Here is a 125,718-nt window from a genome sequence, read left to right on the forward strand (position 1 = left end):
AAATGGATCAAAGACCTTGATATCAAAACAGAGACTCTGCGTCTGATAGAAGAAAAAGTTGGCTCCGATCTACATATTGTAGGGTCAGGCCCCAAATTCCTTAATAGGACACCCATAGCACAAGAGTTAATAACAAGAATCAACAATTGGGACTTACTTAAACTAAAAAGTTTTTTCTCAGCAAGAGAAACAATAAGAGAGGTAAATAGGGAGCCTACATCCTGGGAACAAATTTTTACTCCTCACACTTCAGATAGAGCCCTAATATCCAGAGTATACAAAGAACTCAAAAAATTAGACAACAAGATAACAAATAACCCAATCAACAAATGGGCCAAGGACCTAAACAGACACTTCTCAGAGGAGGACATACAATCAATCAACAAGTACATGAAAAAATGCTCATCATCTCTAGCAGTCAGAGAAATGCAAATCAAAACCACCCTAAGATACCATCTCACTCCAGTAAGATTGGCAGCCATTATGAAGTCAAACAACAACAAATGCTGGAGAGGATGTGGGGAAAAGGGTACTCTTGTACATTGCTGGTGGGACTGCAAATTGGTTCGGCCACTTTGGAAAGCAGTATGGAGATTCCTGGGAAAGCTGGGAATGGAACCACCATTTGACCCTGCTATTGCCCTTCTCGGACTATTCCCTGAAGACCTAAAAGGAGCGTACTACAGGGATACTGCCACATCAATGTTCATAGCAGCACAATTCACAATAGCTAGACTGTGGAAACAACCCAGATGCCCTTCAATGGATGAATGGATTAAAAAATGTGGCATCTATACACCATGGAGTATTACGCAGCACTAAAAAATGACAAAATCATGGAATTCGCAGGGAAATGGATGGCACTAGAGCAGATTATGCTTAGTGAAGCTAGCCAATCCCTAAAAAACAAATGCCAAATGTCTTCTTTGATATAATGAGAGCAATTAAGATTAGAGAAGGGAGGAAGAGCAGGAAGAAAAGACTAGCAATAAACAGAGACATGAAGGGGGAGGGAAAGGGAAAGAAAATGGGAATTACATGGAAATGGAGGGAGAGCCGCATTGTTATACAAAAATACATATAAGAGGCTGTGAGGGGAATGGGAAAACAAATAAGGAGAGAAATAAATTACAGTGGATGGGGTAGATAGAGAGGATGGGAGGGGAGGGGAGGGGAGGGGGGATAGTATAGGATAGGAAAGGTAGCAGAATACAACAGTTACTAATATGGCATTTTGTAAAAATGGGGATATGTAACTGATATGATTTTGAAATCTGCGTTGGGGGTAAAAATGGGAGCTCATAACTCACTCAAAGCTTATGTAAGAAATATGCTATGTCAAGAGCTTTGTAATGTTTTGAACAACCAATAAAAAAATAAAAAATAAAAAAATAAAAAAAAAACAAATGGACAGAGAGCTTTATGAAAAAAAGCTTCATTTTTTAAATTTGTTTTTTAGCTATTTATAAAATCTTTAAAATGATCCATATTAATGGGGTATCATGTGATGTTTCAATACACATATGCATTGTGCAATGTTCCAGCCAGGTTAAATATATCTATTTCCTCAAACATTTTGATGTTGAAGACATTCAGAATACTTCCTTCCAGTTTTTTTTTTTTAATACACAAGTCATAATTGTTATCCATAGTCATCATACTGTGCACTAGCACACCAGAGCTTCTTACTCCTCCTATCTAATTGTAACTTAGTGCAAATTGATCAACCTCTCCTTGTCCTTTCCTCCCTCCTACTCTCTCCAGTCTTTGGGAACCATCACTCTCAACTACAATATCAACCTTTTTTTAGTACTTGCCTTTCTCTGCCTGGTTAATTTTACTTAACATAATAATCTCCAGTTCCATCCATGTTGTTGCAAATGACAGGATTTCGTTCTTTTTATGACTGAATAGTATTCCATCTTACATATTTCTGTACATTTTCTTTATCCATTTATCAGTTGATAGAGACTTAGGTGGTTTCCTTTTCTTATCTATTGTGAATGAGTGCTGCAATAAGCATAGGAGTGCAGATATTTCTTTTACATAATAATTTCATTTCCTTTGTATATTTATCCAGGAATTGGATTGTGTGTCATATGGTAGTTCCATTTTAATTTTGTGAGAAATCTCCATCTGTTCTCCATAATAGATTTACTGATTTGCATTTGCACCAACAGTATGTAAGGATTCCATTTTTCATAGTATAGTTGCACAAGTTCACTTAATGGTCATTTCTAATATATGATAATTTGCATAGGCTGACTTTTACCTATTGCTCTACAAACTTACCATTTACATAGCAAACTAATAGTGTAGACCTGCCTTCAGTTGGTTGTCGCTTCTTTGTCATTCCCAAAACACTTTATATGAGTTAAAATTGATAATTACAATAATAATTCTGGTTCATTGAACACTCATCATGCATTATTAGCTCTAAGTGCCTAAAATGCACCAAGTAGTATAATCCTAATAACAGTACTCTTAAGAAGGTACTATTAATGTCTCCATTGTATACATAGAAATTGAGGCTTAGAAAAGTTCTTCCTGGTATTCACACAGCTATGATACATGGGGAATTGGAATAAGAGCTCAGTCAGAAAGTTTAATCAATCAGAAATCTAGGGCGCTCTCTCTCTCTCTCTCTCTCTCTCTCTCTCTCTCTCTCTCTCTCTCTCCCTCCCTCCCTCCCTCCCTCCTCCCCACCCCCCTCCCCAAACCACCTCCTCTTCCAAAAACCTCCTCTTTTTTGTGGTATTGGGGATAAAACCCAGGGCTACAAGTGATTTACCACTGAGCTACTTCCCTAGCCCAGAATCCTTACTCTTGTTTGTGTGTGTGTGGTGCTGGGGATCGAACCCAGGGTCTTGATGCATGCAAGGCAAGCACTCTACCAACTGAGCCATATCCCCAGCCCCGAATCCTTACTCTTAACCAATATTCTCTATCACCTGTTTTTATTTAGGATTCTGTATTATAATTACCATATAAGCTGATAATATTATTAACTAAATAATAAAAATAAAAGCTCAAAATCAGTAAATATTATATCTTACTCATTTGTGAAATCATAGTACTTTAACCTAGACCCTGGCACACATACAGATGATCAATGAATAAATAAATTGATGTTTTACGACAAGTGTAAAAATTTTCAAAGGTGTTAAATTTTATTTGGCTTTTAACCACATTTAAAAAACTATTTTCCATTTACTAATAGACTAACATTCTTAAAAATATTTTAATATAGTAATTTCATGAAAACCCCTAAGAGTCTTTTACAAGCAGTATTTTGGTAGCTGAGTTTAGTAACCTAGTAATTTTAGGTACTTCAAAGTCACAAAACCAAGATTATATTTTTTTCCAAAATATTCTCGGTATGTTTTTTATTAGTCCAATTTATTTGTACAACAGAACCTACCACTTAACTTAGACCAAATTAATGAGGATCTATTGTGTCAGTTTTATGTTTTTGTTCCACTGTTCAGTGTATATGGGCCTCGTGTTTGTACATCCATAAATATAATGAAAGTATACATGAATGCCAATATAGTCTCTGTTTCAACTCAATAACATTAATACTGTCAAGAATTTGGGAATGACTTCTGCATTTAGGCAGCTAGCAAATTTTTTTTTCATACCAATAATGAGCACAAAGAAAAAAGACATTGGAAAAAAAAAGCAGAAAATAGCTCAGAGCTAAAAATCCTTTTATTTGGGTTCTCATCATCATTAAGCATCATGATCAAAAAGAAACACTTATTGAGTGCCTCCTATGTGTTAAGACACAGTACTTAGAGCCAAAGCAGAGAGTAGTCACCAGAGAATATGAACTCACACTGTGTTTCTGTTTTGGCATATTAACAGCTTTGTGCAATCATCTCTTTACCTGTAGGGCATGTTCATTTATGTTTTTCCTCATACTTCATAAATATGTGAGATCTAACAATATTAAAAATGAGAAGGTTCTCAAAACTCTGCATAAATTCAAGGTGTATTTACCCTAGATATCATATCAAACTCACATCAACAACAACAACAAAATTCACATGAAGCAAGCAAGAATAATACAGTAAGAGAGGCATGGCCTCAAATCAAGAAGTCCAAAACTTTAGGGAGCTCTGATACCTTGTTTGGCTCTTTGCTGGAGGGTCAGATGACTGAGTAATAAGCTAGCCTAATAGGAATCTTAAGGTTAAGTAAAGATGTGTCTTAGAAAAAAGAGAGGAAACAAGTCCTGCTTATTTCTACAAACAGGCACCCAAGAACATGTTTTAAATATGTCTGAACTGGAAAGATCCCCACAGTGGGTGGAAAAAGGAATGAACCTCACAATCCATAGTCCCCAACTCCCCAGATTTGGGTTGCTGTCTACTCAATTAGGTAGTTGTTATTCATATATTCAAACACATACACGCAAAGTTATTAAGTATCTAATATGTGGCTAATAATTGGGAATCTAAAAATGACTCAGAACAAAATCTCAAAAAAATAATAAATAAATAAAAACATATGAACTGGGAAAATAATTAAATTAAAACTTTACAAGAAAATGTTAATGTTGCTATTTAAAAATACATATTAAAAGTAATAGGAGCATGTAGAAGGAGAAAGTAAGCCAAGTTAGGAGATGGCAGGAAAGGCAATATCCAAAAAGACAACTAGGAGTTACCAGATTGAAGATAATAAGAAAGCTTTCCAAGCCACAGGAATGATATTACCAACTACTCCCACATCTCCACAATCTTAATTTCCTAACAATTTCTTCTCCAACCAACATATCATGTGATTCTAATTCACTGCAATCAATACCCTTATCAACTTTTTTTTTGACCAATTCAGGACTTCTAATCCATTGACTTTTTTACTGTCTGTCCACCCTCCTCTTGCCCTCTATTTTGTCAGTTATCCACCTTCAATTTCAAGGCCATTATTAAATTCACTGCTTCACATAGACTCTCAATTCCCTTGCTTCTCCTTTCCATATACTCTCAATTCCTTTGCTCTTCTCATAGATTCCAGGTGAAACTCTCATTGTATCTTAAAGCAACTCTATAACTACTCTGTACATAGCCTGAGCGGCTCAGTATGGCTAAAGAAAAGTAAACCACCATGCAATGAATTTCACTTTATACTTATTTCCAAGCAGACACAAAAGGCTCTTGATACTGTCTGGCAATTCACATTTCCTACTTCAATCACTATCCTGTGTTCCTAGGAATCTATCCCATACTTTGCACTTCAAAGTACAAATACCTTCTGTCTGCCTCCTCCCTTTTAGTTCTGGCTCTAGTTCCAATGTCACTAAGAAAATAAAATCCATCAAAAAAGTAACTTCTGCTGCTTCTCTGCCGTTGAAGACAGTATGTGTAGACTACTCATTCAGAAGGTGTAGCTGTAAAGGGAACACAGTGCCATTTGGAGAGGATTTTCCTGAAAGCAATGAGATGATAGGAGGTGAAAGGCAAAGATTCAGAAGAGTGGCAGTGAACAAGAGAACTGGCTAAGGAGGATGTGAAATAGAATCTGGAAAACTGAAAGGGATGAACTTTCCATCTTGATACCATCACTCTTCAACTGACATGGGAAGGAAGACATACAGAACAACTATGCTCCCCTTGAGTTGCTCACAATCTGGGGGCAGCAGCTGGGCTCTGGCTGAGGAGACATTACTTCAAGATCCCCAAACCTCCCTGGCATTCTAGTACCACCCATCCTGACACCTGGGGGAGGAGAGGCTGGTGGAGGAGGCCATCCTTCACCATGAGTTTCTCACTGAGAAGAAAGTGACAATTCTCACAAGAAAACCTGATACTTTTGCCAGCACAGCATCTATGGGGGATTCTCAAGTCACATCGGCAAATCTTAAAACAAAGGCTGCAAATAACTGTGAACAAGATCCAGATGGTTAACCATAACACCCAATATTTATTGAACACAGATTATATGCAAGCACCAGTCTACACACTTTATATTTATAAGTTTAACTCTAGTGACAACCTTATAAGATGGGCATTCTTAAACCTTACTTTGCAGATAGAATGTTGAGGCATATGAAGGAATAAGAACTTGCTGCAGTCGTAGAGCTAGCAAGAAGATAGAACCAGGTTTTGCAGCCAGGCACTCTGAGTGTCTGTACTCCTAAGAATGAGGCTATATTGCTTTTCTATAAAGTGACATAAGCAATGAAATGATCCTGGCAGGGTCTATGGTGAACAGAAGAGCATAGGACTATACTGTAAGAGGGTAACCACTGCTTATGTTCAGATCTAGAAGAATGTGGACCCAGTGTTTCCATATTATGCATATTTTCATTGAAGGGTGAAGCTTAAATCTAAACCTGTAAATAAAAATTGCAGATGTTTAAAAAATAAAAGTAACTTCTGCATGTTCTGCACATCCCATCTACTGCTCTACCCTTCTGCCTGTTACAAATGGTGAACTGCCCATGGTCCTGTCCAGGGCCTACTTCTCCATTGGTACAGGTTCCCATCTGATGTCATTTAACCAAGGACACTGTTTTTCAATTGCTCATTCTCTCCTCTGTATTGCCAATTTTCCTCTCTAATAAATCAATAGCATTCTTCTTCTTGAAAGACTGACTTTCCTTGGCTTAAGAGGCATCGCTCTCTATTCGTTCTTTTACTACCTCAGATGCTGATCTTCTCAAGAATCCTTTGCTGGTTTTTCTTTATTTTCCAAAACTTGAAATATAGAAGGACCAGGACCTCTTCTGTTCTCTATCTACACTCTTCTAAGTGAGCTCTGATCTATAAATTCCACCGATACTTTCTTGACCCCTAATCCCAATTTCTACTCTGGGTTCTGTCTCTCAAATATAACATGGGATTCAGAGATTTGTTAGGAAGGAGTGTGATAAGGAGGGCATCAAAATAATAATAACAGCCCAAAGAGAGGACCAAGATGGAAGGGAAATTCAACATGATCTGTCAAAGCCTAAACATGTTTAAAAGGATATCCTTGCAATAGGGTAGTCTAATGAGGGAGATCTAAGAGAGTGTCTTGTACAAGGTGAATCCACTTGGGTAAGGGAAATGGGCCACGAGGTGCAAGAGCCCAAACACAGAGAGGAGAACCTCGACAAGGGACTGTAACCAGCCACAGAGTATCACAGCCCAGCCCAAGTGAGGCAAACAGAATGTCCTTAGTAACACCACTACTATCCAGATACTACTATATATTCATACAGTGAGTGAGGTCAAGACCTAACTTTTCATCCAGGGAACTAGTCTGTCACTTTAAAGTACTTTGTAAATGTCTAACTTGATATAATATATGTTTCTTATATATTTTAACCCTCAAAAATATAATCTTGTGTTTTTCTTTTTGCATATTTTTCAAGGTCACTTAATGCTACATCCATGTTCCACTTACAAGTTTAAAATACTGTGGCACCTAGTTGGAAAAGAAGTGGTAGGCACATGAGCAGTGATCAAGTCTAGTGCCATAGAAAGGCAACAATATTGCTCAGGCTGTGAGGATTAATTTTCTTTCCCTAGATGGAGAGGTGAAGCAAAGTTAATCTTGGCAGAAGGAATACCCTGAGCAAAGGCACAGGATCACCCAAAAAAAATAAATAAATAAATGCAGCATATTCAGGGATTAAAAGTAATTAAATTCTGAAAGGTGATCACTTCAATTTGTTTTTGTTTTTGTTTTTTTTTAAGAGAGAGTGAGAGAGGAGAGAAAGAGAGAGAGAGAGAGAGAGAGAGAGAGAGAGAGAGAGAATTTTTTAATATTTATTATTTTTTAGTTCTCGGCAGACACAACATCTTTATTGGTATGTGGTGCTGAGGATCAAACCCCGGGCCGCACGCATGCCAGGCAAGCGCGCTACCGCTTGAGCCATATCCCCAGCCCTGATCACTTCAATTTGAACAGTAGATTATAAAAAGAAACAGTTCCTGGATAAATCAAAGAATGCAAATACATAGTGGTAGTAAATCTGGCATATGGATGACATCTGGTTCTAGAGTTAGATTTGTACTATTATCTTTGATTCAGAAATCACTCATCCTATGACCCTGGGCAAATTATCTAACATAATAAGCCTACATTTTTCCACCTCTAAAATGGGAAATGAAAATTATTCTTATTTCACTGAGTCATTATAAGTACAATACTTTTAGGTCAGTAGTTCTCAACTGCAGGTAATTTTGCCCTCAAGACATATTTAGTGGTGTGTAGAGACATTTTTGATTGCCTTGACTAGGGAGGTGGGGAGACTAGTATAGGTAAAAATCAGGGATGGTTTTCCTGACGTGCATAGGTAAAGCCCTCCAAAGCCAAGATAATTTGGACCAAGATATTAAGGGTCCTGTGGTTGTGAAACCCTGACTTAGACAAAAGCCTCGACTGCAGCATGCAGTCAAAAAAATCTTATCCAGAAAGAGGAGATGGAGGAGGGGAAAAGGAGGAGGGAAAAGAGGAGAAGAAAAAGAGAGAGGGAGAGGAGGAGGACCAACGTTTGTGGAGATGGGTTCCCTACAGCTGCTTTCTGTACTGGTAAATGCTAAGACATCCTGACCTGCTGCCATTGACTCTGAATCCCAGTCCCCAACTGTCCTTCTACATGCAAATTGGTCATAAAGTGACTTGATAAGAATTACAAACTGATAGGCCCTGGAAAGGGAGTCAAGCATATGAACAAAATCAAGTTTTATCAAATAGGGAGGATGAGTGACCAAACCCTCCTGTAATTTTGACATGGCCACCATCTACTGCTCCACAGTTATCTCAGGCCTGAGAACAGTAAATAGCAAGACCCAACAACCTGTCAATCACTAGAAAGAGTGTATCACACAGCTTGGGTCTAGTGAACTGGGCATATTTGAAGTGGACTGTCATATGCTAAACATGTCTCACATATACAACCTGGAAGGTCAAAAAGCCTCTGAAGTTCCTGCAGTCCAAAGAATGGCATGACAAAGCTTGGAATGGCTGGGGACCAGAACAGAGGAGGCCCCAGTGAGTGTATAGGATCAATGATAGTGTAGCCTTCTTCAAAGTAAGCTTCAGCTAACCACATTGTGGCAAAACAAAACACAGAAGCAAGAAGCTGCCAACACATGCTGGAACTACAAACCAAAGAACAATCTGCATGTATATACGATGTGGAAAGAACTGCTTGTCAGATGCTGGTTTTCTCAGCCACAGGCTCATATCAGCTCTAAATTATGAAGGACAGTTTGATTCTTTAATTACCCAGGCAAGCAGGGAACCAAAGAAGGATATTTTATGTTAACAAGTTGATGTCTCAATAAGGAAAGCTGATAGGAAACATTACTGAGGGTTCTGCCTGTACTTCCAGAATCAAGCAATGCCTTCCCTTGAACTAACATCTCAAGACAACAACCGAAGGCTGAGGCCCTAGAGTTAGAAAGCATTGGGTTTCAGGACTAGCTCCACCATTCACTGACTCATCTAGGACAACCCCAATTTCCTCATATTTAGAATGGGGATGATGATAATAATGGATACTTTGGAGAGTTCAGTAAGGATTAAATGTGATGGTTCAGGTAGAATTCCTACCACCACAGCCTGACAAGAGTTGGCTACGGGTAAATACTGGCTGCCTTGTGGTCCTTGGTATTCAAAAAAGATAATATTTATTTTATTTTCTCATGTCATTGCCTATATTCAAAAGTAAAGGACAAAGGTCCCACGCATCCTCGGTGTAGGGGGCCCATGTACAATAAAAATAGAACTAGAAACAAAAACTGTGACTCATGAATTTGTACATGATTCTTCTTAGTTGTGGATATAACCTTTCTTTAGTTTTGATATATCTATTGAAATGTTTGTCTTTCTTTTATGTTTTTTTACATCCATATTATCACTATTTTGAGAAGCTATTTCTTTTGAATAATTTCTCCCTTGTACATTTCTTTTCTGCAGTGATACCAGTCAACCATTCACAGAAACCTGACAATAACAGAAATTCCACTGACAGAAGTTTCCTATCAGTCACTGCAGTTATCTAAGTCCCAGGAACTATAATGTAAAACCAAATCCATTTCTTCCAGTTCAGAAGCTAAGCTATCCCAAAATCCACCATTAGAATGTAACTGCCTCTGACTGGGGTTGTAGCTCAGAGGTAGAGTGCTTGCCTCACATGTGTGAGGCACTGGGTTCAATCCTTAGCACCACATAAAAATAAATAAATAAAATAAAAATATTATTTCTATGTACAACTAAAAAAAATATTTAAAAAAAGAAAAAGAATGTAACTGCATCTCATGAAAGCAATACTGAGTAAAACACAAGTCAGTTTTACAGGCAAAGTAATAATAGGTTTGAAAATTAGAATGAGAGAAAGGAAAGAAAGAAACATGAACTTAAATTGGTATTTCTCCCAATTGTTTTATAACTAGGGATATGTCAATCGTCCTTAGTAAGTGAAACATAATGAAACTTTTCATGATGGTTAACATTTTCCAAGTGCCTACACTGAGTGCCAGACACTGTTCTAAGTCTTCTACATACATTAATTCACAATAATCTCTTTAGGTAGAAACTAAGCCACCTTCATTTTGTAAGATGAAAGGAAGGTTAGAGAAGTACCAAGACTACACAACCACGTTCCACAGCTAGCCAGAGGCAGATCTGGTGTTTAAACTGAAATATCACGGGTCCAGAGACTTTTCTTTTTATTCTGTGTATGTACTTCAATGGTCCTGAATAAAGGTAAAGGAAGGTTGTATATCAGACAGCACTGAAAATCTGTCAATAACTCATTTCACAAAATAACTTAGGAAAAAGAAGCTATATTCTCATGCCAGAAACAATTCGAATGGGTTTCTTCCAGCTGAAGATTAACATTGTATTTTGAGAGTAAAGAGAATCTTTTAATTCACTATGCTTAGACAACCCACAAAACATTCAGAAGTAGATGATTGTAATGGCCTTAATGAGTAATTTTTTTCTTCCAGAGTTAAACATTTTTTTTACCAGAAAGGAAGATGAAGATTTCTCCAAGTAGTTTAACTTAACTATAAAGGGCTTTCTTAAATTGTTCTAATTTTTATTGCCTTGTTCCATTTAATTCACAAATTTCTTGTTTCCCCTTACGTGAATAAACCATAAACTCCATTTTTCTTCTCTTTGGCTCATAAGCACCATCTAGTGAAGAAACAGAATAATTACAGTGTAGTGCCTGAGTTCCTGCTTAGTCTGTGTCAATAAAGCCTAATGTTTTATCAACTGTTCTAAAATAAGAAGAGATTTGTTAAATGAAAACATTGTGGCTAATACTAAAAATAGTATGCTCAGATGTTGTTATTATTCAGAATTTAGAAATCGAGAATTAGCCTGCTCTCTACCTTCAACCCTATTGGTTTTTCTATCACCGATGACTATGGGTTCTCAGATATTGTACCAATATCCCAGAATAGTTTTTGAATTGTTTTATTTTATATCAGCCCACACTATTCTCTCCCTCTTAATTTCCATTATCACGTGGTAAATGTTTTAATATATTCATCTAACCATATATTGAAGACAATCTCGGCTCTCAAGAACCCCAAAGTCCAGTATATTAAGACTTTAGGAAAATAAATTTTCATAGTTATTATGATATAGAGCTGAATTAATCTGTTCTCATCAGAAAAGTCAGATAGAATTGACTACCATTTTGCAATTTCATTGGAGGATATGGTCTCTTAGCCAATCTCCATTTAGCCAACTCACCATATTAACTGAAGTTCTTCATATCTGTGAAGTGCATTGACTCAGGCCCTCTTCACACTGAATGCTTTGGATCAGCAGGATACTCACGGACTATTGTCCCTGTCATCTGAGTTGTATGCTTAACAAAAGACAACTGGATTTTGTTTCCTACTACATCCATGCCAGTTTTACTTGTAGGTATAAAATACTAATTACACAATTTGAATAAACAGTGTATCAGCCAATAAAATATAAGTTTAAGAAATTGCATCAAATCAAATGGAAGTAAAACAACTGTAGCAGATGGAAGAAATCATAACAATCTGAAAAATTTCTGCACTCGAAGATTTTCAGGTTTTGCTTTTATTTTTTAAAACTAGAAATCTTAGCTGATAGTTATGAATGTTTTATGCAAAAGAGAGAATGCATGAACAAAAGATAATAAAAGGATTCATAAGAATAATATGAAAGAATAATATGAAAAGTGGCACAGAAGTATAACAGTGTCAAAGAAAGCAAAAAACACAAAATGAGCTCATGATTGGAAAAATAATAACAATAAGTTTGGCTCTTTAAACTGAATTTAGAGAAAAATTAGAGCATGAGAAAATACACATCTTTGCATGATGGTAGACAATGCCATAAAAATAAGCAGCAAAGAAAGCTGTTCTTGATTCTGTTTTCCTTTGTTTACTGTAAAAGTGAACTGAACTGTAGCTGGAAAAGGTAAAACAGAGAACTTCATAAAAGATTCCCTAACTGCTCCAAACTGTGCCTTGAGATTACTGAATCCATGGTCATCCATCTTCAAGGAATGGAGATAAACAGAAAAAGTGCTGCAAGATTGATCACAGGTAAATATATTCCTGACCAAAAATTGCAAGAGATACATAATGCAAATAATGGACTGAAAAAAATACCAATCGTCCTCAGCTACATTCTAGAAAAAAATTAAAATCTCTCACTGTGAGATTTTAAAGAGAACCGTGTTGAGTGTGAATCGAAATTAGTTTACAGGAAACAAGTCCTACTAGAACTAACACATTTCTGTTTTTATGTTTATCTGGTTAGTCAGTTTCCTATTTGTGTATTTTTAGAAGACATTTGACAAAGCTTCTAAAGATATCCATCTGGACAAAAAGTGAAGAAATGCAAGTTCCATATACTACATTTATTGCTGTTTGTACCTAAATTGTCTTGATTAACAGATAAAAATCAGCCTCAGAGAATAGTCTGTGCACATGTAGTGAGTTCACTTTTGCCCTACACTCTACAAAATGAGGAAAGCTTTTATCCCTCCTCAATGAATTCAATGAGAATACTGCTGCTGTACTTGCAGTGACAAAATTAAAAGGAACAGTCAACTCACTGTATAGCAAACTCAGGAACTTGCTCTCAAAAATTAGAAAATGCACAAAATGAGTCAAGTTTAAAAAAATAGAAGTATAAAGGGGAGAAAAGTAAATTATCAACAGCATGTGTGGGAAAAGTTAGGGTTTTAGATAAGTCCAATATTAGAGAAAAATAATTATAAAAAGTTAACGGGGGCGGGGGCTGGGATTGTGGTTCAGCGGTAGAGGGCTTGCCTAGCATATGCAAGGCCCTGGGTTCGATCCTCAGCACCACATAAAAATAAAATAAAGATATTAAAAATAAATAAATAATAATAATTTTTAAAAAAATTAACAGGGGGCTGGGGTTGTGGCGCAGTGGTAGAGCACTTGCCTAGCATGTGTGAGGCATTGGGTTCAATCTTCAGCACCACATAAAATTGATTAATTAATTAAAGTTTATAAAAGAATTCAGTTAAAAAAAAGTGTTAACAGGCCAAGCATATATATATATATATATATCAGGTAACATCATGGTACCTAGAGATGTTTTCCATAGTGGCTGGTGTGTGGTGACAAATGTTACAGAAATATCTAAGAACATGCATTCTGAGATTTATATTGTTGATGAGGAGGTCACTGTCAACTTTCAAGAGGGATTTCCTTAAATAATTAGGATCAACATATTGGAAGCATGAGGAAGGTGTGAGCCACAGTAAATCATCCATTTGCAGCATTTTGGTTAATAAAAGAAAGAAAATAAATTTTAAGTAGAGAAGATAAACTTACATTGGATTAATGTTAAGTTCTCCTGATTTAAGAAAACAGGTAATTTTATGCAATTTAGAGAGTAAAATCTTTATAATTAAACTCAGAAGCTATATGCTTACTATTTCTAGATTATTATCCAGCTTTGGCTGTGCTCTGCCTAGAAGAATCAATAATCTGTGTTTTATTTTAATTTTACATTTTTTGCACATTTATATCAAGAAAGCTAGTTGTGGCAATATAGAGAAACTACAATATGGGTTAGCAGAATCAATGGACTAGTTTAAAAAGGAGACGGGAGTCTAAACAATGAGTAGCAGCATATGAAGAACAATTTCATGCAAAAACTCTTTCAGCTCTGCCATAAAGAAACAACCTCTGCAGGAAACAAACCAACATGGGACAAAGAAGATGATCAGAAGATGATGAAGAACCCAGAGAATAAAAAGAGGAGGTCATAAATAGGATGGAGATCCTACCCAAACCAGGCTACTAAAGACTTCATAATTTTTCGGTAAGCAAAGGAGTTAACACCTGACCCACAATGTGTTTTATCATTGAATTATTTGTTACCTGTTTTGTGAATATATGTGCTTAAAAATACAATAAGATCTACAGAAAGAAGAGAAAGCTCAAAGGGCAGGGCAGAGAAGAGGGAGAGAACAAGAACTCAACAGCAGCTTTTCAGGAGGAAGAATTAAGATCCGATGAGTAAGGCATGGGATTCTTCTCACAGTGCCACACCAAAAAGACAGATTCTGTATTTCTATAAGGCAAAAAAAAAAATCTTTTGTAAAAATTATCTCTGCCAAACATATGAATGAAGTTAAGCAAATGTCAAACTGGTACATGAAACTATACTCTTTTGCTTCTTTGTTTAGTATCCCAAAGAGTTCACAAATTACAAGTAGTTCCCAAATTGCCAAGAAGTTGTTTTCTCACTTAGTTGGCAAATCGGGTCTTTGACAACATAGTACTATAGTTCCCAGTGAAGCCAGACTCTGTGGGTTCAAATCCTGACTCCACCACCTACTTAATTGGACCCACATATGTAAAATAGGACACTTACTTCAAGGATTGTTCCGTTGTGGGTACCAGGTTATAACACAGAAAGTCTTTAGAACTATGCTTGGTACACATAATAGTAGCTATTATGATCATCAGCATCTTTATAGAAACAGGCGGTCAGAAAGTAGTTTCTAGAGCCAGAGAATCATAGGGCTGTGGCTGTGGGAACAAGAGAGAGAGAAATGCCATGTCCCACCAGGGATCTGATCACACATATCTCTCTCTTATGCATAATAAAAGGTTTCTCTATGTTATATCTCCCAAAATACTTAGCAGAGCTCATTTAAATTCCAAAGAACTCAATAAAACAGAAGAAAAAATTTTAAATTTCAGTGATCAGATGACAATGGGAAATATGTATATTGTAGCATTTCTTCTTGGAGATTTATAGTGCATTATCAATCACAAGATTTTTTAAAGGAAAAAAATGCGCTTTTTTAGCATTTTCTACATATGTGTGACCACAGAACCCTTTTTTTTTTTTCTCAACTACCATTAATACACTTTAGGAAATGCTTCTTCAGGTCAATTACTTCCCAGATACACTGATTTAAGAACAAACAGCAGTTATCCCTAGGGAAATAAAAGTAGAGGCTTTTGACTAACATCCCTTAGAGATTACAAAAATACTATTCATAAGTTGAATGTTGACTAAGCCATGATTGCTATTCTTGCTCAACCCATTCAAAGTCAGAATAGCGATGTTAAAATAAAATCTAAAACCCCATCACTTCCTTTTTTCTGCTCATATTAGTAAACCCACTATAAATAATTTTTGTATTTAATTATTTACAGGCTTTAATGAAGATTAAATCTGAGAACGGCAAAGTATATTAAAGCTTTTTAGTTCTTCCTTAACAAATCGGAAATTACTTAATTATAAAAGAAAGGGAAGCTTTTAACTATTATTCCATGGAAAAATGGGAATAATATTTATGGCATCCCAGTAATGTTCTTACAAAGCATGCTAGTATAATGCATGTTAGCTCTTATTAGTTTTCCTGTTTCTGGGAATGACTCTGTTCATGGGCTAGAATTTAAATGGATGAGGCATTGTAAGGAAGCCCACGTTGGTCTAGTAAGTCTTTGTTTATAGAAGCACTCTTAGCTTTCATTTCCGCTCTTTAAACATCTCATAGAACTTTTATAATGCCAAGCGCTTGCTTTCTTGCCCCCAATAAAACACCAAGTCCGAGCACCAGAATTTCTAAAGTAAGAAGATAAAAAGAATCTAGTGATTCAGAATCTCAGTTCATTCATCCATTCATTCATCCCTTAGTCTAATACTGACAATGTTCCATAGTCAGATGTATGAGGTATTGGGAGACAGAAGTTCCTCCTTACTACTGGTTTCACTTAACATGGTTTCAGTTACCCACAGGCAGCCATCCTCCAGAAATGTCTTGACTTCCCAGACAGAGAGATCACATTCCACATAATTTTTATTATAATATTTTTATGGTTGTTTTATTTTATAATTATTGTTAATCTCTTGCTGTGCCTAATTTATAAATTAAACTTCATCATAAGTATATATATATATTTCATATATATATACACTTATATAAGTATATATAGTATATATTTAACTTATATATATAAATTATAAATATACATGTATATTTATGAATTAAACTTCATCATAAGTATATATATAATTTATATATATACATATTACAGATAAAGGATTGGGTACTATCTGCAGTTACAAATAGATATCCACAGGGTCTCCTGGGACCATATCTCCCACAGATAAGGCATAACTACTATAGACAGTGGGACAAATATATAAGACCTTTGTCCCCTTGGAGCTTGTAGTCCCAAGGGCATAAATACAATATAATGCATATACAGTTTTAATTGTAATTATGATAAGTGTCCTAAAGAGAAAATTCTTGCCACTATAGGTCAATGGGATCAAGAGCTGAAGGAAGATCAGGATTTAAGTTGGATGGAAAAGTAGAGGGAGAACACTCTGAAGTCAATACATGGCCATGGCCTCTGTCAAGAGATGTGCTGGCATGTGATCCCACTCAGCTTTTTCCTAGGAAAGCAAAATGACAAACTAATTCTGGATCAATGGTGAATTACAAAGTATTCTTGTTACAGAGATAGTTGCATATTTATTCTTAAAGATGGAAATTCTTAAACAAAGGGAAAAAATATTATTTACATAACGTTGAAGTCTCCAAGTACTGGGACAGGCTATGAATAATACTCCGGGATAAGAAGGGTTTGCCAGTGTCTCTCAGCTCATACTGACTATGGGATCGACCATCATACTTCCATAGGAAAAGGGAAGCTGAGACGAGGAAGAAATAAAGAGAGATAAAAGGAAACTAATCAGAATCAAGTTAATTGATGATTTTTGGTTTGTTTTTAAGAAAGAACAACATTCGTTGGTAGGGCTCTGTCATAGCTTGTTTCCATTGCTGTGTAACAAACCATCCTGGAACAACAATTTGTTATTTCCCAGAATTCTGTTTTCAGGAACTCTGGCAAGGTACTCCTAGTGGTTCTCCTGTTCCATGTGATGTTGTCTCACGCAGCTGCCTTCTGGTGGTATACTCAGGATGACCCCTCATTCTCCAAGAACCTCTCCATATTACCTCTCATGCTTCAGTCAAAGCTTTTTTACAACATGGCATCTGGCTCTCAAGAGAGAACTATCCCAAAAGCTAAGCCCCAGTGCCCTAGCAAAAATCATTTTGTATGTTACATGCCAATGTCCCAGGGACCAAAGCAAGACTAATGGTCAATCCCAGAGTCCAAACAGAACTGACTCACATTTGCAGGAACAAGTGCTCTTGATATTTTTAAAAATGATTTTACTTTTTATCCTTATGTATATACACATTATCACCAAAATGTCACGAAAAATATTTAGCCACCTCCTTTTCTCATATCTATAGTCATTCTCCACACCCACACCCATCCTCTGTCACAAAAGACAGATTTTTATGAGTGTTGAAGTTCTCATCATATTAAATTGCCCTCTGGGAAAAAAAAAACTGTTTGTATGGGAGAACCATTAACTATATTCATCATTCAGTCCAATTGTAAAAAGCAGTGAAATATGAGTCACCTAATTTTTATGTTAGAAGTGGCTGAAATGATTAAATGAGATGGTTTGATCACATATAATTTCAATGACTCATGCTATCCCAATCTCTCATCACCATTAATAACCACTATTTATCTCTATTACCATTCCTGACGTGTTGTAAAGGAACTGTACTAGTTAAGGCTAAGAGAAGCAGAACTACTATGAGTGATGGGGAAAAAAAAGAGGTTTGCTAGGAATTAGACTTTACCACAGTTGTGCTTGTTGGTGATGAAGTCTATGGAGAGCTCTTGGTTCCATTTTGTGGTTGTGCCTGTGGACCATATGTGGGCAGGGCTACCAACTAGTGATGAAGTGGAGGAAACAAGAACAAACTAGAACCTTTGTCTCTGACCACACTGATACCCAATAGCACAGGGTGCTGCAGAAGCTGGTGCCCTTCCCCATGCAGCTGTCTATAAGCTTTTGCCAGAATGTAGAGAAGATGAAGAAAAAAGATTCAGCAGGAGCAAAGGGAGCAGTGGTTCTAGCCACCATCAACCTGGAGGTCAGTGACAGTGTGCACAGAACTACAGCAGTATTTGGAACAAATCTTCAGAGCAAAATGGCAGGTGCTTCACCTCATCTTCCAAATTCATACAATTACTGTTGGAGCTAACCTAAAATCAGACAAGGATGGACATTCTGGAAAATATACTTTCGAGCTTTGCTAAATTGACCCAAAACTATGCCCACCACTCATTAGAAACAGGGCTACTTCTTGCCTAGTACAGTTATCTTTGGAGAGCTAGAAGGCAAACAAGACCCCAGAAGACAGAGAAATTGGTACAACTGTTACTGATGCCTGATTTCAATTGACTTGATATTTTCTCAGTAAATTGAGCCTTCTATAAGGCAAAGAACATAGTGTTCTTCCTTCACTCATGCTCTGACAAAAGTAAATGGAGTAAGGCAAAGATTTTGAAATACTGGGAATGTTATTTTTTATTTTGCTTTTGCCTGAGAAACAGCATAAAGAGAGGGAGATGAGTCAATATCTATTGAAAATCACTATTAGAAAAAAATAGTGAAGCTGGGTAGAGTGGCATGGACCTGTAGCCTGTGGATTTTTTTTTTAATTTAAAATAACAACTTTCAGCCATGTAAAAAAAGATTGCCTGTGTCTTCCTCCTCTACCTAACGATCTCTTCTTTATCTTCTAGAACCTTTCCTCTGTAGTAGTTCCCCAGAATCCCCACCTCAGACAGTACCCCTTATCCCATTATCTTCTATGAGATACTTCTATAATATATGAAATATCTAATTTTGTATCAAATTATAATTTAATTGTACTTATATGAGTCCCATGCCACACCCCAAGCTTCTTGAGAGTAGGGGCCATGTCACACATAGCATATAATAAATGATACACTTGTCCTCTTCACTTGGTCATGTATTTTGTAGATCAAATCAACAATGACAGGAGCATAAGTCAAAACATTTCAAGTATAAGCAATTTCTCACATCACCTTAAGAATCTAGAAAGTGCTATTTACTACCACCATCCACTTTTTTTTTTCAAAACTCACAGATCAAAGGTTTCTGATTCTTCTCCACTTTGATCTCCCCTACCTCCATTTTGAACCTAAAAGAACCAGGTTAGTTTGGTTTTACTGTCACATAAATAACCCTGTGGTCTTTTTTCCAGGGACTTTTCCTTCTCATCTCATAGAATACAAAAGGTCCCTTGCACTTAGCAAAGTCACTTCACTTCTTAACCTGTGTTCCACCTTGCTGAGCCCACCTCATGCCACCAGCTCACTATATCAACAACACCTATTATGCTATTTCTCCATAGTATCCCTACAGTCTCTTCTAAATTCATGTTCAGACAGTGGTATGAAAGTATTCGATCATGGTGATTTTAAACATGTTTGTCTTTGCCCCATTTTACCTGACTTTTTTTATTTCTACAGAGAAGAAATGTTATTCCAAAGGAGCAAAAATCTTATGCATAAAATAGAAACAGTGACATTTACTGAAATGACCGATCACTTCTAATTTAAGAAAAAGAAATGTAGTTAATTGGCTGAAGATGACTCTTGCTGTTTGATCGGCCACAGGGTAATCATAGAAAGGTTGTAATGTTTTGTGCTCTGATTTCTCCAGTGAAAAGTACAATTAATAACATGCATTGAAACCACTTTTTAAAAACGATTTCATGAATAATACATCAATACAAAAAAGTTAGATGGCCTAGAAATTCTAACTTGTATTCTTGAGATTATCAAAAGGGCTGTGTTTTGACCTTCCTGTCTTTGTTTCAGACGTGTTCCAGCTCTGAATTAATGGCTCTTTTCAACATTTGGCTATAGATTTAATACCAAAGCTTTGCTGATAAACTAATAAAAATTAGATGATAGAGCACATTTTATTTCTCATAGGACAGGAGGGAAAAAAATTCCCCCAAAACAACTTAATGTCTCATTAAAATTCTAAAAGGTCAGATTTCTGAAACAATTAATAGGAGATGAATTAAATGGCTCTTCCTTAAAATATTTTCTTTATGTAAAATATTTGGATGAATCCCATTCCAAATTATTTAAATAGAGAACCTACTATTTTCCTTGTGGAAATAGCACTAATATTCCATTCTCATAATTTAAAAGGCTTCTTCAAATTATACAGAAATGTAAATTACAGTAATAAATTTGCAAAATATATTGAGATTATCATACCCCACACCTTGTGTATTTCTTTCTTTCCATTCCATATTGACTCACACATCTTATAATTTCTTTTATTTAAAACAAAGAAAAATAGAGGGGGTCCATATGCAAATATATCAGTAACCCAGAAAGATAAAACAATCAACATCTCAGACTAGGCACATGAAGACCAAGGACCCAGCTCACTCCTCCCAAACTATGACATTATGTCATTGACCTATTTCATTGTCCTTGCTCCTTATCCCTTTGCCTCTAAGGGAAGTTGTGTATGCCCAGGAGGAAAACAAGGAATCACCCTTGAATTAATTTCAAATTTCCATTATCAGAGAAAATAGGGACTCAAGAGAGAAATTAAAATCAGTAGAGGAAAAAAAAAAGCTATATTTTGGCTCATCTGAGTTTATGGCCTGTGAGAGATGGAAATCTACAGCAATGAGCTTTTCCTTCACCAGCTGTGATGGAGGAGAGTGCAGGTTAACTCAAGCAATGATCTGCAGCAGGCGTCGTCATGGAAAGAAAATCCTAGAGAGGTGCAGGTTCTGCTCCTAAGTTGCCTTCTGCATCTAAGGAAGAAGCATTGTCAGGATTCAGGCATAAACCTCAGCAGCTACTTGAAGGAAGAATGGGAGGAATCACAAATCATGACCATATAACCAGCAACTTTCATAACATTATGTAAAAGCACCAGTCACTTATTTTCTCAACGTCATTAACATTTCCTCCTGTCATTTTGTAAACAGATGGCATCTTCTGGAGATACAACTGGGGTTTGTGGAAGAAAGCATGGTTTTGTCTCTAATGATTATTCCCAATCATGAATGTTATCGTTTTCTTTACTTTTAACAAAAATCTCACTGCCATTTTCTGTTGCAGGACATACTGTAACCCACAGAATGCTGACAAGATGTTGACTAGCACTAAATGACTAATTATTAACTAGCAACCACTGTTACAGTTATCCAACTGAGGATATCCACTGGAAAAGATTGAGGGAGCAGGGTCTAACTAAGAATAAAAGAGTAAAATAAAGTCACTGAGCTAAGATGAACCTCTAGATAATGAGTCCTGAACAGAGGTCAATGTGATACATAAACATACATGAGCCTCTTTTTGTCATGGTAATGAATACACTCACACCCACGCAACTCTGTGCTTACTTTACTGAAGGGTGACACGTTCTAGAAATACAAAAATGACCAAAAATAGAAAATAGCACCTCTCATAGTGATGCCACTACCCAAATACCCATGCCAGGTCCACCACTATACAGACAGTATCCTGGGTCAGATGCACTATGGCAAGGATGAAAAAGACAGTACAAGTATTCTAAAATCTTTACCTGTTCAGTGTCCCCATAAACTGTTCTGCTATAATCTTTGAATGTTCTATTGCTCTCATCTATGATGATTTTCATCTTGACAAGATCATGTTTCCAAGATACTATAATGAAACCCAACATTAATAAAGCAGACTTATATCCAGACTTCTGGGTATGGACTAAAAGTCTATGTGGCTATTCCCATATATACATCCCAATAGCACAAAACCACAGAGCTAGTTATAATGTACAAGCACAAAATTTTCTATGAATCAATAAAGCCCTGAAAACTTTCTAGAAGGAGTGATTGCTGAAAAATAGTGCTCCAGTAAACTTGGACGCTAGTGACAAAACTTTTAAAGATAAAGACATGATACTCTGTTTCACCCCTCTGGGAAGTAAATCATTTTCCTCCTGACATAGCACAAAGAGGATATTTAGCCCCACATTCTCCCATTTCTCTGGAGAGTTTTAGACATGACCTTTCAACCCTAACTGGGTGAGGCTGCTGCCTCCTGAGTGTCTGAGGGATTAGAAACACAAGATCCCAAAAGAATTAACCAGGCAGTGTCCTGCTATGTTAGCATTAAGCGCTGTAGTATTATGAAAAGTGCAGTTCCTAACTGGGAAAACAAAAAGATAAGGCTGCTGATAACAACTCATTTGTTCTTGCAAAATCACTTCCAAAAAAGAACTTGGTTTAGATAAAAGTTCACTAGCTGAATCTAGATCCATATTTTGCAGTAGACATTTCTACATTCTCCTTTTTTCTATAGGAAATGAAAAATGAAGTAGAAAAACAGAAAGGAAAAAAAACTGACCTGATTTCAATTTCTAAATGGGTTTTCAAGGGTTTTTATTATTTCCTACAACCTATCACATATCTACTGCATGTTTTTCATCTTCTCATGAAAGTTTATTAGATCTTCTACATAGTGGAAATTTAAGCAAAAATTCACTGCCCTGTCCACTGATCTCATTGTGGGACTAACTGCCATTATCCTGAGTGTCCTGTGCATTCCCCAAATCCACAGCTCAATTTTTCTCCAAGTCCAAAACAGTCATGTCCACTCCCCACCATTCTGTAGCTGCCATCCTTCCCTGAATTCACAGTCCCCTTATTCACAGGCAAATGGGATCACCTTTATTCTTTCCATTCCAATGCCTTTGTATCTTTGTTTTTCACAAGGACCCCAAAACAGCACAGCCCAAGTACACAGCTTTCTGAAGAGCTCTCTGAAGGGGTGGTTGGGTCTGTGGGTAAAATACAAAATATCCAGGGGCAAACTGGACTCCACATCCTTTAGGCAATCTTTCTGTGAGTATTATTCTTCACAAATATGCTTTTTCAGGAACTGAAAAGCAAGCTCAAGGTGGTGGGCAACATATGAAGTACAAACATTTTTAAAAGAATGAGGCAGACATAAGTTTTGACAATGAGATGGCCCTCCTCTTAAGAGTCCAACTTTTAAAGTCCTCTGTGATCATTAAAGGAGCTTTCTCTACCTATACAATATGACGTCCCACTTTTCCTTCCAATGAATTATCCCTAACATTATCATAATCATTATATTTAAGGGTTTCAAATACTGGCTGCTTTAATTACTATCTTATCATATATGTTACTATGTTGCCAGCATGTAGATCTTCATTTGGAATTAGGATGTGCAGCATGTCAAATGTCCATAACCACTTATTAGTTTAAAAAAAAAAAAAAAAGTTCCTTTGTCCAACTTGTAACTTCTAAGAGGAATCTTGAGTACTTTGAAATTTATATGTGACCATTTCTGCTACTTTATTGAACAAACACTTTAAAAGCTTCACTTTGAAAAGTTTCGTTTACTCCCTGTTAATTAGCTTAATTATTTTTTTCCTTTGAGAATCTAAAGAGCAGCTGGATTATGCAAGCTGCTGCCACTGGAGTGAAAGGATTTGGTTTAGGGCTTTTATAGGGGGTGGAGTGGCGTGTTGTTGTTGTTGTTGTTTTGTTTTGTTTTTTACTATTCTGACCAGATAATATTTGTTGGCAAAGACTCTCAAAAACTGGCAAGAGCTATAATTTAGACATTTGAACCATTCTCCCTAGCTATATAAGAGTAATCCAACCTTCCATCACTAAGATGCCCTAACTCTCAAGACTTATACCTTAGGAAACTAAAAAATTTGCTTCTTAAACATTATGGGTTATGAATTATTAATTATACAGAATAAGGCTCTGGGATCAAAAAATTAAACTAAACCCTAAAACTAATAAATAATATGTTCCATATTTGTATCAGATGAGAGAATATGGAAAATTTAAGTTAGGGTCATGACAGGTAGAATCAGAAAAGCCAAAGCCCACTTTCCAGATTCATGAACAAATACTTAAGTAAAGGAAGCCTACTGCATAATGAGGTCTGTCCTTCTGATTCTAACCCCCAGGGGGGAAAAAAAAAAGAGTTTATAGAATGATAAAGAGATTCTATATAAAAGAAAACTTTCCAGGTAAGTAGGTAGGTAGGTAAGCAGGTAGGCAGGTAGGTAGATGTGTGTGTGTGAATTTTTTTTTTAGACTTCGACATAATTAATAAGACAACCTTTCAGAGAACTAATTTAATACTTGAAAATTTTTCAGAATTGTATATCTGAAAATCCTTAAAATATCCTCACCAATAAAATTAAATAAAACCAACAGGAACATAAATTTTCAATTCAATTAGTAAAACTGGATGACTAAGGCTTGGCAGGTATCAAAGAATTAGTTAATACAATATAAAATGATATAAATGTAAGTTTACTATAGATGACAAAAATAAGTTAATAAATCCAAGCATCACTATTTTCAATTTAAATTGAATGCAAGAACTCTTTTTTAAAAACTCTTTAACATACTATTTTCCCACTATACCTACAACTACTTTAAGAGAAGAAAAAAAGACATGAATATATACTGTTTAATGTCTTCTAATAGAAATTTCATGTTAAACATCAGTCCTGAGGTTACTAAGGACCTCAAATCCATCAACAAATTGTGTTTATTACTTACAAATTTTAAAGGAGTCTTTCCTGCTTTGACTGACACACACACACCCCGCCATTAATCTCAGGCACAGCAAAACAAACTGAATACCAAACCAACCTATACTGTACATCGGTAAATGTGAGCAACACAATTAGAAATTTTGCACCAGTTATTTCATTTTCTGGCTCAGAGATAGTTTTTTATAGGTTAATAATTGTTTTGAGAAACTCAGTACCAATTTGATAATATAAAGAAATAGATATTCTAATTATGATCCACATATTCACCTATATTGAGAACTTTGGGCACATTATTAAAGTCACAAAGAAAAACTAAACTTCTATAAAAGTCATGATCTTTACTGGCGTTCAAAAAAACAAAGAAGTAGCTTTAAAAAAAAGTATCACCATTCATCTCAAATATAATCAACTATATGAGACCTCAAGACACACTGGTTTGAAAAAAAAAAACATTCTTATAAACAGTTAAGACAGATTAATTTCATCTATTTCCTAGTAGTAAGACTTCCCCCAAAGTTAGTAAAACAGAGTTATTTAATGTTAGCCTTTTGTCATGAGAAACAATTGCTGCATCACTTTGCAAACATGATAAATTCATTTTATTTGTCAAATAGCTGAATTCCACTCAAGTGCACTTAATACAGTACTAAATTGATTGAAATTAAAGAGATTTCCAATTAGAACTGGGGTTTTCAAAATAATAATGTTAATTTCAAGTTGTTTCATTGAACATAGAAAGCACATAATTTGTTTCCAGCATCTCAAAAAGATTATATAGTCCTTTAATGTATCAAAATAGAAGTGAGAAAATATACTGCTAAAATCTGGAATCTGAAGTACACTTTGAAAACTTAAGACAGATTTAATGAGATCAATTCAAACTATGGTTAAAATGCAATGGGACAGCTTCGGGACTGACAAAAGTTTCAAATTAGTCACATCTGCTGAGAAAACAAAAATGCAGGTATTTGCAATGTTTACATTGTGTTGTATTTTTTAGACCCAAACAAATTTTAAGTCCTGAAATCCTAAACATTCAACTTCTGAAAACATTCTTGGTTACAGAAGGGGAATTTAAAAATCCAGCGGAATTATATCTAAAATGAGGTTATTCTTTCTCCTTTTATAAAATTCTTTTGCCCCAAAAAAATTATGCACAGATAAACATTCAAAATTTTCAATCTTTTTTATAAAATGGAAGGATCACTGCTCTTGAAAAATATCCCTCTATCTTCTTGGCTTTCTTCAGTCTTCCTTTTCTTCCAAGAGCTTTGCTACAGATGTGGATCAGCCACAAACACTGATGCTTTCTGCCTGTTCCTATAGCTCGAAGCAGCAACCTCATCAGATACTGACTTGGGCTTTGATATTTACTTCTGGTAGGATTCTCTAACTTTTGCCTGCAGCGCATCACATGTCTTCTTGGCATCACCCAGAAGCATGGCTGTGTTGGGTTTGTAGAAGATTGGATTGTCCACTGCAGCGTAGCCAACACCCAGAGACCTCTTCATGACAATGACCTAAGAAACAAGGGTTAAATGTGAGAGTGTCTTTAACAGACCTGGTTAGGGACTGCTGGACACACAAACAGTGCCCTTCCCTAACTTTGCTTTTTGTTGTTATTTTTTTGTTGTTATTTTTTATAATTTGTCCACTTCTCTTTTTTATTTATATGCTATATAAAAATGTTATAATTACACATATTTGTAGGTTATTAAGTGAATTTTAATACATGCATACGCTGTATAATGTTTAAGTCAGTCTAAACATATCTATCTTCTTCAATGCTATTTATTTTTGGTGAACACATCCAAATTCCTTCCTTCGAGTTTTTTGAAATATATAGTATATTACTGAAAGTTACTAAACTGTGCAATAGCATACCAGGTCTTCACCACTAAGTCTTCAGTACAGGGACTTTTTAAATATATCAGGAGTGTTTTTAAATTTTGTTTTGTTTTTGTTTTTTTGTCCAAGGAGACACGGCCACTGCCCCAGGGGTGGTTTGGTGCTGCCTGGCACCAAGTGGCATTAACGAGGCTACCCAGAGCCTGAGAAGGACCCTTCATCCCCCGGGGCTCATTGAGCCCCAGGTACCCACTTGCCCCATGCTGGCATGCATGGGCGCCTTTTACAGTTGACCAACTAAGGCCCCAGAACAATCATGAAATGCCAACAGAGCAGAGGCCCTGCAGGAGCCTGTGTCCACCAGGGCCTGGGGTATGGGACGGCCAGGGTCACACACCTGAGGAAGCTGCAGCTGTTTCCAGGGCCTCGAGGCGTCTCCTGTCTGCAGCTGCTCTGTCCCCCCAACTCTACGTTCACCCTGCCTTGCAGTCCCCAGGACACACATGGGAGCCAATAGCCATAGCTTGACCAATGTGCAGGGGATGCTTTCCTTCCTCTCACCCCAGGGAATTTCAGCTCCTCACCCCATGCAGGTCAGACCCAGGGGCCAGGTGACCATCCCACTTGGCCCCTCCCCACACTGGTCCCTCCAGGGACTACTTGGCAAGTCTGGAAAGTGACCGCCATTTGCCCACATGCCACAGCAGAGACAAAGGCCCAGAAGGTGGCAGGGACTGAAAACTCAACCCCCAGAGCTGCTTGGGGTAGATGTCGGCTCAGGACCCCTCCCCATCCAGGAGAGACCAGGCCTCCTGTCACAACTGCAAAGGTAGAAAAGGGAGGAAGGAGCCCACTGGAACCTTCTGGGCACAGGTGCTCTAGATAGGGCAGAGGAGTTGGAGGGGAAGGGAGGGGGCATGGGGTAATTAATGATGGTGGAATGTGATGATCATTACTATCCAAAGTACATGTATAAAGACACAATTGGTGTGAATATACTATGTATACAACCAGAGATATGAAAAATTGTGCCCTATATATGTAATAAGAATTGTAATGCATTCTGCTATCATATGTAAATAAAAAATTTACATAATAAAAAATGTATTTTTCTTTTAGTTCTAGAAAGATACAATATCTTTATTTTGTTTCTCTATTTTCATGTGATGCTGGGGATCAAACCCAGTGTCTCACATGTACTAGGCAAGTGCTCTACCCCTGAGCTAAAACCCTAGCCCCTTTAACTGCATTTTTACTTATATCAATGTTGATTTTTAATGTGTGACCATATTCATAAATTCCTACTACAAATCCTAAAATAAATGAGGTTGAGTGGGGAAATGATATTCTATTAAAGAATATCAGAGGGCTGGGGTTGTGGCTCAGCAATAGAGGCTTGCCTGTCACGTCCAAGACCCTGGATTCGATCCTCAGCACTACATAAAAATAAATAAATAAGATAATTGTTTAAAAAAAATGTCAGACAGTTCTGGGACAAAAATCTCAAAAAACAATCCAGCTTCTCTCAAGGACAGAACTAATCACTAACAGAATGCTCCTACAAAGCACAATAATAAGGGTAAGTCAATCCGTATTGATTACTATAGACATTTCTAATGACATGTGTTATGGATACTGTCCTGATGAATGTCTAGTCAGTTATTAATGAAATGTGAACAGTGAAAATATATTCATGCATGGCATGAATAGTGAAGTAATGCATTCTGCAAATTCAAATATCAATTACTGAGGCACTAATATTTTATATGAACATGAACAAGTGTATTTTGTATCCCACACTAATCTCAAATACTGTTTTAAGCTCATATATTTACAAAAAAATGAAACAAAATTAAAAGAAAAATGTGCATTATGCTATATATATTAAAATGCAGATGTGATTCAGGAGTAATAAAGAGGTATACCCTCTGCTGGGACAGAAGAAAATTTATAAGCCTTTAAGTTCTCCAAAATCAAGCAACTAGCTTTTTTCAAAATAATGTGCATGTGCAGAGCTTGCTTCCTTATGCCATGTTATTGTTTGGATTTCTAAATCACCTTTCTGCTAGACACTCCATAACAACATACAAATTCCCTTTCAAAAAAATTAAATTAAAAAAATGTGCTTGTCTTGGTATATGAAGGCGATGATGCTGACTCACTGTCCCAGAGGGAAACCATCTGCTTCACTGGACTCCATCTGGAACCTGGCCAGACTCATTCCAAAAGCTCACAGCTCTTTTTTCAGCTGTGGTTACGGATTTTGTTAGTCCATCCACATAATCTCATCTGGTTCTACTCATGATGAAGCTTTCTCTCAGGTTCTCTGGTGGCCAGAGCATAGACAGAAGCTGGATACACAGAACCAGGCTCTAAACACATACTTAATTCTGGGCCTCCTAAAAGGCATCATTATTTCTCATCAAGTGACTAAAGAAAGTTCTGTGTGCATATTTTAAGTGACCTTTGATCATCAGAATGAAATACAAGTCTGAAATTTTACCTGCTTTGATTTCCAGACCTCAAGGACTGGCATGCCTGCAATAATAGAGTTGGGATCTTCCTGAGCTGCTGAATTAACAGTATCATTAGCTCCAATTACAAGGACCAAATCAGTGTCTATGTGAAAAGAGAAAAAACAGAAAATATAAAAACCAAAGGAGGTCAGGCAAATTATAGCGATCTGACTTCATAATAACCATAGCAAAATCTAGTATTTTTAGGAGGCTCACTTGTGCCAGGCACTACACAAATGGCTTTATCAGAGAGATTAGCCAACTGAGACAATGTCATACAGCTAAAAAGTAGTAGTAGGTTCTGCATTGAACCTTGCCTATTGACTACAGCCTGTTTTATTATACTTACCCATATCCAATGGATTTACCTAGTCTGACTTTATAATTTTTTTTAAAGAAAGAGAGAGGGAGGGGAGGGGGGGGAGAGAGAGAGAGAGAGAGATTTTTAATATTTATTTTTTAGTTTTCAGTGGACACAACATCTTTATTTTATTTTTATGTGGTGCTGAGGATCGAAACCAGCGCCCCGCGCATGCCAGGCGAGAACGCTGCCGCTTGAGCCACATCCCCAGCCCACTTTATAATTTTTTTAATCCCAAAAGGATCTTGCTAATAATAAGATTTTATAAGATCTGCATCCATTTTCAACTTTTAAAATGACCAATTAAGATGCAATCTACTGTCTGAAAGACAATGGTCTAAAAGTCTGTACTACATAAAGCTGTGTCCATAATTCCTGGAACTGGCTGGCTTTACATATAATTTAGCAACAGGGAAATTTTAAAAGGGGCATAAAATTAAAGTGGACTGAATTCTCTCTTTAAACTATATCTTATGATGCTGCCAAAAATGCCATGTGCATCTAGATGTACATACAATTTCATTATTATTTTTTTTCAAATAACAGCTTTGTTTTGTTTTTTTTAAGTTTACAGTGGATACTTGCCAGAAAGAACTGGTCTAATTTTAACAAACATGATCCTGGGCCAAATATCATCACCATTCAACATCTACCAATGACAGCTATGAAGTATAGCACCTTATCTCATGAAGTCCTAATACTTCAAAAAAAAAGAAAAGAAGACTACTTCACTGATCATGAATTGGTTCAATTGAAAACTAGTATAACCTCAGATACTGGAAAGAATCAGACACTAAATCATTAACAGAAGCACTTCTGTAAAGGAGGAGCCTGTAGCTAGTTCAAGGCCATAGCTACTGAGAGTCAGGACCTGGATTCAAAAGACAGGTCTGCCCAGACCTCAGATTCACCTGTGTACTACACCTCAGGATTTGCACCCACCTTCAGCTCTTCACAGAGGAACAAAATTAAACCATGCTGCTTACAAATCTTTTGTGCCTTATTTAATACTTTAATTTCGACTGCCTATCTGCTCTGTGGAGATTATGCTTAATCAATTAGGCAGTCTTCAGTGATTTCACAACTGATATTCTAAGCCTGACATCATTTTATTCACACTTTGAATATTTAAACATCCTTACCATCCCTGTCACTTACCTGGGAAATCATGGTTGATCTCATCCATTTCCAACACAATATCATATGGCACCCCAGCCTCAGCCAGCAGCACATTAAGCTGACCAGGCATTCGGCCTGCAACTGGGTGAATTCCAAACCTAGACAAGAAACAAATGAACAGCTGGCCTTACTTGATAGGCCAAAATGTACAGAGACCAGTATCACCTCCAAATCTGTACACTTTGTTCTTGGCACCTCTGCTTTCTCCTGGTACTATCTGATCTCTTCAAGCAAAAGTAGAATTTGTTCAGATAGATGGTCAATCTACAAAACTGACGTTAAAGATTCATGGTCATAGTATACACAAACTATAACTTCCCTCATAAAAATAAGGGTGTAACTGGAATCTGACTCCTTCGTATATGTTTTAAGTGCAATGAACCTCAAACAATATTAATAAATAATATCATGTCACATTTAAAAACATTATGTTCTCTTATGATACTTTCAGATAAATCCTGAATCTTTTTGGGATTGAAGCCAGGGGTATTCTACCACTGAGCAACATCCCCAGTCTTTTTATTTTGAGATAGTCTCCCTAAGTTGCCCAGGCTGGCCATAAACTTTCAATCCTCTTGTCTCAGTCTCTGAAGTAGTGGGATGACAGGCATGCACCACTACACCCTGCAATAAATCCTAAATCTTTAAAAACATATTAAGCCAACCCGGAATTAAATTTTTCCAATGAAAAATCAACATTATTCCATCAAAAACTGACTCCACATTCAACTTTAACCCTTAAGCTCAAAGGTAGGAAAATAAAATATTGCACATACATGATGTTAAAGGTCCACAATCCTTCAGAGAATAGTATAAAGCATTACTCTGTATCACAGAGGAAATATGATAGTAATACAATGGAATGTTTAACAGACAAGGCTGATTCATAGTGGGGTAGGGAGGGGGAGCATGGGAGGAATAGATGAATTCTAGATAGGGCTGAGGGGTGGGAGGGGAAGAGAGGGGGCATGGGGTTAGAAATGATGGTGAAATGTGATGGATATCATTATCCAAAGTACATGTATGAAGACACAAATTGGTGTAAATATACTTTGTATACAATCAGAGCAAATATAAATAAACTAAAATAATCTCTTGTATCCTTTTGCATCAAAATAGAATGAAATTAGAAATCAACAGCAAGAAAAACTACATAAACTAATCAAATACATGGAGATAAAACAATACACTTTTGAATGACGAATGGGTCACTGAAGAAATTGGCAGGGAGTGGGGTGAGTTAAAACATTCTTAAAATCAAATGAAAATGGAAAGCTGGCATACCAAAATCTGTGAGAGACAGCTAAGGTAGTTCTAAGAGGGAAGTTTATAGTTATAAACACATACAAGGGAGAGAGAAAGAGACATATCTCAAGACAACCCAATGATGCATCCAAAGGTAATAGAAAAACAACAAACCAATTCCAAAACTAGTAGAAGGGGAAAAAAAATAAAGGTAAGAGTTGAAATCAATGAAATAGGAATGAAGAGAATACTACAAAGGATTAATGAAGCAATGAGTTGGTTCTTTAAAAAAATAAAGAGGACTGGCAAATCCTTAGCCAAACTAACCAAAAGAAAAAGAGAAAAGACTCAAATTAATAAAATAAGAGATGAAAATGACACTATTAGAAAAGATACCACTGAAATCCAGGAATAATTAGAAACTATTTTGAAAACTTATGTTCCAATAATTTGGAAAATATAGAAGAAATTATGAATTTCTAGACACATATAACCTACCAATACTGGATTAAGAGGATATAGAAAACCTGGGGTTGTGGCTCAGTGGTTGAGTGCTTGCCTAGCATGTGTGAGGCACTGAGTTTGATCCTCAGCACCACAGAAAAATAAAATAAAGTCCATCAACAACTTAAAAAATAAAATTAAAAAAAAACCTAAACCAACCAATAACAAGCAATTTGGAATGAAGCAGTAATAAAAGACTTTCCCACAAAGAAAAGCCCAAAACTAGACATATTCAAAGCTATACTATATCAGATCTTTAAAAAAACTAATATTAATGATCCCCAAATTATTCCATGAAATATGAAGAAAGGAAACATATCCAAACTCATTCTATGAAGCTAATATCACCCTGAAACCAAAATTGAATAAGGATACTTCAAGGAAAGAAAATAACATATCAATATCCTTGATGAACTTAGATACAAAAATCCTTAATAAAATATTAGTATATTGAATTCAACAACATATTAAAAATATCAGACACTATAATCAAATTGGTTTCATTCCAGAGATGCAAAGATGGTTCAACATGCATAAATCAATAAAAATAATGCACACACAAATAAAACAATGAACCCTTATCATGTAATCATCTCAATAGATGTAGAAAAGGTCTTTGACAAAAATACAATACCCCTTCATGATAAAAACTGTGAAGAAATTAGGGACAGGTTAACTTAACATCATAAAGTCTATATGTGACAGACCCAAAGCCAACATAATACTGAATGAGGAAAAACTGAAAGCAATCACTCAAAAATTAAGAATGAGACAATGATATCTACTGTCATCACTCCTAATTAATATAGTATTTGAAACTGTAGCCAGCACATTTAAGCAAGAGAAAGTAATAAAAGAAATTCAAATAGGAAAGAAAGAAATCAAATTATCCCTATTTGCAAATGATATGAGCCTACTATATAGAAGACTCCAAATGTTCCATCAGAAGAATTCTAAGGCTGAAAAACAAATTCAGCAATGTAGGATACAAAATGAACACACAAAAATCAATAGTTTTTCTACATGCCAATAATAAGTCCACTGAGAAAGAAATCAGGAAAAACAATTCCATTCACAATTGCTTTAGAAAAATACCTACAACTAACCTAATAACGTAGGTGAAAAACTTCCACAATGAAAATTATAAAACAGAAAATAAATTAAACAAGACACTAAAAAGTGGGAAGACCTCCCATGTTCATAGATAGGCATAATTAACATTAAGATGGCCATATTACCAATGTGATGTACAAATTCAGTGGAATCTCCATCAAAATACAAGTATTATTCTTCAGAGAACCAGGAAAAAAAATCCTAAATTTAATATGAAAGACTCAGATAGCCAAAGCAATCCTGAGCATAAAGAGAAAAAGCCAGAGGCATCACAATACCCGATTTCAAATTATACTACAGAACCATAGTAATAAAAACATCACAGTACTGGTATAAAAACAGATACATAGACCAATGGAAAGAAGTATAAGACACAGAGACAACCCCACATAGCTAGAGTCACCCGATTTTTGACAAAGATCCCAAAAAGGTATATTGAAGAAAAGACAACCTCTAACAAATAGTGCTGGGAAAACTGGCTATATATGAAGAAGAATGAAACCAGATCCCTGATCACTGCATAAAAATCAACTTATATGGATAAAAGATCTAGGCCTAGGACCAGAAACACAGGCATAAACAACTACTACCTGAATAGGATTCCTATAACTCAGGAAATAATAGAAATAATTAATAAATGGAATACTATTAAATTAAAGACCTATACAGGAAAAAAAAGAAAAAGAAGAATCTTTGCTAGCTCCCCTTTTGGCAGAATTAATTATAAAGTATTCAAAAATCTCATAACCAAACAAAAAATATTAACCCATTCAATAAATGGGCAAACAAACTGAACAGACACTTCTTAAAAGTACAAATAACCAAACAAAATGGAGAAATGTTCAACAACTTTAGCCATCAGGGAAATGCAAATCTCACTCCAGAAAGAAAAGCTATCCTTAGGAATAAATTTAACAACAAATGCTGGCAAAGATGTGGGGAAAATATAAATTAGCACAGCCACTATGGAAATCAGTATGGAGATTCCACAAAAAACTAAAATTAGATCTATTCTATGACCCAGTTATACTACTCCTCCATATTTATGCAAAGGAATTAAAGTCAGCATACTTTGGAGATATATGCATATCCATGTTTATTGCAGCACAGTTCACAATAGCCACATTATGGAATCAGCCTAGGTGTCCGTCAACAGATGAATGGATAAATGGAATTTTATTCTGGCACAAAGAAAAACAAATTATGTCATTTGCAGAAAAATGGATGGAACTGGAGAGCATCATTCTAAGCAAAATAAGTCAGACTCAAAAAGATAAGAACCATATGTTTTCTTTAATATCTGGGAAGCTATAGAAAAAGAAGAGAGAAAAAGGTGGGGGAAGACACCATCAAAGGAGATCAACAGGGTAGAAGGGGACCAGGAGGAGGGTAGAAGAGAGTTAAAGGGAAGGCACTGGTGAGTAAAATTAATCAAATTATGTTATATGCATGTACCAATATGCCACAATGAAATTCACCATTCTGTATAACTAATACACACAGTAAAAAAAGAAGAAAAAATACTGTATGAGAGAATAAGAGCACAGAGAATACACTCCAAGAAATATGAGATCCTATAATATTATAACGCAGACCTATGATTATTTTTGAAAAATGATGAAACAAAATCATTTCAAAAAATATCTTAAAACATTTTTACTTGAAAAAGTCATTTAATTTTACAGAGGTTCTTAGAAACATACCCAAGTATCAAAACACATTAAAAATTAGCTGATTTGCTTTCAAAGTTAATGCCAAACTGTATTTCAACTGAACCAATTTCAAATCAACATTCCATATTAACTAAAGGGATTTTCTCCCATTTACCTAGTTATTCTTACTTTTATCACCGACTAGACTCAATGATAAAAACTAATTAACAAGATTTAGATTAAAAGAATCAGATGATGCTTGGATGGGGTTCAAGAAGAACATAAAATACCTACTAATTTTACTGTAGTTTGAATCTTAAATGCCCCCCAAAGGCCCATGCATTAAAGTCTTTGTCCCTAGGGGTTACTATTAGAAAGTAATAGAAACTTTAAGAAATAGGACCTAGTAGAGGAGGTATTTAGGTCATTGGACACATGACCTTGAGTGGGACAGTAGCACCCCAGACTGTTCCTCTTGCTCACTTTAGGTTCCTGGCCATGAGATGAGCAGTTTTGCTTCACCAGACACTATCACCACAATGTGCTGCCTTGCCACATGTCCAGAAGCAATGTGCTAATGGATCATGGACTGGAACCTCTAAAACTATAAACCAAAATAAACCTTTTCTCTTTATATGCCAATTTCCTCAGATATTTTGTTATAGTGACAGAAAGATGACTACTATAAACTTAGAAAACAACATAGTTAAAGTAAAAGCAATTATAAATATATATAAATTGTTGATTTATATATATAAATTGTTGATTATATAAATTGTTGAATATATATATGTATATGTATATAAATCAACTGGCTAGGAAGAAAAAGAAAAAACTGATTTTCAAATAAAACAAAGTTTGACCAAATACTTCTTGTTTTCGTAGGACAGATGAAAAGAAAATTATCTTCAAATGTAAAAAAAAAAAAAAGAACTGGGATTAAATTTTTAAAAGATTTTCTACTAATTAATTAAAACAAATGTAGTTTTAAGTTCCTTTTATATGGATCAGAGAGAAAGAAGCTCATTAACTAGAGCAGATGTACACAACCAGTTCAGTTCAAAATGGCTTCAAGAATATTTTATAACTGCAGAAAATGGTGGATAACAGACATGGTCAAGAGATTTATGGTAGCTGAGACAGATCTTCCCTTACCAGAGGTGGGACAAGAATCGCCTCCAATGGTCTTAACTACTACAAAGAGAGAGAGGCACCTCAAAAGGAGCCCAGGATCCAGAACAACTACCTGATGTTACTTTACCTCCATCCTATAGTACCAACTGCCTCTCAAATTACTCACATGTGCTCTTCTGAGATGTTAATAGTAATCTTGGAAAACAAAAATTTCTCCTAATCTCCAAATCCTTCTGATCATCCAAAGTGTTTCTCCTGCTTCTCCCAGGTCCCTTCTTGTTCCCAAAATCTTACTGGTGAGACTTAAGAAAAACTAAGAACATGTACTACATGACATTTACGTTCTGTATTAATTTCATATTGCTCCCATAACACATTGTCACAAATGTATTCCTTAAATCAATACAGATTTGTTTTCTTACTGTACTGGAGGTCAGAAGTTCCAAACCGGTTTCCTTGAGCTAAAAAACCAAGGTGTTAGCAGGGCTATATTCCTTCTGAGAATCTATAGCATCCCTTGTCTTGTGGTCACATCATTCCAACCTTTGCTTCTGTTGTCACATTTCCTTCTCTGACATGAATCTTACTGCCCACCCCCCAAATCAGGACCTGAGTGATAAAATTGAGTCAACTCAAATAATCCAGGGTAATCTCCCTATCTCAAAATTGTCACCTTAATCAAGTCTATGTACGTAATCCCTCTTGCCATGTAAAATAACACCTCAGGTTTGCGGATTAGGATATGTACATTTTGGAGGGTCACCTTTAGCCTACCAGAAATCTCCCTTTCTAGTTCAAAATTCCCATGAACTAGGGATTTTATTTTAGCTGAATGACCCAATGTACACCTTGTGATTTAACTCTGGATTTAGATTTTATATCCTCCTTGTTGGTAGAATTTTTAAATTATAAAATTAATTTACTTGTTTTTAATATTACCTTTGGCATCATTAAATTAATTCATCTATCTATCATCTTTATGTTACAGCAGAGTCATCAAAGACCTCTAAATATATTGGTTCGTACTCTAATGTCTTGATTAGTTACAGATTGCCAAAAGACAATCTTTCTGTTTGGCCAATTGTGAAGGGTAATCACCAAGCAAACCATCATATTATGCTGAATATCCCAAAGGACAGATTATTTTATATCTGTTTGCATAATAATTTATTACACTAAACTTCAAAGCTCTAAGGTTGGAAAAAACATGCAGAATTATTACAAGAGAATGCCAATGTTTGGAGAGAAATAACAGAACACACTTAAACTTGTAGAAATATATATGCAGGCTGATGAGTCAGTGTGTGCTTGTAACAATTCTGGCCCATGTAAGCTGGCTCATCTCCAATGTGTGTATGAAAATTAATTATATTAGAACAGGTTGGCCAAGACCAGCAATTTCCAAGAACTGATGGCCAGAGCTCATCAATGTTCCATCATCACATGAAGACCATCCAGAATCCCAGCATGCAAACACTACCACCCTTTTAGTCCTTTCCTTTGGACAATGAAAATTATACTTTATTATGCACATACTTTAAAAACAGAGTCAGCTATCCCTGACCATGACAAAATTTGACAGAAGGAAAACAATGTGACCTCATAAAGATATTCCATGCTCCCATGTTCTTTATGCCTCTCCTCCTTACCATACCACATCATAATAACACTAGACCCTGTGCTCTTACGACTGGGAGCTCCTAGAGTACAGAAACTGTGTCTTATTCATCAGTCTCCACAATACCTGGCACTCAAAGGGAGAGAGGGAGGAAAGGTATTTAAACAACAGTGTGCCCAGTAAGGTATACTGACTCATCAACTTTCCATCCATTTCAGAGAAATAATTTAAGGAAGTGGAGAAGGGTACTAGTTAAGAATTCTAGATTGCCAACAGCTTTTAGACCAATTACTTCTGTGCTTCTCAGTTTCATGTGTATAATGGGATTGATAATTAAACCTATTCAGAAGATGATTATGAGAATTAAATGAGATGGCTCATATAAAGAGTTTTTCATACAGAGTGCTTCAGACCAGCACCTAACCAACATATGCCTTTAATAAATGTATACTGCAATTATAATATTCTATTCAAATACATTTTTGTAATATAAATGCTCACCCATATTTATCAAACAAATGCACTTTTTCTTATGGTCACATAATACCTTTAAGAACCCATTTTTACATTAAAACAAATGTTAGTTTAATACCAATACTTTCTGGGTTGTTCTTCTAATTTTTTACCTTGTAAAGTGAATATCAAAATAGTTTAATAAAAGCTAGAAGACTTTTGTACCTGTAATACATCAAAAGACAAAAGAAATTATATAGTTAAGGTAGACTGAAGTCAACAATTTTGAACAATGAACTCACTGGGAACTTGGTCATAACTAATATTCTTCATTAGCTACAAACTGCAAAAAGACAATGTATAAAGACAAAGACATTTATGCTGATTGGGTCAAATTTCAAAAAGCCACTTTTTATCATAAATTAGGTAAAATAATGTAATTGCTTTCCCTGACAAATACAGTAAATGTCATTAAGTTAGGGTGATCCCTTCAATATCTTGAAGAAAAACTACAGCATTTTATGCAATTTTCTTCTTTCAAATATGAAAATGAAAAAAGTCTTTCAGGGAATAAAAAAGTTCAGGTCTCTGTCACCAGCTAAGACTCAGGCACAGTTTGAAAAAAGTGAAATAATCTACTCTAATGAAACAACCTGCTCTTCAGAGCCTTCTAAATTAACCAAGAAAAATAAAGGAGTGTCTCTAAAAACTGTTCATGAACAACAAGTAACTGGATAAAATTTGGGAAAGGAGCAATTTTTAAAGTATCACATTTTTAAAAGCTTCTTTTATAATACATGATGACATAAGCCAATTCTGGAGTCTTTTTGCAACCTCACATTAGATTTCAGATACCACATGTTTTAAAGGGGACACAGCAACATGAATTTCCATGATCACAGGCCATGGAGACAATATGTCCTGACCAGGGAGGATTATGGCAGTTGTTCTTGGGCATGTGGGGCTGTTAAAGAATATAAAACATTCACCACATGGATCCTACCACAACTGTCCAAATACACTACATTTTCCTTTTGGCATTATGGAAATATCCAGATCCAGGTCAGCAATAAACCACTCTTAGTGGTTTATTGCATTGAGCATTCTAATTCAATAACTAGACAAAGAAACCACAGGGACCACTGGGTCCCTTTCTAAAGTACTTAGAGCATTTTCCCCATTTTGCAGTCTCTTGATAAAATAAATAGTAAAAAAAAAAAAAAAAAAAAAAAACCTCCAGAATTTTTTAAAGAAGTTTTTGCAACCTTTGATTATATGCTTTTATGTTTTGGGAATCACTGTGCAAAATTTAGTTCTACACTCAGGATATTCAAAGGGTTAATTTCCCTTATTATACTATTTTACATTTAAAAGGAAACTGTATACAGAACAATGTACGTTGATAACACTTTGGAATTCTGCCTTCCCAATACTATCATTCCACAATTTCACTAAATGTGTTATTCTAACCTCTTGGGAGGCTGACAGTTAACTAGGAAAGAGACACAAAGAGAAAATGAAAAGACTTTTTGTTGAAAATCTACTTATTTTAAATCTGCTTATTAAAAACTCCTGTTTTTAAACCACAAATATTATAAATCAATAAAATCGCTGTAGTGAATACTTGCAATTTTATGTTGCCTTGGCACCATTTTGATTACAGAGTTAACTGCCTCATACAGAGCTTTGTCACCTTTGACACAATTTCTAGCTTTCTTCCTCTTCCTCCTCCTCCTCATGATCCATCCAGATATCTTCCCTACACAACAACCCACCTATGGCACATATAGCTACAACTCTCCTGACTCACCTCATTGACCCCACACCCTGCATGAATCGTGCATATATGCTATGGTGGCCACTCTGAAGTCACAGGGTAGTCCCTTGGACTTCTATCTACTTTCTCTAAACCCACCAATAGAAGAAAGTGTATGGGTACCATCCTGGGTCCAAATAACAACTTTGACCTCTCACCTCTCTTGCTCCCATCCTACTGCTTGAACATCACACCCTCCTTGGAATCTTCCCATCAGCCCTCATCTGCACCCCTCTTCTCTGTGGGATCCATAAGTAATCAAATGTATTTCTGTTATTCATGTGTTTAATTGTGCTGTCTTCCTGTGTCTCCCCTTGACCAACACACCCAAACCTAACTTTCCTCCTGGTCAGGACTCTTCTAGTGAGTGGTCATCTTGATAGGAAGAGTCTGGGTGCAGGTTAGACAAAAGCCACAAGGGCATCTACTGGTATAAACAAGTTTCCTGTGAGAGGCACCTTGTCACAGCTCAAATACTTTGGCATTAGGTCATCCACTGAGATAAAAAAAGTTCCATGTGAACATCCACAACCACCTTCCCTGCACCCCTGTCATAACAGGGAGAGACTGGACAGCCACCATCCTAAGAGAGACCCTAAGACCAAACTGGAGGAAAACCACAAACACCTTAATGGTGAAAACAGACCTAAAAGATCCTCCAGTCCAATTCCTAAGGTACTAATCCTTTATTAAGAATTACACCAAATGTGTTTACATTGCCTTGTCATAAAACAGCTGACGATCCCCCTGTAGATGCAAAAAAGAGTCCTTCAAGGACCTTCCATATCCTGTGTGTGCATGTGGCAAGGTTCCACTCTGAGGAGGGTCCATGGAGGTAACACAAAAATTTGTCACTAGATTCAATATTTTACATTTAATGATGTATTTCACCTGTGGGGAAAAAATATGACAAACTAAAAAGGCAAGTTTCTTTCATTTATCAGAACTTCTAATTAACAATTATAAGTCAGTTTGGAATATACCTAAAACATGAAGTCAGCATGGCAAATGTAACCTAAATTACCCTTGGTAGTGAAAAGGCTAAGACCAGCTGGGTGGAGCTAATACGTCCATCAGAAAAGAAGCATGTAAAGAAGTGAAAAACACTTCCTGACAAGGCACTTGCTGTCCACAGAAACTGATTAATGAGAAAAGTTATGGAATCATCCTCTCTGGCAAGGCTTCTTAGACAGAAAGAAAGACATCCAGCTTTCTAAAATTGTGAAAGTCTTTCTTAGAAGAAACAGTTCAGTCACTTGTACAATTCCAAATGGAAAAAGAAAAATCCTAGAACTTTCCAAAAGCCAGAACTAGAGAATACTTTGTACCTTTCTCTATTTATTTGAAAGCACATACAGGCTGAACTGCTACTCTGGTTCTGAAATCTGGTATTCATCCATATCCTTCCCTTCTTCAGGAAAAAAAATTTATGAAAATCAAAGAGCTTATGAAAATGTCTCAGGGGCACAATTTTTCTAATATAGAATAATAGAGCCTCTGAATGTGAATGAGGAAATGTTTGACAGACTACAGTCACATTTTCCATCAGACCATGTGGCCTGTCACACAGGCCACCCAAAGAGATGAGAAGTTGTCTACAGAGGATCAGGTAAAACAGTCCACTGCAAACACCAACACAGTGCTCTCCGGTACCGCCTCACAACATGACCTTTTCCACTCCAAGGAGATTAACTATAAATTGTGCCCAAATCTGACTTTTTCCACCGCTGAACCTAATCCAGCTACCAAACCCAGAATAGAAACTGCAGGACTACTGACACTCTACTTATTCCCAAAATAAGCAACAAGACATGACAAATGGTATCAAAGGAAAAACTAAAATTCAATCTGTGACTAATGCTCTAGAATATTATACTTTAGAATATTGCAGAGATTCAGTTACAAACATACATAATTTCATATTTCTGCCTGGATACCTTGAATGGTGCTGTTGAATGGCTCTTAGAATGTAATAGCTAATGAGCACGATAAAGTAAAACTTGTAAAAAAGATAGATGAATTTGAACATGAAATGAGAAGAGGGTTTTTATTTATTTATACCCTGCTATATTCACAGGAATCTTATTGAATAAACTAAATTCAAAGAGTTTACTATAACCAACACTGGCAATAGAAGCCAAAATATCACCCCGACAGGAATACTGGCTTTATCCAGTGAGGTTTTCCTCCTCAGCCCATTGCAATACCTGTGACAGGAGTTTCTAAGGAATGGGTACCTAAATGAAAGAGCTAGAAAAGGCTTTACAAAGCATCTAAAGCACAGGCTTTTAGCACAGGCCTTGCCACTCCAAAATGCTATGGATAGCATAAAGCCAAACAATCTGGAGAGAAGGTTATCTTTTTTTTTAATAGTTTTTTGTTGTCAATGGACCTTTATTTATTTTATTTATTTACTTATATGCACTGCTGAAAATTAAACCCAGTGTCTCACTCATGCTAGGCAAGGACTATACCACTGAACTATGACCCCAGCCCCAAAGGCTGCCTTTTTTAAACAACTCAACAGACACCTTTGATCTAGGAACTACTGGAAATCCTATATAACAAAATCAACATATATGTGAGCGAAAACACACACTCTCTTTGGTTTTTTCCTCTTTCATGAAAAGTTTCACATATTTGCCCAATTACACAAATAACCCCCTCACACCCACCCTTCTACAATGTTTTTCAAGAAAGCAGGCCCAATGCAAATTAACATACCACATTCTATGATAGAGCCCGAAGCACTGGTTAATTCATCACCAAATAGTGCCAGCTGTGATTCTGAAACTGTGATCCAATACCCTGTCCTACAGATGTTCTTTTCAACTGGCATCTGAACTGAAGACACAAGGGGGTAATAAGCATCTTCAGTTTACAATTTCTTGAAGTTTACGACCTCACCTCCTAATGAATGTAAATTCCATAGGCTTTTTCTTCCGTTGTATTAACTGATATGTTCCCAGGACCTAGAACAGTGTGTGGCACAAAGAACTGTGCTATTATTCGTTCAATGAATGAACATTGATATAAATAGTTATGGCTTTAAAAAAATCACAAAGCTGACATGAAACTGCTCAATATTGTTGATGTCTATTTATTTACTAAACACTAAGTCTTTTAGCTGGCCTAATTTCCATTTTCTTCAGAAGCAAGTGCTTCTGTTACTTTATAAATGTCATGCTTTGGCTCTTCCTTGACCCCAAAGCATAACAAATCCTAAAATGCTGAACTCTACATCCTTAAATCACATGCAACCCATGAAAAAAAAAACAGAAAAATCCATTATAGGAACAAAATATTTCATCTTTAAGTGTATTCAAAGAACTGATGTATTTGTAAAAATAACATCATGAAACACTATTAAACTGCAAATATCACACGCAACTTGATGTGTTAAGACAGGATGAAGTGTTTATATGCACTCATACACACATTTTTAAAAGGCTTCAAAATTTTGCATGTTATAAATGGTATAAAAAATTGAAAATGTCCCCTGGCTGGTTAATTCCTTGTCTTAGCATGCTATAATATTAAATGGAATTCACAGATTCCTTTGTTCATAGATTTGCTTCTTCATAATTATAAAATTATGAGTAAGAACTGAGCTCCTGTATCCTTATATCCTCAGAACCTGGTAATAAATTTCTTGTAAGTTTTAATACCATTCTAATAACATCAATAGAAAGACAATGGAATCTTAACATAAAATATATAACATTAGTTAGTCAAGCAAGTTAAAAAGCATTTCCATAAATTCAAGACTTCTGTGATAATCCAAGCAATGCTTTATGGAAAGAAAATCAAGCAGTTATTAATTACAAAAGAGAAAAAAAATTGACAACCCCTTTCTAAGATTTATTCATTGGGCAAGTTATTTCTAAAATAAAAAGCTTATTGTATAATCAATTCAAAGATTGGGAGGTAAAGAGAAAAAAAAAATGTCTGTGTCCTTGTGTCATAGATATTCATCATTAAATGCTTTTAAAGATCCAGCATTAGTTAGATAAGTGACAATATCTTGGCCACTAAACAAAGTCTAAGTCAGTGAACTTTCATGACGTCAACATGCTGAAATGAGCTCTTGTCATGAAATGTCATGTGCTTCATTATATAATCTCAGCCCTTTGTGAACATGTTATGACTATAGCCAAAGGAAGGGAAAACAGGAGTGTCTCTAAATCAATCATGGGCCATGAAGTCAAACAGACTGTATGACAGATGCAATTTTTCTTGGCACCACTTGGGCATAGCTAATTGATGACAATCGTATGTCCACATTGGCACATTTCCACAGGGGATGTGTGTGAATATGTCACCACATCTGGATGCGAGGCATGTTGGGGTCCTGAGGCACAAAGACCTACTAAAACCAGAGGCCCAGCAGCTGTAGTCAATGAACACCGTGGGAGCTCCACAGAGTGATGAAAGGACCAAATTACCACAAAGTGTAAATACAGATTTATTTCATTAAAATACGAGGTAACTGCTGCAGCCATCTCTTATTCAGACATGCGTCTCTTTAAAAAAGCTAACATTTATGTGTATATTCCCAACTTTGTCAAGAAAATTTATATTTCTCCAAGAAAAGATGATGACACCAACATAAAGCAAAATCAAAAAGTTTCTGATTCCCTTTACATTAAAAAAAAAAAAGTAAAGAAAAGAAAGTAAGTCCACCCAGAAGCTAGAAAGGAAAAACATGGTATTCTACTGACATCATGTTTGCAAGAATAGTCCTCTTCCTTTTAATTCAAATGTAAGATCCATATAACTTATTACAAATCTCATGTTGAAAATTCAACATATTTTAGTAAAAAACACTATATTAACATATCATTTTAGCTTTTATATGAAGGACAGGTGAATATAAATAGGTTACTTTTCCTAACTTATAGAGGAGCCAAACTGAGCAATAATTTTATTCTGAACTATATTATAAGTTGCTAATGAATTATTTTTAAAAATTATATAAATAATTCTTTGAAACTTGAAAAGTTCCCTCATGAAAATCCTTGTTTTATTCAAAAAAATTGGTTCAATAAAAAATCTGTAATTGAAAAATTATTCATAAGTCGGGGTTGGGATTGCAACTCGGCAGTAGAGCACTCGTCTAGCACAGGCGGGACCCGGGTTCAATCCTCAGTACCACATAAAAATAAAGGCATTGTGGGAAAAAAAGAAAAATGATTCATAAATCTATAATTAAATCTCTAAAATCTTAAGCCAACTAAATTTCCCATTCAATGTGACAGAAATCACCCTACAGCAGCAGTTCCTATGATTTCTTTATGGACAAAAATCCTAATTTTAATTAGGTCAAAAACAAAAAATCCCGTCCTTTTCTTTTCAGAAAACTTTTCTCCATCTCCCTTATTAGTTTCCTCTCCTGGCCTGCCTGCCTTAAAGCTGCTGGACGGTCTTATTTATGATGTTCTTCCACTCTGCATCCCATCACCTCACACCAGCCTCATTTTCCAAGATGTCTGCTTCCCTAGGTTGATGAGTGAGTAGCAAGAGTTTTGATGAACTAAACCTTTCCTTCCTAAGGATAACAGACACGAAAGCCATCTTTTTCTATTTTGTTATGACTGCCATTCATCTAAACATTTACGTGGTGATAGAAGGCATTACTAATACATTAGACTTTTTCACATGTGGATTGAATAAAGAAAACAACGTCTTCAGGAAAATCATGAAAGGTGCTTGAACACATCCTTTCACTCATCCTTCTGTAAATGCTCTAACTGGCAAGACTATGACTAAAATAAGGCATAGCTTAATATCCTACATGGAAAGAGGAATAAGGAACTGAAAAAGAGACTTCTTATGTAACAATTTAAAAATATAGCCAAGAACTTTTCTCAACTTCTATCTTCAGTTCACCTAAATTTTCACTAACCATGAAAATGATCCATGTCACAGAATCATTTGGGCCCACCGCAAAGCAGTATCTTGAATCTGTGTATATGGAAAATACAAACTATAGATTTCAAGAAGAGGTGGGGGGGGGCGGAGAGGGAGAGAAAAAAAGAAAAAGCAAGAAAGAAAAAAAAGGAAGAAGTAAAATGCAGCTGACATGGCTGCTAACACTAAGACCATTTAGGTAACCCTGCAACTCTCTTTTACCACCATTTAGAGCAGGAACATTCAGTCCAAAGAGCAGGATTCTGTATCCAGTCTGGCACAGATATACTGACTAGTTCTGGGCCACACTGTTAGGCATTTCTTTTTTCCTTTGGCAATAAGTACTAGGGATTGGACCCATACTAGGCAAGTACTCATCCTTTGTACTACATCCTCAGCCCCTTTATTTTTTACTTTGAGACATAGTATAAATTGCCCAGGCTGATCTCAAACTTTTGATCCTCCTGCATAACTGGGATTATAGGCATTTACCACCATGTCTGACTTGCTTTATTTTCTTATCATTTGCCCCCAGACAAAAGTCTATAGTTGATATCTAAAAGGAATAGTTAACAGACAAAAATAGTTTTGTCAACAGATATTAAATCTTGATGACCAAACTAATTCTATTTAATAAGTTATCTTGTCAGATATTTTGCCATGTCAATGCAACTGCTAGTGAACCAGTTTCCCCAAGAAATGGGCAGCAGTAGTCCTACTAAGGATGACTCCAGGGGCTCTCTCCTCTGACACATGAATGACAAAAGTAGTTCCAGAGTGGGAACCCTGAGATGGATAGGACAAATGCAAACACTGCGATGGTCACCAAGTTGAACTCCCAATGCACCATTTTTACACTTTTCAAATGTTTTATCCAAGGTTATGGGGGATCTAGGAATGCAGAGTTTTCAGCTTTTCTGTTCTGCTTAACATCCTCCCAAGAACAGAGGCTGGTGCCCCAATAGCAAAAACAGTTGTTGTGCTAATTCAGATTCCAAAACCACGTGGCTCTAGATAAAGCATTCTCAGTAGTTTTCTCCACTCTGAGAATATGAGAGTTAAATTAGCCATCAATGACCAGCCCACAGAGACCGACTCTTTGAAAACCTCTTTGGAGGTCTTTCATTTTTCAACGTGAATAAAAAACAGAAGAACACAACTTGATATAATTCAAATGCATTGCTTGATAGGAAAAAAAACAATAAAAAATAAATCAATAGATAAGTGAAAGGAAGATCAGTGGAGTAGAGAAAGGAGGGAAGGGAATAGTAAGGGTAGGGAATCTGAAATCTAATTCCATGAATGTACAATTTGTCCAGAGGAACCCAACTACTCTGTATAACTAAAATGGTTGAATGAATGAATGAAAGAAAGAAAGAAAGAAAGAAAGAAAGAAAGAAAGAAAGAAAGAAAGAAGCTTTGCTTGATATCCTTCCCCAAATTGAAACACAGGGAAACACAAACTTCTATTTTTCCCCATTAATAAATACCCTGGAATTTGGAATAACAAACTTTCCTTTCCAAAATGAGTCTATATTTAGATTCAATGATATTAGATAAAAGCAGTGAAAATTGGTAGTAGACTAAGACTAGAATAGAGGTTTTTTGACAGCTTTCCCTAGGATTACACGTGTAAAGTGCCACTTAAAGAAACAGTCCTTTTTAGGGGCTGGGGTTATAACTCAGTGGCAGAGTGCTTGCCTTGCACATGTAAGGCACTGGGTTCGATCCTCAGCACCATATGAAAATAAATAAAGATATTTTTTAAAAAAAAGAAACAGTCCTTTTTAAAAAGTCATCCATAATGGGCTGGAGTTGTGGCTCAGTGGTAGCACGCTCGCCTAGCAAGCGTGAGGCCCTAGGTTCGATCCTCAGCACCACATAAAAACAAACAAAGGTATTGTGTCCAACTACAACTAAAAAATAAATATAAAAAAAAGTCGTCCATAACCTTTCATCACACAACTATCCTTGCAAACACTTACCTGACTTTTTTGCCTTGCTCCGTGAGCATCTTTACCAAATCAGCAATGGGGTACTGAGCTTTGGCTGCACAGAGACCATATCCTGCAAGAAATATCAAGAACATAGAAAAATGTGGGTTTTGTTTTGAAATGTTATGAACTACATCTTGTCTCTTGCTCAAAACATATTTTTATGTCAACATAGGCAGTTAATAGGACTAGACATGAAAGTAATTTATAATCTGACCTTCAAAATCATAAGTTTGAATTTGAAAATTAAAATCTAATGATCCCTCAATCTTCTGCAGAGTACAATATTTCTGGGCACCCCCATCCACACACCATAGACACACTTGCACATGCCCTCTCTTCTCTCTTTACTTCTCATGTTTTAAAACTCTGTGCATACTTGATTCTGAAAACACTTCTGTTCCCTGGCATCCTCCTAACTTTCTCCTCTCTCAAATTTCTTGAATAGTTTTTCTTTTTAGTTGCTTTCTTCAATGACCAAGTTTCTCCCTCACCTCTCTTTAAAAATCTCAGCTCATCCCATGGCATCAATAACCATCTGATGACTCCCATTCTGCCTCTCATTTGAGTTCCCATACAGCATGCTCATTGTCCAAACTTTATATCTCAAAAAAATAACTTAACACTCCCACCCCTGCACCTAGATGAAAAATAAAAATGATCTTCACATTCGCTATTACTAAGGGTATAACAAGAACTTCAGCTATATTCCTTCTCCTTTAACTGTCACATTCTGTCCAGTCTACCTATACAACAACTGCTTTTCTAACCCTTTTCTATTCCTTCTGCCTTCACCCATGCCTAACACTATTCCTCCTCTAAGGCCAAAAACAAATCCTCACTTGCCTACAAATCTTCTTAGTTTCCTCATGATGGGAAAATGGTTCACGCAGTTCAATTTAGCCTTTATCATAGCCACCACCCCCTGCATCATTCATCTGCAACTTCTTCCCCCAGTGGAAAATGCCTCAAGGAAAAGATCACGTCCTCAACTTCTTCACACTGCAGCACACTTTCTCTACAGGCAATTCCACAGCTGTTCCGGCTGTGACAATTCAATACACGGAAATGTCCCCATACACTTCAGTTTATCTGCTTCTGTTCACTAATAGACAATAGCAGCCCCATCTTTGTGACAATCAAAAACCCCAAATCACATGTTTCAAATGCCCCTAAAAAGGAACACTGCCCCAACTTAAGAAGGCTTGCACCTTAACATTTGACTAGGATAATGTTTGTTATTTTTACCTTAATACCAATAGGTTAATTACCCACATGTCAAATCAATAGATTTTCTTTATAGAAAACTCAAAAGACTGAATGCAGTTAAAATCTTGAACTGAAACCAACATGTTATCCATAATACCAGAGCGTTGTGTAATAATAGTGAAAGAGAACTGGGCTAAAATTAAAAAGAGAGAGAAAGAGAGAGAGAGAAAGGGAGCTGTGGTGCAGGATTGAGGCCCAGAGAGATTAAATGACTTGGTCAATGTTATACAGACTATTAGTGGTAAAATTAAGACCAAAAATGAGACATTGAGGGCTAGGGTTGTGATTCAGTGGTAGAGCGCTTGCCTAGCACACATAAGGCCCTGGGTTTGATTCTCAGCATCGAATACAAATAAATAAAATAAAGGTCTGTTGACAACTAAAAAAATAATAAAAATTTTAAAATGAGATGTTGTGGCTCCCAGACCCAGCTCTGTCTACTAGGTCATGCTCTCTCATGCTATTGAAACCACATGATTCTTGATGTCATTTTTTAAATATTTATTTTTGAAAAGAGACTAAGCAAGCCTACTGACTAAGCCAGACACTTTCATAACCTATATCTAATTTAATCTTGATGATAGGCCAAAAAATTACCAGAAAAAAAAAATAGCTAAGACTCAAAAATTAATACATGTTTAAAGAAACACTAAAAGACACTACAGAACCCACTGCATCAACTTATAGATTATCTATGTGATCCTCAAAATATTAACCTAAACTGAGAATTTTCATATTTCTCATGTAGTAGTAATCACAGAGTTGCTACTAAGTTTCCATTGTGTTTTCAAAATTAAGGAATTTCCAATTCCATTTTTTTCCCATTATAAAAAACTATCTCTGAATCCATTACAACAGTTAGAGGTTGTCTATTTTTTGATTTTGCCTTTATTTTTTTACCTGGAGTAATGATAATGCTATTAGCTTCTCGAATCATGTCGATGGCATTGTCAAGGTTGATTTCTGTATGTGTGCCAGAAATTTCCATGGGTTTCCCACCAGCTGTTGAAGTGGTACCATAGCCTCCAAGAATCACATTAGCCAGGGAGCGATTCATTGCCTATAGAGCAAAATTATCAGCTATGAGAGTTTAATCCACATAACTTTGGGAGAATGGTATAAATTTTACACATATGATATTCAGAAGCATTAAAAAGGTTTATTTGATGATTTAGGTCATTTTAACCAGATAAATTTGAGCTGGCTTCTGAAAATTATTTCAAAAATTTAAATTTTAATTTAAAAAAAATTTAAATTTAAATAAAAAGAGATCCGAGAACCACCTGTTTTTTTCCTTTCAAGTCAATTACACAGATACATTTTCAGTAAAATGTGAATAAAGACAAAGATTTTAATAAAAACTACCAGTAAATTTTAAAATGCAAAATTCAGATTCACTATTATTGTCCAAAGGCTGATTGAGCAATTTCTCTCCATACCTACATGTATTTCACCAGGGTAAACCACAACCAAAGAAAATGACAAGAATAAAACCTTTTACATTGACCCTTCAGATCTCTCCAGTGAACTCTGCTACCAGAAACAAGCTATCAAGAGGCAACCAGAAGGAATCAAAATAAGGACTACATTTGATTTAGAACTCTGCTGCCTTCTGTCTTCAAGAAGAAGAAAACATGGGGGCTGGCATATTATCCAAATCTATTACAGCTCCATGAAACCCTATACCTAAGTTGTAATAGAAGTAAATGGATCCATCATCAGACTCTAAATATTTCATTTCCAGAGACGCAGGTGCATAAGGCGATATATCCTCTCTTTAAATTTACACCCACACTTTCAACTTATAAAATAATCTCAGAAGAAAAAAATAGGAGAAAGGAGCTTCACATTGCATACTCACAATCATCCCAGAATGTACCAAACACCCCAACTGAAATACAGAACATAACTGTCCTGGTGTGAAAACCTCATTCATAGCTGTCTTGAGGTGGGATGGTAAAGGGGAAGCAGGAAGCCCGTAGACATTTTAAGTAATCAAACGCATTTTAAGAATTCAAATCAGTACTGTACACAATCAAAACAAAATATTCTACAGGGCTGTAACTGATGTTACCATTTGGAAAAAATTCCAAACATTATTAAATCCTATTTTAAGGGTCATAATAAACATATTATTGATTACTATAAAAGCTGTGCAAGGATCAATCTATTACCTTTTTTTTTTTTTTTTTTTTGGTACTGGGGATTGAACTTAGGGTACTCTACCACTTAGCCACATCCCCAGCCCTATTCTGTATTTTATTTAGAGACACAGGGTATCACTGAGTTGCTTAGCACCTCACTTTTGCTGAGGCTGGGTTAGAACTTGCGATCCTGCTGTCTCCAACTCCTGAGCTGCTGGGATTACAGGTGTGTAAAAAAGAAAAGATAACATTTGATTATTTAAAAAGCAATAAGAGGGCTGGGGTTGTGGCTCAGAGGTTGAGCATTCACCTAGCACGTGCCAGGCCCTAGGTTTGATCCTCAGCACCACATAAAATAAATAAAATAAAGGTATTGTGTCCAACTACAACTAAAAAATAAATATTTAAAAAAAATTTTAAACAATTAGAAATCTCCAACGATAAGCACTACATCAGGGAAAAACCACAACCACCCAGAATGAAGACCCAGCTGGCAACCACTTTGGTGGAGACATTTACCTCACTGCTTATGTTTTGACACAGGCAAAGGCAGGGAGGAAAACAGAAGATGAGCAAAGAGCCATGCTTTCATAACAACAAAGTTCAAAGATGATGAATCACAATATCAGCATTTTTTAAATTATTCTTTCATGCTAAGCTCACCTATCAAATACATTCACATTTTACAGAACTCCAAATCTGATAAATTCATCTAAGGTTAACACACACAAAGCCTGAAATATCTTTATGTATATTATTAATGACTCTCTTATGAGAGTCATGGAAAATTAATGTTTTTAATTAAGTTAATAAACCTAATCTAACTTGAAGTTTTAAGTTCTTGTTAAGATATCCTCTCAAAATTTCCAAGGTTTAAATAAAAGCCCAGATAGACATACCTGAGACTTCCCAAACTTGCAACTTTTGAGGATTTTCGTTGTTGTTATTTTTTAGGTGGAGATCATTTATGTGTTGCTGAGGATCGAACCCAGTGCCTCGTACATGCTAGGCAAGCACTCTACCACTGAACGACAACCCCGGCCCCACTTTTGAGGATTTTGATAAATCTTTTCTAGTTTTAAATTACAGGATTCTGAAACTAGGTTACCAAAAAATTGTTCTACCAAATTTTTGTCTTTAAAATCGGTACAAAACATTATTTTAGACATTGAGATATTTATGAAGTTATGTCATAATAACTTCAAATAAATGTCAAATGGACAAAGAGGCTCTATGACAGTCTTGCAAAGGGACAGATCACAGAGGGATATACGGCAGAGGGACACATATATAGAGATATACCCACATTATTCCAACTTGGCTTAAAAGGAACCTATAAAACTAATGGAGAAGAAAAGAATTTCTGAGGACATTTAAAATGCACCCACTTCAGATGGCAACTTAGGGAGAAAAAAACAGGGAACCCCCATAGTAGTTTAAAAATCAAGGCCTACCCCCTATTAAACACATATACACAATTATATCATCATTATACTAATTTCATGTGGCCTCTTAAAAACTAAATTATTTTCATCTCTAAATTTACCATTGCAACATTATTTTCTCAACAAATGTTCAGGGTTTCTGCTTGAGTGATTAATAGTCTATCCTATGGGCACTGATCCACATATTAAAAAGAGTTTCCAGCTTTCAAGGCAAAAAAATTTGCAACATTGTCCAAAACTATTCCTCTCAAACTATTAAGCCCTAAAATGAAAATTATTTTCTACATTAAAGAGACCCTTAACTCATATAATTCTAAGTGCACTGTGAGAAGTAAACCTAAAAACAAAGGAAAAGTCATAAAGTAGACCAAGCCAAAAAACTAATATATACACCATTTACCAGCCTCTCATTTCAGTACCTGGTAGATGTTAATTAATCACAAAGCAAAAAAACATAATTTTCTTTGTTTCAACACACTTCTTTCTATTTCCATTTGGCAACAAATAACAAAGTACAAAAATCAAAAAATTTTGCCTGAAAATGTTGTTGCATTTTTGCAAGACCTCTATTTCCCAAGTGATTTGAATTCTATCACGAGTAGAGAGACTATAAAATCATAAAGAAGGTAATGTCTATTTGATATCTGGATATAAAGCACATCATTGATTTGAGTTTTTTGATTAGACATTGCCAACATTTTTCAACTTTTATAATAATGAATACTGTGTAATCATAGCTCAGAGGACACCCAAAAAAAATTAATTATCAGAACAAAAATACAATTCTAGGGATTGCTGGTTAGCCCCTTGTGGTATATTCCATTTCTTCCTATAGAATAAAATCACCCTGTTTCTTTTTTTTTTTTTTTTTTTTTTCTGGTGTTGGTTTGTGTTTCTGTTTTTGGTACCGGAGATTGAACCTGTAGGTGCTTAACTGCTGAGCCATATCCCCAACCCTTTTTTATTTTTGAGACAGGGTCTTGCTAACTTGTTTAAGGCCTCCCTAAATTGGTGAGGCTGGCTTTGAACTTTCAATCCTCCTGCCTCAACCTTTGGGATTACAGGTGTGCACCACCAAACCCAGCAAAACCACCCTGCTATGCTTTAGACTTAAATTTTTCCTTCAGTCTTTAATAATGAAGGTCAACATACTGTATCATATTAACTCCAGTAAATGAGCTAAAAAAAATATCCACCTTATGTTCATTTAGCAAACAGTACAAACCTTGGAATGTACCAGGTACTAGGCCAGGCTTCACAAACACAAAGGTAAGAAATAAGCCTTAAAAATACCTTCTCTCTAAAATGAGAACATTTTCTGTCTCCAAAACTATTGTAGAGATGAAATGAGCTAACACTTGTAAAGCATCCAGCATAATGCTTGCAGTACTGTACTAACACCCAAGTTGAACCAGCTGTTTAATTTTTATTAATCTTATGAACTACCTTGTGCTGCTAAGCATAGGCCATGAAAAAAAAAATTTCTTATGATAAACAAGCACAAGTTAAGAATTAGTGAAGGTCAATGAAAAAAAATCAGAAATCAGGGAAATTTGGAAGGAAAGAAATTTTCTATCTTCCAAGTCTAAAAATACAGCAGATTTGTTTATGTTGTTTTCTTTTTGTTTCAAAATGACATCTGGGAGTAGGGAGCATGCACTGAAGTAAGCCATGACATCCATCGCTAGTTTAGAGCATTAAGGAGGAATCGTTGGTGGACAATCAATTTATCAATTTCAAAAGGCAACGAAAAGAGCTTGCGCCCTTTGAACGTGTAATTGCACTTGTAAAAATTTAACTTAAGGAAATAATCAAAGATGCACAAAGAGAAATACTACAACCAAAAAAAAATTGTTCAAACAATTAATAATGTAGATTTGGAAACATAGCTTATGGTATATGTGTGTTATAATAATGTGTTGATGCTAAAAATTATTAGTTAAAAACTTAATGTTAGAAAATTCAACAATGCACTAAATAGAATGTTAACACAGCACTTGAAAAAAATGTTAGAAAATTCAACAATGCACTAAATAGAATGTTAACACAGCACTTGAAAAAAATATTAGAAAATTCAACAATGCACTAAATAGAATGCTAATACAGCACTTGAAAAACATTAGAACTATAAATGTTATTAACAGTTAATTAACAATAGGCGTTCAAAAATTTTTATTTTCTTATTTATTCTGTCTTTTAAATTTCCTATATTATACATCTTTCATTTTTGTAATTAGGATTTTTTTTAATTAAGCCTTCGCCTTCCTCAAATCCAAATTAATATAAACTTGCTATCATGATATTTATGAACACAGGTAGCTATAAGAATATCCTATTAGCTATATATGTGGTATAGGAATTTTAGAAAATAAAAAACTGTATAGTATGATGATGGCAAATGACACACTTGTGGCAGTAGAAATAGAAAGAAACAGGATAACTAAAGAAAATAGATCAAGAAATATGAAACAGCCAGGCATGATGGCACACACCTGTAATCCCAGGGGCTCAGGAGGCTGAGACAGGAGGATTGCAAGTTCAAAGCCAGCCTCAGCAAAAAGCAAGGCCCTAGGGAACTTAGACCCTATATCAAAATAAAGAATTATATAAGGGCTCAATGGTTAGGTGCCCCTGAGTTCAATATCTGGGATGAAAAACAGAAAAAGAAATATGAAAGAATTTAAAAAGAAAGATAATTTCCAAAGAACATGTAGAAGAGAGTATTTTCAACAAGCGCCTCTTCCAACCTTATTCAAGTTCCTATTAGATGTGTTAACATAGGAATTACTATGGTTACTATAATTAATAATAATAAAAGAAACTAACTTCTTGGGACGGGGTTGTGGCTCAGTGGCAGAGCGCTTGCCTAGCATGCGTGAGGCACTGGGTTTGATCCCCCACAACAAATAAAAATAAACAAATAAAGGTATTGTGTCCATCTACAACTAAAATATATATTTTTTTTTAAAAGAAAGAAACTAACTTCTTAAATTGATCAACTACACCTCCCAAAATATCTGTCTCCACTTTATTTAAAGAAACCATTAAGAAAAATGGAACAATTCCTAATAGGGCATTATGTAAAATTGTGGATGTGTAACCGACGTGATTCTACAATCTGCATTTGGGGTAAAATTGGGGGTTCATAACCCACTTCAATCTAATGTATGAAATATGATATGTCAAGAGCTTTGTAATGTTGTGAACAACCAATAAAAAAAAAGAAGAAAAAAAAAAAGAAAAGAAAAATGGAAGAACTTTGGGCAAAGGGAAGGGAGGGGTGAGGAAGGGGCACAGGGCAGGAAAGATGGTGGAATGAGATAGACATCATTACCCTAGGTACATGTATGGTTGCATACATGGTGTGACACTACATCGTGGACAAACAGAGAAATGAAAAGTTGTGCTACAATTCTATACAAAGTATCAAAATATATTCTGCTGTCATATATACCTAATTGAAAGAAATTAATTAATAAAAAAAGATGGTGTCTATGGAAACATTTTAAGATCTTGGTACAAGTCCTTCACCCTTTCTTCCTCATATCAGTATGCCACTGGCTTTATGAAAATTCAAATCCTCCCATTTAATTTTAAATCAGTTTTCTGGGAAAACATATTTTAAGTAATAGTGAAAATCTGCTGCCCTCTGCTGGTCAAATTTTCCAAATGACTAAAATTCAAACCAAGGGTTAAAAGTTTATTTTCAGATTAAACTGTATTTCTAATACAATTAAATACATTTTTTTCCTTAAAAATTTCAAAGATTGACACTTTTAAAATAGGATACGCAAGCTTTCACCTTTACAAATTCCCTAAATAACCTGAGTAACTTAATTTAAAAATTTCTGGGCTGTTTTTGAATTTGGGCTATCTAATGCTTTCTTTTACAGGACAGTCAAAGAAATAAACAAAAAAAATTGTATAAAAAGATAACCAGGTTTTAAATTACAACTGAGAGTTTTCAATTAAAACTTCAGAAAATTCTAAGTTGCAAAATAAGGGAGTTTTTTAATTGAAAAAAAAAATGATGAGTAGCAGCTCTTTTCCCTCTAAATTATTTATCAGTGGAAAGTCATATTCTGATTTATGTTTGTTTCATGCTTGTCTTTTAACAGCTATTCAAAACTAATATGTAGAGAATAACACCTATAACTGGGAAACATTTTCTAGTCAACCATAAATTATTTGCAGGACATATGCTTGCCACTCAAGAAGAGAATCAGAAATTTAAAACAAAGCTAACAAGTATTCACATTGTTACTTTTTTCTGTTCTTTTTTTTTTTTAATCATGCTGCCCGTGAAATTTCAAGGGAGGCCCTCTCATAGATGACCAATGAGAGGGCAAGCTTTGTGGAAACACATTAAAAAACACCTGAAAACTGAGCACACTCTCTCTCTTCTAAGACAAAAGCCAAAATTGTCAAAGATGCAATTAAATGCAAAGAGAATTAAAAATCAACCTAAAATGTACAGCATTAGGGAAAAAGTTAAATGAACTTTGTATATCCATATGATGGACTAATACAAAGGGTCTTACAACAAAACTTTAAAAGCATCTTAATGGTAAAAATAAAAAAGTTAAAAATATAATAAGGTTTTTTATTTAAATGAGAAGAAGGTAATAAGGTCAGACAAGTAATACACAAATATGTAATGCACAAAGAAAAAAGATGAGGGAGGGGAGGGGGGATAGTAGAGGATAGGAAAGGCAGCAGAATACAACAGACATGAGTATGTCAATATGTAAATCAATGGAAGCGTAACTGATGTGATTCTGCAATCTGTATACGGGGTAAAAATGGGAGTTCATAACCCACTTGAATCAAAGTGTGAAATATGCTATATCAAGAACTATGTAATGTTTTGAACAACCAACAATAAAAAAAATAAAAAATAAAAATAAAATAAAAGACTGGACAATATTGAGAAAAAAAAAGATGGAAAAATACTTATATATTTATCTTCAAAAGGAGCGAGGCCTTAGAAGATTTTTACCTTTATATTTAATATTCCTAATTCTCTACAGTTGAGTACTTTAAAAACAGTTTTAGAAATTTATTTAAATAATACATTTTGATATTTCTGAATATTAAAAGTAACATTTTTTTTTACTGCAAATAAATGACCAGCACATTCATATTTCCAGAAGACCATTTCTTTTGTTTACTCACGGTCTTACCACACACATGATGTAGGACAGGATAGCCCCAGAGGATCCGATGAGCGCACCCACGATGGTAAGCAGGTTATTGTTGAGCAGGAATCCCTCCGCACAGAGAGCCCAGCCCGAGTAGCTGTTCAGCACAGTGATGACAACGGGCATGTCGGCACCCCCGATGGCAGCCGTCAGGGTCACACCCTGGGACAAAGACCGAAGCAGAACTCAAATTTCAGAATACTGAAATTAAACCTAGGACATTTAACATCTTGGTTCCTAATCATTCCAACTTTTCAACTAACAAGAGTTCCATACAAGTTCCACTTATGCTAATGCCCAAGTGTCTTCCATCTGACCAACTCTCTACTTGGTAGAACAGCTGTGAACACTCAGCCACCCCTTCGGCCTCAAAATAAATAAACAAATAAATAAATAAATCACTAAATAAAAGCAGGCAGAAAATGGAGAATGGGAGGTACTGGGGAATGAAACTGACATATTATGCTGTGTGCCTTATGAATACATAATAATAAATTCCACTAATATGTATAATTATAATGCACCAATAAAAAAATTTTAAAGAAAATGGAGAGAGGTCTATGCCTAAAAAAAATATAATACCACTAAGTGAATTTTTCAGCTTTTATGGTTTTAGACCATTGTTGGTAGCAAGTGGAGCAGCTAAAACTAAGATTATAAGCCCACAGTTTTACTGGTTGGAAGATCATGAGGATAGGGTTTGTGGTGACTAAGTGACAGAGGAAACTCTGCAAAGGAGCAGGCTAGATGAATTGGAGGGACCCCCAAAGCCGGCTGACTCTAATAACTATGCTATGTGGAGCAGACTCCAAGCAATCCTGTTAATGATAAAATAATAGCTCTCAGCTGCTACCACCATAAGGGAACCAAAATTTGAAATTTGTATCCCACCAAATTACCTACCTATAAAAACAAATTTAAAAATGATAATTGATACTCTTCAGATGGATACAATAGAATCCAAAGCACCTCATAACATATCATGAATAATGTCCACAATGCAATACAAAATTACTAAACCAGGAAAATAAAAAGGCTGGTAGAAAGATTTTTGCTTTTTATTCCACATTCTCCTACATTTTTCTTGTTACTAAGTGTATTCATTTATCACTTATTTAACCCAAAAGCAATTAAAATAAGGCCATAAAATCATCACTTATGCAGACATTCTCATAGGGCAATAAGTATCTTTTAGATCTCAAAAAAATAAGAATTATTGAAGTTTTATATTTCTATAGTATTAGTTTGATTTTGAGACTTTAACCTCTTTCACTTTGTTAGATTAAAAATATCAAAACTATTTTCTTCCATTTAAAACAAAATTGTCACTACAAAAGGCAGAAGAAAACTGAATATCAGTATTCATATAAAGATAGATTTTCAAGTGACTTTAAACTTTCTGTACTAAAATCATGACCTAATTCTTAGGATTCCACAAAAATAAGTATCATTTTTGTACTACAAATATTGTGTTTCTGAATCAAGGAGCCACTAAGTATTTGATAAGCAATTACTAAACATCTAAGTTTGGGCTAGGCACAGTAGCTAGTGTTTTTAAAAACTTAAAATATAAACCCTATGTACAAGGTATACACCATATTACAGAAACATAAAGCAATCAGTGAGTGACACAGAATTGCATGCAATATCATCAAATATTGATATATAAACCACCAAACAGAAACATATAGACAAAAAAAATAGTCTACATCTTAATAGACTAAATGCAAAAGGCAGGGAGAAAAAGGAAGACCAATCCTATTATGAAAGTCTGGACCCCCTCACTGAGCACACAGGTTTATTAACTGAATTTTATTTTATATGATTATTTGATTTAGTATCCAATGAATGTGACAGCAAATAACAGGCAAACTTACCGTGGAAACTTCAAAGCACTGTTTTGTAGTGCTTGTCATATAGTAAGCACCTAATGAAAGGAACTGAAACCCTTGAGTTTTTAAAACTCTTATTCACCAGCACATAGATCCAACGAAGAGACTCCAGAGCAAGAAAGGTGTCACATGTGACAACTTTTAAATGAACAATTAAGTTGAAAGAAAATATGTCCTTGTTCATCTCCAACTTCTTACCATGATAGCAGAAAGAGCTGACACGGAGCCCAGACAGGTAATACCAGTGGTAAAGCTGGGGTCAATCATATATGGGATTATTCCACCGACACTAGCAGCCAGCAAGCCTGCATTGAGTAAGTGCCTTCCAGGTAGAAGGAGAGGGGCTGATTTCAGGATACCTAGACCAACGAACATAGTTTCAAAATCTCAAATGTGTAAGAAACCACCTTTACACATACACTCAACTGCATGTCACTTAATCCCAAACTGTCAAAATGTAATATTAGAATGACGTGGTATCTGAAGTATCACTTTATATCACCAGATATGAGACACAAAAGCATATTAGAATTATTAAATGTAACAAACACTAACGGAAGACAGGAAAAGTATGGTTCAATTTAACTGTTCTTTTTCCTACTTTGATCACATAATTTCTTTACTCTTTGTCATAGAATCTTAAAAAGTGATTTTTTTCCCGTACACCAACACAAAAGTTGTTAAGTGTGGTTTTATTTATTTAAAACTTCAATACGGACTCTAGTACATTAGCATTTCTGATTCTATCAACTGAGCCCGAGGGAGAAGGACCTTTGTTTTTTAGTTGTTTCTAAAGACAAAGCCTAAAACAAGAATGTTTTAGGTTTGAAGTTCTTTTATGATTTTTTAGGTTTCATGGAAGTGTCCTACTTAATGACTTTATTACTGAGAGGCAAGATCTGATTTTTAAATCACAAACTAGTTTCCCTAGAGACTCTTTTTTTTTTTCTGAAAACAGCCTCCCTGAATTTTTTTTCCTCTACTTCCAATTTCAAAATGAGTTCTGTTTACCAGTCACATGAACTCACTCAAGAAGTTGTTCTCTATTCTGCAAAATGTATAAAGCTCACTTGTGTAAATTCCATGCAGACATCTCTAACAAAAGATCACAAAGCTATTATTTTGTTCATACATGTTATTAAATCTCAGTTAGTCTATGTAAATTTCTGTGCACTAATTTCTTCCACTAGCTGTCTGCAGAAGAAATAGTTCCAAAGTTTTGATATTTGTATGGATCAATAAAAGGGAGCCACCTTTATGGAGTGAAATCTTTTCTATCTTTCCGAGTGCTATCCAAGCCTCTTCCCTCAACAGTTTCTTTGGGGGAGGTGATTTTGGAAGCTAAATGGACTCTCGTACCCTGAACAATGGATATTTACTTCCACATCACACTAAATTGCTTACCCTGTAATTTCCCATAGGCCACAAGTGACCCACTGAAGGTGACACCGCCAATGTAAGTGCCAAGGTAGGCCACGATCTTGGTGAGATTTGCTGCTGCGTCCATAGCAAAATGTGGATATTCCACAACGTACTCAGCTATGCAAGTCAACACGGCTGCCAAGCCCACTAAACTGTGGAAAGCAGCAACTAACTGAGGTAAATCAGAAATCTGGATGCGTTTGGCAATTGTCAATCCTGTTGGGAAATGATGATCAAAGAAAAATTACAACTGGACAGACCTTTGAGACATGACCACACCAAAGATCACATGTAAATGTTCCCACCACCGTCACCAATAAATATTACCTAATCCTTAGTACGGGCTGATATCCTCTGCAGGGACTGTACAGGCATTGCTTTACACATATATTCTTTCAAAACCAGGTTTTTTCCAAACATCTAACCAAGGCCCAACTTCAAATAACACAAACATAGCACCAATGCCTGCTTCTTCCTCCCACTAACTCCTCTTCCTCAATAAAAGCTTCTTGAGATCACTCTAACCTCCAATTAGGCCCCCTAAAATTCTCCCCCACTAAATGACTATTCCAGGCCTCTTCTTTATAGGCAGTGCTTGCTCCCATGCAGTAAGAAACAGCTAGAATATGGGAACAGGGAATATTCCTGGGGGGGTAGTGACAGGGACAGGTTTTCAGGTAGGTAGGTGGGAGCCAAATCCAAAAGTAAAGAACTGCAAGATTCTGGGCAGAAAATGCCCAAATGAGGAGACTCTGAAGGAATTTCATAGCTCTAGATAGGTAAATAGAATGAGTGGGACTCAAAATATTTGCTAAGATATGTCTAAAGGATTTCCTGCCATAAACACAGGTTTTTCTTCCTTCAATTATTTTTTAGAGGTTATCAAGAAAGAACTTAAAGTTTCCCTAAGGAAGTACAAAAAAAAAGCTTAAAGTGAACATCACTCTGGTAAATATTTAACAACCAATTCACAGGGGTGGGGGATTTACATGTGCAAATAAATACATGAGTTTTAATGATATAAAGGTATACGTTAATTCAAATGATAATTAAATACTCAATACTCTTCATTCCAACTTCCATATAGATAAATGACTGTCCTGGATGCTTTTGTTGATTATTGCTAAATTCTTGTACCTGCAGCCAACCTAGTATTTGTAACTGATGAACAGGCAGACTTTCTACCTAAACACTGGCTAATATTTTTGCTTACATTAACAAGTAGGATGAAAGTAAAATACCATATGTTTGTGGCATATATATGTAAGATGTATGTGAGAACTTCACTCATTTGCCAACTCTGCAAGGGACTTCTTTGCTGAATCTGATAACAGTTTTCAAACATTGGAAGACTGTTCAACTTTTTGTGTTACTTATACTGCAAGGGCTATAGTCACAACATATTTTAAGCTTAAACTGTATTATTAATATTTTTCCTTCACTTTCTTATGTCTGAACAATAAATAAAATAACAAATCAAGCCCAGATGTGCAGCATATGTTTATTTCAATAGTACAAATACTTCTACCAAGGATCATTTCTACCTGCCGATGTGATAGTACTGAATTTGGGACTGAGAAGAAATGTATAATAGCCCACTACCTCATACTATTTCTATTAAACCCCATAATAGACATAAATAATCCCAAGAGCATAGTTGATAAAATCTGGTTAGTTACAAAAGTATGTGTTTTTAGTATTATTACCTTTGCTTCTAATATATTTTATTTTAAATTTATGTAATTTAGGTTTTAATGGTGGTTATATTTAAAAACTTGCAAAATTCCTGAAAATTTAACAACAGTACTAACATACTAAACATGATTAACAATGGTTTCTTTGCCCACCCATGTAATTTTCAAGTTTTTAACAGGTCTAAGAAGCAGAATTTTCAACTGTTATTTACGACCAGATCAAAAGATGTGCCTATATATAGTACAAACGTAAGTATTTCAGCACCCTATTCTACCATCAGCCAACTAGGCATAGTAAAGGAAAATAAAAACTGAGTACAGTCAAATTCTTACCATCTCTTTTGACCCAGTCGTCATAGTTACTCAATGTTTTAAAATACTGGAATTTCAACGAAAATTATACCAACTTTAATAAATATGATAATATTTACTGATGTAATTTCCATTAAAGTAATTTAATTTAATTCCTTCATCAGTATGGGCCTCAAACAGAAATATGTGTTCAGAAACCAGGCTGCTAATAAAAGGACTTACTTTAACAAAGTACAGCCATGCATGCACCATATAAAGATACTTTGATAAAGAGACATGATATTGGTCCTATTGGTTATAATAAAGATGAAAAACTCCAAATGCTCAGTATTTGTACTGTAACTTTTCTGTTTAGATACACAAATACATACCATTATATTAAAACTCCATACATATTCAGTACAGTAACATACAGATTTGTAGCCTAGAAGCATTAGCCTGCATCATAAGCCCAGATATATAAAAGGCTATGCCACCTAGATTTGTGTAAGTGCACTCTATGATATTTGCACCACAATGAAAGGACGCATTCCTCAAAATGTATTCCCATCGCTAAGCAATGTAGAACAGCACATTACAATCCCTGAGCGGAATGCCCTCAAGTATTTGAAGGACATGGGTTCCCATGAAGGCAGAAGCCTAAAAGTGCTTACCAATGGTACCGCCCAAAGCCATTGCTCCAGACATCTGAGCTAACAATTCTGGGTCCGGTTTTAAGCCTCCAAGTGTGGCTGCCAGGCCTCCAGCAACCCCAATCATACCCAATGCATTGCCAAGACGAGCTGTTCCCTGGGTGGAAAGGCCAGCCAGGGCACCAACACAGCACAAGCCCGAGCCTAGGTACATGATCTTTCAAAGGAAAGGGGAAAGAGAGAGAGAGAGAAAGAGAGATTATTAAAACCTTCCATCTATTAGATTAGAGAGGACCTCTCTGATGGAAACATGATTCTCTAAGGACAATTTAAGTTTGGATAACAAAGGGACAAATCTGAGCTCTTTTCATATTTCAGTATGTTTTCCTACCTGTTAGGAATATTAGCATGTTAAATACTTTGTGTTGTATTTGCAATTATACCATTATGTAAATTGGTTTCTTCTGGGTTATACACGTTATACATAAATACATATAAAAATATCTAAATTTAATGGAGTTATTGTTGGATGTGATACTAAACCTGACCAAATGTTACAAAGGAGCTAAGCCCTGATGTCATAAGAGCCAGGAAATGTGCATAGACTTCACTTGACTTAGTTTCATGAGACCAACATGAAGAAAGAATCACTATCTTCAATTTACAAAAGAGAAAATCTGAAACTAAAAAGATTACATGATTTCTTCAAGGTCAAATGAAAAGGGCAAATCTGGAATTCAGACTTTCATGTCCCTGACTCATTGATTCAACTTTTCCTAAAAAATATTCTGTTAATTCAACAAATACTCTATGTTAGAAACACAGAAGAAACCAGGAGAGACATGATTCTTCTGTTACAGAGGTTGCAATCAGTGACAGTCATTGAAAAGAAATGGAAAATAGTTCAGATCAAAGTTGAGGCTCTATTATATTTTGACTGGGAACTTTCAAAGTTCAACTTGATTATTTCTCTTTTACTATTCAACATTAATTTTTAAATTTTCTTTTTAAAAATGAATTGGCCTGACATTTCCTGGTAACAACATGACTTACTGGATTTGTAGAAGTAGGAAAAAAATAGGAAAAGTTCAGCAAGGCCCTAAGCAACCTAGCAAGAACCTGTCTCAAAATGAAAAATAAAAAGGGTTAGGGATACAGCTTGGTGGTAAAGTGTCCAAAAAGGAGAAAGAAAGCAGGAAAACGACTAAGTTCTTAATAACAAAAATTTGTCAAATTAATCACTGATTATTTCATTGAAACCTTACAACAACCCAGCCATGTACATAAAGAAGGTACTAGTACCTTCTCAACTTTTTTTTCATGTAAAAATTTAGGGACAGGTAAACCCCTATTAGCAGGCAACTCTATCTGTAGAATCCAGGGTCCTTATACTTAAGGAATGGTAATTACTAAATTTGCTTGGCAGAGTAGTATTTTCTTGAGAGTTTGAATTGTGGTAATAATAATGTTAAATCTAATAAGGAAGAAAATACAGTGGTAAAAATAAAACCATTCAAAAATCCTCTTACTTGTTCAATGTTATAGCCACTATAAAGGGCAGCTAAATATCCACCCACGAAAGTGCCAGCAGGAAGCAGATACAGGTAATTATATTCTGGGGGATCCGTAGGACGCTTGAACATGTCCAGCATTCTCTGAGTCACCAGAAAGCCACCTTATCAAAGCAAAGGGAAGACAAAACAAAACGAGGTGTCCCATTGAGCAGAGTGATTTTTTTTTCCAAAGTGTTATAATTTTTCTGTTTAAACATATTTTATCACCTAGGTATAAATATAACTTAAGTAACATTTTTAGAATGTCAAAAATAAAAATCATTCTACTATTCAAGCCAGAAATTGGTGGGGAAAAAAAAACCCTACATATTTTCACATATATTCAGGAAGGAAACTTGCTATCAAAATGCAAAAACAACTATTTCTGCATGACTAAAAGCAAACAGCCCTTCAAAAAGCTTGGAAATGCAAAAGATCAATGGTCGGAATTTTTTTTCTTTTTAAAAATATTTTGTTTTAGTTGTAGTTGGACACAATACCTTTATTTTATTTTTATGTGGTGCTGAGAATTAAACCCAGCGCCCTGCCCATGCTAGGTGAGCATCTAACTACTGAGCCACAACCCCAGCCCCTATTTTTTCTTAATATTAGGTTATTTCATTTGTTAAACTGTACTAAGTGATAAAGAAAAAATAGCATATGGACAGGCACCATGTTTCTTGGACACATTTAAGAATTTTAGCTACAAAATAGCACCAAATGAGACTCATACATGAATAGGGTGTTAAGCTTTCAGTTTTTAGGAACAAACATTGTCTGCAGTAAGGCAGATGACTAAAATGTTATATAAAATTATACGCCTTTGTAGATGTTAGGTGATAGCACTAAATCATTGTAATCCAAAACTATGCACTTGATAACTTTCTAGTTAACTTGTAGCAAGACATCATTTTGTTTGTTTGGGGGCATGGGGAAAGTTGCTCTTTTATCAACAGAGTTTCTAACAATTACAAATGGGCAAAATTATCAAGTTTCCTTCACAAAGAGCATTTATGGTCTGAGTGAAATAGTCCTTCATGGTACAGTTAGTTTCTTAAAGTCAGAAAGTCCATTTTATTCTGATTTGAATTTGCAGCCTGTGTCTTCATTAAAAATAGTACTCTAAGCTGAGCACAGTAATATATGGTTGCAATACCAAAATAAGGAGGCTGAAAAGGGAGGGTCACAAGTTCAAGGCCAGGTTCAGCAACCTGGTAAGGCACTGTCTCAAAGTAAAAAAGGGCTGGGGATGTTGCTCAGTGGTTAAGCACCGCTGGGTTCAATCCCTGGTACCAAAAGGAAAAAAAAAATAGCACTCTAGGTTCTTTCATGATCATTATACCTGCAATGTTGACTGAGGAGATGAATGTAGCAAGAGCAGCAAGACCCTGAGAAGTTGTGGAAGGATACAAATGTCCCCCCATCAGTGCCAATCCACCAACTGCTGTCAAACCTAGAAAGAAAACATTAATATGGTGATTATAGAGATAACTCCAAATGAAATGTCACAGCTGAAGGACAGACCAGATACACAATACACAGATTCACAAGGGGAAAGTTCTCACTACCAAACACAAAGCAGCCTCTCTGTGCCTCCATTCAGACATAAACAATTTTCCTAATGAGGACTATTGATAACACACCTCCACACCTTTCTCACTTAAAGTACTATCGTGGGCAAAATGTTAGCAAAACCTTTCCTCCTTTTGCATTAGAATCTGACCTTCCTTTAACATTTTTGCTCTGACCCTGATTGATATAAATCAACAATGCCACTAAACAACATTGCTTATAGGGAAAAGTGTCTACAGGTAGATAGATACCTTATAAACAGACTGGAAAGGACTAATTGTGAACTATAAATACTTGATGGGGATGTCGCAGCTTCGGGCTTTCCTGAGTATAGTACCTCTTGAAACTTGACATCTCTGCAGAAATCCTAACAATGTTATAAGAAATGCCCATGGATGGCTCAGAATGTAGCTCAGTGGTAGGGTGCTTGCCTGGCATATGTGAGGCCTTGGGTTTAATCCCCAGCACCACCAGAGAAGAAAAAAGAAACGATCAAGGGACCTGTTGCCTGTCCCATGTGTGTATCATTTCCTCATGTTGGAGCCATCACTGGGGGCCAAAGAACAGTTCCTAGGCAGCCACATGGATGACAGCTTGGATCAGAATAAAGAAATGCCTGATGCTGTCTCAGCAAGCCAGTTCCTATCTCCTGTGCTTTACTGTGAACTGATACCATGTATTGGTATCACTTATTGGAACCTCGATAGGCTGAATGTCAGTTTGACTTAAGAAGAGCACCCATAGGATGTGGCAACTGATTCTGTGAAACAGGAGTTTTCACATTTCATCAGTGAAAACCTTTCCTTAAAGGAAATCATAATTGAAAGAAATACCAGTCGACCTGCATTGCTTGAAACAGAAGCAGCCCAAAGGGCTAATGCTGCATGACCTTTTACTTCACAACCCAACCCCCACCTTTGGGGAAGCTGTGAGTCACCTTAATAACCACCTCTTATACCAAGGGAAACAATTTGAAAACACAGACTTTATAAACCTCATGGAAAGTACTCCTAAAGCTAAGAAGCCTTTGAAAACCTAAGATGAAGCAAACACATGAAGAACAAACCTGAGATTGCATTAGTCACAGACATCAGTGGTGAGTGGAGAGCAGGAGTCACTCCCCAGACGGTGTGGTACCCCACGATGCCGGCCAAGCCAAAAGTGGTCACCATCTGAGAAAAGGCTAGATTGGGAGCCACAATGCCCAAACCCAGCATCCCAGTGAGACCTAGAGAAAGAAAGTAGAGAGTGTGAGATGACTTCCCGTTATCTCAGATTAAAAAAGAACACATACATACCTCCACACACAGTCAAACATATGAAGAGTCTGTGTCTCACATTCTACTCCCTTGCCAACAAAGAGCAAATTACACATTTGGCATTTGAGAAGTAGGGGAAGGAGGAAGATATTATGGACAAAACACAACTTTCTGACCACTCCATCTCTCAAATACTTTGTAAAGATCCACTAATATTTATGAGTCACCTTAATAATAATTTGCACATTTTCCTTTGCAAAGCTTTGTCCTCTTCTGTGTTTCAACTTTCATTGACAATGCCACATGTATTTATACAAACATTTTTATTCCAGAATTATAGGCCTACAGAGGAGCTACAAAGCATTTTCTACTTGGGCAAGACATAACCTTTATAAGACAGGACTTTTATGAGGCCAATTTTATGTCACTCTCAGAATTGGCTGAGGAAGAGAGGTTTTAAAAGAGTAGGAAGGATTTCATTCACTCCAGCACCTCCCCAAAACATATGGCTTCCACCCACCCGGGACAGAAGTTTTGCAATTGCTCCCGAATCTGGACTGGACTGCTGGCCAGGGCAGTCAGCTCTAGCCTCAACACCAAGTCAGCAAACAGGATTTTACAAAGAAAAGGAAAAAAAAAATACAAATTAAATTAAGAATGTGCAGAATACAAACAGTCAGTTCTGAACATACATCTTTAATTAGCGCCTTCCTTAATAGCAAACATGTGGATAGCTGCTTTGCAGCAGGAGAAACGGTTACCTAATGGTCAGTGAAAATAGAACTACAGTGCATTACCGGGGAGGAACCTCTCACTTCTTTGGTAGGAACTATTACTTTCTAAACGGTATAACTGGGACATCTACAAATTGACATTAATTTTACTTTAAGTCATTCAGTAAGAGTGAAGGTTTATGTTTTTCTACCCACATACAATATTTCCAAGGTTCTAACACATGGCCTGTTAACCATCTGGAGGGAAAGTCAGATAAAATATTTGGCCTTCTAGTTAAAAATCAGAGAGCTATTTAGGGTTGTAGTTAATCATAAGTTTTCCAAAGTCAGACTGCCTGGTTCAAATCCTCATTCTGGTGCTCTCCAACTGTGTGATCTAAAGCAAATTGCCTAAATTGTCTGTGCTTTGGTGTCTTTATCCATAAAATTAGTAACCCTGTCTTCATCTGCAAAAGAATATAATATTATGCCTACCTTACTGAATTCTTATAAAGAATAAAATTAGCCTAAGGCATATGAAATATTCAGCACAATGCCTAGCACTCACTAAATGATAATTCTTATTCTAACCACATTAGTCAGAAAATATTGAATTATCATAATCCATAGTCATTTGTTTGCATCATCAAAGAGACATACAAAGATCAATTCTTTAATAATCTAGCAAAAAGCAATATACCTTGACTCAATAAATATAACTGAAACCTAGAAAAATAAAACTGCATGCACTTTCCCATCATTTTCTTAGGAATTTTAAAGATAAATAGAAATTTATAATCCTACTCAGAAAAAACTCCATGTGTGATACAATAATTTAGTTTCTTTTTTTCTTTTTTTTAAACAAGTGAGTGCAAGTAGGGACACTGCCCTATCTACTTGCAATGTTCATCACCAGAAGCTTTCCACTCATTTTGCTGAATCGAGCTCTTTATTCAAGGAGTTACACACTTAGCTTTAGAACATCTGGACTCACATGGGAATTCAGATAATGCTGAGGCTACAAGAATTCTGTGTGCCTGGTGCTTGTTCTTCGTTCTTTAAAGTTTTCCTTTGTTTTTATTTTGGCTCTAAGTAGATCTAAATATTTTTAATTTGTTCTATGAAAGAGAAACCAATTTTAAATCAAATACCCAGATTTCAGTATCTAACAATGCATAACCATAATGAATATTTGTCACTATTTTACAATAATTCTTTCAGGTTTTCACAAAGTTGAACTTAAAAACAACAACAAAAAACTTATGTTAAATTGTAAAGAGATCAAAATCAAAATAGTAAATTTTTACTAGGTGAGTAATTTAGAATGTTAGTCAAATATCCAAAGGCTATATAATTGCAGTGTTTATTCTTTAAGGCAAATATTTGGCTTCCCAGTCTTACCCAACTACTCAGATACTTAGCCAACTACTCACAACTGATGTTTTGCAAAGTACAAGATGCCCTTAACTACACTTACACGTAACTTAACACCAACACAATCTGATATCCATCACGACCAATATAATCAGTGTGGATAGAAATATCAATGACTATATTTAAAATGTTTTCTATAAAAGGAATCATGCTCACAGGCTGGATGTCATTTCACATGGCTTCTCTTAAGTATTCAGCATACAGTTTGTGTCTCTGGAGTGGTTAATCAATCCCAAAGAAGTGAGACAAGTGGGGTGGGGTTGTGGCTCAGAGGTAGAGCGCTAGCCTAGCGTGTGTGAGGCACTGGGTTCGATCCTCAGCACCACATAAAAATAAAGGACTGTGTCCACCTACAACTAAAAACTAAATATTTAAAAAAGAAGAAGAAAAAGAAGTGAGACAAGTAACATGTTGATAAAAAGTCAAGTCTTTCAGGCCCAGTTATGAATGGAATCTACAGAACAACACCACCATTGCATTTACCTAATTTGACAATTAACGACATTACATATAAAATGAACACAATCAGGTCTCTTTGCTACACAGCCAGGATCCTCACCTGCTGTGTAGGCAGAAGCTGTGGCCATGGTCCTCCTGAATGGTGTAACAGTAGCTGCCTTTTCAGCTTCTAGCTCAGCCACTGTCTTCTGTTTTACTGGGGCACCTTGAGGAATATTTTTCGGTGTGGGAGCAGGGAAAATCACTTCACCATCCTAACAGAGATCAGAAAATAGTATTATTATTTTTTTTAAAGAGAGAGTGAGAGAGGGAGAGAGAGAGAGAGAGAATTTTAATATTTATTTTTTAGTTATCGGCGGACACAACATCTTTGTTTTTGTATGTGGTGCTGGGGATCGAACCCGGGCCGCACACATGCCAGGCCAGCGCGCTACCGCTTGAGCCACATCCCCAGCCCCAAAAAATAGTATTATTTTAAAAGGTCAAACCAATATTTCAAAAACCACTTACAGAAATAACTGTTTTTTTAAAAAAAAGCTATTCTACATATAATTTTACATAAGTATATTATAAATTCATAAAATTTATAACGTGTACACAAATATGTAATGTTTGTATTACACATACATAGATCTATAATTTGTATGTGTGTAGAACGTATATAGAAAATATAGATCAAACCCAAAAAAGCAGGCCTGTGGAGAGAACACTGCTTTATTTTATTCAATTTCCATTTGTTTCTGGTTTTCAAATGCAAAGAACATTTTCAGTGAGTTGTATATATTTGAGACTTTGAAATATTTTTCTTTAAATCATTCTCCACTTTTAAATAATTTTATTGGCATAAACCTGGTATGTCAGTATTTCACTAGAGCACATTAATATTTGAAAATGATTCTTGCCTGAACAAAAATTCTAAAATGAATTTACATTAAAAACACAGGAAGGGCCAGGAGCAGTAGTGCACATCTATAATCCCAGCAACTAGGGAGGCTAAGGCAAGAGAATTACCACATTCAATTGGCATTCAAGCCTGGCATCTTGAAAAGACTCTGACTCAAAATAAAATAATAATAAGGGCTGGGATGCAGCTCAGTGGTAGAGCCCCCTGGGTGCAATTGCTAGTACTGCAAAATTTAAAAAAAAAAAAAAACACAGGAAGGAAGACATCTCTACTTACCTTCATCACCACAGTTCCTCTAATGACATGACCCATTGTACCAAAGTCAAAATCATCTTTCACTTCAAAATAAAAATTATCTTTGTCAGGGCTGATAGCCTTCAGGAGCTTGGTAATATTGTTGGAATACAGAGTACTGGCCTGGGTGGCCATCCGGCTGGGAAGGTCTGTGTAGCCTATATGAGTGACTCCCTAAATGAAAACGCATACAGTCAAAGAGGTATATTACCTTATGCTCACATTCTTTCCAAGACAATTCCCATTCATACTCAATACTAAGTTTTAAAATTATATATCTTTTGCATATATATACATACATTCTCTCAAACATAAGTACGAATTTCAAAAAGATCTTTAACTGCACCTGTTTTTAATTTTAAAAAGTTTCAGGTCTCAATTTTTTCAAATATTTAAAGGAATAAACATCCCCCTCAGAGGAAGCTGGGATGTAGCTCAGTGACAGAACACCTGCCATGAATTCTATTCCCAGTACTGCAAAAAAAAAAAAAATACCTCACAAATTAATAATAATAGTAGCATTCATTCACAGGCAGAAAATGTTTTTTTGCTATACCTTATGAATATAAAGTTCTCCTGGCTTAGTGGTTTCAAAGTTTCCGCCAGCTTCTGCAGCTAGATCCACAACAACTGAACCTTCCTTCATTGACTCAATCATTTCTTTACTAAATAAAACAGGAGCTTTTTTACCTAATAAAATTAAAGAAAACAATACAAATTATCACTCTGAAAAGCTTTATATTCTAATTGGTAAGGAGTCTCTGGGCACTCAGGAATTTAACATCTGCAATTTTAACTCTTTCCAAGATATCACTAAAGACCATAGGTAACACAGTTGAGATAGATCTTTCTCTACAGGAAAAAATATTAATGTAGGCTGTAAGGCCAGTGTGCAGGATGGAGCCATTCAGCTGGTGAGTGAGGTTTGCCACCTGCTCAGCATGAGAATCTCAGCCCTGCTTTTCCCAACTAGCTCACATACCCAGAGAGAAACAATTTGGTGTTTTTTTTTAATGAATAATAATAAGCCATTACAGAAATCATGTTGTTCACTCAAGTTAAACAATTCATAAATGTCAAGAGTATAGTTGGTACTGCTTTACAAATTACAAAATAGACTATTTCCACACATCTTAACAAATATCACCAGATTACCCAACACATTGTATTAACCTACCTTAATTTAACAAGGATAACTTCTAGGAGAGAACAGAAAGTGCCATGTCAACTTTATAAACAGAAATCAATTAAAAATAAAATTTGTGTTACAATATCTAATTTCCAATCCACTTGACTGGTATACATACGATTCAAAAAGAAAAATAACACTCCTTTGTAGCACATGTGATAAAAGACTGTGAAGATATGAGAGTTTATGTGGTAACTCGTTTTTGCTACAAACTTCATATTGTCAAGATCAAGTTCAAATCCCGAGGCTCTCCTTACTGAAGGCCTTCCTTCCTGAGCTGAGGTGCTCTTCTAGTATGCCCTCTCATTACTACCCATTGGACCTTTAGCCTCAACCATAATCAACTGGCTGCCACATGATTTGTTGGATAATCTCTGGTTCTCTCTTCTGAGTATCCATGGATACAGTAAGCATCAAGACACATTTTTCCCAAAAGACAATGCCTTAAAGTCCTGATAGTTTCATAACTTCTCAAAATTCCCTGAAAGTATTCCCTCTTCCCTCCCCACATAATCTAGCAAAGGATCCTTAAAAATATTTAACTAAATCGTACTCGACCATGAGAATCCCATAATAAAGGTCATGTTCCTCAGCTCCCCAGTGAAAGATGGCAGTTGCATCCTCACAATGAGGTCAATCTAAAGTGCTCACCTGTACTCTCCAGATATTGCTGTCATCACCACTCCGACCCTCTCAGCCAGAGCCACTTCTCTACTGCCCAACCTCCTGTTTGTTAGAGATTTTCCTTCCACCTTCCTTGTGCCCTCCAGTCATTGTACCTAAAATGACCCTTTGAATTCAGGTCTACCCCTTTGACTTGACTGAACAGACTTTGCAGCTACCAATGTACAAATTCTTGGCATGTAATTTCTCTTGCCCTAGAAATTCTGGATTCCTTCTTCTTTCTGAGACATCAATAGCCAAGGATCAGTCCCTAGACTGCAATGCTACCACTCTGCAAGACCTCAAGTGGCCAAACCATTTAGCATCCTTCAAAAACACATAAAATGCACCAATCTATTTGTCTTCTCACATTTTACTCACTCAACCTGAATAAAACGACTGTGCAGTAGCACAGTCTTAAAAAATACATATACATATGTGCTTCTTAGAGATAACAGGTGTTCTATCCATATTATTTCTCCAAAACTCGATCATTTTGAAACAACAGCATACTCTTTCATGATGAGTGATTATTTAGTGTACAGACTGGTAGAGATCACCAGAATAATTTAAAAATCTACTTCATTCAGAGAGGAATATTTAAAGATATAAAATTATTATAAGTAAAAAGCACATAACAAAGTAGTATACACTTATAAATGTGTACATTTCAGCATTTCTCATTTATATGTACACACACATACACACACACATATACTATATAGATTGTGGTAAATTCTGTCAAATAACATTTAACAAAATTATGGTATATTTGAATGGGGAGACCAAGTTATTTTCTTCTCTGCACTTTTTCTTATCTCTCAAATGTTCTAATTTTAAAATTAAGAAATCTTAATAAGGGCTACAGGGAATATAATGATAAATCTAACAGTGCAGCTGCCCGTAAGCACTCAAATATGAAGCAATTTTTTTTAATTCTGGAAGAAGTGCAGAAATAAAAATTAATAACAGATGGGTGAAAAAGAGAGCCAAAAGAGAAGCAGGGTAGTAAATAAAAGCTCCCAATGAGCAAATCCTCAAAAGAATAGGTCAAGAGAAAAACTGAGGAGACAATTTCAAAATACTATCTTACTCTAATAGCCTAATATGATAAAAGTCAATGTCTGATAAATGTGGCGTCATAAAATGTAAAGAACAAAAGAAATAAGATGATTAGTTAGGTATTTGGAAGAAAAAAAGACTCTACCCAAACATAATATCCTTTTACTAGGTAGATCAGAATTAACTGTAAGAGAACCAACCCAACAAAAGAAAGAAAAGTGGAAGAAGAGAACTGCTTAAATATTTCTCTAGTTTGTGAATACAGAAACTACTTTCTAAATTCGAAGCAATGAGGGAAATTACAAAGAAAAGCATCAATATATTTAAATTTGAAAAATGTACATATTATAATCCTCAAAAATCACAAATGACACAAATTAGTCTACTAAAAAGTTCACAGAAATTTAAATAAAAACAAAATGCTAAGATTCTAATAGATAAATGAACAATAAACATAAATGGTCAATTTTTTAATGGAAAAAAGTTCTACTACAGTCAAAGAAATATGGGGGAAAAGTAAGAAATTGTTTTTTTGGCCTCTAAAACTAGCAAAGTCAAAAAGTCATGATGTCTAATGTTGAGATAAAACAATTAACTAAAAAACTTACTGATGAAATTATGAACTACACAGTCTTTCAAAAAATCAGTTCATTAAGTGTATATCAACTGGCCAAAAACATTGATATCCAGTGATGCTACTTTTAATATCTGATTAATCCTTGGGAAAGTAAGTGAAAATGCAGACATAGACGTTATGCAGAAATAAATGTTACAAGAACTTTTTTTTAATTGACAGAAATAAATTAAAAGCCCAACTTTGGGGGAGCAATTAAATAAAATATGGCACATCCCAATGAGAAAATTCTGCAAAACCATCAAAATATATTCACAAGGATTCTTAATGATATATCATATTGCAGTAAATGGAAAGCTTTCTATTCTAAATGAGGGGAAAAGACATAGTACACCTTGATCTAAACATTATAAAAACACACTGAAAAAAAAATATAGAAAGGAAATGGTAAAATGTTAACAGTATTCACTAAGTAGAGGGATCGCTTATATTATTTCCTATTTTCTAGCTATTTCGTTATTTTCTATTTTCTGTTTTGTACTTCATTGCCTCTCTAACAAAAGCCACATATTGTTTTAATAAAAAATAAAAGAGTATTTCCACAAAATCACAACCATGTTCTCCTTTAATTAGAGAAGGTGGTTTAAGATTCGGTACTAGGGAGAATTAGAATAACTTTGAAAAAGCATCAGACCAACCCTCTTTACTTACTAACTGAAAAGGCTTCATGCAAAGTTACCTGTCCTCCCAACTACAGTGCTGAGGGCCATTACCAAGTAGAAATGACGCATCAAAATTTCCTTGCTAGCGTACCCCATGTTAATGATTTCGCTGTTGACACTGCATGTAAGGTGACCTTGCTCAAAGACCAAGGCGGATCCGGGTTTAGAGCTGATCCAGGTTTGAGGAAGTATCCCGGTCCTTGGGTTTAGGGGGTAACCCGGTTTAAGATAAGGGTTTTAGGGGCTGGGGATGTGGCTCAAGCGGTGGCGCGCTCGCCTGGCATGCGTGCGGCCCGGGTTCGATCCTCAGCACCACATACAAACAAAGATGTTGTGTCCGCCGAGAACTAAAAAATAAATGTTAAAAATTCTCTCTCTCTCTCCTCTCTCACTCTCTCTTTTAAAAAAAAAAAAAAAAGATAAGGGTTTTAGGGAAGTTCGATGTTGAGGATTATTGCTGCCGGGATTAGGGCGTTCCTGCTGCCTGAGCTCCCATTGAGCTCTCGTGAGACTCAGAGCATTTTGGGAAGAAAAAGCCTCGTGGAGTAGGTGAATCGGGTGGCAGTAGAACTGGGATTGCCCCAGAACGTGTGTGGAGGCCGGTGTGAGTTCGGGAATAAAGAATTGCTGTTTGAATCTACAAAGCTGTGTGGTGGCTCGTGATTCTGTGCCCAGCCAAGACTGCGGCACTACAGCAACATCCTAAATGTGTAGTTAGGATAGTCTTTCAAAGAGCACACGAAAACACTTATAAAAGAGGCTGGGGATGTAGTTCAGTGGTAGAGCACTTGCCTAGCATGTACTAGGCAATGAGTTTAATCCCCAGCACCACCAAAATACAGATATTTATAAAGGAAGACAAAGACACAACTAAAGATGGAGAACAGGAAGTGTATACAGATTGTTTACAATGTATAACATAGGGGGAAAATACAACCAATGTTTTCTGCAAAATCTTCCCAATATACAATCTGATGAGGTCCTAGAAATAAGGATAAAAGATAAAATGAGCATCTTGGGTATTTTAAGACATAACTGCAGAAGAGTCAATCAAAGAACACAGATGAAAGATATTTTCTTTTATGAAGGCACAATTGGGATTTCCCATTTTGAAGCTCATTGCTGTTAAATTTATCATTTATCTGCAAAAGATACAATATCCAAAAAGGCCAAGATTATTACATTTCCTAAAATTACCCCTCTTTTAAAAATCACTTTGATATAAAAATAATTAAGAAAGAGAAAATGTTTAAATATTTCCTGGCACAATACAAACTGGGTGAAAGATGTGACATGATGTCCAACATTATGAAATATTGCTTGCTCCTTTCTGGTTCATGGACATGAAGTTCTCCTGGTAAAGTTACTCAGTTCCTCCCCATTTGGAAGCTATTTCCATACTTTTTGCCAAGACAATGGCAGGACATCAAGCACTCACAGTCATCATTCAAGTGACTATTCATTCATTGACTCAATTTGTAATTACTTAGTGACTCCCATTTGTAGACTAAAGGAAACTTTTACTTATAACACTGAGGTGGTTTTTTTTTTGTTTGTTTGTTTTTTGGTCACGGATTTAGAGTTTAGATGACCCTAGCTGAAAAAAGGTTGCACTCAAAGGTTATACAACATTACTAGAAAAGCTGGGTATGTAAAGCAATCATCTGAAATTTTTAATTACAGACTTTTCCAATTGGCCAGCCATTATTTGGGGTGAGCATGAATACTGAAGAGTACTAGAAGACCTCTTGGAACCTCAGTGTACACCAAGAATTGACTGTAGACTCCCTATAAAGGCTTCACACAGGTGTACTGTTTCTTGATAATATGCACAAATAAATTCATTATTAAGTGCTATTGAATTTAGAGTATATTTTCATAATCATATGTATCAATAAATTTATATTAAGATATGATTTTAAAAGCATTAAAATTGGGAACTGCTAGAAAAATGACTAATTTCTAAAAACAGCTTTAACAACTTATTGCTATGTAGCAAAATAATATATCAACTTCTCTATAACACTAAGTTCAAAAAGAGTGATGCACCTTAAACTAAATGACAAAGACCAAAGAGTTGCTGGAAAAAATATTTGTAATATACCTCTCTGAATAAATCAGGTCTAACATGATCATCTGAAATCAATAAATTCTCAGATTCTATCTTATTGGGAAAAGAATCAAGCCATGGCAGACAACTTCAATCACCCCAAAAAGAAAAAAAAATATTAAGAAACCACTAAAAAATATTAAGAACAAAAAGACAGCAAGATGAAATGGTTTACCACAAGATTTTATAATGACTCCAAAGAGCATTTAGCATTGTTTACTGGAATTATTCAATGGCGTGTAATCATGGGGAAATTCTTCACTTCCTGGCCTGTGAAGCATCAAATTAGACAGAGGCTCAAAAAAAACTTTCTGCTTTAACATGAACACAATATACCTACTTCATATTAGCAAATAGATTAACAAGACAAATTACAGAATGTATTCATCCAAACCAAAACAGATCTCTCAGGAACAAGTACTAGAAAGACAAGGATAGTTCTTGATGTAGTGTAGCACTACTACATATTGAGCAAATGTAAAATTGAGAAGGTGAAGAAAAACAACCTGAACTTCACTGTTTACATATTTTAGAGTTTCATTATAACAACACTGTTTCGCACTGAGCATGTTAGTACCTACCCGCACCCATTTACTCCTTTTGTCCCCACTCTGATTCCATTTCCTCTACACCGTCCATGAGCTTCAGGAAAGGTGGCCTCAGAAACCACTTCAGCAGCAGCCTGGCTGGCCTAAGGTAACCACATCACCTTACTGGTTACTGGCTCAGAGATCCAGGTGTAAGCTGAGTACCTCATAGCCCTGTATACTTGGATTGGAGCAGAAATGGGTACATAACTCAATTAAGGCTAATAAGAACAAGGGAAAGTTTGCTAAGGGCTTCTAAATAGATTTCTGGCCTTAAGCCATAAGTGGCTTGTCTCATTCCCTGGATATTGTATGGAACAAACTGGAGTCCTGAGGACAAGGTCAACTCAAAGAGTAGGACAAAGTTGAAAGAACACAAAGGAGCACACCCGGAGTCCTCCTGACCACAAAACACTGATCCACAGGCACAACTGGACTTTTTCCTGTTAACATGAACAAAGATATCTGCTTCCTTGAGGCAGATTATGTTGGAATTTTGTTTCTGGCAGCCAAAGACATTGTAACTGATATGAGCCAAAGGTTCATTTGGAATTTCAAGATCTTGGATGAAATTTAAAATATTCGGCCTTAAGCTTAAAAAAAAAAAAAACTGTCACACACGAAGACAAAAGTTCATACATATATATGTACATGTAAGAAAAAAAGATGATTAATTATGTAATAAATGGATATAGCAAGAAATTGCTGAACATCTGATCCACAGATCCATTATTTAACAAATCTCTGATTTAGCCAGCTCCATGGTGAAGCCAAGTACAGATGTGACACCTCCATCATGGTGAAGAGGCTATGGATAGATGTGCTCATGAACATGAGGAGATTTCTACCCATGCCTAAATACCTAAGCAAAGTGCTATACATGCAAGCTCTACTGTTGAACTAGAGGACAACTTTTTCTGCACAATCAATTATTTGTATATGGAAGCAAAGGAATGTTTGGCTAGCAAACAGTTGACTTTTATAAATTGGATTCTTGGAGATGTTTCTAAATGTAATACTGTACTCACAAAATATGCCTCCATCGATAGCATCTTTTAACAGATTGGTCTCTAAATATCTATCTAAAGAAGAAACCTATAAACAAGCTTTTATCTCATGATTAAGAAACATGTTTATAATGATTTTTCAAGCATTATCTTAAAAACCAATCTCACACAACTACAAAATTCCATATATATAAAAACCAAATAAATCAAGATTTCACCATGACTTCATAAGATATAAGAATTCCCCAAACAGGAAAATAATCTGCCAAACTTAAAAGGCATCATGAATAAGAAACTATGATATTCTCATAGAAACTATAAGATTCTTTATTTTCCTTCCATGCATTTAATGTATGAATATACATGAGCTATCAATATCCCTTCAAAATTAAGGCAATGAATATGTGGTACATATTCTGATTTTATTATTTTGTTAATATAAAATAATTAAAAGGTTTTTTTAAAAAAATAGAAATAACTGTTTTTTTCCTTCTATGTCCTTCAACTTAGGTCACAATGAAGTTAATTGACAAAGGTACCTTAAAAAATTATTATCTTCAAGATAGGAACAGTGAAGCAAAATTGTAATCCCAACAATTTCGAAGGCAGATCCAGGAGGATCACAAGTTCAAGGCCAACATGGGCAACTAAGTGTGACCCCACCTGAAAATAAAATTTTAAGAAGGATGGGGATGTAGCTCAGTGGTACAGCATCCCTGTGTTCAATTCCTAGTATAAAAAAAGATTTAAAAAAAAAAGATCATCTTCAGAAAATTCATATAAAAAGCAGTTAAATCATGTCTCTCCCCAAGGAAACCCATGCCAAACTGCCACCTAATGCAAGCTGGTATGTAACTTCAGGAGTGGATCCATAATCCTAAAGAGACCATCCTCAAGATGCCAATAAGCATCTTAGCCCTGAGTGCCATGGACAAGACAAGGCACCATGGACATAGAAGGTATTGCAGGAACCTTCCATGTGCCCTATACTGGGCTTTTCCTTCATTTATTCTTCAAAACACCTCTACAAGTAGAAATTTTTATCCTCATTTTAGAGATGAGGATTCAGATATTCAGAGAGACAAATCAACAGTTAAGTAATGAAATCAGAATTTAAAACTACTTGATTTGGGGCTAAAACTATGTTTTTTTCTCTGATTTTCCAAGAACGGATTAAACATAAACAGATAAAATAACAAAGTGGGGAAAAGAAAATAGACTGTTAACTATGCACAGAAATCAAAGTTTGTTTGGGGCTGAATTGCAAACCCCCACCCCCGGATTCACATGTTGAGGCCTAACCCCCCAGTACCTCAGAATATGGCTGTATTTGGAGACAGGGCCTTTAAGAATGTAATTAAGTTAAACTGAGGCAAGTAAGGTCCACCCTAATCCAACCTGACTGGTATCCTCAAAAAAGAGAAAATTATGGGCTGGGGATGTGGCTCAAGCAGTAGCGCGCTCACCTGGCATGCGCGGGGCGCTGGGTTCTATCCTCAGCACCAAATAAAAAATAAAGATGTTGTATCCACCGAAAACTAAAAAATATTTTTAAAAATTCTCTCTCTCTCTCTCTCTCTCTCTCTCTCTCTCTCTCTCTCTCTCTCTCTCTCTTAGCGAGAGAGAGAGAGAGAGAGAGAGAGAGAAATTAGATACAGAAAGAGACACCATGGATGCACACACACAGGAAAGACCAGGTGAGAACACAGCAACTCACCATGGAAAGAAGCCCCAGAAGACACCAAAGATGGTAATAAATAAAATTTCTGTTGTTTAAGCTGTCCACTTGTGGTATTTTGCAATGGTAACCTTAAAAAACTAAGATGATGTTTTCTTATACCTGGGCTCATAATCAGGCAATATTTCTTAGCTTTCTGTACAGTTAGCTTTGTCTAGGTGATCAAGTCTTAGCAAAAGAAGTATGTGCAGAAGTGATGTGTGCCATTTGCTAGCTGTCCCACACACACTCCTCAAATTAGAGAGTGCCCAGAGTGACCTTCAGAGCCTCATCATGAAGACAGCAACACTGCCACACCCTGAATCTCCAGGTGACGATGGGAAGAAGAGATGCTCACCAATATATGAACCTACCTATTAATGTTAATGAGCAAGAAGTAAATTTCTATAATGTCTGAACTATTACATACTTTTGGGCTAATCTATGACAGTTGATAGAGCTAAACCAACCTAAATAATATTGAAGCACAAGAAAATACAGTAAAAATGGAAGAAAAGAGATTCAGGATAATAATACATGGTGGGAAGTTCCAGTAAGTTAGCAATAACTATCAGTGCTGTTTCACCATTGAGGCAGCCTCAACCTCCCAATCCTTCTCAACTCAGGCACTGCCAGGGAGGACAGCATAAGGCTTCTTGATATTGCAACATACTTCAGGAGAAATAACATACCAAACTAAAACAATACTCTGTGCCATAAATTTTCCTAACAGAACATTCGTTAAATTTGGCCCAGTCACTCAATAAGTTTGTTCAAACACACCCTAAGAAATCAAGACAGACAAGTGGCAATGGAAAACTCTAAACTCCTGGCACCCTTCTCCTGATGACAAGTTGCCCTGCCTGTGTTGAAAGCTACCAAGAGGTGTGTAGACAGCCTGTGGTTACTAACCCTAGATGTTGCAACATGGAAGTATTTCTCCCTATCCTTCAAAAATTCTCAAAACAAATGAAAACTTTGTGGAGGTAATATTACAAAATTCCATACAGTCACAAAATAGATTTAAGGGAAGATGGTGGAAAAATCAGATGATCAGTTTTTTAAAAGTAATATAATTCCAAAGAAGTCAGAAATCCCTGATATGTAGTCTATAGTTTTGTCTTTGAAAATCGCAACGCAGACCAGAGAAAAAAAACAACCTGAAAAAAAAAATGCTGACTTTTGGAAAAATATTTGTAGAACTACATAAATGGAGAGTATCAATTATTATTGTATCGATTATTCTTCAGCCTAAAAGTACAATTTTGCAAATTACTGTGAAAACCCATTCTTACACTATAATTGTACTGCATGTAAAAGGCAAGATTCAAAGAAACAGATGACACCAGAAGGAGAACCAAGTTGTGACTTGCCAGGAGACTGCAACATCTCTTAGTTTCAATCTCATTTCTGTAAGGCTATTGCATATCAGAGCAAACCAACTCTCTCCCAATTCTCCAGTCATGGAAAATCCCCTACAAGTGTCCTTTGAGAAGTGTACTTTATAGACCCTATCTGGTATTGATAAAAACAAAAAATTCTGCTTGCCTAATCCAGACTCTATAAAGAGGCCCAAGTATATATGGCCTAAGGAATTATAATTTATAATTAAGCATTGGATGTCTTCCTTCCTGACAAGACATTTTCTAATTCCTAACCAGTTCTTCCACTACTTCCTGCTTTGAACTCCTGAGAGACCTAACTAGCCTTCTCAAATTGCAGACTGGGCATGTGTCCTAGTTTTGAATAATTTAAGAAAGTGAACTTTCCAGTCTTAAATTAGCCTCTGCAATGTTCCTACCCAAAAGTGAGCCAACAGGGTATGCTATCTTTGCTTAGTTAGCACCAGGAAAAATGAAAGAGATTGTACCAGCCAAGATCTAAGGAAGGCACTCGGAATTAAGAGCTCAGCAACATTTGCTGAACTGCTATGGTGTGCACAGTGCTATGCCAAGTGCTGGCTACAACAAGGACAAATGGAACATTCTACTGCACTCACAGGGACACAGATCATAGGACGTATTGAGCACTGCTATAATATGAGCACATGTAATGTAACATAAGTGTAGAAAAAAAGAACATCTTACTACTGAGTGGGCACAGTAAACACCATTGGAGGAAGTCATAATTGAGTGGAGTGGGACTTCAAAAGCCAATGGAATGGCAGGGATGGCATTCTAAACAGAAGGGGCATACATGCAAAGATATAAAACATCTTAAGGTAAAAGTTTCCCAGGACACAGTCAATGCAAAATCATTATGATTCCTCTTTACCCCACCTCAACACTTCCCTCCCTTAACCTACCTAACAGATTTTCAACCTGACTCAGTCCCTTCCAGATAAAATACTCTAAAGTCTCTCTAATATTCTAAGTCTCTCTACAATGGCTGCAAAAATCATAGGGATGCAAAAAAAATTTCTTGCATCTTAAAGTCTTAGTAGAAAAGCCTGAACATTTCCAGAAAAGAAGGGCTGGCTGACTTTAATGGTAGCCCCAAAGGTCAAAGAGCTGGACAGGAAGACTGAGAACTTTCTCTTCTGTGCATAGCACCACAAAATAAGACAGTGGCTAGGCCCTATACTGAAGTCACCTGCATAAGGAGGTAACCTTGAACCCATCACCCAACTCAGCAGGGGGTCTAGATGAAGGTAGGAGTTTTCAGGCAGCATAACAATTAGCTGGCTGCAGAACTATTTAGTTCCATGTACAATCTACACATAAGTACAAGGTGATTTTCTTTTTAAACCCACTGACTTATTACTCAAGAGCAATGAAAATTTACTGATTCTTTAAAGTTGCTACCTAAAAACTGCTATGTGCCGATATCCCTCTTTAACATTCTCATCCATGCCAGATTTAAAGTCCAGCCTTCCATGGATGCTGGACCACAGTCTCAGGTTAGAAAACTTGTGACAGCTGACTTAATCCTCTTTGAATCCACTCAAGGAAAACTTGAGAACAACTGTTGCTCTCATATTTCAAGAGCTGGACCCCCCCCACCCCCCGCATCAGGTGATCCATGTAAAGATTTAGGACATAAACCAATAAAGGTACAACACCAAGGACAGTTTTCCAAGGAATGTTTGGACCTTTACATAATCTTTTCTTGTTTTTAAATGCTCATGTTTTCAGTGTTCATTCCCCCAAGGATATAAAAGATCTTTAGAAAAGACACTTTTATCTTTATGAAATTCCAATTGACCTTACTTTTTGTTTTTTTCCAGAAAGCCTTTTGAGAGTGAGTTCTGGGTCAATGTACTAACCAAAGACTTCATGCAAGTTTAATAAAAAAAAAAATCGTGGCTTCAGAAAACAGGAAATGCTGAGGGGAAACAGATTAACAAAACTCTTCAACTAGTCTTCAAAACCATCTCATACAATGTGACTCTTCCCTAAAGCACGCTTGACTATAATTACTTATAAAAAATAAGTTAGTATGGGGGTAGATCCTAAAAGTCAGTATGTGTTTATATAGGAAGTCCTAAGTTCTATCACTAACTGCTACCGTTATAATCAATAATAAATCTGTATACTATGTCCAAATTATCTCCAGTTCTTTATTAAAGACTGTTAACTAAAGCTAGCTTCCATCCTTTACTCCATTAGTAAATGTTTTAGTGCCCTCTGCTGGCCAACTGTTACATCTAACCAACGTCACTCCACCCACTCCACAATACCTCTCAGTGGTCGGAAGGTAGTCTCCCCCTTCTCAACTTGGGCACTGCCAGGGAGGAAAGCATAAGAGATGAACCAGGAGCATTTGCCACAAGAGGAAAGGAATGATCCTGAAGTACTCCCCTGCCACTACTTGTAGGAAACTTCTGTCCTGGCTGACAGATTTGCCAAGCACCATCCTAGGTCAATGCTTCCTGATCAGCATTCACCTCTACTACTAAACCACAGGCCTCATTCCTACACTCAGAGATGCTTCCACAAGCTAAGCCTAAATCACCTTCTTTCCTGTGTGCTTCACCTAGCCAGCTTCATGAGGCATCTGAGAGGACCAGCTTCCCTATCACTTGGGCAAATAGAGGACAGAAAGATTTGGAGAGCATATTTTCCCACATAAACTCATAGATCTCATGCCAATTGATTTCGCTGTCCTTAGGTTGATATTAGGTAGAGTATTTTAGTGAGGGATGGTGACAAGAGAGAATTTCTAATTCTCCACAGTCCCCTGGAGGCTCCCTTAGCAGGAACAAACACAAGCAACAAACACAAGCAACCATGAACCCTTCAAGCTCTCATTATCTGAACTGCTTTCTTTCAGAGAGGAAAAAGTGGAGTCAGCATGGTATTTACTATTCAATAACAGGAAGAAAGAGCAAGGAAAGAGAAAAGAAAAGAAATAGTGGAGAATTTCTCTGCCATAATATCTTCCCAGATCAAGCCACTATTTACAAATAAATGCTTATCAATTTCACATCATTCCTTGAGTACAAAATGTGATTTAGAAAATGTTGTGAAGGGTCTGCTATTGAAGAGCTCACAATTTGATTAGAAAAACAAACCTGTCAAAGAAAAATAATTAGAAAGTGACAAAGTATCATATCCTTAAGTAAAAATATACACTGGGAATTCTATCAATACACACATACACACAAAGTCCCTCTGTCTGTCTGTCTCTCTCTCTTATCTATGAAAAATGATCATCATAATATTAGAAATGGCTAGGCAGAGGGAGGATCACAAGTTCCAAGCCAGCCTCAACAATTTAGTGAGACCCTAAGCAAGTTAGCAAGACCTGTCACAAAATGAAAAGTAAAAATAAAATATTTTAAAAAGCGGGGCTGGGGATGTGTCTCAGTCGTTAAGCATCCCAGGTTCAAAACCCAGTATCAAAAAATACACACACACACACACACACACACACACACACACACGTAATGGTGTGAGTAATGGTCATCTCTGGTAGAACTTCTGATCATCTATATATCAGTACTACTTGAATTTCTTACAATAAGAACATAGCATCTTAAAAAAGAGAACAGAAAAATATTAACAATTTTTCAAGATTTAAACAGAAGTGTTATGAATATAATATGGTACATAGAGAATGATCTATGAACAGGGTTATATAAAACAAACGAGAAGAAAACATACCAAATTATTCATGAGTGTTATTTCAAGGGGCTGCAATGATTTATGTCATGTGCTTTCTCATTTTCTAGTATCTTTATAATAGAAAAATTGGTCTTCACTTAAAGAAATTCAAATGTTAAAAAATTATTCAGCATCAGCTTTAAAAAAGTCATTAGTATATAAGTGCCTTAAAAATAACCATTTAGTCAGGGTCATACCTGGGATAAGTGCTGTGCTGATGAGGATGTCCACCTCCTTGCACTGCTGGGCAAAGAGCTTCATTTCGGCTTCAATGAATTCTTTGGACATCTCTTTTGCATATCCTCCCTGTCCCTCACCCGATTCCTTCAAGTCCACCTCCAAGGGCTCAGCACCAAGAGACTTGAACTGTTCCAAAGCTGCAGCTCTAGAGTGATTATTGAAGAGAAATCAATAGTTATTTTAGGCTCCTAATCAAGATCTTCACTTACATATATATTTTTAAGAAGTGCAAACTGCTCCATCTGTGTACAATATATTAAAATGAATTCTACTGTCACATATAACTAATTAGAACAAATTGTTTAAAAACTGCCATTTGAAAGGAAAAAAAAGCGCAAACTGCCAATTGTCAAAACTTGAGAACTTCTTTGGATGCCTCTGATTGAACTGACTCAATTATATTTTCCTTGGGGCAGATGATACTTTTATGAACATATTTTTTCTCTACTGAAATTCCAGTAATCAGTTATGTTCCTTGTGGCCCCACTATTGATAAAGATGTTATATCTGATCCACATTGAGATTTTACATCATTCATACCACCCAAGTTGTGTTTCTCATTTGTAACTGTTCTGAGCTTGTTCTTACTGGGGCTTTTCCCACATAAATGACTCTTTTACATAGGAATATTTTAACAAAATGACTTTCACCTCCAGTCCTCATTAAATTGTGAAAGTAACCTATAAATGGTGGTAAACTGTAAAATGTGAAAAGTCAACATATTTAAGTTACATAGAAATAAATTCAGTTTGTGAATAAATAAATAATTGTTACCTAACCACTGTATGCTGGTTGAAAAACTGGAACCAACAAAGATTTCAGCTCTGTGGTGGTACCCACCAATATCCATCCTACTACAATAAATCTCAAATCTCCCAAATGACAATAATCACTTGAAGTACATGTTAAAAATTCCTAGGTCCCTTCCCAGAACCTATGAATTATAATATCCCACAGAGAGGCCAGGAGCTATATTTTTAGCAAGAACAGAAGGTCATTCTTGTCATCGGGGAAGTTTGGGAAACCATGGTCTATGCCAATAAATCCCTAGCAACCATCATGCTCTGAAGTGTGTACATAAAGAGTAGGACATGCAGTCCACACTGAGCAAGACGTTCTCTCTCTGCTAACTTCATTAACAAGGCATGGGCAGCCCCAGAATGCCTCTGCTGGTCAAGCTGCCAGCACGGGAATCAGCCTTATGAGGAAGCCAAAGTTGAGGACAGCAGAGAAGAAAGACAGAAGAGCCTGGTCTTTGATAGCACCAGAAAGCAGGTGACTCTAGTGTGAAAAGGGAGTCCTTCCCATAGAATTTCAGTTAAGGATGGAGAATGCATTGTCTTATGGTTTAAGTCAATTCTAATTGGTATTTTCCATTTGTTACAGCCACACGAATAAAGGTCTTTAAAAAGTTTCTAAATGTCTGCTGATATTAATAAAAATTGAGATGGATTCAAAATTATACATATAATTATATATATGTTGAGTGATATACATATATTATATGATCCAAATTTCATACAAAAGGTATATATACATAAACTCTAAGAAACTATACCAAAATATCATTAGCAATACATCTGGCCAGTAGTATTATAAAAGGTATTTTAATTCTCTTCTCTAGTTTCTTTGTATTTTTCAATAATTAACATGTACTGCTTGTACTTATTGTTATGATCATACAGACATTAATATTTACCACGTTTCTGAGTTTAACATCTCTCTCACCTATAACATCCTAAGTATGTTCCTTGTGGTCCCACTATGAAAGGAGTACACACTGTATGAGTTTCTTTATATGAAACCCTAAAAAGACAAAGCTATAGTGATAGAAACATATCAATGGTTGGTTGGAGCCAGGACTAACTGGGAAGGAGCACAAAGCAATGTTTTGGGATGAGAGAAATATTCTGTATCTTAAAGTGGTGGTGATTTTACAAACGATAACACTCTTCAAAATTCATCAGACCATGTATTTAAAATAGTGTATCTTCTTATATGTAAGCTATAGCTTGATAAAATTGATTTTAAAATGAAAACCTAGAAAAATATAAATGCTACTTTGGAAACTTTATTGTTATATCTTTGCTCACAAATTAATCTCATCACGTAAGAATACTGTATCAAAATTTCAAGTGTATGTATCTTTGACTCCAAAATTCTATTTCTAAGAATTTATCCAAAGGAAATAATGAGATATCTCCAAACACATATGTTCCTCTAGAGAGAGAGAAAGAGAGAGTGTCCTGGGGGGAGGCTGGGCAGGTGTGGGCCATTAATTAACATGCTTTGTTAATTAAGCTAACAGAGAACTTCTTGCTCAGTGTGGACTGCATGTTCTACTCTTTAGGCACACGCTCCAGAGCATGATGGATACTAGTGATTTACTGGCTTAGACCATGGTTTCCCAAACTTTCCTGATGGCAAGAATAATCTGCTATTCTTGCTAAAAATATAGCTTCTGGCCTCTCTGCAGAAGATTATAATTCAGTGGTTCTGGGAAGGGGCCTGAGAATTTTTGACAAGAAATATATAGTTGTTATCTTATAATTCATATTATAATATATAATCTCCATCTATGTCTCTCTATATAATTATATATAATTTTTAATTAAATACATATATAGTATTTAATATAGTAAAAATGTATTTTTGGTGAGCTAGTTAAGTAAATCACTTTTCTATACAATAGAATTCTATGCAGACATTAAAAATATTTACAGGAAAAGAAAGATCTTCATGCTCTACAATTAAAAGAACCTAACAAAGGGGAGAGAGGGAAAGGGAGGGGACATGGGGGTAGAAACGATGGTAGAATGAGAAGAACATCATTACCCTAAGTACATGTATGATTATACATGATGTGGACTGCACATGTGGTGCGACTCCACATCACATACAATCAGAGAAATGAAAAGTTGTGCTCCATTTCTGTACAATGAATCAAAATGCATTCTGCTATCGTGTATAACTAATTAGAACAAATAAATAAATTAAATAGTACCATTAGTAAAAATACATTTTTAATTAATATGTACAAAAAGGAATATATTAAAATGTTAATATTTATTTCTAAGCAGAATTTTTGCTTCCATTTTTGTGCTTTTTTTATATTTTTCACTATTATTAAGAGGGGAATCTCAGGACTGGGGTTGGGCTCAGTGGTAGAGCGCTCACCTAGCACGTGTGAAGCACTGGGTTCAATCCTCAGCACCACATAAAAATGAGGTAAAGATATTGTGTGTCCACCTACAACTAAAAAATAAATACTCAAAAAAAAAAGAAGAATCTCCAAGTAATTTTCCTTTTTTTTTTTGATGCTGGACATTGAACCCAGGACATAGTGCATGCTAATCACATGTTCTACCATCTACAGCTCAGTCCAATTGTTTGAAAAAATTCAAACATCACACTCTTTAATGTCATTGATAAATGAGTTGTCCTTAAGTTTTTAAAATGTTCAACTGAAAATATATATATGATTTAGTCTTCCAACAAAAATTTTCAATCAAGTATGTCTTCCACATATACTTGGATTTCATATTTATAATATGAAACCAAACCCCCAGTCTCAAAGTAGATTAATGAGCTATAATTCTTAGATAATGATTATATCACTCCATTACATCTTTCTTCATTATACACTTGAGTTATATGTATACTAAACTTAATAAATTATAAATAAAAATAGAGCTAAGCAATAGCTTTATTCCAGCTGTCTATTCCATGTATGATCTATAACAATGGCATCAATATATTAATTCTCAAAGGTTGTCCCAATTCCAAGTTCCAAAACACCTCTAGATCAAATAGATGCATTTTTACTTTAATATATTATCCACTACATTAAAATATAAACAACCAGGTTTTTTGTTTTGGTTTTGGTTTTTGGTTTTTTGGGGGGTTTTTTTGTACTAGGGATTGAACCCAAGGGGCTGCATCCCCAGTCCCTTTTTATTTTTGTTTTTTATTTGTCTTTTTATTTTTTGTTTTGTTTTTAGACAGCATTTCACTAAGTTGCTGAAGCTGGCCTCAAACTTGGGATCCTCCTGCTTTGGCCTTCTGAGTTGCTGGATTACAGGCTTACACTACCAAACCAGGTGAAAATAAACTTATTTTTAAAAGTTTGAAGGTCTAGAAAAATCTTCATATCAGTAAACATTAAAAATGAAAAACCAGGATGGATAGGATGCTCAACCCTGGCTATCTTTGGTTAGTGACCTGACTACTTTGGAAATGTCTAAAATCTTTTCTCATTTCAACTGATTTCTATCAGTACATCACTTCTCTAAACTCAGGTCAGAACCACTGACAATATTCTATGGAACAATCTTTACTTGGAAAAGTCACATTCTTTCCAACTGAATTTTTTTTTTATCATTGTATATTCAAGATTGGCAGTTGAGGAGTATAGCTCAAGGGTAAAGCACGTGTTTGGCATGCGCAAGTTCCTGGGCTCAATGCCCAGCACGAAAAAATAAATAAGACTGGCAGTGCTATTATGCCTCTACTGCCCTCAGTTGATAATAAATAACCACATTTCAACCTCAAAAAAGCACCAAAATACCTAAATGATAATGATACTCAATAAGTATTTAATAAAGTTCTGAGTTCAATCCCCAGTACCACCTCCAAAAAAAAAATCCTGTATCTAGTGTCTTCAGTGATGAACAATTTAATCAAACTTCTCTTTAAACACAATCCAGGAAAATACTTCTATGCCAGCTTTAGAGAAATCAACTTTCTCTTTATGCTCAAAGTAGTTACCTTAGCATAAATACTGCAATAATAATAATTCAAGTAGTGTTACTCTTTAGATTAAAGCACTTGGAGAGTGTTGCCCAGTCGGTTCTACCTGCTTCCATCCATTTAAGGTAGGGTACTCTCCTTACTCTGTCTGTTCACTAAGATGTCTACTATGCCACCCTCTTCATGCTCACAACCAGCTCTGCTCATGCTCTGAGTCTAAAAGCATTGTGAAGAGAAGCAAGACATACTAAAGCAATATGTTGAAAAGCAGAACAGAGATAACTCTAGTCCCTTTGTTAATCCATGCAGAGAAAGAACAGAGTTGTTAGTTTGAAATTCTTTTGTTTATTACTTCTGCTTTACTGAGATTGGACCTGTCTGTCGTCTTTTCCACTAATACATTTTCACTCTGAGTTAACTTTTAAAAAGTGGAGCATTTTCCTCAGTTATCACATGCAAAAATAGAATAGACCATTTTCAAATGGAGAGAGTTTACTGAGCTGTTTCACAATTGCAATTTACAAATTCTAAGGAAAATGTAATAGGCCCTATTTGAAACAAAATGCCTTCAGCTTAACCTCCATCATAAGTAAGGCACTTACCTCGTATCAAATCCTCGAACAATTGCACCCATCGACTTTGCTGCACCTGCAGAAGCAAGCCCAGCAACACCGCCACCAACTATCAGAATCTAGAAAAGAAGAGAGAGACACTTATGTTTTCATTAAAGTCCATTATCAATTGATTAAGAAAAATTACTAGCTAACAACTCTTTGTGCCTGGAACACAGCTTTCAATAAGTGGTCATGATAATGACCAGCCCTCCATGCATGGGTTGGGTAGACAGTCTATCCTTTAGCTGAATCAGCACTGTTTTTAAAATTTTAACAAAAGAACAACTGCTAGAATTGACCAATAACCTTGACTAAAAATAGCCTATCAGCATCTCAGTGTAAAAACTATGTAAGCACAATCAGCATTATCTGGCTAAAGATGAATAGGTTCTTTCTTGCTGTATAAAAACTACTTCTTTTAAAATTCCCAGATGACATTCAAACTACTCTGCCCTCTCACATTCTAAGGTTTTTTCCTAGTGTTACAAAATATGAAAAACATGTTCCAAAGATGGGCACAACTTTAGTGAATATCTACCCCATCTATTCTGAGCTCAAAAGCTTCTGAATAGAATAGCTGGTGACCAACCACATAATCCTGAATCATTCTGAATGAACTATACTTGAAATTTGAAGCAGTATCACTAATCTCCCACACCACGGAAGGATCAGAGCCAAGAGAACTAAAGAATTCCTCAGAAGCAAGTCTCTCCCGCCTTCACAAAACAAAGCAAGAACAATGTTGTCTCTAGTCTAGAAGGGGAGGTCCAAAAAAAAAAAGTTCTGCTATACATCCTACAAATAGTCCATTGAAGGCAATTCCCTGTTCCTGCTGAAGGGGGGGAAAAAAAAAAAAAACAAGCCACCCACAGAAACAGTCAAGCTTATAAATTCCTACCCACCCATCAAGCCCACAACTGCTTTTGCCTTTTTAAGAATTCTAGGCAGTCAAACTTCCCCAGTGACCTGGGCAGTGTCTCTGAGACCATGTCAATTGATCTTGATGATGGTTTCTCATAGGAAGTGGGAGGAATCTATAGGAAAGGGGATGGAGGGGGACCAGAGGGAACAAGCAGGGCTCTGAGACACCAATCCTGTTCTACACTAAAGTTCCACCACTTATAAATTAATAAACAAACAAACATACACAAATAAATGAAATAAGTAAAAGTCACAGGGCTAGGCCAAGTTATTCTGAAACAAGAAATAATAAGGATACATGATTACAGTTAGGAAGAATGAATTTCCAGAGATTTATGGTACAGCTAGATTGCTACAGTTACTGACAATACACTGTACTCTTGAAAAATACAGAATGTCAAGTGCTCTTACCACAAATATGACAACTACCTGAAGTAATGTGTGTGTTAATTAGCTAGATTCAACTATTCCACAATGTGTATATACTTTGAAACATGTATATGATAAAGTCACCCATTTATTCTCTATATAAAAAAAGTAACAAAAAACGAAATAGCCAAAGACTGTATAATTTAAAGACAAAACTGCACATGAATAAATCAATATAGATACTACAATAGTAAATTACTCTTGCTCTTTAGCATGGGATGGAGGAAAAGAGACTGAAAGCTTAGGTTGAAATTCTGATTCTCTTACTACCTCGTTGTAGAAGACCTTAGGCAAGCTGCTTGGCATCCACATTATAGCAGTGAAAATTTTGTTGTTGTGTTAAGTGATGGAATTTAACTAAAGCAGTCACTGCTAACTGGCACAGTGTGGACATACAGTCAGGAAAGGGCAAGGGCAAGAGAACATTATAGCACTGTTCCTGATGTTCAGTCATATATAACCTGTTCCTCCTCTCGGCCTCCCCATCTCAGTAAAGGGTACTAACTAAGCACAACTATTTGAGACAAACTGGGGAGGTCATCTTGAGTCCTCCCTTTGCACATATTCCTATCTCCAACCCACCAACAAGTACTGCCGGGTTTGACTCCCAAAGATCTCCCAGTTCATCCCCTTCTCTACATTTCTGTTACGACCACCTGGTTCCCAGGTACAACCAGTTCCTAAGAGATCTTATCTTTACTCTTCCCTCTGTACCAGCTCCCACCCATAACAGCCAGATAACTCTTTTAAATCCTAACAGACATTTCTCTCACCTTCAAGAGAACTCAAATTTTGTAACATGACCTATCAGAGAGGCCCTACGTGATCCAACCTAACCTTCCTTTCCCACATCATTGCAGATGGCCCCCACCTTGTTCACCGTCCTCCAAGGCCAATGGCCTTCTTTATTCCCTAGAACACACTAAATAAAGTCTTTCTCATAATAGGTCCTCTATATGTGTTGGCCCTTTGCCTAGAATCCTAAGTTTCTTAGAAATCCTGGTTTCTTTCTTTCCATCCTTGAGGTATCAGCTCAAATGTCAGGGGAGCCTCCCCATCTCCCAGCTCAAGGCTCACATGTTTTTGTTACTATCACCTCATCTGGTTCATTTCCTTTATATCTAAAACTATCTTGTATATTTTGGGGGGTTGTGTCCTCACTATGAGCCCCCTAGAATGTAAGTTTTATGTGGCCAGGATGTTTGTCTTATTCAGTCCATCCCCCAGCTCCTACAACAATGCCTGTCATTTCATTAAGACTCAACAACTGATTGATTTCAGTTCTCCTTGCAGCTCAGGAATCTGAGGGCAGGAGGATTGCAAGTTCAAATCCAGCCTCAGCAAAAGTGAGGTGCTAAGGAACTCAGTGATACCCTGTCTCTAAATAAAATACAGAATAGGGCTGGGGACTCAGTGCTCCTGAATTCAATCCCCAGAACCCAAAAAACAAAAACAAAAAAAACCTCTATATTTACAAGAAACACAAATAAAATATCATGTAGTCTACCTCCATGAGCCCAGCTAGTGACTAATTCCTAAGTTTCAGAAAACTATTTTTGCCATGTAACCAAATCCTTTAAGCTGCAATTTAAACTCTTTAATAAAGACAATCTCTTTTCCACTTTTTAAAGACTGAATGACTCTCCTGCTTTTAAGCCTCTTGCCTTCTGTTTCACTTTTTAACCCCTTATATTCACAGCTTTCCTATCAACTTCCATATATTTCTAGAAAGATTCTAATCAAAACTGAATTGTGGATTTTGTGCATCAAAGTATTCAGCCAGTTTCAGAACGGCATGAACTTCTGGCCACCTCGAATGCAAGACATTTTCTTACAATCCTAAGGAACAGGTCAAAATGTCCTCATTTTACATATCACGTCTGTGCTATTTGTTCGTAGTTTCTCACTAGGTACTATGGCCTCCACTGAAGCACTTGCTGTTTTTTCATGTGGCCTATTCTTCAAAGAAATAAATAGCAAGATTTCACAAAACTGTTATTAGGTACTTATTGCTTTGGGGCTTTCTTCCCTAGAAAATTTTTTTATTTAACACTCTGGGTTTATACAATGAAGTATTTAAAAGGAGGAAGCACAAGGTAAACCTGTACTTTACAGACAGATATTTAAAGTCCTATTTCTTATACCTTACCTCAGGATCTATATTGACATTCAGAGAACTTAGAATTGAAGGGTCAAAACAAAACCTCCTGAATTGTAATGCATTCTGCTGTCATATATAACAAATTAGAATAAAGAAAAGAAAAAAAAAACTCCTGTCCTTTCATATAGCCTTCCCTGCTTCACATCACTAACTGCTCCTCTCTGCTTCCAGTCTGGATTCAAAGCTGCAGCACCCTTCCCCTCTGCCAAAAGCCCTGATTACATCACCTCCCATCCTCTGTCCTCGTTACCCAAAAATTGAGGAGTGAGGAAACCAAAGTAATATTTTCTTTGCAAGATGTTGCAATGTTGGGAAACCCAGAATTTGCTGAATAGTACATTGAAATTTTTTTAAAAAAAAAAAAGTCGTGCAAACAGGCCCACAGCCCAAGTTATCCAAAATCCCTTTAAGAGTTCAAGTTAATGGCTGGGGTTGTGGCTCAGCAGGAGAGCACTCGCCTGGCACGTGTGAGGCACTGGGTTGGATCCTCAGCACCACATAAAAATAAATAAATAAAATACAGATATTGTGTCCAACCAGAACTTTAAAAAATACATTAAAAAAAGAGTTCAAGTTAGTAAGTCAAAAGTAGTCAAATTTCATTTTCTTAAGCAATCTTAAACGTTCAGCTTTGAGATGCCACCCTAAATTTGTGAGCACACAGAAGTCATCAGTGACACTAATACACATAAAATTTTTAAAATAATTAATTTTAAGACTATATATACCCTTGTTTCCAATTTGTACTATGAAGAATCATTCAAAGTTGTACCTACCTTAGCTGGAGGAACTTTCCCAGCAGCTGTGATCTGACCAGTGAAAAATCGTCCAAAATGATTTGCAGCTAGGACAACAGCCTTATACCTTTAAAAAGTAAATACATAGATAATCCCATGAAATAAAAGGTCTTCGGCCCATACATTATTGCAGGTTATCAATTTGCCTTGTCAAGAATATGGCTAATACTTAGTATTTACTAAGTGTCAAGAACAGCTCTAAGTGTTGCACATATACTCACTCCTTTAATATTCACAACAAGCTTCTGGATAGATAGGATCATCACTTTTATTTACGAGGAGAATGAGATACACAGAGATGAAAAGACTTGTCCAGGGTCACCCAGCCAGTAAATGTCAGAACCAGTGACCTAATCCAGGTAGCCTGGCTCTAAGCCACTTTCTTATCCTTAAGGCTACCTAGCCCCTTCATAAGGAATACCAAAGAAGATTGATTAGTTGAGAAGGAAAAAGTAACAAGGAAAGTCAAGAAAATGACAGCAATGCTTTTCTTTGGATGCTGAGACTCCACATCCTTTATACTTTATTATGCTGTCTAAATTTTCTTTGATGATTATGTAGTACTTAACAATACAGGGGGGAAACTTTCAAATAAAAGAATTAGATTAACCATATGCTGTACATAATAAGATTCCAACTCTTGATCTCTAATGATTGAAAGCATGAAACTCTCAGATAAACTAACCTCAGTTTATGTCCTAGACCTACCACTGATTAGCTTTATAATCTTGAGAAAATGTAATTCTTGGATTCTTCATCTATAAAATGGAGACAAAAAAAGCATCTATCTCTGAGAGCTGTTGTTAGGACTAGATGAGATAATGCAGGCAAAGTGCTTAGCATACTGCCTATCACATAGTAAATATGCAATAAACATTTAAGTGTTTCAGCTAAAGAAACAAGCTGTGAAATAAAAACTAACAGTATGCACCACACTTACTCTACTAGGAGAACTTGGACATACTACACTGATCTCCATTTTATATATTTTTATACTCAAAGGGCACTCATAGGGCTGGAGTTGTGGCTCAGTGATAGAGCACTTGCCTGGCATAGGTGGGGCTCTGGGTTCAATCCTCAGCATCACATATAAATAAGTAAAAGACCCAATGACAACTAAAATAAATTTTTTTAAAAGTATACAACATTTTTTTAAAAAGGCACTTATACATTCTTGCTCAGTAATATTCTCTGTCTCATTAATAATACAACCATTTAACGTTAAGACCCAACTTCTAACTGGCAACAAAACCTCTCCCTGATCATATTTTGTACTTGATGTAACAATGCAAAAATGTCACTACTAATGTTGGTTAATCATACTAGAACAGGAAACAGTATTTTAGAGATTATCTGTTAGTCTTCTGAATTCAAATGATAGAACTTTTCAAAACTTTTCAAAGAGCAAATATGATAAATATACAAAGATCATTGTAAGAAACTACTTTGGGAATTATGTTTTAAAATATGCAGTTGCTATGCTGAAAAATTACACAAATGAGAGATTATACAAAAAAATACACAAGAAAGTGTTAATAATAGAAAAAAATGGGTATTTTTACAAAAGCTCAGAAATAATAGTTGAACTAGAAGCAACTCATCTTCACCATGATGTGGCTGGTGTCTGTTAGATAATGATTTATTCCACACCATGTGGTTATGTATACCAGGTAATTCATTTCACAGCATGACCTTTGTATATGTCAGCTCAGGACATCACATAAGTGAGTCTTCAAAGCTGTGTCCCATGGATCCACAAAGGTTCAAACTTCAGACAAACTGGGACCACAGTGGGTGAGATGGAGATAGGCATGGTTCCGAGTACTCTTCCCATCCTATATTGCCTCATAATATTTATTTTGCTCAAAAGATTCTGACTATACTCTACCTCACCCACAGCAGGCAGGATTACTCCAGTATAGTCATATTCTTCCAAGAAAAATGGATCTTAGAATTCTTCTCTACATAGCAATCAGGCAAAACACAGGGAATGAAATAGTGCTGGCAGGCAACTGAAGCGTATTACTATCGTGGCCTTGAAAATAAAATGTCATGGCTCTCAGTCATCAGTATGGGTTTTGACTCCAGATGAAACTTCATTTAATACAGATATTTTCTGTACTCATTAAATATTTTATGAATTCACCTAAGCAAAACCTCATTACGATGGTATATCTGTTAATATGTATATACAAATAGAGCATTCCTAATCTCTGAAAACCAAAGTGTTCCAAAATCCAGACACCACAAGTGGAAAATTTCAAACCTGACATCATGTGACAGGAGAAATCAAAATTCATGTTCACAACACATAGCTCATTCAGCTTCCCCAGAGAAAAAAAGACCTTCCCAGACTCTTCAGTTGTAATGTATAAACTTTGTTTCAGGCAAAAAAAAAAAATTATTTAAAATATTTTATAAACTACCTTCATTTTTCCATATCAAACTGCCAATACATAACCACTTTTGACAAATTACAAAAACAGCAATTTGAAACTAGTATATACATGTATACACACACAAAATTTGTAATCCTCATTACAAATAATCTGACAGTTATTTCCTTTGGTAGATAAAAATACTACTTCTCTTCCACCCAGGAAGACTAAAAAGGAGTGTGCGTTAGTGTTCACTTCTAATCTGATCACAATGAAACAATAAGTCATAAAAATAATTTAAGTGTAGTCTCAAAAGACTGCAATTTCCAACGATTACTGCAAAGGACATCACTAGAAGACTGAAGAGCTACAGGGTGGATGTCTGTGTATCACCATTGTGCTTTTATTTAATTGAAATGGAAAAGAATAAACCTACCCTGCAATGTTGGCCATAGAGCTTAGTGCATCATATCCCTGAGCAATTGTGACTCTTGGAACTTGGTCCATTGCCAAAACTGTAGTTTTTCTTTTGGAAAGTTTATTTAGCAAGTCTGGATTTTGGGCTGGGTAAATAAAACTAATCAGTGTTCCCGATGTCTTTAAAAGGTCAGCTTCATGAACACCTAATGTTGGATTAACCATGGGGGCTCGTACCTGAAAAGAAAGTCAAATCACAGATTAAAATATGAATATTGGACTGGCGATGTAGCTCAGTGGTAAGAGTATGGGCCTAGCATGTGCAGAGCTCTGGATATAATCCCAGCATGGAAAAGAAAATACAGACATAAAAATCTTGATCATATTTTTAAACAAACAAGACAATTCAAAAAATATGCAAAATGACTGAAATAATAATCTAGAAGTTATTCTTTCATTAAGAAGTATCTGCCCAAATTCATAAGCAAAGTAAGGCACACAAAGAAATATGCTATTTTTTGATTAATGACCTATGGACTGTTATGAATAGAGAGCACACACACCTAGGAAAAACACAGTTTGGGTCAGGGTTGACAATTAACTAAAGAGCAGTGAAATAATACAGAAGTTTTACAACAAACCTGTCCTCCCAAAACTAATTACTCTGGTAAAATTAAAAGGCAGATTAAATAGATGGGAATTTTTTTTTGCATATTCAAAGATTCAATACCTGCTAATTTTGACAAGCATAAACATCTGGAGTAGTCAGACATTAGGAACGTTGTAAATTAAAGACTCCATGGTAGTAAGTATAGATTTATGTCACCTTAAAATGCCAGATGACTATAAATGAACATAAATCAAACTAGTAGCTTTGCTGAATTGGACTTAAACAAAAAGCTACAATATATTCTGTTAAGAAGTTTAAGACATTTCATTAGCTCCCAGTTTGTAGTAATGCTTTTAGGCAAGTAAAAACAGAAAACTCAGCATCTGGGACTTATGTTTTAAATACAAATGCTGGATGAGTGATTTCTATCGTATCATATCATCTCCCTTTAGCTTCTAGACACCTTTGCCTATTTCAGGTATTGACCTGGTAATGCTTATGATTCAAGACTTTGGACCAGGCATGTAGCTCAGTGGGAGAACCTGCTTAGCATGCCTAAAGCCCTGGATTTAATCCCTAAAATTTCAGAAAAAAAAAAATCCAGTTTGGGATAGGAGTGTATCTCAGCAGTAGAACACTTGCCTATAGCATGTGTAAGACCCTGGGCTCAATTCCAAACACCAGAAAAGAAAGAAACACTTCTTGGACACTATATGCTTTTTTCTCCATGAAAATCCATATCACAGATTTAGTAAAAATTAAAGGACAACTCCAAATTGATTCTACTGGCCTTTATGAAATTCTCAGCTGAGACTGCTGGCATCTGAGTATGTCAAGCCAACTGAATGTTCCTCTGAATGTGTTCCAAAGGATATTAATAGGCTTGACTCAAGAGAAAGCTCCCAGATTAAATAGTTTATTAGTGCTGGTATAAAGCTATCAGTCTCTATGTTACAAATTTCTCATCACACCTTTAACATGGTTGTACACATTATGAATCCCTAAATGAAAAACAAACCACTTCAAAATTTACATATAGTCTTATATTTATTGAAAGACATTTCAAAAGGTTTTGTCCCCTAAAACATGATGCAATGGATTGTACTTATTTTTCTATTTTCCCTAAATTCTTTTACTCTATACCAAATTATATCACCAAATATCTATAAACCTAAAAGTTTTAAAAGCTTTAACTGAATTACAACTTATCTCCAGACATACATTAGTGACATACATTTCACTAATCATTTCAATAAAAATTGGTCTTATATATCTGCTGCCAAAATCACCATTTAAGATCCTACCAAGACCGGGCAAATGATGGTGCACACCTGTAATCCCTATAGCTTGGGAGACTGAGGCAAGAGGATCTCAAGTTCAAAGCCAGCTTCAGCAACTTAGCAAGGCACTTAGAAACTTACCACGACCCTTTCTCTAAATAAAATTTTTTTAAAAGCCAGGGGGGGCTGGTGTTGTAGCTCAGTGGTAGAGCACTGCCTCACACATGTGAGGCCCTAGATTCGATCCTCAGGCCACAAAAAAATAAACAAATAAAAATAAAGATATTATGTCCATCTACAACTAAAAAATTTTTGTTTTAAAAAAGGGTGGACCTGGGGATGTTGCTCAGCGGTTATACACCCCTGGGTTCAATCCCCAGTACCAAAAAAAAAAAAGATGCTGTCAAGTTATTCAGTGGACTTTATGTTCAAAACACACACACACACATACACACACACACACACACACACACCTATGTGATTGAGTCTTCTTAGAAATCAATATGTAAAAGCACATCTGGGCTAGGGTTGTAGCTCTGTGGGGTGCTGGGTTCAATTCTCAGCACCACACATAAATAAATAAAATAAAGATCCACTGACAATTAAGAAATATTTGTTAAAAAGCATATCTTTCTGAAAAGTGAGTTTATTTTAATCTGGTAATCATACATCCATAATCCATACTTTGCTTACATTAGTTGTAGAAAGTGCAAGATTTAATTTAGTGCCCAATTCTATTTATCATCTGCACTAGACTCTTGATACAGACTTTCCTTTTTTTGATATTTACTTTTTAGTTGTAGTTGAACACAATACCTTTATTGCACTTATTTTTTTTTAATGCGGTGCTAAGAATCGAACCCAGGGTCTCCACGTGCGAGGCAAGTGCTCTACTGCTGAGCCACAACTCCAGCCCCTCCAGCTTTCCCTTTTTATATGACTTTTTTTTTACTTCAAATTTTAATTCTAAAGTTCATTAGCATATAATTTCTACTATACATTTCCTTAAGACTTTCTTTTAAAGTCAGTAAGGCCACTTGCCACTTACCAGATGTTGCTTTCTCTGAATAGTCATACCCTCTCTAGAAATAACACTTACACAGTGCAAATCATCATGCCCTTAGGTAGCAGACAATGTACATTCAATCCCAGGCTGAGATTCATATCTTCTTTCCAATTCTAGCAGTAATTAAATACTTGCCTTTGGGTATCCTGGACCGCTGACTGCAAATTTTCATTATGCTCATTTGATCATTTCCCTCAAATATGTACACAGATATGTACCCATATGTATAATTATTATGTATCAATTAAAAAGAAAGAACATTGGAAAAACTAAGAAACCAAAGAAAGTAATTTAATTTTTCTGTGAAACAATTTCCAAAAGTCAACATGCTATCAATGGGAAAGGGAAAAGAAATAATTACTTTGACCACCAAATCAGAAGCCAGAACTTCCTTCGCCCCTTGGATTTGGGCACCTGCTGCTCTGTAGTGATCATCTGAAAACTTGGAAGCCTCGCCAGCACCTGATTCCACGACAACATTAAAACCCTGCTTGACCAAGGCCTGGACACCAGCAGGAGACAATGCCACTCGCTTCTCATTTTGGAAAACCTCCTTGGGGACTCCAACAGTCAGTTGCTTATATGGAATTCCTACAAACAGACAAAGGTAATAAGCAAAAAAAAAAATGTTTAACAAGAGACTTCAGGAAATGGAAATGGGCAGTCTGTTCTTCAAAATATACTGCAGGCTGGGGATGTGGCTCAAGTGGTAGCACGCTCGCCTGGCATGCGTGTGGCCCAGGTTCGATCCTCAGCACCACATACAAACAAAGATGTTGTGTCTGCCAAAACTAAAAAAAATAAATATTAAAAATTCATTCTCTCTCTCTCAAAAAAAAAGAAAAAAATATACTGCATGCACATGTTGCTATCCAAAATGATGTTTTTGATTCACAATCATAATTCTTTTACTTTCATTGAAAGATGATAGGAAATTTTTATGCCCACTCTCCTGAATGTTTTGAGTATTTTATTTAATCAAATTGCTTTCTTTAAGGCATTCTCAGAGGGAAAAAATGGGTTGAGAGATTACATAGCATGCTAACTCTAAAACTTGGGGATTCTGGTCTCCCTGTCCTAACCTTTATCAAAGACAAAAGTAAATTGCTGTGTTTTTTTAGTTTGTTTGTTTTCATATTTTTGGCACTGGAGATTGAACCCAGGGGCATTTAACCACTGAACCACATCCCCAGCCCTTTTTATTTTTTGAGACAGAGTCTTGCTAAGCTATTCAGGGTCTCGCTAAGTTGCGGAGAGTGGCCTCAAACTTAAAATGCTCCTCTCTCAGCCTCCTGAGTCACTAAGATTACAGGTATGGGCCACCATGCCCAGCGTAAATCACTGTTTTGAAGAACAATCCTATGTTACATACTTTGGTGTCCTGCCACACTGAAAGTCCCCTTCCTGCCAATTTGGCCACAGGCAATTTCTCAGAGATTTTCAAATGTGGTATTTTGAGACCCTACAAGCTTAGCAACAACTGATAAGAGATCACCAACTGGGTCCTAGATAATAATCATCTTTAGGGCAGACATTCAGAAAACCAGCAGCTATGGTCCAGAAGATCACTTATACAGGAATTCTGCTCTGGGACACTCATGTTGGCCAGCATCTACCCAACTCAATAATGTTCTCCCAGGGAGTCTGAATGGGAGACTCATGAAAAAAGACAAGGAGAAAAGAACGGTGTAAAAGGTATATATAAGCATAGTCATGGGCAATCAAAGGAAGGTCAGCAGCAGGAGTGGCAGACACAGCAGTAGTGGATATTAAAAGAAGGAAGATAAGTCATGGCTATAAAATCCAGAATAACATTCCACTTCTCCAAAAGTAGATGAGGGGTCTCCTGGGCTCCCATTCTTCCCAAGAATCATACAATATACCCTCTTTGAAAAATATAACCCATTAAGATTCTGTTCTTTGCAAACCAAAAGTGACTGCATGATATATACTTATATTACTTACATATGGTTCAGGCCAGTGTTAGCTTAAGGATATTACTTACTTCTGGTGTTTCATTCAATATGTAGATATAAACACAATTTTTAAAATAGAGTATCTATTTCTTTATAAGTTTTACTAAAGCTTAGGAAATCTACTCTTTAAAATCTAAACTCATTATTTTAAGAATGAATCAAATTATTGATTCAGAATAAGTTGTTAAGTAAGATCTTGGAGAAGTCAACCTAAAACTATCTGAATTTGAACATTGTCTTAGATTTCCAAACTACTTGTGCATTAAAAATTTACAGTAAACCAAAGGCAAATAAATGCTTACTCTTACTTGGAAGAGAGGGAGGAAAAGAGATAGCTCACAAACATTTGGATTGATGTGCTAAATTACATCATATACTCTGACCTAAAGTTCAATCATCTGTCATCAAATCTAGGCCCTACATGTCAAAAATCAAGGAAGCTACCAAAGATAACTCAAGTCATGTCAAAGAAATTTAGAAGCTAACTTAAAATGGCTTCTATGGGCCAACTATAATTTGAAGCATCAAAAATAATAATTAATAGCAATGGAGTAAAATACATCCAAAGATGTTATAATCCATATGTTCGTGTTGATACTCAACAAATAAAATATTTTAAAGCTTTATTGGTCAACATGAGAATAATAGCATGTGGAAGGCAGAATAATGTTCTCCCAAATATATTCAGTGTCCTAATACCCAACACTTGTGAGTATATCACAACACATGGCAAAGGGGAATTAAGGAAGCAGATGGGATTAAGGTTGCTAATCAACTGACTTTCAGATAAGAATATCCTAGATTATCTTAATTGCCCTACTGTAATCACAAGGTTCCTTAAATGTGGAAGAAAGCAGGTGGAACAAAGGACCACAAGTCAACAAAGGCGGGGCTCTCCAAAAACTGGAAAAGGCAGAGAAACATCCTCCCCCGGAGCTCCAGAGAGGGATACAGACCTGCCAACACCTTAGGCCCAGAGAGATCTAGTTGATTTTGATTTCCTTAAGATAATAACTCTGTCATGTATGAAGCCACTAAGCTTGGAAAGGAAACGAATACATAAGGAAAACAACTCATTATTAGCAAAAATAGTAAATAATGGGAAAGAATTAAACATTTATTCCCCTCTTTCAAATGTTTTTTGATAGAAAAATTCTAGCTAATACATGAAGACAGAATAATACAATATTAGATACAATGATAGAATATAGAAAGAAAGATCATTCTTTGAACAAGCCAAAAGAAGGAAGAGGAGCAGAAGAGGAGGAGAGGAGGAGAAGGAAAGAAGAAGATGAAGAGGAGGCGGAAGAGGAGGAAAAAGAAAAAGAGGAAAGGAACAAAGGGAGAGAGAGAAAAAAGAAACAATTGAGAAAACCTGAGTGGAATTATTTTCTATGCTTCTCAACGTGGTAATGAAAATCTAGCTATATTAAGGAAAAAATAGAATCCTTATCTTTTAGGGATAAAAAAGAAGTATCCAGAAAATAATTGAGAACCAGAAATTAGCCAGGCAGGTGGCACACGCCTGTAATCCCAGCAGCTTGGGAGGCTGAGGCAGGAGGATCACGAGTTCAAAACCAACCTCAGCAAAAGCAAGCCACTAGGCAACTCAGTGTGACCCTGTCTCTAAATAAAATACAAAATAGGTCTGGGGATGTGGCTCAGTGGTCGGGTGCCCCTGAGTTCAATCCACAGCACACACCACCCTCCAAAATAACCAGAAGCTAAACAAAAATCTTTCATGTAGTTAATATAGAGATGTTGAAATTTATTAGTCATAAGGACAAGCCTCATGTCCTCAGAACAGTCATTTACTTTTTTTTTTTTTTTTTTTTTTTTTTTGCACAATTTTATCACAGTGGGCAATCTGGCTTTCCACAGCAGTTTTTTTTTTTTTAATATTTATTTTTTAGTTCTCGGCAGACACAACATCTTTGTTAGTATGTGGTGCTGAGGATCGAACCCGGGCCGCACGAATGCCAGACGAGCGCGCTACCGCTTGAGCCACATCCCCAGCCCCTCCACAGCAGTTTAAAAGAAAGCATCTGAAGGTAAATTTGGGAGCTCTTAGGGAAAGGTACCCTGGCAACAGTGACTTGTTATCTGAGAACAAGAAAAGAGGTTCTGAAGTCTATTTAAGGCAGACACAAAAATTCAAAATGCCCAGCAATGTAGGATACTTTAATGAACAAACAGTCCTACAAACTTAAAAAGAAGTAAGGATTATCCTTTGTATCAAAAGTTGACTCCTAACATCCATCCTGTCCCTCCATCTTAGTACCAAAAGGCCATTTTTAGCTGAGTATGTTGCCATCTAAAAAAAAAAAAAAAAAAAAAAAAAAAAAAAGTCCAAGTCTCCTTTATAAATGGCCATGTGCCTAAAGCATGGCCAGTGAGGGGTAAACAGGGGCCCTGGGATAGTCTTTGAAAAGACTGCTAAGAGGAAGCTGACTCAACTTAGGACAGCCCCCTCTCAGTCTCTCCTCCTTCAGGCCCCTGGAAAACTTGCACTCCTACTCTGCATGCGCTGGAAAGTCTGGTAAATCTTGAGAGAAGAGACCTGATCTTATCTTTTAAAGATTCTTCCACCAAGTGCAGAACAAACTGCAGGAGGGCCAAGGTACAAAGCTCAGAGACTATTTAGAAGACTGGTCCATTGAGAAGAGGTCAGTGTAGACGCAAGGTAGAACTGACCTTTACCAATTCAGAGGGTATAGAATGACTCCACGGTTTCTGACCTGAGCAACTGAGATGAAGGTGCTCTTTATTAAATCGGAAAACACTAACATAGATCAATTAATACATTTAATTCTTAATTCCTGAGCATAGATGAGCTATACATGGTATAAACCCCCAATACTGGAAGGCAGCAACAGCCCCCTAGGTGCAACTGATTTATCTTTTATCACTTTCTACTTTCCTTTCTTCTCTTAATAATGACAATCAGAAATTTCTATACATGGAAAATATAAGACAGCACTCTTTTTTTAATTTAAAATGATCACTTGTAAGCACCAAGTTATAAAACTGTATGGTTTTCCCTTTTATCTACCACCAGGAGAGCTATTAATATCTATGACTTTTTTTTTTTTTTTTTTTATTTTAAAGAGAGAGTGAGAGAGGAGAGAGAGGAAAGAGAGAATTTTTAATATTTATTTTTTAGTTCTCGGCGGACACAACATCTTTGTTGGTATGTGGTGCTGAGGATCGAACCCGGGCCGCACGCATGCAAGGCGAGCGCGCTACCGCTTGAGCCACATCCCCAGCCCCAATATCTATGACTTAAAGCAAACACTGAAGTAAGATTTTACCTGGTTTCTCCGGGGCTTTACACCACAGTGCCTGATGAGTATGAAATGTTCGTAAAACATCCTTCTTCCCAGGTAGAACCTTATAGGACCCCAAATTGCTAAATAAAGGACATGAACAGCCAGTCACCACTGTTTTTAGAAGATTCGCCATGATGACAGGAGCTCCCAACTTTCCGAATCCTCAAGGCAAACACTAAGAGGAAAAGAAAAGGATTATGTACCAAGGAAAACAATACTTTTTTTTTAACATAAAGAAACATAAGTTACTAATCTAATGAGCTTGGAATATAATGGTTATATGAAGACATTTACAAAGAATTTATTTGCCTAATTCTTTTACTTCAAGAAGATGTTTCAAAATGTGTTTCCAATTCGGATATTTAAAATTTGAAATCCATTTTCCCACTAAACTGGAATTGCAAACTCACTATTCAATCCCAAACCAATCACACAAGTGTATCTGATCTTTAATGTAGCCAGAGAATTTAAAGACACTGTATCAAGTCATATCTTCTGTGCAAGTTACCTTCTAAGTCAACAATGTGCAGCAAAAATTGCATATAATCAAAGTTACCTATGAATTTCCCTCAAACTACCTAAAATACTATACAGTTGTGACTTACATTCAGATACCAGGTTGTGTAAAAAAAAAAAAAAAAAAAAATACTGCCATCCAGTGTAGCTAGATGCACAGTCAGTGAGATTCCCTGAACTCAGACTGACAGAGTCAACACAAAACTCTTATTTGCAAGCGCACGTCTCAGTGAAATTAAACATGCATGGGATATGGCTCCAGGAAAAAGAAACAAAATTCCATGCCATCTTTACCACATAGACTTATGCTTGCAGATATGGGAATAAAGTATTTTTGTTAGTGGTTGTCAAAAGTGGCCACTTTTTGCCAGTTCTAACCAGGCTGAGTAAGATGTCACTGGCCTTTGCTGTTACTAAAGCTCCTTTGGCTACCTCTGTTGCCCTCCTTGACAGATTCCCAGGGATGCATGGAGGACATTCATACCATCCTGACACTTCTAATGTTCCTCCACCTTTCTTTTCTTTCCTTCAAGAAAGGAAAGAAGCAAAGAACCTAGGACTCTATCAGTCAAACTTGCCTAAATCCATCCATTCTGTCTGTAGGTTCTGATCTATTTGATGGGCAGTCACAGGGCCAAGCACCAGATCTCAACAGACTCCATGAATACTCTTCCTGACCAGAGGAAGAGATATTTAATTCATTTTTTTAATTACAAAACTGCTGCCATAATTCCCTGGTATTTTTTAAAATATCAGAAAGAAATATTGATAGTGGAAATTCTCAGTGCATCCAGTGCTTATACATAAGATGCCCTTTAATTCAACAAACATGTGCCTCGTCTACTCATCTATAAAAAAAAAAAAAACTTAGGAGAGCAGTTTGTAGGGCCCTTTTATGTTTTAAATATTTTATGATTAGATGAGATATTGCAATGTTTTAAAGTTGAAGTCCTAGTTCCTCACCTGTTACTCCAAAGGTATTGCCCTTAGGAGTACTTATAGAATCAAAATGGAATGGGTCAGCCACTTGAGATAAGAAAAGTCAACAAGTAATAACACTACAAGGCAAAGTAGTAACACATGTTCAAAGTTCTTTCATGGATCAAAGAAGGTGATCATGTCCTCTTAGACGGCTCAGAAAAGAAAGGGAAAGAGCTAGAGGAAAAAAGCAAATAAAGAGGGAGCATGAAGTATGTTTAGGCACACAATTAAAAATGTATATGAATAATCTTTTGCATGAGAACAGATAGTTTTACATTTACAGGGTTTTCCCACATAGGTCATTTCATTTCAATCTCAAAGAATTCCAAACTCCCATAAATATTCTCCCCATTCATTCATGGGTCATACATTGGGTTATTTGTGGCTGAGAATGCAAGCAAATGAATTCAAAATTCAGCCACCCATTCAAAAAAATTCAAAAAAGCTATGCCAAGAATTGATGGAGATACAAAGACATGAAAGATAATTCTTGTTTTGAGGTAGATTTTTTTCCTATCCTTACTGCATGACTGACCTCAACCTATCCCAATCTCCCCACTTAGAGTTTCTCCTCTTGGATCAGTCCAGTTCCCCAACAACCACCATTCTCACAAATTGACAAAGTTCACCCAGACTTCATCAGCAAATGAATGAAGCTTCCTCTAACATAGCCCCATAAGGTCCAAGTTTGCAACTCCCTGGTTATTTGATCTAAACTTCTCTTAGCCTCCCTCTGCTTACCTAGTTACAAAGAAAAAAAAGAAAAAAGAAAAAAGAAAAAAAAAAGCATAAAAGGCTAAAGTTTTTAGGGCCTTTTTAGGTTCTAGAAGTCTTATGATTAGATAAGATTTCTCAGTATTTTAAAATGGAAATCCTACTTCATGGCCTGGAGTCTGGAAATTTTGTCTTGCCTATTTGAAAAATAACAATGTGATATTGAGCAGTTCTTTGGCAGTGGCATGAGACATCAGTAAAATCAAGACCTTGGAAGGCCAACTTCTCCAAAAAACAAAACAAAAAAAAGTTCACATAATTCAAGTTAAAACTATACAGAGCAGAGATCAGGAAGTACTTTATTATTGAGAGCAGTCCATATCAGTAAACTTAAATACAGATAAATCTTAAAGATATTCAGAGAATATCTGAACCACCTCAACACTGGCTGGACCTTTTTTTTTTTTTTTCAAACATTGCACTCCATTTTAATGATCACATTTCCCCCATCTGCACTCTAAAGTTCTCTGTTTTTCTGGCTTTGAGGCAATAAAAAGACAATTTTACACAAATCAAAACTGAAAAGAAAAAAAAACAGAACTTTTTTTTCTGTATGGCATTCATGTGGTCATTTCATGTAAATTATTTGGGTAACTATCTCCCCTGAAATATTTTAATCATTGAGGGTAAATAGCCAACCCAGCAGAGGTAACATAGTTAAGGGTAAACTGTATGAGATTGGCAAGTCACTTTACTGTCTGTACCTGAGTTCTTCATCTTTAAAATGGGAAGAATCATAACACCTACCTCACAGGATTGTGGAGAGGATTAAAGGAACACAATATCCTGATTAGCTCTTATATTCACTTTGCTATTACCTGTGGCCCCGTGAAAGTCAATAAGTTTTTGTTGTTTTGTTTTTTGCAGTATTGGGAATGGAACCCAGGGCCTCCTGAACATGCTAGGAAAGTGCTGTACCACTGAGCTACATTCCTAATCTTTTGATAGTCATTTTTTGATGGATTAACTAGGGCCAGGTATACTGAAGCAGGGTACCTATAAACACATTCTCCAAGCAGTTTCAGTAAATTTCGTTTGAAAATTAAATGTCTGTGTAGCTTTGTGGAAAATAAACATCAGCAAAGTTTAAGCCACCCTCAGCCTTCCAATAACTTTTTATCTCAAACTGTCCTTTCAAAAATTTTTTTTAAAACAAGCTTTGCAAAGAGGGGGACATTTTAAATAAGAGAAAGTAGGCACATGAGCCCCATCCCCCTCCTCTCTTAATAGTCTAGGCTACAACACTCCAGACAAGAGTCCTCTTAAGGACTGCAAGCACCACAGGGCGAATAAAGGACACCTGCAACTGTAAACAAGTCATGCTTTTAAAAGTGAGACATACCAGCAAGGGCACAATACCCAGGCAAGCTTAGCCTGACGGGCAGCGTGACCTCGCCCAAAGCCACCAGTGCCTCAGCCACTGACATCAGTGCACCCCTCCCTCCGCAATAAACTGCCACCCTCCAGCAACTGCACTGGACCGTTATTTATAACCTCCCCCATAGCCCACTGGCCCAAGCTGCAGAACAATCATTCTGCTCTCAAGTTTGAATCAGCTTTATCCAAGTTGCCCCCTCAGCCATCTCTACCCCCTCGCCACTCCAAATCCCTCTTGGCCTCGCAGAAGCTTGCACCCACCACCACCAATCCGCCCTGACATAGTCACAACTTCTGCTGGTAACTCCTATGTCCCCAGTCGGGTACCCTCCCCGAACTCCCTCAAGATTCAAGCACAATTATGGGGCTCCCAGCGGCCTGGGTGCACCCCCATCAAAAGTCCTCGGTGACCTCTCTCTTCACCTCCCCCCCACCCCCCAAGCCATCCCCCTTGCCGCTTGGGACCGAAATGACCCTCTCAGACTATCGCAGTTCTCCAAAGCTCCAAGATCTGCACCTGCACAGCTGCCGAGGAACCCTGCCTTTCGAGGACCCGAACCCGAATCCGACCGCCCACTCCTTTCCAGCTGCTCCAGGAAGACTCGCGAAAGGAGGCCCTCAAGGCACGGTTCTCCTTCGCCACCAAGTCCCAGGCCTGCGGGCGCACCCTGTTTCTGGGGCACTGCCGACCCCGCCCCCTTCTGCTCCTTGACAGGTCTCCTTCCTCGCCCGGGCCTGGGTGGTCTGGGCAGCCGCTCCCCTGCCCCAGCTGCGCCTTGAGCGCGTGCCCAGGCAGCTCTCTTTTGCCAGCGCTGCGCGCTCACCTGGGCCCGGAGCCTGGGCGGCCGCCGGCTGCACGCCACCGGGTGTGAGGGAACGCCGCGCTGGCAGACCCGGGCTTCGGCCCCGGAGCTGTGCCTCCAACCCGGAAGAACAGCCCCAACCCCGCCGCCGCGGCGACCGCCACGTGACTGCAGCGCTACCCACTCTCGGGCCCGGCGCCCCCTCCCCACTCCCTTTCTTGGCGCTGGTCTTCTTCCTGCCAGGTCCCCTCTTTCGGAATGCGAAAGAAACCTCAAGAAAATGAGCCCTTTGAGCGCAAAAGCCGGTTACCCCCAAAGGGTCTCTCCACTCCAAGAGGCAGCCCAAACCTCTTTGTCTCGGCTGGACCCAGGAGACCCCAGCCCCGCCTCCGCGCCTTCCCTAGGCGCGTCCTTGTCAATCAAACCTGGTGCCAAACTCTGCACCGAAGTTTTCAGGAATTCATTTGTCCTCTTCCCCTAGAGAATCAGTTACAAAGTCTAATTTCCTCTCTGGTGTCCCACCAGAACAAGTAAGTGAATAATATAACTCCACTCTTGGTGCTTGTCTTTCTTTTAGCTCTCTAGGAAAAAAAAAAAATCAGAACTTCAGTAACAGGAGAAGACCTTAGGGAAAAGGGGGGGAGGTGGAAGGCGGGAATAGGGGCGTTGTTTTTCCATTCTGGCGGGGGAGGTGGAGTTAAATTCTTAAGAAATGATGTCCAGGCCCGAAAATTAACACACATCTGCGTGTTTGTCTTCCAACTTCAGAGCCAGCCTAGAAGTCGTCTTGCAATACTGTTAGATATCCAACGTCTGGAACGGAACGCAACCTCAGTGGACTTTTATTAACTTTACTAACCAGGCCTAAGCTGCTTTCGGCAACATTATAAAAGAACTTCAAAACTAATGACTTGATCATTCTTTTCGAGTAATTCTGTTACTTATTCTGCAGATGTATTCAGGCTAAAAGTGGGAGAACAAAACATGGAGTGTAAAATGATCACTTACACAAAGTTGAATCATAAAGTCTCACCGTAAAGGTCACTTCTTTTTGTTTTTATTTTATTTTGTTTTGTTTTGTTTTGAAGTGTTTAAAAGTCATAAGGCAAAACTGGTATTCCATATCTTCAAAAAGAAGTGAACCACAGAGAATCGCTTACTTTGAGAAAGTGCCTTGTGTTTAACCGGCACAAAAGGTCAATCAGTTAATGGACTCCCGCTGAGATCCAAAGTAAAACACTGTCCTGTTCCTGGAAGATTTCAAAGCCAGGAAAGAACACAGTCCTATGCTTTAAAATAATAATAAGCCATGAGAAGTGCAGCCACAGAACAGGTTCAAGATATTGCGGCTACAATGAAACAGGTGCAGTGGATAAGGATTTAAAACAGCTCTTGCCTTGGGGATGTTGCTCAAAATAAGAGTGCGTAAACAAGGTCTGGGATTGATCCAGCACAATCAACCAATCAATCAATCAATCAATCCTCTTAATATAAAACACAGTTTGTAGCAGTTAACGGTTCTTGATTGCCAGCTACGGACAATTTTGTTCAAAGGAAAATTTGGCAACTTTTGGAGACAATTTGGTTGCTGCAGATACAGAGGAGAGGCTTCTAATGGTTGGAAGTCAAGGATGCTTCTAACGATTTCATATTTCACAGGGCAGGCCCTCACAACAAAGAATTATCAGCCCCTAATGTTCAATATCTTATTTAATTTAATTTATGATCATATTACATAAGAACAAATCCAAAGATAATACACTGCTTATCAGTTTTGAAAATAATGAAGAGTATGCATCTAACTTTAATAGTAAGCATGATTATTTGATTCTTTTCATTTGTATAACGTAATTTGGACTCCATTGCTTCAGGTAAAAATATTGTCATTTGGAAAGCTGGGTTTTAGGTCATAAGCTCTTACATATAATTATGCAAATTAGTCCATAAAGGGGGGACCCCCAAAATTGGTTTAAGTTCCAGAAGTTTGCTTGGAAGTTGCTTCTGAATCTTATACGCTAATTTAAAAAATTTGTAAAGATTTCATATTCCCCATGAAGTAGTAATGACCCTACCTGTTTTTCTATCTGCTCTTTCCTCTTTGGCTATTTGGACCTCTGAATGTTCATCTTAAACTAGAACCAGTCACATATATGCAAGATTTTATTACAGACTTTTGTTATTTGATATTTCAATTTTAACTATATTTTGAAATTCAGATAATTCTCAAAATTTAAACCTTGAAAATTTAGGAGACTTTGTAGCCATACAAGCTTAAAACGAATATTCAATAGAGTTATAATGTATCAGAAGTAAAAAGGAAGAAATCTTTAGACAAGTGTAATTTTCCATTAGGATCTACTTTGAAGCCTGAAAATCAGAAGTAAGCTCAATAGACAAAAATAAAAATGTAGACTGTGCCTGAGAAGATATGCTATCAAACACTGAACTCAAAGATGACTTGCTACAAAAACCCAGCATCTAGTTAAAACCAGGTCAGAGAATTGGTAGGCTTTTATTATGTTTATTATGTTAAACAGTTGTCAGCAGTTTATTATTTCAAGCTTCACTTTTAACAGGACAGCAATTATTAGCTCCAATGAGATAGGATTCTTATAATACAATAATGTCTACCACAGCATACACTTGACAGGTATTAAAGGAACCATTATCAGGGATGAGGGATAGGTCAGTGACATAGCCCTTGCCTAGTATGTGCTAGGTCCTGGGTTTATCTCCCTCACTAGGAAAGGAAGAGAGAGACAGAGAGAGGGTGGGGAAACAGAGAGGGAGATAAACATCTTTAATTCAATCTTAGCCCTTAGCTGTTTCTTAGGCAGGCCAACCAAGTATTTGATCTTAGAAAATAAATATTAACTGACTAAATGAACTAATGCTAATCAACATTAATTGGAAGAGGGTGAAGGAGAACTGACATTACACAGACAGAACAAGGTTAAATAATTGGCAATTTGTTTAAGCTATTTAAGTGAAACTAGAGTGTATTTGAATTTATCATGATCATCTGAAAAACTAACTCTTGCCAGTTGTGATGGTGTGGGTCTGTAGTCCCCTTTGGGGACCTGGGAAAATGGTAAGGGATAAGAACGATGTTAGTATCCTAGGGCTTCTGTAATTACTATGAGGGAGATCAAAAGAGACCCCTTCCTAAAATATACTTCTTTAGCATATTTCAAGATGGTTAATTAGAGGGGCTGCAGGCAGAGGAATGGCTCTGAAAAGCTGTCCCTTGGTGGGGGGGGGGGGATAGAGCAGATTTGAAACAGGCTTTCTCTGAGAGCCCTCTCCCCGATTTGCCAAGGAAAGATTTTTCACAAGAGAAAGACACTAGCCCAAACAGAGATTACCCACGGGTAATCTTCTGATGACTGTTTGGGAGATCTGCCTAGCAAGACTTTTGGTCAGTGCATTTTCCTCCCACCTTTCTCTGACTTGCATCAATACCAGTTCAAAATGTTACTTAAGCTTCAACTGTCTGACCTTTAAGAAATCTCATACCTTGGGTGTGGCTCTCACATTAATAAATTATATGCTTTTTCCTGTTAATCTGTCTATATTGCCAATTTATTTCATAGACTAAAATCATCAAAATTTTGGAAGAAAGATAGAAAATTGAAAGTTTCCCTACAACCACAATTTGCGGGACTTAAAATAACGGAAATGTTGCTCTCACAGTTACAGAAGCCAGAATTCAAAATCAAGGTATCAATATAGTGTATTCCTTCTGAAAATGCTCAGGGAGAAACCTTCCTATGCCTCTCGCCTGGCTTACAGCAGTTTTCAGCAATCTTTTGAATTCTTTAACTTAAAGACACCTCTACTATCTGGTTGCCTTTTCACATTACCGCCTTCTGTGTACCTTTTCCAAATTTCGCTCTACTTTCTCTAAAACAGTACCAGTCAGTGGACTTAAAGACCATCCTAATGCCAGGATGGTTTAATATCATGATCCTTAACTAATTACAACTGCAAAGATTATATTTCCAAACAGGAGTGGATATGAATTTGGATTGGGAAACAGTATTCAAACCACTACAGGGGCACTGTGCGTTTAAAGGTATCACAATGTGCATTGTTGTTTGTTTTTGAAGATGGATGGACTTACCAATTCTTGAGTTTAAACAAAAAATTCAAATTATTTTGGGAAAATAAAAGGGAAAGTTATTGTGCATTAATAATTGAAAATATGTTCCTTAGTTACATACTATTTGCATTTTTTCTGGAGGGGTACCAGGATTGAATTTAGGGGTACTCAACCACTGAGCCACATCCCCAGACCTATTATGTATTTTTTTATTTAGAGACAGGGTCTCACTGAGTTGCTTAGTGCCTCGCTATTTGCTGAGGCTGAGTTTGAATTCGTGATCCTCCTGTCTCAGCCTCTCTAGCTGCTGGATTACAGGCGTGTGCCACCATACCCAGCTCTATTTGCAGTCTTTAAAAACAATCTAATTGAAAATTTCCGTCAATTTTTATATATTTTATAATTTTGGGGGGAAGGGGGGTACAGGGGATTGAACTCAGGGACATTTAACACTGAACCACATCCCCAGCCCTATTTTGTATTTTATTTAGAGACAGGGTCTCACCAAGTTGCTTAGCACCTTGCTTTTTCTGAGGTTGGTTTTGAACTTATGATACTCCTGCCTCAGCCTCCCCAAGCTTCTGGGATTACAGGCATACTCCACCTCACCCAGAAATTTTTATATATTTTATTCTTATCATTATTATCACACTACTTGATTAAAGAACCCTGGAATAATAGTTAACATTTTATAATATTTAACTTTTTAAAATGCATTTGATAATAACTCTAGATCAAATATTTTAACTGGTTTTGAAACATCATCACTTTGAAGGACTTTTTTTAAGCTAGATTTTACCCAAAGAAACAAATAAGAATCTCTCACTTACATTGGTTTCTGATGTACCATTCTGCTATACCCTCCTACTTCTTGAACCAGCATTCAGTTCTTTTACCACGTAAGTGTGCAAATGTTTCAAATGTTCCTTAACTCTGTCCTTTTAATTCTAATACTTTCTCCCTGATAGCCCAATGTCGCCTGTACTATAACAACTGCCAAAGCTCAATGTTCAGCCCAGACCTCACTCCTGAGCTGCAGACTATTTTGACCAACTGCCGACTGTTTTGGTCAACTATTTTGACCAACTGGTCATTGCCGATTGAGATTTCCATGTAGATTTAAAGCCCAAAGAGAGAAGATTCCCTTCTGCTTTCTTCCTTCTAGCTCTAACAAAATGCTTGCTGTTTCCTTGAAGGTATGACACTTTTCTATACTTCCCAGGCTTTTCTCATGCTTTTCCTCTCTGGAATATTCTTCCTGCCCTTTTTTTTTTCAGTATCAGCTCATTCTTCAAGTCTAGCTTCTATCTCCTCTGCATTCCAGAAAACCTTGTTCAACTCTTAATTCTCAAGCTTAGCACAGTTCTTAGCACATAGCAAGTGCTAAATGAAAGTTAGCTAGATAAATAAGAAGCAGCTTCTATGAAAGAAAGAATAGAATACTGGCTCTGGGTAAGTATCTTTGGGAAAGTTATTTAACTATAAAAATATGGAGATAATTTCACAGGTTATTATGAAAGGGAGAATAAAATTGTAGAAGGAATATAGCTCAGAGTCCACTAAGTCCTAGATATGTACAATTATTAGGATATTGCATGTTGTGATTATTTATTTAGACCCTGTGAAAGATGCAAAAGCAATTCAATGAAGGAAAGAAAAACTTTTCAATAAATGGCATTAAAGCAACCAGATATCTGTAGGCAAAAACAAAAGTGAACCTCAAGCCAGGTGTGGAGGCTTATGCCTATAATCACAGTGGCTTGGGAAGCTGAAGTACGAGGATTGCAAGTTCAAAACCAGGCACTTAGCAACTCAATGAGACCCTGTCTCTAAATAAAATATTTAAAAAGGGCTGGTTATGTGTTGCAGTTAAACCCCTCTTGGGTTCAATCCCCAGTACTACAAAAAAAAAAAAAAAAAAAAAAAAAAAAAGAACCTCGACTTAAGTCTCACAGCTTCTGTAATCATTAACGCTAATGGAGTGCAGAATTAAGTATGAAACCATAAAACTTTCTGAAAAATATAGGAGAAAATCTCCAGAACCTAAGACTAGTCTTAATACCAAAAGCATTATTTATAAAAGGAATAATTAATAAACTGAGCTTTGTCAAAAAAAAAAAAACAGGGGATAGGGGAGTTGGGATGTAGCTCAGTGACGGAAGAAGGATCTCTTCAGGGTCTCTTATAAAGGGGTACTAATCCTATTCATAAATTTCTGTGACCTAGTCATCCCTCAAAGGCTACATTTCCTAATACTATTGCCTTGGGGTTAGGATTTCATTGCATGTATTAAGGGGGAATAAACGTTTAATCCATTGCACTCTGGGTTATTATTGTCTATTTTTCTAATTCCTACACTTAAGTGTAAGCTCCTTGAGGACTGGTATTTTGTTTTACTCATTGACAGGTCATCAACACCTAACAGAATGTCTGGCTTTTATCAAGCAGTCAACAAATACTTGTTAAGAGAAAGAAAAAAAAAAATGTGAGCACTCTGTAGGAGTTAAAGGAATTAGAAAGGAAGATCTAAGCCAATGACTGTGTGCCAACAAAAAGATCAGTGAATAGACTGAGTCAAGGAGATAGAGAAACAGAACATGCCAGGGCAAAAGAAGTCTTGCTTGATATATGAAACATTGACATTCCTGTCTCTTCAGTGCCAAACTTGGACTTGGCACACCATCTGATTAATGAATATTTCCAGCTGTGACATTACCTCACTGCCGGACAGCAAACACTCAGTCCAATTAGTTGAATTGCGCAATTACCAGGATATTGCATTATTTGCTTAGAACTCTAAAATTTGCAACTCCTTCATCTCATGCTCTGACCATCTGATGGTCAGAGCATGAGATTTATTTCCAATTTTTTTAAATTTCTGACTTTTTTTTTTAGTTGTTGGTGGACCTTTATTTATTTATTAATTTATATGTGGTGCTGAGAATCGAACCCAGTGCCTCAAACATGCTAGGCAAGTGCTCTACCACTGAGCCACAACCTCAGCCCCTTATTTCTGACTCTTGATCCCCTTTTTCCTTCATCACCTGTCTTCCCCTTTCAACCTTCTCTATGTAGCCTCAACCATGAACAATTTCTCGGCCTCTTCTGTTTTTATCCTTCTATCTCAACATAATGAAATCACATTCCCACTAATAGGCTTCTCAGTTCCTACATCAGGTTGTCATGAAATTGTTGTTCTATGAATGGCTAGTATCCACCCTCACCTGGGCCTCTGTACCACCCTGCAGATCTCCTATGACCAATCCGCTTTCTACTCAGCTTTCTCTCCCAGAGCAGCTTTTACAACCCTTGTCAATTTCCTCAAGCTGACATTTCCTTATTTTTTACTGAGGATGTGGAGACCATCTTTCTAAAATTTCCAGTGTTCTCCCGTCCTGCATCTGTTTCCCTTTCTAGTGAAAAAACTTTTTCTCCAGCCAGTTATTCCTGATGTGTGTTCTTTGAATTTGTGATCTGCCACCACCCTCTAATACTTTATTCCCTCAATGTTTATCCTTTTCCCAGGTGCATTCCTTTGCCTCATTGTCTTTAGCTGACATACTGATGTTTATGCCATCCTTTAAAAATTTTTTTTCTAATAGCAAAGAAAAAAACTTCTTCCGTACACTTGTTTTGAAAACTCATACTATAACTATTCCTCCCATTGTTTCAGTCAAGCTTATAGAAAGCTATCTACACTTATTATCTTCATTTCTTAATACTGACAATTGCTTGCAACTGAATCACTCACGAATCTGTTATTCCTATTGCTAATATCATTGGAATGCCTATTTATTAGTTTATAGTGAGAAATATAACTCAAAGAGAATGGAATGTTTGCATCAGTGTGATCTGTTATTCTAGAGGCAAAAAGAGCTTGTGAACTCTGGGCTGAGAACTGGGCTGCTCACTAACTATGTGATCTTAAGCAAGTTAATTAACCTGTTTGAACCTCAGTGTTTTTATATATAAAGTGGGATAAGTAATACTATCTACATTATAGAATTGTTTTGAAGTTTAGATAATTAAATGAGAATTCATGTGAAGTGTGTACTTGGAATCTAAGTGCTAAATATTAGCTATTATTTTTGTTATGTTCCTCTAAATATGCAAATTTGGACAGATAGTAAAATTATAATGAGAAGATTGCTTAGTGCATGTGCACTAGATTTCAGAGGTGGTGGTTTATCCAGTTGTTTAGTTACCTCAGATAGGAAACACCTGATGCAGGGACTGCAGCGCTCAATCTCAGGGAAGAGTGCACTTTCATGGACTCTTTAGAATCCTATTATTTGATACCTCTGCAACATTTGACACTCTTGTCTCTCTCTTTTCAGCTTTGTGTGTGTGTGTGTGTGTGTGTGTGTGTGTGTGTGTGTGTTTACTGGCTTTTCTCAGTTTTAGTTGTATGTAAACAAAGAAAACAGATTTCTGTCCTTCAAGCCTGTCATTAGATTTGGTGTTATCTCTTTCCTTCTGCCACTATATAATTTTTCTAAGACACCCATTTCTTCCGTTGGTTTTAGCCATCAAATTCCTAACGCAGGCAACACTCAGTTCTGAGTTCTAATATCATAACCTTAACTGTCCACTGAACAATTCTGCTTGGATGCTCCAGGTGTCCAATGAAATGTCCAAAATGGAATTAGAGTTCCTGTTTTCTTGAACCTGCTCTCTTCTGGTATCCTACTTCTGCTGAAGCACCAAGCCAGAATTCTGGGAGTCAGCCTTATCTCCAGCCTCTCATTAATCTTTCACATACATTCTGTTAAGTTCGTCCTAAATATTTACTGAATTTGGGGGAGTTCCACTACCACTTTAGTAGCATCTTCTACCTAGCACTTCTGCAACAGCCACCAAATGAGCCTTCCCACTTCTAGTATCATATCTCACCTAATCTCACACTCCTGCATATCCTCAGCATAAAAGTAGACATGCAATCATTATTTGCCGAATGGAGAACATCTGAATGAATGGACTCCTATCTTCACAGAGTTTAAAATTCAGCTGAGAGATCAACGTTAAACAAGTGTCACTAGGTATTAGGGACATCTCAAGCAGCATTCCTGGCTATCTGAGACTCTGTGATAGCTTGGAGCCCTGCTCCAGATGGGAGTCTCAAGTGCCAACCAGCTGGGATTACATTTCATGAGAGGCTCAAGAAATTAAAAGAGGAAGATAATTTACACAGATGAGAACCATAAGAACAAACACATCAGCTAATTTTTCTCTCTTAATGATGCCTCCACTCATTCATAATGGTATATAAGTTACCATGATGATTTGAGTGGGAGGAGTGAACTGAATTAGCTAGGGAGATTTTAGGAGTGATAGAATAAGATGATATAAGTTTTATTTATATGCAGTAGATTTATCAACATTTTATTTAAAGAAAATTGTAGATTTACATGTATTTGGAAGAGATGATAGAGAAATCTTGTGCACCCCTCACCTAGTTTCTCCCAGTGGTAACATTTTGCATGACTATCACATCCAGGAAATCGACAATAACAAAATCCACCTACCTTAGTCTTATATGCACTCCTATGCATGTATATTTAGGATCTATGTAATTTTGTCACATGTGCATATTTATGTGACCACTATCACATTAAAAAGAACAGAATAGTTTAATCATAAGGATTCCTATTATTTTAATGACCATATCTATTCCCCTCCAAAACCTATCCCCTCTCTGATCATGGCAACCTGTTCTGCATCTTTATCATTTTGTCATTTTAAGGCCATATAGTTGGTATTGTACAACAATATTTCTTTGAGATTGGCTTTTTTCATTCTGTATAATTCCTTTGAGATCAAAGTTGTTGTACTGATAGTTGTTCCTTTTTCTTGCTGAGTAGTATTTTGGAGGTGAAAATGAAAGTACCACAGCATATTAATTCACTGAAGAACATCTGGGTTGTTTCCAGTTTGGGGCTATTATTAATAAAGATGCTATAAACATTTGAATGAACGTTTTTGTGTGAACATAAATCTTCATTTCTCTGGGATAAATGCCTAGGAGTGCACTTGCTGAGTTGTATGATAGTTATGTTATTTTTAGAAACCTTCAAACGGTTTCCTAGTGTGACTACACCATTATATATTTCTACCAGCAATATATAAATGCCTCACTTTCTTAACTATTTTTTATCTTTACAAGCATTCTTACATTCTTACATTATTTTTTAGTTTAGCCATTCTGGTAAGCAGGTAACGAAATGTCTTTGGGTTTTAATTTTATCTAATGGATAATTATATTGAACATTTTTTTCATGAGTTTAAATGTCTTTGTATATTCTTTTTATTGAAATACCCATGAATATATTTTCCCCATTTTCTAACTGGATTGTACTTTACAGTTGAGTTTTCAGAGTTCTTTATGTACTCTAGATAACATGTCTTTTGTTGGATATGTGGTTTGCAAATATTCCTTCCATCGTGATTGTGAAAAATTTCTTTTAGCTGGACTTGAAGACTGCATTGTCTACTCCCATAAGGTCCAATAATGAAACTGAAGTCAATGAATTTTGAAAACCAGTCTTTTTTATTGTCACTATACTGGTGAACCAAGGAGAAGTGAGTTCTGTTATTACAGATAGACCAATTACTGGGCTAGGACCTAAAGGTATAGAGATGAAAAAGGTATCCTCTGCCCTCAGAAAGCTGATTTATTACAGAAGACAGTTAAACCAAATACTAACAATCTGGCATGGTAGGTGGCCCAAACAGAGTTTTCCAAGGGTACAACTAGCACAAGGGAAGGAATCTAAGATTAGGCAGCTTGAGGAAGTCTTCCTGGAGAATGTTTTTCAAGCCTAGTTTAGGGAAATACATTTTTGTCGTGTTTCACAGCAGGTTCCTTTCCTGTATTACAACACATTTTCCATCCTCTCTGAAGTTAGTCCTCCTACATTCCTTTCACCATAAATTAATAAAAAAGGTATGAATGTGGAGCTGTTTTTGATGATTCTCTTTAGGGAGTCCCATATGGCACCCATATTTTCATGTGTCTGTGTATGTGTGGCCTCTTGCCATTCTGCAATACCTAGTATCTGCCAGTTGCACAACAGTCCCCAGATGGATGTGAGCCCTTGTGATATCATGATAACTTTTCTGTTAAAAAAAAAAGATATTAGAATATCTGCTTCACAGGGTATGAGGATTACATAAAATGATAAAGGTAAAACTCTTGAAACAGTGGCTGACACATAATGAAGTACTCAGTAAATACTAGTTGTTATCATCACAATGCTAAATCCATTCGTGTTATCCCCAAGTCCCAGTTTCACACATTATAATAGGGCTAAAAGTTACATATAACAAATAAGGAGGAGAAGGATATCTCTGAATTATCCGATTTATTTAACAAAAGGAGGATATAAAGATACACTGACACCCCCATAAATGCAAAATATTCTTATGCTCACATAGGGAAGTCCTGGATGTTAGAAATGGTGCTATCCACCATCAATGTTTTGAGGGGAAACAAAAAGGTGTGAGTACAAACAAAAACCTAGGACAGAATTGGGACATCTACTTCAGTGGAACATCCAGGATAACTAATTTTCAGTTTTTGAGTATAGTTTATGGGTCCTCTCTATGTAATAATACAGAAGTCCAGACAAGAAAGGACTGATGGCCATATACAACCATGTTTTTAAGATGTTAAGAGCATCACCTACCTAACCTAATTTTTAAATTGTAATCTTGGGCTGGGAATGTGGCTCAAGCGGTAGCCCGCTCGCCTGGCATATGTGCGGCCTGGGTTCAATCCTCAACACCACATACAAAGACGTTGTGTCCGCCGAAAACTAAAAAATAAATATTAAAAAATTCTCTCTCTCTCTCTTTCCTCTATCTTTAAACAAAAATTGTAATCTTATCTAACATGCAGCATGAATCACTGATTCATGGTTTGCCTTGAATCAAAGCCATTCTTCTCATTTAGGTGAAGACATTAATGTTTTACAAGTGAGAAGAGAACATGGTTAAAAAGTTTCTGACCCTAATTGAAATGATTCTGATCATGAAAAACATTTTAAAAATTAAGTTCTGCTTAAATCACAGGACTAAAGTCAGAATTTGTGGAGATGGTTCAATCCAACAGTGAATGTTTTTCCTCCTTTTCTTTTCTTGCATTTATTCTTCATCTGGCAATAGTGCCATCAGACCTGACAAATATAACTCACACATAATTACTAGAACTGTGTTGTGCAAAGTGCTGTAGTCACTAGCCACATGAGGCTCTTGAACACTCTGAATGTGTCTAATCCAAAATAAGATATGCCTTATGTGTAAAATGCAAACTGAATTTTGAATAACATGCAAAATATCTCATTCACATTTTTACATTAATTACATGCTGAAATAATACCATTCTGGACTATTGGGCTAAATAAACTACATTAAAACTAATTTCACTGGTTTCTTTTTACTTGTTTAATGTGGCTTCTACAATATTGATAATTACATAAGTGGCTTAGCATTTGTGACTTGCATATTTTTATTGGACAGCACTGGTAGAAGATGAAAAAGAGTGCTCTTACAGTGAAAATAGTGCATTCTTAAAATTTCTCAAGGGTAAGGGAAAAGGGAATAGATCGAAGCTTGGTCACAGTAGGTGTCACCTACTCGGATACACACCTACAGTTAATCCAAGTGGGAGGGCGTGTTTGATTGTGTTTGCTCCCCTCCCCGCAGCTAACGGAGCAGGTGGCAGAGCTTCTTCTAGGACCCCTTTCCCCACTAGTTCTCGGGCTTGGCTGGAGCCTGCCATCGAGCACACCTGCGCGCCCACCGAGGCGCGCATCCGCGAACCCTGCCGCCGGGTCCACGCCCCCTCCCCCTGTATTTTTATTTTCCTGGTATCAACCGTCAGTCTCGCACTGCTCTCCTGAGAACTACCGAGTTGTGGGCCCGCCTGGGTGAGCGTTCCCCACTTTCCCCCA

At 36.4% G+C, this 125,718-nt stretch overlaps 1 protein-coding gene across 5 annotated transcripts; it reads right to left on the reverse strand.

Moving 5' to 3' along the window:
• Window positions 1-25,551: 25,551 nt before the first annotated feature.
• NNT (nicotinamide nucleotide transhydrogenase) lies at window positions 25,552-113,251 on the reverse strand. Of its 5 annotated transcripts, none has more exons than XM_081280947.1 (23): window positions 113,091-113,251; window positions 109,694-109,885; window positions 108,197-108,389; window positions 103,271-103,500; window positions 99,973-100,190; window positions 97,138-97,225; window positions 92,839-92,927; window positions 87,445-87,632; window positions 73,068-73,201; window positions 72,494-72,685; window positions 71,414-71,567; window positions 68,515-68,676; window positions 67,219-67,329; window positions 65,853-65,998; window positions 64,345-64,540; window positions 61,668-61,901; window positions 60,462-60,622; window positions 58,354-58,533; window positions 50,482-50,641; window positions 48,304-48,385; window positions 30,853-30,971; window positions 29,321-29,436; window positions 25,552-26,489 (listed from the first exon to the last, which is right to left on the reverse strand). In XM_081280947.1, exons 3-23 carry the CDS (start codon window positions 108,345-108,347, stop codon window positions 26,340-26,342), a joined length of 3,261 nt encoding a protein of 1,086 aa, XP_081137073.1. In that variant the 5' UTR covers window positions 108,348-108,389; window positions 109,694-109,885; window positions 113,091-113,251; the 3' UTR covers window positions 25,552-26,339. The 5 variants fall into 5 exon arrangements, with proteins under 5 accessions (XP_081137073.1, XP_081137072.1, XP_081137075.1 ...); XM_081280946.1 differs by lacking the exon at window positions 113,091-113,251 and adding an exon at window positions 112,687-112,830; XM_081280949.1 differs by lacking the exon at window positions 113,091-113,251 and adding an exon at window positions 112,380-112,662.
• Between the last annotated feature and the right edge of the window lie 12,467 nt (window positions 113,252-125,718).

This window comes from Spermophilus citellus (assembly GCF_964194105.1).
Source record: "Spermophilus citellus genome assembly, chromosome: 1".
Taxonomy (NCBI): domain Eukaryota; kingdom Metazoa; phylum Chordata; class Mammalia; order Rodentia; family Sciuridae; genus Spermophilus; species Spermophilus citellus.

What these genes read in the sequence shown, in the direction of transcription:
- NNT (XM_081280947.1), bottom strand. Translation starts at nt 108,347, where the DNA reads ATGGCGAATCTTCTAAAAACAGTGGTGACTGGCTGTTCATGTCCTTTA. An exon ending in CAGCTCTTTCTGCTATCATG is followed by an intron (nt 58,534 to 60,461) that starts GTAAGAAGTTGG and finishes TCTTTGTCCCAG; the next exon opens with GGTGTGACCCTGACGGCTGC. An exon ending in AGGTCTGGAAATCAAAGCAG is followed by an intron (nt 26,490 to 29,320) that starts GTAAAATTTCAG and finishes CTTGTTTCTTAG; the next exon opens with GTCATTGTCATGAAGAGGTC.